Source organism: Colletotrichum navitas (genome assembly GCF_030913465.1).
Source record: "Colletotrichum navitas strain CBS 125086 chromosome Unknown LY79scaffold_50, whole genome shotgun sequence".
In the NCBI taxonomy this organism is placed as follows: domain Eukaryota; kingdom Fungi; phylum Ascomycota; class Sordariomycetes; order Glomerellales; family Glomerellaceae; genus Colletotrichum; species Colletotrichum navitas.
In genome coordinates, this window is record NW_026850596.1 from 115,456 (window position 1) to 248,006 (window position 132,551).

At 47.0% G+C, this 132,551-nt stretch overlaps 38 protein-coding genes across 38 annotated transcripts in view; 24 read left to right on the top strand and 14 right to left on the bottom strand.

Annotated features, from left to right (window-relative positions):
- Positions 1 to 2,967: 2,967 nt before the first annotated feature.
- LY79DRAFT_290839 (SIS domain-containing protein) lies at positions 2,968 to 4,628 on the bottom strand. Its single transcript, XM_060552206.1, has one exon. It carries the CDS (start codon positions 4,522 to 4,524, stop codon positions 3,268 to 3,270), a length of 1,257 nt encoding a protein of 418 aa, XP_060411917.1. The 5' UTR covers positions 4,525 to 4,628; the 3' UTR covers positions 2,968 to 3,267.
- Positions 4,629 to 6,376: 1,748 nt separating this feature from the next.
- Positions 6,377 to 7,005, top strand: LY79DRAFT_671452 (Ribonuclease/ribotoxin; the record flags this gene model as incomplete). Its single annotated transcript, XM_060563914.1, has 2 exons — positions 6,377 to 6,680; positions 6,893 to 7,005. The coding sequence occupies 2 exons, from the start codon at positions 6,377 to 6,379 to the stop codon at positions 7,003 to 7,005; spliced, it is 417 nt and encodes a 138-aa protein (XP_060411918.1).
- An 882-nt stretch (positions 7,006 to 7,887) lies between these two features.
- Positions 7,888 to 9,168, top strand: LY79DRAFT_560242 (uncharacterized protein). Its single transcript, XM_060558314.1, has 3 exons — positions 7,888 to 8,094; positions 8,272 to 8,636; positions 8,702 to 9,168. The coding sequence occupies exons 1-3, from the start codon at positions 8,046 to 8,048 to the stop codon at positions 8,879 to 8,881; spliced, it is 594 nt and encodes a 197-aa protein (XP_060411919.1). The 5' UTR covers positions 7,888 to 8,045; the 3' UTR covers positions 8,882 to 9,168.
- Positions 9,169 to 9,463: 295 nt separating this feature from the next.
- LY79DRAFT_519881 (phytanoyl-CoA dioxygenase) lies at positions 9,464 to 10,414 on the top strand (the record flags this gene model as incomplete). The annotated part of the gene is made up of 1 exon (XM_060555183.1): positions 9,464 to 10,414. The coding sequence occupies one exon, from the start codon at positions 9,464 to 9,466 to the stop codon at positions 10,412 to 10,414; it is 951 nt and encodes a 316-aa protein (XP_060411920.1).
- Positions 10,415 to 10,632: 218 nt separating this feature from the next.
- Positions 10,633 to 11,856, bottom strand: LY79DRAFT_501124 (uncharacterized protein; the record flags this gene model as incomplete). Its single annotated transcript, XM_060553368.1, has 1 exon — positions 10,633 to 11,856. A coding segment is annotated over one exon (1,224 nt), but the record flags the coding sequence as incomplete, so codon positions are not given.
- A 764-nt stretch (positions 11,857 to 12,620) lies between these two features.
- LY79DRAFT_591878 (proteasome A-type and B-type) lies at positions 12,621 to 13,689 on the top strand (the record flags this gene model as incomplete). The annotated part of the gene is made up of 5 exons (XM_060561346.1): positions 12,621 to 12,627; positions 12,702 to 12,764; positions 12,881 to 12,975; positions 13,034 to 13,246; positions 13,303 to 13,689. 5 exons carry the CDS (start codon positions 12,621 to 12,623, stop codon positions 13,687 to 13,689), a joined length of 765 nt encoding a protein of 254 aa, XP_060411922.1.
- A 2,212-nt stretch (positions 13,690 to 15,901) lies between these two features.
- Positions 15,902 to 16,556, top strand: LY79DRAFT_591879 (uncharacterized protein; the record flags this gene model as incomplete). Its single annotated transcript, XM_060561347.1, has 3 exons — positions 15,902 to 16,122; positions 16,187 to 16,352; positions 16,419 to 16,556. The coding sequence occupies 3 exons, from the start codon at positions 15,902 to 15,904 to the stop codon at positions 16,554 to 16,556; spliced, it is 525 nt and encodes a 174-aa protein (XP_060411923.1).
- Positions 16,557 to 16,917: 361 nt separating this feature from the next.
- Positions 16,918 to 17,930, bottom strand: LY79DRAFT_636112 (uncharacterized protein). The gene is made up of 3 exons (XM_060562265.1): positions 17,380 to 17,930; positions 17,217 to 17,309; positions 16,918 to 17,151 (listed from the first exon to the last, which is right to left on the bottom strand). Exons 1-3 carry the CDS (start codon positions 17,678 to 17,680, stop codon positions 17,084 to 17,086), a joined length of 462 nt encoding a protein of 153 aa, XP_060411924.1. The 5' UTR covers positions 17,681 to 17,930; the 3' UTR covers positions 16,918 to 17,083.
- A 2,649-nt stretch (positions 17,931 to 20,579) lies between these two features.
- Positions 20,580 to 21,350, top strand: LY79DRAFT_560263 (conidiation protein 6). Its single transcript, XM_060558315.1, has 2 exons — positions 20,580 to 20,924; positions 20,992 to 21,350. Exons 1-2 carry the CDS (start codon positions 20,743 to 20,745, stop codon positions 21,059 to 21,061), a joined length of 252 nt encoding a protein of 83 aa, XP_060411925.1. The 5' UTR covers positions 20,580 to 20,742; the 3' UTR covers positions 21,062 to 21,350.
- A 469-nt stretch (positions 21,351 to 21,819) lies between these two features.
- LY79DRAFT_671460 (ABC1 family protein) lies at positions 21,820 to 23,769 on the bottom strand (the record flags this gene model as incomplete). Its single annotated transcript, XM_060563915.1, has 3 exons — positions 21,820 to 23,142; positions 23,198 to 23,348; positions 23,408 to 23,769. 3 exons carry the CDS (start codon positions 23,767 to 23,769, stop codon positions 21,820 to 21,822), a joined length of 1,836 nt encoding a protein of 611 aa, XP_060411926.1.
- Positions 23,770 to 24,498: 729 nt separating this feature from the next.
- On the top strand, positions 24,499 to 25,254 carry LY79DRAFT_671461 (uncharacterized protein; the record flags this gene model as incomplete). Its single annotated transcript, XM_060563916.1, has 2 exons — positions 24,499 to 24,819; positions 24,877 to 25,254. 2 exons carry the CDS (start codon positions 24,499 to 24,501, stop codon positions 25,252 to 25,254), a joined length of 699 nt encoding a protein of 232 aa, XP_060411927.1.
- Positions 25,255 to 25,500: 246 nt separating this feature from the next.
- LY79DRAFT_671462 (Pex19 protein family-domain-containing protein) lies at positions 25,501 to 26,679 on the bottom strand (the record flags this gene model as incomplete). The annotated part of the gene is made up of 4 exons (XM_060563917.1): positions 25,501 to 25,596; positions 25,647 to 26,216; positions 26,273 to 26,481; positions 26,538 to 26,679. 4 exons carry the CDS (start codon positions 26,677 to 26,679, stop codon positions 25,501 to 25,503), a joined length of 1,017 nt encoding a protein of 338 aa, XP_060411928.1.
- A 955-nt stretch (positions 26,680 to 27,634) lies between these two features.
- LY79DRAFT_519837 (SUMO-conjugating enzyme ubc9) lies at positions 27,635 to 28,297 on the top strand (the record flags this gene model as incomplete). The annotated part of the gene is made up of 4 exons (XM_060555179.1): positions 27,635 to 27,669; positions 27,724 to 27,887; positions 27,966 to 27,989; positions 28,044 to 28,297. 4 exons carry the CDS (start codon positions 27,635 to 27,637, stop codon positions 28,295 to 28,297), a joined length of 477 nt encoding a protein of 158 aa, XP_060411929.1.
- Positions 28,298 to 29,843: 1,546 nt separating this feature from the next.
- Positions 29,844 to 32,516, top strand: LY79DRAFT_291117 (asparagine synthase). The gene is made up of 10 exons (XM_060552208.1): positions 29,844 to 29,952; positions 30,085 to 30,135; positions 30,190 to 30,215; positions 30,290 to 30,316; positions 30,373 to 30,408; positions 30,461 to 30,609; positions 30,690 to 31,685; positions 31,742 to 32,025; positions 32,086 to 32,190; positions 32,262 to 32,516. Exons 1-10 carry the CDS (start codon positions 29,927 to 29,929, stop codon positions 32,302 to 32,304), a joined length of 1,743 nt encoding a protein of 580 aa, XP_060411930.1. The 5' UTR covers positions 29,844 to 29,926; the 3' UTR covers positions 32,305 to 32,516.
- A 685-nt stretch (positions 32,517 to 33,201) lies between these two features.
- LY79DRAFT_291111 (eukaryotic porin) lies at positions 33,202 to 34,905 on the top strand. Its single transcript, XM_060552207.1, has 5 exons — positions 33,202 to 33,465; positions 33,603 to 33,725; positions 33,825 to 33,855; positions 34,000 to 34,517; positions 34,583 to 34,905. Exons 1-5 carry the CDS (start codon positions 33,421 to 33,423, stop codon positions 34,730 to 34,732), a joined length of 867 nt encoding a protein of 288 aa, XP_060411931.1. The 5' UTR covers positions 33,202 to 33,420; the 3' UTR covers positions 34,733 to 34,905.
- Positions 34,906 to 34,998: 93 nt separating this feature from the next.
- LY79DRAFT_671466 (DnaJ domain-containing protein) lies at positions 34,999 to 36,043 on the bottom strand (the record flags this gene model as incomplete). The annotated part of the gene is made up of 2 exons (XM_060563918.1): positions 34,999 to 35,635; positions 35,829 to 36,043. The coding sequence occupies 2 exons, from the start codon at positions 36,041 to 36,043 to the stop codon at positions 34,999 to 35,001; spliced, it is 852 nt and encodes a 283-aa protein (XP_060411932.1).
- A 2,631-nt stretch (positions 36,044 to 38,674) lies between these two features.
- LY79DRAFT_611184 (recombination protein rad52) lies at positions 38,675 to 40,730 on the bottom strand. The gene is made up of 3 exons (XM_060561945.1): positions 40,524 to 40,730; positions 39,802 to 40,469; positions 38,675 to 39,749 (listed from the first exon to the last, which is right to left on the bottom strand). The coding sequence occupies exons 1-3, from the start codon at positions 40,529 to 40,531 to the stop codon at positions 38,878 to 38,880; spliced, it is 1,548 nt and encodes a 515-aa protein (XP_060411933.1). The 5' UTR covers positions 40,532 to 40,730; the 3' UTR covers positions 38,675 to 38,877.
- A 1,757-nt stretch (positions 40,731 to 42,487) lies between these two features.
- LY79DRAFT_519790 (Cut8 six-helix bundle-domain-containing protein) lies at positions 42,488 to 43,541 on the bottom strand (the record flags this gene model as incomplete). Its single annotated transcript, XM_060555173.1, has 2 exons — positions 42,488 to 43,335; positions 43,463 to 43,541. 2 exons carry the CDS (start codon positions 43,539 to 43,541, stop codon positions 42,488 to 42,490), a joined length of 927 nt encoding a protein of 308 aa, XP_060411934.1.
- A 2,235-nt stretch (positions 43,542 to 45,776) lies between these two features.
- LY79DRAFT_519956 (RNA recognition domain-containing protein) lies at positions 45,777 to 47,027 on the top strand (the record flags this gene model as incomplete). Its single annotated transcript, XM_060555186.1, has 1 exon — positions 45,777 to 47,027. One exon carries the CDS (start codon positions 45,777 to 45,779, stop codon positions 47,025 to 47,027), a length of 1,251 nt encoding a protein of 416 aa, XP_060411935.1.
- Positions 47,028 to 47,729: 702 nt separating this feature from the next.
- Positions 47,730 to 48,218, bottom strand: LY79DRAFT_581485 (uncharacterized protein; the record flags this gene model as incomplete). The annotated part of the gene is made up of 1 exon (XM_060560194.1): positions 47,730 to 48,218. One exon carries the CDS (start codon positions 48,216 to 48,218, stop codon positions 47,730 to 47,732), a length of 489 nt encoding a protein of 162 aa, XP_060411936.1.
- Positions 48,219 to 49,597: 1,379 nt separating this feature from the next.
- Positions 49,598 to 54,322, bottom strand: LY79DRAFT_519781 (ABC-2 type transporter; the record flags this gene model as incomplete). The annotated part of the gene is made up of 6 exons (XM_060555172.1): positions 49,598 to 50,024; positions 50,083 to 50,312; positions 50,373 to 50,606; positions 50,661 to 51,611; positions 51,671 to 53,212; positions 53,285 to 54,322. The coding sequence occupies 6 exons, from the start codon at positions 54,320 to 54,322 to the stop codon at positions 49,598 to 49,600; spliced, it is 4,422 nt and encodes a 1,473-aa protein (XP_060411937.1).
- Positions 54,323 to 56,675: 2,353 nt separating this feature from the next.
- LY79DRAFT_705151 (uncharacterized protein) lies at positions 56,676 to 57,775 on the top strand (the record flags this gene model as incomplete). Its single annotated transcript, XM_060565000.1, has 3 exons — positions 56,676 to 56,681; positions 56,738 to 57,163; positions 57,240 to 57,775. 3 exons carry the CDS (start codon positions 56,676 to 56,678, stop codon positions 57,420 to 57,422), a joined length of 615 nt encoding a protein of 204 aa, XP_060411938.1. The 3' UTR covers positions 57,423 to 57,775.
- Positions 57,776 to 58,089: 314 nt separating this feature from the next.
- Positions 58,090 to 59,798, top strand: LY79DRAFT_519840 (aldehyde dehydrogenase; the record flags this gene model as incomplete). The annotated part of the gene is made up of 4 exons (XM_060555180.1): positions 58,090 to 58,217; positions 58,285 to 58,484; positions 58,568 to 58,760; positions 58,820 to 59,798. 4 exons carry the CDS (start codon positions 58,090 to 58,092, stop codon positions 59,796 to 59,798), a joined length of 1,500 nt encoding a protein of 499 aa, XP_060411939.1.
- A 269-nt stretch (positions 59,799 to 60,067) lies between these two features.
- On the top strand, positions 60,068 to 61,286 carry LY79DRAFT_291306 (DJ-1/PfpI family protein). The gene is made up of 2 exons (XM_060552210.1): positions 60,068 to 60,366; positions 60,446 to 61,286. The coding sequence occupies exons 1-2, from the start codon at positions 60,336 to 60,338 to the stop codon at positions 61,102 to 61,104; spliced, it is 690 nt and encodes a 229-aa protein (XP_060411940.1). The 5' UTR covers positions 60,068 to 60,335; the 3' UTR covers positions 61,105 to 61,286.
- A 1,155-nt stretch (positions 61,287 to 62,441) lies between these two features.
- Positions 62,442 to 65,513, bottom strand: LY79DRAFT_560304 (glutamine synthetase). Its single transcript, XM_060558316.1, has 2 exons — positions 64,101 to 65,513; positions 62,442 to 64,047 (listed from the first exon to the last, which is right to left on the bottom strand). Exons 1-2 carry the CDS (start codon positions 65,226 to 65,228, stop codon positions 62,563 to 62,565), a joined length of 2,613 nt encoding a protein of 870 aa, XP_060411941.1. The 5' UTR covers positions 65,229 to 65,513; the 3' UTR covers positions 62,442 to 62,562.
- Positions 65,514 to 66,371: 858 nt separating this feature from the next.
- LY79DRAFT_560306 (succinate-CoA ligase) lies at positions 66,372 to 67,771 on the top strand. The gene is made up of 5 exons (XM_060558317.1): positions 66,372 to 66,645; positions 66,697 to 66,713; positions 66,774 to 66,890; positions 66,954 to 67,332; positions 67,389 to 67,771. Exons 1-5 carry the CDS (start codon positions 66,489 to 66,491, stop codon positions 67,721 to 67,723), a joined length of 1,005 nt encoding a protein of 334 aa, XP_060411942.1. The 5' UTR covers positions 66,372 to 66,488; the 3' UTR covers positions 67,724 to 67,771.
- A 19,753-nt stretch (positions 67,772 to 87,524) lies between these two features.
- Positions 87,525 to 90,124, top strand: LY79DRAFT_519817 (copper amine oxidase; the record flags this gene model as incomplete). Its single annotated transcript, XM_060555176.1, has 4 exons — positions 87,525 to 87,874; positions 87,931 to 88,790; positions 88,844 to 89,778; positions 89,837 to 90,124. The coding sequence occupies 4 exons, from the start codon at positions 87,525 to 87,527 to the stop codon at positions 90,122 to 90,124; spliced, it is 2,433 nt and encodes an 810-aa protein (XP_060411943.1).
- A 1,327-nt stretch (positions 90,125 to 91,451) lies between these two features.
- LY79DRAFT_560309 (uncharacterized protein) lies at positions 91,452 to 92,594 on the bottom strand. Its single transcript, XM_060558318.1, has 2 exons — positions 92,332 to 92,594; positions 91,452 to 92,207 (listed from the first exon to the last, which is right to left on the bottom strand). Exons 1-2 carry the CDS (start codon positions 92,413 to 92,415, stop codon positions 91,590 to 91,592), a joined length of 702 nt encoding a protein of 233 aa, XP_060411944.1. The 5' UTR covers positions 92,416 to 92,594; the 3' UTR covers positions 91,452 to 91,589.
- Positions 92,595 to 93,232: 638 nt separating this feature from the next.
- On the top strand, positions 93,233 to 94,493 carry LY79DRAFT_691589 (uncharacterized protein; the record flags this gene model as incomplete). The annotated part of the gene is made up of 4 exons (XM_060564750.1): positions 93,233 to 93,255; positions 93,370 to 93,418; positions 93,492 to 93,602; positions 93,818 to 94,493. The coding sequence occupies 4 exons, from the start codon at positions 93,233 to 93,235 to the stop codon at positions 94,220 to 94,222; spliced, it is 588 nt and encodes a 195-aa protein (XP_060411945.1). The 3' UTR covers positions 94,223 to 94,493.
- A 1,129-nt stretch (positions 94,494 to 95,622) lies between these two features.
- Positions 95,623 to 96,585, top strand: LY79DRAFT_591899 (family 61 glycosyl hydrolase; the record flags this gene model as incomplete). Its single annotated transcript, XM_060561348.1, has 2 exons — positions 95,623 to 96,426; positions 96,454 to 96,585. 2 exons carry the CDS (start codon positions 95,623 to 95,625, stop codon positions 96,583 to 96,585), a joined length of 936 nt encoding a protein of 311 aa, XP_060411946.1.
- A 2,633-nt stretch (positions 96,586 to 99,218) lies between these two features.
- Positions 99,219 to 101,558, top strand: LY79DRAFT_651253 (major facilitator superfamily transporter). The gene is made up of 4 exons (XM_060562557.1): positions 99,219 to 99,550; positions 99,615 to 100,454; positions 100,518 to 100,756; positions 100,840 to 101,558. The coding sequence occupies exons 1-4, from the start codon at positions 99,348 to 99,350 to the stop codon at positions 101,157 to 101,159; spliced, it is 1,602 nt and encodes a 533-aa protein (XP_060411947.1). The 5' UTR covers positions 99,219 to 99,347; the 3' UTR covers positions 101,160 to 101,558.
- Positions 101,559 to 102,672: 1,114 nt separating this feature from the next.
- Positions 102,673 to 102,822, bottom strand: LY79DRAFT_490447 (uncharacterized protein; the record flags this gene model as incomplete). Its single annotated transcript, XM_060553315.1, has 1 exon — positions 102,673 to 102,822. A coding segment is annotated over one exon (150 nt), but the record flags the coding sequence as incomplete, so codon positions are not given.
- Positions 102,823 to 107,833: 5,011 nt separating this feature from the next.
- On the top strand, positions 107,834 to 110,444 carry LY79DRAFT_636166 (fungal-specific transcription factor domain-containing protein). The gene is made up of 4 exons (XM_060562266.1): positions 107,834 to 108,189; positions 108,307 to 108,672; positions 108,721 to 108,986; positions 109,036 to 110,444. Exons 1-4 carry the CDS (start codon positions 108,158 to 108,160, stop codon positions 109,971 to 109,973), a joined length of 1,602 nt encoding a protein of 533 aa, XP_060411949.1. The 5' UTR covers positions 107,834 to 108,157; the 3' UTR covers positions 109,974 to 110,444.
- A 2,174-nt stretch (positions 110,445 to 112,618) lies between these two features.
- LY79DRAFT_560320 (pectinesterase) lies at positions 112,619 to 113,937 on the top strand. Its single transcript, XM_060558319.1, has 2 exons — positions 112,619 to 113,375; positions 113,437 to 113,937. Exons 1-2 carry the CDS (start codon positions 112,751 to 112,753, stop codon positions 113,802 to 113,804), a joined length of 993 nt encoding a protein of 330 aa, XP_060411950.1. The 5' UTR covers positions 112,619 to 112,750; the 3' UTR covers positions 113,805 to 113,937.
- Positions 113,938 to 123,927: 9,990 nt separating this feature from the next.
- LY79DRAFT_636173 (uncharacterized protein) lies at positions 123,928 to 125,704 on the top strand. The gene is made up of 6 exons (XM_060562267.1): positions 123,928 to 124,311; positions 124,363 to 124,578; positions 124,635 to 124,840; positions 124,896 to 124,984; positions 125,039 to 125,194; positions 125,252 to 125,704. Exons 1-6 carry the CDS (start codon positions 124,285 to 124,287, stop codon positions 125,440 to 125,442), a joined length of 885 nt encoding a protein of 294 aa, XP_060411951.1. The 5' UTR covers positions 123,928 to 124,284; the 3' UTR covers positions 125,443 to 125,704.
- Positions 125,705 to 127,019: 1,315 nt separating this feature from the next.
- On the top strand, positions 127,020 to 128,024 carry LY79DRAFT_519793 (glycoside hydrolase; the record flags this gene model as incomplete). The annotated part of the gene is made up of 4 exons (XM_060555174.1): positions 127,020 to 127,319; positions 127,380 to 127,614; positions 127,669 to 127,871; positions 127,926 to 128,024. The coding sequence occupies 4 exons, from the start codon at positions 127,020 to 127,022 to the stop codon at positions 128,022 to 128,024; spliced, it is 837 nt and encodes a 278-aa protein (XP_060411952.1).
- A 1,719-nt stretch (positions 128,025 to 129,743) lies between these two features.
- Positions 129,744 to 131,639, top strand: LY79DRAFT_560330 (uncharacterized protein). Its single transcript, XM_060558320.1, has one exon. The coding sequence runs from the start codon at positions 129,983 to 129,985 to the stop codon at positions 131,336 to 131,338; it is 1,356 nt and encodes a 451-aa protein (XP_060411953.1). The 5' UTR covers positions 129,744 to 129,982; the 3' UTR covers positions 131,339 to 131,639.
- Positions 131,640 to 132,002: 363 nt separating this feature from the next.
- The window catches only part of LY79DRAFT_519955 (amidase), a gene marked incomplete at both ends in the record, with an annotated part of 1,524 nt that continues 975 nt past the window's right edge, over positions 132,003 to 132,551 (bottom strand). Inside the window, one exon of the mRNA XM_060555185.1 lies at positions 132,003 to 132,551. This exon is cut by the window's right edge and continues 975 nt beyond it. Coding sequence (XP_060411954.1) covers positions 132,003 to 132,551 — 549 coding nt within the window.

A 132,551-nucleotide genomic window follows, 5' to 3' on the forward strand; every position in this document is an offset into this window, starting at 1 on the left:
CTTTAATCTTTCTCCCCCCCAATTTCTCTCAGGCCCTCATCAGCATTTCCTCTTCCTGCAGACCGAGACGCCATCGGTCCAACATCACCAGGGAACCCTAGGACGTCAAACGCAGACAGGAGGTTGTTTGTCCTCGCCTGTCACTCTATTCTGGCAGGGTTCATGTGCCGTGGGCCTCCCCTCCAACAGGGATTCGCGAGCTGAACCACAGGGATCTTGCGAATCTCCTACTCTGTACGGAGTACTCAACCTTTTTTTTTTTTTTTTTTCTCCTTCCCACACCTCCGACGTATGTGATACATACAAGCACCATCATCTCTGTATGTATGTTCATGTATACAGTAATCACGACTGGGACACTCGCGTAAGGGCATGTCGACATGATGCCGCCGGTAGGGCCTAGGTCGCCTCCCGCTTTTGCTCTTCGACGATTGACGGCCAGGGCCAGGGCCTCTGCCAATGGCATTTCGACCGTCCCACTCGGAACTTTACCTCTCACCTGAGCACCTAAGGTTGGGTGAGTGCCCGCGACTCGTACCGGCGGGCACCTACAGTACGTTCCACTCAGTGAAGACGGACATGGGCCAAGGTCGAACCAGGCACCCGCACATCATTATCCAACGTCTGATGAGTTGGCGGTGGTTGGTCGCCGCATTCGTTCTGTCTCGCCGCTTTTCTCGTGGCAATCTACACACTGAGAAATGACCGTCTCCGGCCACGGCTCAGTCTCGACTCTTTTCATCTATTGAAGCCCAAGGTGGAACTCGAATCTTTGGTCCCAAGCCTTCTCGACTCGAAGCTTGCTGCGGACCAGTGGTCCCCCGGTCCCCCTCACCCCAGCTTGACTAACCCCTTGGCCCATTGTGGCTCGGCAGCCTGCAGGCAGGGGATATGCACATCATCCCGGACTGAGCCTCACTGGGTGACGTGCCCCAGGGGACCCAATTACTCTATGCCCCGTCCCCAATGACGTCCCTCGAATCCGCGAGAGCGATGAGTTCTAGACGTGTCCACTGAGCCAACCAACCCTCGTTGGCAACTCGTTTCTTCAGCATTTCGCCATGTCACTGTTTCGCGAAGCAATAGTGTATTGCGTAGGTAGCTACAGGCCCCTCCAGAACCTTTCACAGTGCCTCGTCCTCCTCTTCCGCGCTCTAACTCTGCGAAGTGTTCTGTCGCCAAGAGCTGGCGGCTGACGTCTCTCCCCCTCCCCCAACACCAAAATAGAAGCAAGAATTCCAGAAGGGAACCACGGCGCCAGACCCGATGGGCCGGTCGCCCCCCCCCCTGCTCTTGCTTTCACCAGGAGAGTTTAAGCTTCGGGTTTTTCGCGATCCTTCTCGAGCTCGCCGCGGCGTGTTTCGGATCTGTGAAGATATCGGGTCTTTCCAGAGACTGCTAGACTGCTAACCCCCCTCTCCCCGTCAATGCTCTAATCAGCGGGCCATGGTGACAACCAAAGCGGCCGACTCCGCACGGGATTGCGTACATGCGTGACGACTTCGAGCTTGCAACGACCGTCCATAACATATACTGAAAGTCTCACCACACAGGGCACACACATACACACACGCTCCGAAAGGCGCACAATACGCAAGCTATGTCTTGGCGGCGCCTCCCCCCCTCGCAGACTCCATCTGATGTTTCCTCGCACTGAAAACGCCAAAAGAAGAAAACGCTCATGTTTCGTCCCGCCCTCAGACAAGATGCGGCCTGATCCGGTCTAGGCTGTTCCGGGCGTCCTCCGGGGCAGCAACGGTCGAGGGGAAACGCTCTAGCGCGCACGGGGGAAAGGAGAAGCAAAAAAGAAGAGTAAAAAGCATCCTGACACCAGCACAGTGTCCGCGCCTTAGCGGGCTCTTTCGGGTCTCGTGCGCTAGGGAAGCCAAACAATGCTCGAAGCAGAAAAAGACGGCGAGGCAGTTCGTCTCGTCTTCCGGCCAACAAGCCTCAGTTGCCGCAGTTGTTGCAACGGGCTCGTCTTTTTTTTCTTCTTTCTTTTGCTTTGCTTTTGACTAGGAACCTACCTATGTAGCTGACTGTGAAGCCCTTGCCAGCACTACTTAGGAACTATGGATACGCCCCGTCTCTTCACAAGACTGGTCGGGTGGGAAAAGAGGTAAAAGGTCTCAGAACACCTTCTGTATTACTTCATCTCATAATCAATCCTAGAACGAGCACTACAAGGCCGCTCACTGGACAACCGCTGACCCGTCTGGTCCAGGCACGGGGCGGATGATGATGACCGCCGTCTACCGCGTGGTGCCGGAAGAGAGAGGAGGGCAGTCCGCGCAAAAGACGCTTCTCGCCGGTCCCCGTCCCGGTCCCGGTACCTCGATCCCTCAACAAGACGCAAAAGACGTCTCCATTCAACTGGCCTTGACAATTCCGTCCAAGCTTCCTCCACCCCTGTAACAAAAAAGACTGAATCGCCAGGCATGCGCTCGTCTCTCCTTCGCAGCCCAAGGTGGGCAGAGAGGAGCGGCCGGGCATCACCGCGCGCGAGGGGCAAGCGAGAAGGTTGGAGAAACCCGGGAAACCGGAACCACCCAGCCCCGCTAGTACCTTTTCGGTGACAGGATCCGGACCGATTTGGCCAACACAACCCGGTTCGGCCTTTGCATTCTTCATGCGCCCCCCACTCTCCCGCCCTCCCGAATTCATCATTCCAGCCTTATCTCGATCCAGCTCGTGAGACGCCCAAGAGCCAGTGCCCAAGTCTCTCTACAGCCTGACGGAATCGAGATGCGGACGATGGAGCCCGGCGGGGATATTGCCTGCATCACCCCCGAGGGGCGCTGGCCAAACGCTGGAAGAGGCGTTTCTCTCATGCAGGGCCAGAAGCCATCGGGCATCAAACACCGCGGCTGGAGCCTGCCGCCTGGAAGTTACCATTGCATTGGGGAAAAAAGGCCACTTTTGGTTATCACAAGTAACTTGCTCCGGGATCCATTCCATCCAAATCGTCATCGTCATCATGTCCAGGGATGACAAGAAAATTGCAATGCAAAAAAGTGGGCGTAGTCGCCATACGATTCATCAAGACTCGATTTCGGTCTTGATCCAGTAACATGCCGACCCCAGACAAACGTCGTCGTCGCCCGAGCTCAAAGGTCAGACGTGGTTTCCCAAGTGATATCAAAAACAAATAAAGCCTCGCCCCCGCGTGATGTCCCAGAAAAAAACGGACACCCATGATTTGGAGATTTTCTTTTGCCACTCCCTGTTGCGCACTTCATTAATCGCCGCCGCCAGCAAGAGACGGTCTCATTCCCGCCACTCCAAGAGCGTTCCCACTTCCAAAACGCCCACGATGTCCCCCTGGTCCAGGACGGCTAGTATGGAATCCGGACTGCAGACGTACTCGCCGTCGTCCGCGGCGCCCTGCATGCTCCTCACAAAGTCCGCGGCGCGCCGTATCGTCGTCCCCGCCGAGATGGAGAGCATCTCGGCCCGTGGCACCATCAGGCGCGGTATGTCGCGCAGCCGCCGCGCGAAGTCCTGCGTCGCGAGCTTCCGGATCCTGCCCGGCGACGCCACGTCGCCGCCGACACGCACCCACCCGGACGCCGCGTCGTACGCGGCCCGGAAGAGGTCCGCGCCCACGCTGCTGTCTGCGCACAGGCCCTCCGAGTCAGGGATGTCGGCCCAGGGGACGGCCAGGTCCAGGATCGTCTGGGGCTTCCGGAAGGCGGCGCCGATGGCGCCGCCCGGGTGGTTCCTGGAGAAGACCTGCGCGACGTTGGGGTGCAGCTCTTGCGCCGCGGCGATGGCGAGCGCGTCGCCCACGGCCAGGGCGACCGTCGTGGAGGTCGTCGGGGCTGAGACGCCGAAAGACGACGTTTCGCTCTCGTGGACCGGCGCCGGGAGGAGGATCGTGTCCGGCCGGAGCTTGACGAGCTCGCAGGTGTCCGGTCTCGTGTGCCCCGTGAGGACCACCAACGACGAAGGCTTGTCGAGGTGTGGTAACAAGCTGAGGAGTTCTGATGTCTTTCCGGAAAACGTAATGAACATGAGAATGTCGTGTTGTTGAATGATGCCTAAGTCGCCATGTAAAGCATCGATGGGGTTTAGAAACACGGATGCGATGGACAGACTGTTGAAAGTCGCGACCAGCTTGTTGGCGATGTGCCCAGACTTGCCCACGCCCGTGACAATGAGCTTGCCCTTTTCGCCCTTGTGCCGCGTAACTGCCGCGACGGTCCGGTTGAAGCCGTCCCTGGCGACAGGGTCCGTCTCGTACAGGTTTGCGACGGCCCGCAACGCTGCGGCCTCTGTCTTCAGGACATGTGTTGCGGCGTGGAGGCGGTCCTGTACCTTGGCGCAACTCTCGTCGTTCTCGGGGAGGTCGTCGGGCGACCCCAAGCTCAATTCCTCCAATTCCTCGAAAAACCCCTCTTCAGGCGGAGACACTGGTGGTGAAGGAGGCGAGGGGGGTGGCATTGAGTCTGCATGGGGTGCGCCGAGGACGTAGACGGCGCTGGTCTGCACCGGCCGGTGCTCCAAGAGACGTTGGTCTCCCATGTTAATGCTGTGTTGCCTAGTGTCTGGGGGGGGAGGGGGGGGACACTGTGCTTTCGAGAGTATATCTCGTTGGTATTGGCGTAGGATGTCGTAGTCAAAAGCAACAAGTCGTAAACTTCGTTATCCGTATCAATTCAATGGAGCAACGTTATCGTTGGTGGTCCCGAATGCGTGATAAGCTTGTTGATTCGTGTTGCCTGTCGAAGAATGGCAACCGTGGGGTTGATGAACAAAAAAAGAAGGGGGCCGACTTCACCTAGGATCAAGTCTCGGGGAGCAGCAGGAGTTGGGCACAGCACAATAATAGTAGCAGGACTCCATGACGTTGAAGAGTCGCGACTCGGGAATTGTAAGATCCTGTCCGAAGCGCGCGGTCGAGTTAAAAGAGGGAGGAAAAAAAGAATGGAATACGTAAGTTATTGTAGAGGGGCCGAGGACCCTGCGCCGGAGCGAAGAGACCTTCCCAAACTCACTTTAATTCGGTCCCATCTACTCGGGGTCACCCTGGGCTTAGCTTCAAGCGTACTATGTAGTGGGTAGCCCGCCCCGATCCCCCTTTGCTGAGTGGCCGATTAGACCCATCTTCCCAGCTCTGCTGCGGCATGTCAGAGGCATTGTTCTATACGCCCTGCCTCTGGCGTGATCGATTGGTGGGTGTGCTATCAATGGCTCCCCGGAGGCGACAGCACGGTTTGTCATCAGATCCGTCACACAGGACGGCTACCTAGGTACGCTTGGGGGCTTGCCAGAAGGGAGGGACAAGGACGCTTACAATACAAAGCCTTTACGTTTTCGTGTACGTCGACGGCGCTGCCCCCCCAATTTCGGACAATTCGGCCAGGGGGAGATTACCTAGCTAGACCGAACAAAGATACGGACGATAAAGAAGCTTTCCTCCATGTGAGATAGGGGAGGGGTCCGGCATCACAAGCAGCCCGGAGCCTGTTTGCTTGGTGGGGCTCCGCGAGTCTATGATCCATCGATGTTTCCTATGCATGGATTTTGGACATCGATGCGGCTTAGTCCCGCGATGATGCGTGCGTTTGCCCTATGCCAGCATCGACCGCCCTTTGGGATCCTGGAGGACCCCAGCTAATGGGGGGTTTTCGGGTTGACCGCTCTCAGCTCCGTTGCGCGTCTGGAGCCATCGCGAAGGATTCTAGAAATTCAGATTCGTTGTTTACTCGTTGTTTATTGGGGACCGCAGATCGAGGTTTGCGGACATTCCGGTCCAGTTTCTCTCTTCGAGGACAGGCAAATCGCCCAGGCCACCCCTGCGACCCTGGTCGCGAGCCTTAACAAGACCGCAAAAGGCCCGACCGCTTCCCAGGACATGTCAGTGGATTGCGACATCTGTTAGCTAATCGGCAGAGCTCCCTAATTTCATATGATCTCCTGAGTCGTGTGGCACTTGCCGCCCCTGCCTGACCGTTGATGTCCGCGGGAGATTATCACGGAGAGGCCCCTCAGCCAATCAAGTTGCCCACGCGCAAAACGGTTCGCCGGCTCCGAGGGGTGACTTTTAATGCATGGCAGTTGAACTACCTACCGGTAGTTCCAGTGAATGAAGATCGCTGCTGCCCTCAAAGTGAGGACCAACCAATTTGCAGCGCCGTGCCTGCGCATCGCGACTCTCTCACTCTTGCGTTGAACAGACCAAGTAACCATGGGCGGCTGAAGCGGTAGACGTCCAAGATGAAATGATTTAAAAGGCAGCTTTCGTCAACCTTCCAGCGATGAGGTACAAAAAGTAAGAGACAAGCCCGGTCGCGTCGTTCGTCCTCTTGTCGCCTTTTTACTTGTTCTTATCGTTTCTTCGTTAGTTTGAAAACCCGCTCCGTTTCTTGGCAACATGCATCTTGTCGTGGCCATCATCGCGGCCCTGGCCCTCACTGTTCAGGCTTTTCCACAGCATGGACGCTTTCGGATGCTGGCCCGGGCCAATGACACGGAAATAGCATGCGGCGCAAACGTGTACAGCCTCACCTCGGTGAGGTCGGCGGCCAACGCGGCCTGCAAGCACGTGGAGGCCGGGACAACGGCGGGCAGCTCGAGCTATCCCCATACGTACCGTAATCAGGAGGGGTTCGACTTCCATGGCGTTGCCGGGCCCTTTATCGAGTTCCCGATGAAGACGAATGGTGTTTACAAAGGCGGTAAGCAATCGATTTGAGTTTTCAAGCGTACACAAGATCGGCGATCCGGCGTGCACTCTGTCCGAGGGTCTGTGCTAGTCGAACACAGGCTGCCAAGGATCGCTAGCGGCAGGGGCTACGCAGTATAGACTCTCGTGGTGTTAGCCGCGCTTGGAGCAGGGCGAGCAGATTCTGCGAGGCTGGGCTGGAGCTGACTGATGAATCGCGAATAGGCAAGCCGGGCGCCGACAGAGTTATCATCAACGAAAAGTGTGACCTGGCGGGCCAGATCACCCATTCGGGGGCCCAGGGCAATGCTTTTGTGGGATGCGAGGGGACGGATTGATGGGATTGGGGACGGGGAGGACGTGTTTTGATCCAGGCGCTGATAACAACGGCATTGGTGTTTATCCCCCTACCACGATTCAGGTGCCTGACAGTGGCGGTTAGCACGGCAGGCGTGGATGGATTAGGCAGTCGAATTAGACGAGCTTATGGTCACCAACATAGGCAGCATTTCAATGTTTGCAACATCTGTCCTGAATGAAATCCCGTCTCATCACTCCCATGCCGTAGCCGGTGACTCACATCTACATGGATTTGGGCGATGTGCCTGATGCCAGCGTGTTCTCTCCGGATTGCCGGTCGTCAGCCAAGGGTCTGCGATGGAATCGGGAAATAGCGAGAGAGCCCTTCCGTAGAGCTGCGATCCGTGGAAGACAAAGCGGTGAAGGCCGAGCGAGGTGCTGCTACTTAGTTGAGGTGAGAGGAGCTAGGAGCAGGACGGGATGAGCGCTCCGGGTCTATCCATTAGGTCGGCTGCTAACTCTCTAACAATATCGGGTCCAGTTCATGCTGCCTACATGTAGGTTCCCGCGAGAGGCGAAGCAATCTTGGTCACGACACCCGGCGGTTGCAGCAGTGGGAATGGGCAGTTGGTGATCTGTGAGATGATCTGTAAGGTGAGAGGTGACGGCAGTGTGCCATGCATGCATCCATGCTGCCGCGCTGTATCAATTAGCTGCCGGCAAATGTTTCCCATGCCCAGCTGAGGGAAAAGGTACCTAGAGCACAAGCGGAATTAATGCTAGAATGCATGTCACTTTCCTCGAAGCCAACCATACGCGCAGGGCTTCGGCTTCCCGATTCAGGGAAGATAGCGTCATAACTGCGACTAGTCTGCCCACTACCACCACCTGCACCACCAATCATTGAAAGAGCATACCCCCCCAACCTAACCTGGAGAAGCCTCCTCCAGTTGTCTCGTTCCAAGGCATTCTGGCCATCTTCAATCCTGCCTCATCCATCTCTATTTTTCCCCTCAGGCAGGAGGAAGAGAAAACAGCGTTTACTTTACTGACTGCTACATCGTCGTAACCCGCGAACATGACACGAGTCTCCGTTTACAGCGCAGCCCTGGTGGCCTTTGTCGCCGGTAAGTGGCCTCTACTTTAACTTGACCAGGAGACGGACGACCCACACGTCAACGTCATCGCCGTTTCTGAAGACAGAACGACAGCAGCATCTCGAGGACGCCCATGGCGACGCTCTGGGTGAAGCGGAAGAAGCGCAAAGCAGAGCCTACGACGCTGACAATCTTGTTCTCCGCTAGCGACGGCAATGATTATCGCATCCATCACGCTGCCGCACTGGGTCACCTACTCCGTCACGGCAACTGACGGCAACGAGTTCTCCAAACACATCGGCCTGCATCGCGCTTGTTCGAACCTGTCCGACCCGCCATGCCAGGAGTTCCCAACAGAAGAGCTGTGCAGTAACGGCGAGCGGTATTTCTGCTCCATGTGGCGCTCCGTTGGCTTCTTGGCCTCCTTCTCAACAATCCTGCATCTTGCATCCATCGTCACCTTCCTCGTCATAATGGGCGGCGGCAAATATAAACGCGAGACCGGCTGGAAGGTCCTCAGTGGACTCCTTATATTCGTCGGTGCAGTTGAGTTTGTCTTGATGGGCATTGTGGTAAGTCGCTGATACTGCGCTCTAAATGCGAAATCAGAAGCTAAATGACTCGCCCGTTGTTGCAGGCATACCTATATGAGAACGATGAGCAGTTCCAGGTTCCGGGTTGGAACTTGGACACCTCCTGGGTTCTTTGCACCATCAGCGCATCCGTCTCCATCATCTGCGCTGTCGGCCTGGGCATCTCCGCCTTTGTGCTCCCGCCGGAGGAGGGATACGAGTTCCTCAACGACCCCTTGCCGTAAGCGACATGTCGGTCAACGGGAAACAAAAACTAGGGGCATGCCTCACCTTCTTTGGCTCTATAACGTACGCGCATAAGGCAAACCGGCGTCTTATATTTTGTTTTATTTCGAGACGATTTGTTTCTTGACATAGGAAGGGAGTTCTTCTACATTCGATTCTTCGGCAGCGGGCTGGTTAAAGTGACGAATTGGTGCATCTGGCAACGCGCGTAAGCATTACTTATGTAGACGCCAAATAAATGCATTTTATTGTTAGAAGCTTTCAAACCGAGAAAACAGACTGGGACCTACCTATTACTTGGCAGGAAACTGACGACAGTCCGTGTGATGGAGATAGGCGCTAGCGGGCTAGTGTGGGGACCGGGATCCCCGCATTCTCATGTCCCGCCAAATATTAAAACGGCGCGCCACTTCAAGACTCATAAAACATGAGGCCATCGACTTACCAGACTTGAAGTTGACACCGTTGCTGGCACGACTTACAGTTCTGAGCAAATAACTGTAACACATGTTCATCAAACCCCCCTTTGCGTCAAGCAATCCGATTTCATCCCACGGCTACCATTTGTTGACCTCATCACCATGACCGTCCCCTCACAGGAGGAGGGTCTGAGTCCGGAGCAGCTCGCCCGCTTCCACCGCGACGGCTACCTCATCATCCCCGGCGCCCTCTCCCCGGAGACCGTGTCGGGCCTGCTCGCCGAGACCCACTCATTGCTGGACAACTTCTCCCTCGCGGACCACCCCATGACTCGCTTCTCCACCGGCGACAAGGCCGATCACGTCGGCGACGACTACTTCCTCTCCTCAGGCGACAAGGTTCGCTTCTTCTTCGAGGAGGACGCCTTCGACGACTCGGGAAACCTTGTAAAGCCCAAGGCCCGCGCTATCAACAAGATCGGCCACTACCTGCACGCCCTCTCGCCGCCCTTCGCCGCCATCTCGGACCCGTGCCCTGCACCCGGGCGCGGTCCCGTCAAGGGCAAGCCGTCGGCCGTGGCCCGCAGCCTGGGCTTCCGCGACCCGCGGTGCCTGCAGAGCATGGTCATCTGCAAGCAGCCCGAGATCGGCGGCGCGGTGCCCCCGCACCAGGACTCGACGTTCCTGTACACGGACCCGCCGTCGGCCGTGGGGTTCTGGTACGCCCTCGAGGACGCGACGCTCGACAACGGCTGCTTGAGCTTCCTGCCGGGCTCGCACCGCTGGGCCCCCGTGACGCACCGGCTGGTGCGCAAGGCGGGTGGCGGGACGGAGATGGTCGACAACGACGGCCCGCGGTTCCCCCCCGGCGGGGAGTACGGCGGCGCCGAGGGCGAGGGCGAGGGAGGAGGGGAGTACGTGCCGGGCGAGGTCAAGGCCGGCGACCTGGTGCTGATCCACGGCAACCTGCTGCACAAGAGCGAGAAGAACCTGAGCCAGAAGGGGCGCATCATTTACACCTTTCACGTCATTGAGGGCGAGGGGACAAAGTACGACCAGAGGAACTGGCTGCAACCGCCCGAGGCCGGGTTCACCCGGTTGTACGCTTCATGATGTGTAGACTTTGTGGGTATCCATTGATAGGTTCAGTCTGCCCGCAGCACACAAAAGAAACATTAACAACGAGTTTCACTCTATATCCTGACATCGTCGCAGCGGACTGAGTGGTGTGGGGTGGTAACAGGTATGATGCATGACTGAATACAGTTCGACCTTTGCCGTGTTCTCTCTACTTCCCCCACCTACTTTTTCGAACCCTTCTGTCTGGTCGTCTCCTCTTCTTCATCGCTGTCATCCTCACTACTGCTGTCCTCCTCTTCCGAAGACGACGACGACTCGCTCGAGGTCTCGGCCTCGCGCTGAGCAGCCTGACGCTGGATTTCGCTCGCATTGTCAGAGTCGTCCGAGTCGCTGTCGCTGTCGCTGTCGCTGTCGTTGTCCGAATCGGATTCCGACTCGGAATCAGAGGACTCGGAGCTCGAGTCGACATTAGTACGTCTCTTACGGCGACGGGCAGTGGGTTGCTTCGTGCCGTCGTTGAGCTTGACCCTCTTGTCGACGGTCTCGTCCTGGGCAGCAGCCGCCTCTTGGGTCGCCGTGGTAGCCTCCTCGGTATCGACAGTCATGGCATCGCTGTCGTCGCTATCGGACAGTTCCTCCAGTATCGTCTCGGCCCGCATACGCTTGATGACCCGCTGCGTGATGGCGACGTCTGTGGACTGCGACACGAAGCCGGGCTCGTCGAAGCGCTTCCTCTTGGAGCCGGAGCCGGAGCCAAGCTGCATCAGGCCGGCGAGCACCTTCTCGTACTCGGACTGCTTCGAGTCCATGTCCGGCGTGCCTTCGGGGAAGGCTGCCTTCCCTTTGTCGGTATCCTCCTTCCTGACCTCCGCCGCCGTCTCCTTCAAGCGAGTCCTCGTGAAGCCCTTAAGGTCTTGGATGTAGTCGTAGAAGGTAGCGATATCGCTCGAGGGGATCGCATCGGCGTGGAAGACACGCTTCATCAGGATGGTCTGATGGTTCTTGTTGAACTTCCAGGTCTCGCGGGACGACTTCCAGTTCCGGAGGTACTCGAGGGAGGGCTTGATGTCTGCGGTGGGCTGCTGCGTCGCTGTCTTGGCCGCCTTCTTCGGGCCCTTGCTCTTCCTTTTCGGTTCGGCGGCGGCAGGGTTCTTGACGTCCTCGGCAAAGGTGACGGACTTTTGCTTCCTCAGGGTCGGGGTTGCATAGCCGGACGAGTCGTCCGTGCGGGTCTTTTTGAAGGGGGAGCTGGACGCAGGGGGAGCTTGTTGATCGAGACGTTTCCTTTTGGCGGCGGCGGCGGCGGCCGGGGAGGCGTTGGCGGCGTTGGCGACGGGGCCGCTGGCGTGCCGGTCGTGGAGTTGTTGCCCGTTGGGCTTCGATCCCTCAGCGGGAGCAGGGCCGCCAATCTCTGCGCCGGATGCGGGCTGCTTGAGCTTGAGGCCCAATCGTTTCCAGGCCGGTACTTTTTGGGCGGAGGACATGACGGGCAGCAGGCACACCCTCTTTGGGCTCCTTTCGGCTTCTCTTGTCGGAATGCTTAGGGGAGGGAGGGAGGGAGACAGGAGGGGCTGCTTGCTTCTCTCGGGCCGCTGCTGTTTCTTTGGCCAGGAATTTTGCTGTCTGCGCGTTTGACCAGTCGAAAAGTGCAGAATTGGGCCGCTTTGAAAGCTTCCACGTGTGATTAGCCTATGGAATTGGAATGGTGCGGCCTCATGGACAGCAGTTCTATTGGGCGCAAAGAGTGGTGCTTGACACCGAAAAGATGATATTGGGAATGGTCCCAATCTACTTTTTTTTTTCCTGGCTTGAGATACCGCCCTGCCAAATTTTGGTAGCAAAGATGCGTTGTCGTTCCCACTGAACAGGGGTGCCCCGCTACTTCCCTGTCACTGAGATACGTAGCGGAAACTGCCACATCCAGACTCTCAATCAGTATGTTTACGTAAGCTATACATACGTACTTGAATTTCTGCCTTAGAATACCAGCGACAAGGGCAAGGCATCTACAGCCTTTCAGCTAGGCCACTGGAGCTGCCCGCTGCGTTGCCTCGCCTGCTCCAGGCAAGCTCCTGCAAACGCGTCGATATCCAAGAGCTCCGTCAGAGCTCAACCCCGACCTCACCACCGACGACCATTTCCATCCTCCAACCATCAACGCCTTCTTTCAGTCCGTAACGACCGTAAACGATTTTCTCCGACCTAATTCGAACAACGCAAACACCACAATACCGCCAAGATGTCGGGTGCGTCCTCCCATTGCTGGCCTCACCCTTGCGAATGCCTATCATAGATGGCTAACATGCATTCGCTTCATCAGGTGGCTCTGCTTATGACCGACACATTACGATCTTCTCCGAGCAGGGAAGATTGTATCAGGTCGGTATGTTGACTCCTTCCCCCGCGATTCGATTGCCCCTCCCTGTGGTGATGCCACCATGCGGGGCCCGCAACTAAATGGCTTGTCACCAACCGAGCTGACGAGATGCCTCCGATCAGAATATGCCTTCAAGGCAATCACAGCCGCCAACATCATGTCGATAGGCGTCAGAGGAAAGGACTGTGCCGTCGTCCTGTCTCAGAAGAAGGTTCCCGTACGTTGAGATTGTCAGCAGACTCACATGTCGGAAGTGGAACTGACCCAATCGCAAGGACAAACTCATCGACCCCGCCTCCGTCTCCCACCTCTTCCAGCTCTCCCCGTCTGTTGGCTGCGTCATCACGGGATCCATAGCCGATGCCCGCGCCTTCGCCCAGCGTGCCCAGGGCGAGGCAGCCGAGTTTCGATACAAGTACGGCTACGAGATGCCTGCCGATGCATTGGCCAAGAGACTGGCCAATATCAGCCAGGTCTACACACAAAGAGTAAGCAGGGCGGAACCTTGGAATGACGTCGTGACAATGACTTACAATACTTCTAGGCCTACATGCGTCCTTACGGAGTGGCCACGACGTTGATCTCATTGGACTCTGAGTTTGGCCCTCAGCTGTTTAAGTGCGATCCTGCAGGATACTACATCGGCTACAAGGGTACTTCGGCAGGACCCAAGCAGCAAGAGGCTCTTAACCACCTCGAGAAGAAGTTGCGCAACAAGGAACATGCCCCTGGCGACTGGACGGATGTTGTCGAGCTTGCCATCACGACCCTCAGCACCGTTCTAAGCATGGATTTCAAGAAGGGCGAGATCGAGATTGGCATTGTTGGAGGTCCCCGAGCGGACGGCAAGGAGGGAACGGACCCTGGCTTCCGGATCCTCACAGAGGACGAGATCGACGAGCGGTTACAGGCGATTGCGGAGAAGGATTGAGGGAGGATCAGACATATTCCGGCTGGTGGAAGCTGGACTTGGTCGGTGCGTCCGATGATGAGTCCAAGGCGACATCGATTCGTTGACAGGCCAAATCACGCATGACCACCGCGGGGCGTTGCAGATGAGAGAGTCAAGCTGGTTGTCTCCCGAAACCAGATCCCCGCACACGACTGTACTACTAGCCAGGCTACCAACCGTTATAGATCAAGACATTCGGAAGACATTGCAACGACCACCCCATGCTACTCGACTTGAGATCAGCCGCGACGCCGTTTGAGGCTCGGCTGAGTGTTAACTGAGCAGGCACAATGAGAATAGCTGGAGTGGCTTGACCAAGACCAGCGGACAAAATCCGAGATGCTCAATTGTCTCGGATGGTAACTCGATGAGACACGTATGACATGGTGAAAACTGAAGGCCAGTCATGGGCTCGAGCAAGATCGAAAAGCGGGCGTCGTTTTGCAGGAGGGAAGGCTACTGGCCTCGTCAAATGGCCTTGCAAGGCGACCAGTTGGATTGAACGAGTCGATCCGTCAAGGAAAAGCGAACAAAGACGGACAGACATCAGGCACAGTAGAAGAGGGCTGAGCCACTGATGACGCTGGATCTCTCAACGGCCCGCAGCCTACCCTCGGATGGGAGCAAGGTTTCCCTTTCTTCCGTTCGGGGGGGCTGCAGAAATCCAAAGGCCAAGAGATGCGGGCGGTGAGATAGCAAGGGAAGATTAGATGATGGCGTGCCGAGTCAGAGCTGGATATGGTCAGCCCATACTAGTAATCCCTCTCCACCAGTCCCCTTCGCGGCAACTGTATGTGCCCAGAAGAATTCCGTCTTAAATCTCGCAGTCTGCCTTCCGCTAAGTCGCAACGGGTAACCGACACGGACCCTAATGCGGGTGACCAGTTTGGCGGTATCGGCTCACCCGGATTAAAACATGCCAAACGGGGGAGACGCCCAAGGAGTCTGGACCGTGATTGGCCCCACCAAGTCACCACTACATCAGCCCACTTCCTTTCCCGGCCGTCAATATTACGGCTGAAGATCCACTAGCCTTACCTTATTGCGCATCCTTGTCGTCGTCCTGATATACGTGGTAAGCAACATGTTTGTGCGTGATGTCAGGGGAGACGACCAACGTTTACCCAGACCCTGGGTCTGGGCCTGAACGATACACATCGTTTCCTTTCCGTAATTCCGTGCTTTCACGTACCCTGCTCCAGATCTTTGGGCCTCGAGACTTACGACTGCCCATGGCACCCACCTACGTAGACAGTGCCTTACACCCCTCGTCCCCGTGACCCCCCTAAACGTCCAGGTCTTACCGTCCGGCGCAGCCTTGTCAGCGGCATGTCGAGTGGCTGTCGCTCAAATCTAGCTCACTCACTGGCCTTTCCTTCCAGTATGTTGTCATTCCCTTGGATGTGTGGTCTAAATCACGACTGTCTAGGCATGCACCATGCGGGTCGACATCATCGCCAGGCCTCCCGGAAGCCAGAGCAATCAATGTCTCCGTTCCTACCGTATCCGAGAGACCAGGGCACCTCTACCAGCTTGGCTAGGGTCTGTCCTAGCTTTGAGCTTGCAAAGCCATCCCAAATGCCATGATCCTGGTCTCTATTTCCCGACTCGTCGGTCGGCCACATGGCCGGACTCGGCTGGCGTGGGGTTCCATCAGATGAACTAATGAACCATTGGACCAACGCTTCCGAGGACCTCCTGCGTCTCCATGGGGCTCCATTCGCCTGTTAGGATCGCGAGTCGGGACACTTACACGATTCCTGATGGGGCTGGCACTTTGGTTTGCTTTTCCGACGATGGTTTGTAATATTTGTGATTGGCATTCCATGTCTTTCGGAGGCCGTCAACGATATACAAAAGAAGCTGACGGCGCCGATGCAATTCTCACGAAATTGGTTCGACCAGGGTGTATCTCTCTAAACAACAGCAGGTCTTCCCTCTCCTCGCACGACTCTGTCATCCGAATAATACTAATTCTTGTACATCATACCTTCTCTTCTTATTCGATCGCTTTACCCCCTACTGAGCCATCTCTAACTACTTCTCACCACTACTCTGGCTCGTTCCTCATTATAACAATGGAAGGATGTATGTTATCAAATGGAATATCCGGGGCACATGAACCTGGCCTTAGGGGTGCCGTGTAACGCAGACGAGCCTAACATGCGCTCCAGTTAATGAATATCGAGTAATGAGAGTTGCCGAGGTTCTCTCCGATTTCCGGACCTTGCAGTTCTACATCGCAGCGGCGCCTTCGGAACCAGCCAACATGGAAGACTACTGGACCGAGGGTTGGGCGGCACTGCGGCAATGCTCTCTCGACGGGCAGCACATCCTCAACTGCGCGGCCGACACGAGTGTTCCGCAGGCAAGCGGCGGGTCGGTCGAACAGGACAAGGCCGAGTTGAAGCAGTCAGTCCTCTATCCTCTCGACGGAACTGCTCATTAGTACTCAACCTTTCTTTCTCTGTTATAGGTGTTTGCTTGATGCCTTTGCCAGAAGGCACGAGTGTCAAAAGATCTACTTACGCCAGGCTGCTGCCCAGCGGTGGATCAGCCACCGGGATAGCATCCTGCAAGGCGAAAGGCCGAACTCAAGGAACGAGTCTCAGCTGAGAGTGTGTGATCAACGGTTGAGAACTGTGAGTCAGCGTCACACAACTCATTGTTGCGGCCACTGAATCCCCACGCTGACATGAGGACCGCAGGAGCTCTCGATGGTCACCGACGATGCGATTTATGCTGAGCTACATGCCTCTGACTACGCAATGGGCCGCTGGACGGCCGAGGACCCCAGCTTGCGAGGCGTACAGCGCTGGCTCCGCGCTCGACGACCTGCAGCATGATGACCCACGACGAGTGAGGTGTGATGAATGATATGTCTTGTCTCAATGTGATACGAAAGCGAAACGATTTCCTGTCCAACAGGCATCCCGAAAGGAGGATTTTGCATACACGGCGTATGGAGGATATTAAACGGTTACAGCAGCGAGCATTCCGGTCATGCCAGCATCATTTTGCTTTTTTCTTTTTTCATTTTAGTCTCATGGAGTTCACTAAATAACCCCTAGGCGGACTGGATGCGCTTGGTTCGGAGCAGTCCTGGCCCAGGTAGGCCGGCGAGTAGTGTAGTCTCCAGGGCGAGGCAGACGGAAAGCTCGGGGGACGGGAGCGTTGAAGGGTTGAACCTGCCCGGCGCAGGGATTTCGTTGGCTTCGATAGTCTATATTAATATCTCGGATATCTTTTAAACGGCCCCCAACGCCACGTTTCTCAACTTATGTGCCCTGCATCAATATATGAGACATGCGGTAGTCCAAGCCTCACGCATCCAAAACGTGCCGCGTTCTCTGACGAAAGAGACTCCAAATGATCACCTAGTCTTGCTATGCACACACAACGCTATCCCGGAAAGAGATAACACCATACCAAGTAGGGTTTCTGCGGCAAGTTAGTCATGTGCGGGCCAATCAGATACGCAAACTCGGAGAGAAATTGCGGCCTACCTCGACTGATCACCTTACTCTCGACCCACCAGTCTCCAATGACGGTGAAGAGAAACGCGAGAGTATTAACGATGGGAACCGTCAAACTCAACTCTACGGCAGTTCGTCAGCATCCTCTCTCGTATTTTCTAAGATTAGAGGGGCGGGGAGGGGGGGGGCGTACCGGCCTGCCCAATGAGCAGGAAAAACCACACGCTCCCGGTCAAGTTGATCAGCAGCGGCACGGCATACCGCGGGTTACGGAGCAGGTCGACGACGCCGAAGAAGGCGCCGTAGACCCGGCTCCGGAACCAGCTCCGCTTGACGGCATCGGTCTCGAGGACCGGGTGCGGGGGTGGGTGGTGATCTTTTGCGGCGCGGCGGATGAAGGGCGTCGTAAAGCCCCACGCGAGCCCAACGAGGAGGAAGCCTGCGACGTAGTTGATGGCCGCGGGTTGGTGTTCAGGGGCATCCGGTGATGTCATTGTGCCGATGATGAGGCTGCGTGCGTGTGTATGTGTGTGTAGGCGAATGTAAAAGCTGGCGTGTTTGGTGTGATCCAGCCTTACCAGAGTGGCGTTGAAGGTATGGTTACATCAGCTGAAACCCTTGTGAATGGCAGACCTCACGATGCTTGCGAGAACTGATGGAAGAGCACGCTCGACGATTACCGGTGGTCCGGAATGACGGAAGTAACACGGAGTGAAGTCGGATGGGTGTGGGTGTGGGTGGGCTGGGCCCCCAGGCGGAGCCCCAGCACAGCCACGCGGCAGGGCGGGTACTGCCCCTGACAGCCGCCATGACAGACCCCATTGGCTGCGTGGGGTCCATCCAACAGGGAGGTTCGCTGCGGTAGCAGCCGAGCGGCTGACTTCACCGACTTCGTCTGGCACTCTTAGCGCGTGCTGCTTTTTCTTTCTTTATTGCACGTTCGTCACTCACCGGAAACGTAACATCATCTGGCGCCAAGGATAGAGAACATCACCAGGGACGCCTATAGGAAAAGAGGCCTCTCGCCATTTTCGCAGAAGTTCATACCTCAATCGATGCCCCTTGAGGCCCGCTCAATGTTACGACTCCCGTATCCGAGTCCGATGGACCACCTGGTTCACGTACCGCTTCAGACCAGCGGTTCTGGGGTTATCAGCTCGTACCCGGACAGAGTGGCTTGCATGAGCTGCCACAGGTTCTTCGGCCAATGGCAGTTACAAAGGCGGCCGCTGAGCGAAAACAAGCGCGATATAACCCCCCGGCCAGTGTAGGGGTTCGCGGGTTGTGGGAACATGTCATCCCAGTATTTTAGCCGCCAAGCCTGACAAAACAGTGAAACTCTTCACTATCAAGTGATGCACAGTAACATCTAGAGTGATTGGTGCTGAATTAATCGGACGATTAGCTCCTTAATCGGACGATCAGCTCCTTGCATTTCGGGCTGGCTAACAACGCTAGTGCATCAGAGCAGGCTACGATATGGGACTAATTGGTCGTGAGTGCTGAATGACCTCAAATTTGCTGGCATAAGCGCATAAGTGGAGGAATTGAGAAAGAGAAAAACGACGTTTGTTTAGATGACCTTCCTATGCTTTCATTATATAAATCCCACGTTCATCTGCATTTCTGTCCCCTGTCGATCATTCCCTAGAGATCATCTTGCAGTTTCCCTCGACTCATCCTGCCGGACGAAAAGCTCCTGTCGTGGGGAGTCTGTGCCCCTAGCCACGCAGGTACTTATCTTAGCCCTCGCCCTTGACATCATCTCTAGTTGCGATGAATCACCACTCACGCCCCTTTAGCCGCCTCAGTGGGGCGGCAGCCCAAATCAGTCGCATGTCCAACGACATGCGGCTGGTCGATGGGATTATGCAAATCGCACACGATCGCACGAGCGAATGTAGGTAGGCAAGACCGGCTCCCCGCACAGGTCTGGAAGGGGCGTTTGCTCAGGACTAAGATCTTAGAGCGGTACCTTACATATCCTCCCAGATTCCCATATCAGATTGCGATCACAGATTGCCGTGTTTGTCCGCGGTGCAAGATTTCGTGTAGTTCACTGGCCAAGTCGGCCGGTGTTGGATGTTGTCGTGTTTGTCAAAGTCGAGATGGAAGGCAGTCAAAAGCCTAGCCATCAATAGCTGAATGTTGCCATTCCCTACAACAATCAGTATCTTGTCAATTGGGCAGATGCTGTTTACCATCGGTAGGGGTGATGCAGGAAAACCCCAAATGTGCTACGTCAGGCCCGGCTGCTTGCTTTCTTTTTCCATCGCGAAAGCGTACCGGTATACCACCCGTCATGACGGCAACGAATCGATTAGGTATCCGAGCATGATGGCCATGCAACACACCAAACGGTCTAGCGGCCCAGCATCACCAAGGCTAAGACCTGATCAATCCTCCTCTTTGTCCGGAAGCAGCTGACTGGCCAGCCTTAAAGCTCCGCACGCCAGCCTCCAGCCCCCGGTACTTGGTTTGACCATCTGTGGTATCACACCTCTACCCCGCCGATACTACTGGGGGATCTGACTCCATCCTGCTTTGCCGATCTGGAAAGGCTGGAGGCGCGTTGGAAGGGACGGACGGGCGTGACCCCGATTCCCCTGGCGCCGTTATCCGTACATCTCCGTTGTTAATCAACAGGCTTAGTATCGTAAGAACTTGTAGCGCTGACATGGATATTCCTTAACTGAGACTACGTTCACCCTAACTCACGTGGGCGGGCTGCCCTAGCCTCTCATATTAGCTTGGTCTGTCATCTCATTCCGCTTTCCTAGATGCCCCCTCCCACATGTTGATTTGCACCCCTCAAAACAAACAACACTACCGATGCTTGTCCTCCCGCAGTAGCCCCCCAAGCACGGGAGGTCCGCTTGAGCTCAAGAAGAATAAGAAACAGCCAAGCAACCGAGAAGCCACAGAACGTACCGAGCTCTTTTGGTCATCATCTCGATCTCCTGCCTGGTCTCCTTGTCCCGGAACGGCTCCTTGCAGGACTTCGAACGTCATGACTTCACACAGCCTATTCATTCTCACGATCGATGATCGAAAGGGGGATAATTCGTGCTTGGAACCACTCGGGCGTTGGCCCAGTAGCGCTGCCATAGCTTCGGTGGTCTCATACAGGAGCTAGGGTTGATGTATCTTTTACCTGTGCTGTTATCATGCTTGTCGATGTGAAATGGGCCACCCGTACCAAAGAAAATGTGAAAATGCCATGTACAGGAGAGGTACTTGTGAGATCAATGATGCCATCCATTACGTCGGAGCTGTAGCTCTCCCACATCATTCTTGTTGTAGTTCTGTTGCAAGACAGGGGATGAAGCGGCAAGCTACTAGCTGGGCTTAGTCTTGTCCTGCCTTTTTGACTTGCATCTCATGCTCCGACATCCTGTCCCGAGAGATCTATAAGAAGAGGCCACCCAACACCTCTGGAACCTGTTCTCTTTTTCTCATCATTACAACATCAGCCTATCAAGCAATTACACCTTCAATCCAATAGCTCCAATAACAAATCTTCCCCCAATCATCCCACACCCCACCAACCTTCAACATGCCTACCGAAGCTCAGATCGCCGGCGGCCACAAGGCCAACATCAACAACCCCAACACCTCTGAGGAGTCCAAGCAGAACTCCAGGAAGATTCTCGAGGAAGAGTTCAACGGCGGCGACGTCCCCAAGGCTGGCGATAACGAGCAGAAGAACCCCGGCAATGTTGCTGGTGGGCTCAAGGCGTGAGTTCCCCATCTCGCAAGTATCCTGGCTGTCCCGCATCATTACTAAATTTTCTCCACTTCGCAGTACCCTGAAGAACCCCAACGTCTCTGATGAGGCCAAGGAGTCTGCTAAGGAGCGTCTTGACAATATGTAAAGCGGCAGTGTTCTAAGAAGCCAATACCCCTTCATCCATTTATTGGGAGCGGAGAATAGGAAATGAGATTTTTTCTTTTAACGGACAAGTCAAGCCTTGTATCTTAGACACTATCGCCCGAGGTATTCGGGCCGTTATGAGGACTTCATTGCCATTACTTGTCACTTTCCAATGTTAATAATACCTGTGATAACCACCGCAGCTCAATCCTTAAATGCTAGTTGTCACAAAATTGAAACCGGTGCCATAGTCAAAAGTTGTTTACGACATTATCTGACAATTATTTGACATTGTAAGACTTACTAATCTCTATCATTCCTTCGTCTGGCATGGGTACAATCAGCGTAACAGGTCAAAGTCATTTATAACCATGGATCCAATGTGAACATCATAGCTAATAAAGGTGTGGATTCAATCACGTAATCACGTCGTGTTACGTTTTCTCAATACCACCACAACCATTCTCCCTATTCTCAAAAGGGGAGTGAGAATCGTGTTATATCCTCACACCTGTCGAACAGTATTGAAGTGACGCCATGTACCTACTAACGTCACGGTAAATGACTCGCACAGATCAAAACGATGTATAACCGCATCGTTGCTCGTCTAAATAAATCGGCCGCAATGAGTCACGCTGACAAGCATGCGTTACTCTCACTCTGAAGGTGCTGACGAGAGGTGTACTACGAACGTGCGCATGTGTACAAACAAAGGTCAAATTACAGTTCTATACGTCTATATGTCATACATCACATGCGTCACATTCCCGGAGCAGCGAATTCGGCGCCCTTCAACCCAAGTATCCTCTTGACGCCCAGAAAGAGCTCAAAGACACCGAGCTTGGCCTCGACCCTCCAGAAGCTGATCCATGCTGACACCAGGCGGACAGTGTTTGGCGGCCACAGCAGCGAGCCGTGGCGTTTCAGGTCCTCGAGCTGCTCCTCGAACACTGTACGCGTGCAGTAACGTGCGAGGATCATGAATGAGCGGATGGGGCCCTGGCGCGTGTGCAGGTTCTCGTCGAGGCTGCGGGTGAGGTCATTGGTCTTGAGGATGAGGAGGATGATGCGCGGGACCTGGCCCAACAACTGGACGAGGTCGACGATAAGCCCTTCCTGCAACGCGTCACCCATCTCCTTCTTCTCATCGGCCGTGCGCGTCTGCAGGACGGAGCCCTCGCTGTTGAGGACGCTCCAGTCGCGGCCCGTAATGGCCGAGGCGAACAGGGGGAACTGCTCGTCGTTGATGTTGGCGACCTCCTTGGCGTACTTGCGCATGCGCTTCATGTCACCGTCGATGACGGCAAGCCACATCTTGGCGTAGGAACGCTGCAGGTCGCGCGGGATATCCCGGTAGAGGCCGTGGTCGTAGAGGATGATGTCGAAGTTGTGGCCGCCGCGGAGGCCGCGCCGGGACTCGTTCTTGCGGATCGCCAGGTTTCCACCGTGGGGATCGCAGTGCAGAGGGGCGTTATGGCCAAATATCATTTCGTTGAAGATGCGCGCGAGACAAGCAGAGACCTCGTCGCGGTCGATGCCGTTGGCGTCGAGATACTCGAGGTCGTCCAGCCGGTGACCCGATACCCGCTGCATGACCAAGATTCGCTCCTTCGCCCAGAGGACCTCCGGGACGACGAGGGGGTGCTCCGGCAGCCTGGCGAAGTGCTCCCTTGTGCGGTTGGCGTTGCGGGCCTCCTCCCTGAAGTCCAGTTCCTTCGGCAACGAAATGTCCATTTCCGAGGACAGCCATTCGAGGTCATACTCGGGGAAGAAGCGCTTCAGAGTCGAAAAGGTGAACCGGGTCAGAGCCAGGTCCAGTTGGGACCACTCGCCGAGACCAGGGTGTTGCACTTTGACAGCCACCGGCATGCCCGTTTCCTTCAAGGTGGCAGTGTGTACCTGCGCCAGAGACGCGGCACCGATCGGTTCGGGCGAGAACTCGGAGAAGCAGTCCCACAGCTCTTGGCCAATATCCTTCCGGAACATCTCCTCAATCGATTCGAAAGACGACACGGGGCACTTGTCTTGTAGGGGAATGAACGTGTTGGTCCATTCTTGCGGGAGGAGGTAGTTCATCGCACTCTGTGCTCCAGTCAGTCTTTGGGTTTTAAGACGATCCACAAATATGGGCTCTTACAAGATGTTGGCCCAGCTTGATAAATATGCCGCCGTTCTTCTCCAAGACCTTCAATGTTCGGTCGGCGCATCGCTGGTGACAGTCTTTCAGGATCTTAGATTGTAGGTCGGGGTCCTCGATGCTCTCTTTCTGGTTGAGAGTCGTTCGGTAACTAAGATGGCGTTAGCAAGGACTGGCCCGTACCAGCATTTGTCCGGAAGGAAGTCGTACTCATTGATGCATACCGCAAGCGCGGCGGCGACTCGACCTGCGCGTTCCGCCGCCTCGTAGCCGTGCCTGATGTCGTCAGTGAAGGCGAGCGCGCCGGCGGCCGCAGCGCCGCCACCCGAAGCAAGAAGCCACACGCGGCCACCTTTCCGACCACCGCCATTTTTCGGTGCTGCCCTTGCGACCGAGGCCTTTGCACTCGTCGATGAGAATCCGCGAGCGGCCTTATTGCCAAGCCGTTGCTGCTGTGCCGATATCCGGCTGGACTGCTGCGCAACCGGACCGGCACGACATTCGGAGCAGGTCCATGGTCGGCGGGTGGTGGCCCGACGCAGCGGGCGCGAGAAAACGGAAAAGGCTTTCATGTGGACGCTGGCCAGCTGCTGCCAATGTATAGACAAACGCAAGGGAAGCCTGTGCCGATGCTCATTCTACGGGGTTGTGTTGAGCTTCGGGAATTAGGATCGATTCCAGAGGCGGGTCGGTCTTCGATATGGAGGTTTCCCAACAGTCGACTACCGATAGTGGAGTCTTTCCGAGGGATTGAGTTGGCTGTGGGGGCGATCTAGAGCTAATTAGTTAGTCGGATGTCATGTCGTCAGTTTGTTTTTTTCTCCCCAGAGGCAACTTCTTTTTGTCTCTTTTTATTTTATTTTATTCTCTTTGGCCAGCGCGTATCGGTGAAGAAAAAACCGTGGCACCGCCATTTCCATTCGCCGAATTTGCCTCGGGGCTCCGCTCGGGAACCGCCGGGATAAATGGTCCAGCCCAGGCGCAACGCAAATCAATCTGCGCCGCATGAACACACTCTTGCTGATTGGAAGAACCCATCCGTAGTGGAGCTCACGTGTCAACCGCCACCACACGCCACACTTGTGGCGCTCAACGCCCTCCATCGCGTCTCGGTCGCGTCCCATCACGCGCACCGCGGTTTCTACAATTAAGCTGGGAGGCAACAGCTCCGTCTTACACCACTATCGACATTGTGTCCAAAGTTCGCACAACTAAATCATCACCACAACCCAGTTTGTCTTGCTATCACCACCAGCTTAATGCAAGAAGACAAAGTATCTGAAGCCAAAAGAACTGCAAACATGTTCTCCGTCGCCGGGCCTGTACCCATCTTCAGCGAGCGGAACTCGTGGGATTTCAGGCCTGCGGTCCCGTCGCCTCTCTCATCGTCGCCCGCCCGCGCGCCATCGCCCCTGTCACCCATCGACGACAACACCGTCCGGCTCACGCAATCTTCACCTATTCCTCAACCCAAGTTCAAGTATGCGTTACGGCCTGCGAGGCCAAACCCAGTTGTCCGCAAGCGCGAAGAGGTGCAGGAGAGCAGGCGGAAGCTATTTCTCCAGAACGTGCGGCAGCGTGCGAATGACCGGTCCTACGAACGGCGAGATGTGGAGGGAGCTGTACGTGACAAACGTATTGCGTCATCTGAGATGCATTGTGCTGATGTCTTCCTGCAGATTCTCAAGTCCGACTGGGACCGTGACATGCGACAACGGTACTACGCCAAGCAAAAGGAAGGAGACGCCTTGTTCTCCGAAGCCGACATCGAGGACGCGGCGGCCATTGCACAAGCACGCCCACAGCAGATACCCCGTGATGCCGACGATACCATGCTCGACGCCATGGCGCAGGAAGAACAGGAAGAGCTTGACGCGTTGTTATTGGCCTATGATCAATCTTCTGAACCGCGATATTCAGCACACTCGTCGCAATCCACGCATACCGACGCCTCCAGTCTCTCGGACGACGAGGATTATGATGCGTTGTTCATGAATCTGCTATCACGGGAAGGCAGTGACGTGGATGCCTCTTCACAACAGATGGACATGTCTTGACAAGAAAATAACGTGGGAAATTTAAGGGAAAATAGCTGGGCTAAACTGGAGTGACAAAGTACGGTTGTTCCATTTGCATTGCGGCGTTGAGTCAGGTATGGCTTTGGGAATTCGATCTGATTATGGCGTTGGGCCTCGAATGGCCGACGGGATACGGTGTGGACAGCAGCTCTGCATGTGCACAACCATGGGAAGGCATGGTCTTTATGGGAATATATGTAACAGACACCCTCTGGGGATGTCCAACTATTGCGGATTACAGCCCTCGTCTGGATTGAACGCTTCCTGCGCTGATGGCATGTCGCCAACCAGGTCTGACGGAGGTGATCCGGCGGCTTGCATCTACCGCGAGTCAATTTCGCAAATAATAACGAGAGAGCTCTCCTGCTTACCTTTTGCATCCTCTCGACAATGTATTCTCGGTCCGCTGCGTTCGCGTCTGCATACGTCTTCTCCTCAAACTTGGCCACGATCTCCTTAACGTAACCCTGTTGCTCCTCGTACCGCTTGAGGTCTTCCGCGGGTGTCTTGTCGCGGTTCTTTTCGAACCACTCGGGGAATTTGTCGTTGAGTTCCTTCATAGGCTCGTAAAGGATCTCCTTGTTAGTAAGTTGCTCCATCATTCCCATGAGCATCTTCGAGAATTCCTCCTCGCTGCTGCCGCCGCCTTCCATGCCGCCCTCTCCAAGCTGCCTCATCATCTCAGCAAGGAAGTCCTCGGTCGAAGATTCTGCCGCAGCCGCGGTCGCCTGCTGTCCCGACGCTTGCATGCGCTCCATCGTCTTCTTGATGGTCTCCTGGAAAGAACCGTCGGCGATGGGGTCTGAAGCCGGGGCTTTGCTGGAGGAGGAAGTGGGCCGTGGGGCTGCTGGTGTTGCGGCCGGCGCCTGGGAAGACCCAGCTTCTCCCGCAGCGGCGCTCATCTGCTTGAAGACACTGTCAAACTGCGCTTGCATTTCCGGCTGTGATGTCGGGTTAGTCGATGGAGGCGAGTGACAACGGTGTGGGGGTTATCTACGTTTTTCTCGAGCTCGCCAATCAAATCGGCCATGCCAGCCTGAAGCTGTTTTGCAAAATCGTCAGAAGACAACATGTCTTCCAACGTCTTGTCATCGGCCTCCTCTTCGGTAACTGTCGCGGGCTTTTCAGAGCCTGTCGCAAACGGCGCAGTTGGTGGTTCGGGCTTCTTGGTATCTACATTCACTGCGGCAAATTCGTCGAGCATATCTGGAAGAGTCAGCGTATCCTACCCCTGTTGGCTATGACACCGGTCAACAACGCACCATCCAAATCATCCAAATCATCCTCATCTGGATCAGGCACATCATCAACCACATCCGCCGGCCTCTTCTCCTCAACTGCTGGTGTTACGGGCGTCGCCTCGCTCGCCTTATCGGCGCCAGCTGCGCTACTGTCCTTCTCCATTGTCGCGAACGGCCTTTGAATCGGACACCAGAGACTTGCGCGTTATGTGTTCTCAACGCTCGCAGGCGGGCGGCGTCTGAGTATTGTAGATTAAGCGACCGAAGCAAGGCACGCTAGATGCAGTCGTGACAAAGGAGACAGTCGTGCAGTACGTAGTAGTCGCGATGCGGCGACGATGACAACCAGAGTCTCGGGGAGCTGCAGGTGGTAGACGATCGCTTGCGCAAGGGTTGGGGGTAGGCTTTCCAGTCGTACGGGGCTGGGATTAGGTATGGCCTTTGTACGTGCCGAAAGATGGCCTGTCAGGTGAAAGCCGAGGAATCGGGCCTGAAGCTCCTTGTCTTGCATCTGAACAGGATCTAGCCCCACGTCAGATTTCCCAGCACCCCGCGCCCAACGCACCGACACCGAACGTCCCTAGCCTAGGGCGGGGTCCTATTCCAATTCGTCCATTGGACAAGCGTCGTTCCGTTTCGCGCCCCTGCCGCCCCTCCTACCGCGGGATCTTACCTTTACCACCGCCGCCTAGAGAGACACGCGCTTCCAATTAAAGACGACTACTCTACCCAGAAGGTACGTACCCTTACCCCAAAAATCTTCCACCACCTTCCAACTCAGCTGGCGCATACAGCGAGGCAAGTGCAAGGCGACCAACATCGCTATCCGTGGGCGACTTCTCTAGCCGCGGACTTAACCCAAAGTTCGCCGAACAACTCTCGTCACTTCCACAGCCTCGTCTCACAGTCAGTTGCTCATCGACAAGTCCGACTGGCTCAAAAGCTACCGCAGTCTGAATCTCCAAGCTGCCGCACTTGAAAGCTCGCGTGAACAGTCATCTCGATTTTGCACATCAGCCGTCGTCCCGCCCGTCGACACGCGAGCGAGTCTCCCAAATACAATTTCCGACGCCGACAGACCATCGTACCTTGCTACAGTCATCACAACTATCGCCACAATGTCGTTGTGCCAGAACAGACTCCAGGAGGAGCGGTATGTTGTTTATGTACATGTCGGCTCACGGTGGATGTGTCTAACTGGATCTAGGAAGCAATGGCGCAAAGATCACCCCTTTGGCTTCTTCGCCAAGCCCCAGCGTAATGCTGCGACGGGAACGCTCGATCTGAAGGTCTGGGAGTGTGGAATTCCGGGCAAGGAGAAGACTATTTGGGAGGGCGGCTTGTTCAAGCTGACAATCACATTTCCCGAGGGTGGGTGGCCTTGCTTATTTGGACCGCGGGTTCTCACGGAACAAAAATGTTTGCTGACCTCTTCCCCTGGACCAACAGAATACCCGACGAAGCCACCCAAGTGTGAGTTATCATTACCTTGGGGATCAAATCCTCTGGCTGACAAGCGTTGTATAGGCAAATTCGTTCCTCCCCTGTTCCACCCCAACGTCTACCCCTCCGGCACCGTTTGCCTGTCGATCTTGAACGAGGAAGAGGCGTGGAAGCCCGCGATCACGGTGAAGCAGATTCTGCTGGGTATTCAGAACCTGCTGGACGACCCCAACCCGGAGTCGCCGGCACAGGCGGAGGCATACAGTCTGTTCAAGAAGGACAAGGCAGAATATGAGAAGCGCATCAAGCGTGTGGTGAGGGAGAACCCAGCACCCTAGATGGCGTAGCAGCCTCGGGGTGAATGGATTTATGAGATGAAAATGTCGTGTCAGCAGGCATGGCTTCGGAGTTACAGGAATACCATACGGTCTGCTTCTCTACTTTTGGACTGGTCGATGATGCTGCGGCTGCTGCCATGAGGGGTTCGGGGCAGACGAGGCCAAACTGCCAGATATGGATACAAGATTAGACGCTAAAATGCTGCGAATGAGATGTTTGCGCAAAATGTTTGCCTCCATTTAATGACAGAATGGATGTGAACCTGCGTCGACCATTAGGCGATGACTCTTATGAGGGTGGATCACGCTCGGCGAAACCGTGGCCTGCCGCGGAGGGTGGATATCTCGTCGGAGCAGGTACTGTGCCTCCACTATAGCTTAGGTACTTGGCATGGGACCTGGAACCCTGACACCAGTGACGAGTAAGTTTGTCAGGTGTCAGGATTCAGCACTCTCTATTAGAGCGGGCGCATTACCAAACGGCCAAGACACAGTCTCCTATCACCTGTCCGGCCGCCCCTAGTGCTGTCATCAGTATGATGTCCCGGAGTGGGGGAGATTTCGCCGCCGTCGCTTTATGGTCGAATTCACAAAAGTGGCTATTTCCGTGGCACCATTCATTCGATGGGCTGTCGAGGAAATAGCATCACCACACCGACTCGACGCTCTCGTTGGTGGCTGGGCTTGTACATGTTTCTTATCAGTCGGGAAGGTTAGGTAATTGGCAATCTTGTCGACTCTGATTGGCCACGTCATCCAATGGGTGAAGGAGCCGAGATCGAGTCTACAGACAAGCTGATAGTGTACCCCCCTGTCAACCCGAGAGTACTGTGCACAATAACAGCGATAAACCTCATATCCTAAAGGCTGCAGGTTCAAATCCAGTTTTCTTAGATTTTTTTATTCTAAAACGGCTCCGCCAGGGAGGGTTGGAATGGTATTAACCTACCCTGCTTCCTACGCTGCGCTCTAGGTTAGGATAGGCCAAGACTATCCCTTTTTAAGTTGTGTTATCACTAAATCCACTGTCTACTGAGGTTTATTACAGTGATTGTGCACGGTACTCTCGGGTGGACCGGGGGGAGACACTATCAGCTTGTCTGATCACTCGCCGAGATCGGCCCAAGGAGACAAGCTGTCACACTAGCGCAGCAACAGTAGATTAGGTAGCATATCGTGCTGCTTTCTGTGGTTCCGCCGTGGCGGCGGCGGCGGACTTGCAATTTTGGCAACTCTCTCGCAATCCTTCAACATGATTCGTACCGAGTACTTCGCACACAATATGCAGTACCCGGCTGTCCTGACCTTATCGACGCACCGGCCACGGCCTTCGGCATCCTGGGCTAGCAAACAACCGAGTGTCAGGGTTGTCGGAATGCTGGGTGGTAGGGGCCAAGTCAATGTATCAGGTCGATTTCGGGGCCGTTGCAAGATAGAAAATAACGATAAAAAAACTGGGTGAAGCGCAAGAAGAGTCATAACCTCTTTCGCTCCCACCCTTTGATTGCGGCTCCCGCCTCCTGCTCCGTATTTATTCCTTCGAGGCACTTCTTTCGCCTTGCTACCTTTGAAGCTGCACATCATCTCATACACATCCTATATACACAATCGCAGCTCGAGACCGCAATCATGTGTGGCATCTTCGCCTGTCATCGGTAAGCCCAATTCCGCGAGACAGTCCCTTTTTTGGCTGCGGGATGGAGGGGCACTCGAGCTCCCCCTCCAACAAAAAGTTGACCCCGCCATGTGTTTCCATGGACGACGCGACTGACTTTTTGTGCGCCTAGTCACCCTGACGTCCAGAAATTCAAGCCCACGGCTTTGAAGCTTGCAAAGGCGTAAGTCGTACCATTCCTAGCTTTCGTGAGTATTAATTGACTCGGAGTTTCCAGTATCCGTCACCGTGGCCCCGATTGGAGTGAGTTCTGAGTCACCGCGACGCATACGCGACCTCAACAACGCCGAGCAGCCAACTGACCAACCCTTGCACAGGCGGCAGCTTCATCTGCAACAGGACGAGTAAGTCGATCTGAATTGTAGTTGCGTGGTGTCCGTCAATTGACCGTCAATCGCAGTTCTGTGCCACGAACGTCTCAGCATCGTCGGCGTTGGTAAGTCGGCCTCTTCCTAACCCGCGATACAAACGGCTAACCTTTGCCATAGAGTCCGGCGCCCAGCCCCTTACCAATGAGGATGAGAGCATCATCCTTGCCGTCAACGGCGAAATCTACAACCACCGCCTGATCCGCAAGGCTCTGAAGCATACCTACCACTTCAAGACCGGCTCCGACTGCGAGGTCGTCATCCCCTTGGTGAGTCAGCAACGCGCGCATGATTTTCGTTCTCACATTGGTGGGACCCACGGAGTTCTAACGGTGCTTGTTCACTGTAGTATATGGAATATGGCCTCGATGCCCCGAAGCATCTCGATGGCATGTTCTCATTTGTTTTGTACGACAAGAAGAATGACCGCACCATTGCCGCCCGCGATCCCATCGGTATCACGACTCTCTACTATGGCTGGTCGTCAAAAGAACCCGAGGCGGTTTACTTTGCTTCTGAGCTGAAGTGCCTGCACAGTGTCTGTGATAAGGTTGAGGCCTTCCCCCCCGGCCACGTTTACGACTCTCCCACCGGCAAGACCACAAGATACTTCGAGCCCTCTTGGTGGGATCCGGCCAGAGTCCCCGAGACACCTCTCGACCTGAAGTTGATCCGCGAAAAGCTAGAGAAGTCTGTGAGAAAGAGACTCATGGCTGAGGTGCCGTACGGTGTCCTCCTCTCCGGCGGCCTGGACTCCAGTTTGGTTGCCGCCATTGCCCAAAGAGAGACTTTGCGTCTGAAGAAAGCCGCCCTCGAGGCCAACGGCGGCGCGCTCCCCATGACGGAGAACCCTGACACTGGTGAGGGCATGGTCGGTATCGATGACGACAACACGCTGTCGACAGTCACATATCTGCCTCAACTCAACTCCTTCTCCATTGGGCTCCCTGGATCACCCGACAACAAGGCAGCCCTCGAGGTCGCCAAGTTCCTCGGCACCAAGCACCACGTAATGACCTTCACGATTGAGGACGGCCTCAACGCTTTGTCCGATGTCATCTACCATCTCGAGACGTACGATGTCACGACCATCCGCGCCTCGACACCGATGTACCTCCTTTCCCGTAAGATCAAGGCTATGGGCATCAAGATGGTGCTCAGTGGCGAGGGAAGTGATGAGATCTTTGGTGGTTACCTCTACTTCCACGCCGCTCCTGACAAGAAGGCCTTCCACGAGGAGACGGTCCGCCGTGTCAAGAACCTCCACTTTGCTGACTGCCTGCGCGCCAACAAGTCAACATCTGCCTGGGGTCTTGAGGCTCGTGTGCCGTTTTTGGACAAGGAGGTGAGTATTTTGCAGCCCGGACGAAAGGGTGACCTCGCTGACCATTGCTCCCACAGTTCCTCGAGGCGACCATGAACATCGACCCCCAGGAGAAGATGATCACCAAGGAGAAGATGGAAAAGTATATCCTCCGAAAGGCCTTTGATACCTCGGACGAGCCCGGCGCGGAGCCGTACCTCCCGGACAACATTCTGTGGAGACAGAAGGAGCAGTTCTCGGACGGTGTCGGATACGGATGGATCGACGCACTCAAGGACAACGCTGAGATTCAGGTGACGGACGAGATGATGAAGAACCCCAAGCCGGAGTGGGGCAGTGACATCCCGGACACCAAGGAGGGGTATGCATCATCTAACCTCACCCGTTTGAAGTGAGTGAGTACGCTGACAGAATTTGACAGGTACTGGTACCGTCTTATGTTCGATGAGCACTTCCCGCCGCATTGCGCCTCGACCGTCATGCGCTGGACCCCCACATGGTCCAAGCAAACGGACCCCAGTGGCAGGTGAGTCACAAGACGTCCCGTCTCCATTGAAAACAGAGAGCCAAATCAGTTACTGACCCGTTGCATGACAGAGCCATTGCCATCCACGAGAAAAAGTACGACGATGCTGCATAAAGTGGTAATTTGGGGGAGGATACCCGTATCCTACCTAGCATTTTACGTCAATGCAGGAGGGTAAAGGGCGGAGAGGCGTCCGGGGTCGTTGGCTTAAGTAGACCTCAACAAGTTTAGAGTCTTGAAAAAGGGGAGGGATATGGATGGATGGATGGATAGAGGCTGCAATTGATATACCGTTGCTGCCTTACCGATTACATTGTCGGTGTTATTGCAATTGAAAGTACTCCGTAATGGAATTGCGCAAGTGTTCCTAGTGACGCCTTTGCCATTGGCCCCTCCTGTTTTGCCATGTTCAGGGGTTGCTCTCCAGGAACAGGCAAGAAAGCCAGTATCCTGGCCTAGAGTCTTCCCCAACTTCACCTCCCCATCCTAGAGCCCGCTTTGTATGCAACGATGATTGAGTGCGATTGTCCAGAAGTGTCAGGGTAGAGTCAATGATTGGCTGCAGGCACATCCACAGTGACTCAAGTTATTCCACATTGTATGAGAGAAGTGAAACCGTTGAAGGAAAGGCCACGAAAGGAATGAGAATGGGGGAAAGAGATGGTGCCGAGAGCCACTCTGATAGATATCTTCATGAATTGACATGTTGTCGCTCTTGTTACCAAAGGAAGGTAGTGAAGGAAAGGTAGTAGGTATAAGTATGGCCTTACCATCTCCTATACTAGTACCACCTACGACCATCCGTCTACCTTTCACACAAAGCCAAGCAAACAAATACTAGAACTAAACGCATCGAATAACCGGTCAGCAGCACTCAGTATCCACTTCTTCAGTGCATCACCTTATTATGGAATCCTTGTCCAAGCTTCACCCACAGCCTGCCATAATCCCAACAAACCAATAACAGATCCCCCACGTGCATCCAAAAGCGTCCTAGTGCAGCCCCGTCACCACACATTCACCACAGCTCCTCCGGACCGACTTGAGCCGGGAATCCCCGTCATCCAATTGATGCAACCAAAACATTTTCTCGAACAGCTCGCGCCCCAGCAGACCATCTCCTGAAAGGACACTTGCAACCCGCCTTTTCACTTGTCGCATCTCGTTGACCGCTTCCTATTCTCACCTCAATTCTCTTCCCCAAAACGTCCTTTGTCAAAATCAGCAAACATGTCTGTTCCTAACTTCGGAGACATCGCCAAGTCGGCCAACGACGTATGCGCCTTCTCTCCCTCTTTGTTTTGTTGTTCGGGTATTCGCGGACCAGGGAGAAATAGAGAGCTCTTGGCTCTTTCCCTGACCGAGGTCATCCGCGACGAGAAACCACTCAGCTGACCATTGACTCTCGATAGCTTCTCAACAAGGACTTCTACCACCTCTCTGCCACCACCTTCGAGCTCAAGAGCAACACCCCCAACAACGTTGCCTTCAAGGTCACCGGCAAGAGCTCCCACGAGAAGAGCACTGCTGGAGCTGTAAGTCGCACCATTTCCACACACCAAAGGCGCATCGAGTGCTGTCGATATTGTGTAAACAACCATGAGCCCGAGCTGACCTATTCTTTTCCCATCCAGATCGAGGGCAAATACTCCGACAAGTCTACCGGTACAGCAACCACCGTCCATCGTTTAGAGCGTTTACATTTCAGCCTCGGCCAAATAAACGGATTGTTCTACGGCATTCCGGTCCATTTTGCCGCAGGCTGGACGCCCGGTCGTGCATATTTGCTAACATTCTACCGTCGCGCAGGCCTGACCCTTACCCAGACATGGAACACCGCTGCTGCCCTTGACACCAAGGTCGAGCTCGCCGACAGCCTCGCCAAGGGCCTGAAGGCTGAGGGTGTCTTCTCCTTCCTGCCCTCCGCCGGCGAGAAGGCCGTCTCCAAGAAGGGTGCCAAGTTCAACCTTACCTTCAAGCAGAGCAACTTTCACAGCCGCGCTTTCTTCGACCTTCTGAAGGGCCCCACCGCCAACATCGACGCTGTTGTTGGCCACGAGGGCTTCCTCGCCGGTGCCTCTGCTGGCTACGATGTCCAGAAGGCCTCCATCACCGGCTACGCCGCCGCCGTCGGCTACCAGGCCCCCACCTACAGCGCTGCCATCACCGCCAGCGACAACCTCAGCCTCTTCGCTGCTTCTTACTACCACAAGGTTAACAGCCAGGTTGAGGCTGGTGCCAAGGCCACCTGGAACTCCAAGGCCGGCAACAACGTCGGCCTCGAGGTTGCCAGCAAGTACCGCATCGACCCCGTCTCCTTCGCCAAGGTGCGTCACTTTCCCTTTCTGAACTGGTTTGACGAACGTGTACTGACCAACATGCGCGTGTATAGTTCAAGGTCAACAACAACGGTGTTGCCGCCCTTGGCTACAACGTCCTCCTCCGTGAGGGTGTTACCCTGGGTCTTGGTGCCTCCTTTGATACACAGAAGCTCGACCAGGCTACTCACAAGCTTGGCGCCAGCTTCACCTTCGAGGGCTGAGCGTTTTTCACCACTTGTATACATGACGAGGACAATTTATTCAGCTTTCTCCGGCCGGGTAGAGGACCCAATGCTCTTCACATTTCATTTGGAGGCTCCTGTCTAGTGTATATTAGTTCGGGGAGTAATTGAGTTTGATCGGCCGGCACTTGGGATGCTCTTGTTCGATGTGCTGTTCAGCGGGATGTTGAGTTCCATCGTGAGGTTTCTATCTATCCTGATAGACGTCTATCGCTCAATATTTTCGTTTCTATGCCCTTCTATTTTTAATATTTCCCATCTTTCTTCTTGCGACGCAACCCGACGAAGGCAACGTATGGTATGAAGAAGGAAAAGAACAGAATGCCGCTGACGACCATGAAAGCGCCCACTGACGTCTCCTGTGCTCCGATGGGCACCTCAGTGCCGGCGATCCTATGCGCCCGTCGCGAGTCCTGTCTCGACTGCGACTTGGTGTGCGTCTGCGAATCGAAATGTGACACTTTGCCGGACCTCGTGTGCCTGTACGGGTCCTGCCCGGGTCCCATGCCGGGTTGCGCGCTCGCCCCTGCCGTCCCTGTCCCGTCACCAGCGCTGCCCTCGTGCGCCTCCTTGCGCTTTGCCGACTGCTGGCCCCACCCGCCGGACCTGTAGAAGCTCGGCGGGGGGCCGCGGAAGGTCGTCCTGCGCCGCGAGAGGCCCGAGGCCGGGCGGCCGCCGGCGGGGCCGGTGCTGTGGTAGGAGCCGCGGCGATCGTGCGAAGATGAGGAGGAGGAGGACGGTAGGGAGCGGTCGTAGGCGGCGCGTTTTGCGGGAGTGCCGAGGACGGAGTAGGCCTCGGCTATGGCGTGGAACTTTCGTGAGGCATCGGGGTCGTTGCGATTGTGGTCTGGGTGGTGGGTTTTTGAGAGGGCGTAGAAGGATCTTTAGGAACAGGAGGCGTCAGCTTTTTCTCGAAGGAGTCGCAGTACAAGGGAGGGATGGCTTCAGGTGGGAGGAGGTTGGGGGAAGTTCTAGGTGAGATTGCATCGGTGGCGGTGGGTTATTTGCATCGCCAGCAATAGCTAAGCAATCGGGAGGAAGAGGGAGAAAGAGAAAGGGGGACACAAGAACGCACTTCTTTATGTCGGAGGGCGATGCATCGTGAGCGACCTTCAGGGTCTCGTAGTGGTTCGCGGAAGCGACGTCATCACGCAGCGCACGCGAGGTGGTGAACGGCGCCGCTGCGAGGTTGCGAGCTCGGGAGAGCTGCGCTGGGGACAGGACCGGGATCGGGAATGCGCCGGAGCGGAGGGGGCGGGCCGCTGCGGGTTGGAACCGGCGGAGGAGCATGCCTCATGCTTTTTTGGTTACTAGGAAATTCAATCGAAGGGAAGCGGGAACATTGGAGGGAAGTGGGCGGACGGCAGGTTTGGTTAAGGAGGGAAGGAGTTCAGGTTTGGAGAGCGACAAGTGTGTTGCTCGTGTGCGTGCGCCTCCCAGACGGAGTAGTGACGAAATCAATGGCTCGGTCGGTGGATCGGAGCTTGTTGGACCCCCTGGTTATGCCAGAGGCGGGTTATGTAATGAAGGGGGGTTCCGTTTATGAAGCGGGAAGTGAGTGGTATGCCGTGGCGGGCAATTGACATACGACCATTACAAACGAGGAATTTTTCTTACGGCTCGTGAAGACGACTTTGTACCATAGTTTGATTTTTTTTTCTGTCCAATAGAAGACCTGAGTGATTACCGCACACCGATACTTGTTGGTTGTTCTTCCAGCATATGTCTTACCCCAAGAATCTCCCCTATGCTAGCGACACACTTCCTGCGATGATCCTCAAAGTCTCCCATGATCCACCCGTAGCAGCTCTTATTTAACGATACGTATCAGTTATCCTTTGGAAATGTACTTATGACACTTTACTTGAAAGGCCATTCCATTGTGCCAATCGTTTATCGTCTCTGTGGAGCAATCGCCAACCAATAGCTCACTGGAGGTAACCACCGTGCCTTCAAGTTATTTTTCCGGAAAGTTGTTGGCTGACCTCGTCCGTGATTTCGCAACTTACATCAAGAGATCAATAGTGATAGACACAGGACAGTTTGCGGGAACGATGTAAGGAATATCGGACAATCCCCAAACTGCACACGACATGACGTTGAGGCAATGTCGAGAACCTAAAGAAGGTAAAGAAAAGAAAAAAGAAGAAAAAAAGTATATATGAGATACGGCACAATCCAAAGTATTAGATATACTACTTAGAAGCTACCCCGGAAATATAATTCGCGGTGCCATAATACTTTGACTTGGTATTCGTATGTAGGCTGTGACGCTGGCCAAGACACCGAGCCAGAGGCTACATACAACGAATGTCTTGTTACAGGGAGATGATTGTCGTGGGCCAGACCTAGAAACTTTCAACAGGCAAAGGTGCGTATTTCCACATCAGCAACCGGAATTCCTTACAGCCCCTATCACCGCAAGGTAGTCTTCAGTGTTCCATTGTGTTGCGGGTGCTCTCGATAAGCCAGCGCGAACACAAGGTCGAGGCAACATGCTGATTCCGATGGCATCGAATTCAATGCCGACTTTTAGACATCCCTGAGAGCCGGAGCAGAGGCCCGCAGGCAAGATCTCGAATCAGCTTTCCTTCATAGGAGAAGGCGCTGTTTTCGAGCACTCAACCGCCTGGGTACAGCCCAGCTTGGTCATGTCTTGTATGCCTCGCGTAGTTGAGGGCGGCGAGAACAATAACCCGCCGCGCCTCGAAGACTTGCCCCAAAATCAAAGGAGAATACCAAGACCGGGGGCCATTGTAATCTCTGATTCGAAAGTATCCTCATAACCTGCTAGACCCCCGGAGTTTGAAGTTGAGTGTCGAGGTCCAAAGGCGCAATCTTCGAGGCCGACATAATGCCACCCTTGGTATCACCCACGATCCCCCTCCTAAAACACGTTGAGCGGTTGTCTGTTCGCAGACACGAACGTGGAAGCCCGTTCAGTACCATAAGTCCGCCCACCCACAACTGCGGAATACCCCGTCTAGCTCTCGATCAGATTCAATGCCTTGGAAGCTCCACGGCTGGCGTTATGTAGATGAGTTGCACGGATTTTACAAATGCATTGCCGCAGCGTATATGGTTTGTCAGACCGTCATGCAGAGGACCTGTTTTAAGGATACTACTTTTGTAATAACAGCGTGAGCCAGTCACGATTGGAAGCCCTTCTTCTACAAGCTTGCAAAGGGACGGACAGAGTCTGTGTTGCATACATAATGCTTAGTATTATCACGCCGCTAAGCAACTGGTTGACAAAGACTCAGTGATACGAAGAGTTGGTTGCGAACTGGCCTCACCGTTTGACATGAGAGGGGAAACAACTGCTGGCTTACATCGTTATAAGGGATGACACTACCTGGTCAAGTTGATTTCTAACCGCCAATGCCCTCATTACAAAGATCGGCCTGCCAAAGACGCCTAGACGCCAATAACTCAGGCCAAAAACACGGGCGTCCTGAGCTTCCCGGAGCAACACACGTCCAACAAAGCCGTATCCTTATGAATAACCGCATCTTTAGTGCTGATCAACGGTGTCAAGCAATGCACACCAAAAAGTACCACGCGGCGTGTGTGATCCATGCCTCAAGCCAAGCTAACCAACGGGCTCAGCCGGATTGTCTTGCTTTAAAGATGTCATAGGAGAAGGCCTGTCAGCCCCAAACACATGCATGACTCTGGGGACCAAGCGAGAAGCTGAACCATTGCCACCCCCCCCCCCCCCCCCTTCGCCTTCTCCGATATGTCCACGACCCAGTGATACCAGTTGCTGTGCTCTGACACAAGGGTTTGAGTAGAAATAATCTCACGTTGAGGCTTTTCAGTTCAAAGCCATGGAAGCTACGCAAGAGGGCCCAGAAATGGCACCTGGTAGTCGCGGCAGAAACCACAAAGACTTCAGGGTGCAACGAGGCAGGACGTTTACAGCGCCGCGGTCTCTTCCAACGAAGAGAAGGAAAATTTATTCGTCACACTCCATAATCTGTCTCAGACACCATAGGCTAGACGTGCCTATATCGACCCTGCCAAAACTCCGACTCCTTTACCCATACCCGATCGAACCAGACTCCAAAGCTCATGGCCAAAGCACAGTCTCCCAGCTACACTCGTCATGCCAGAGATGCAAATCATGCCATCTTTTGCCTTTTGGGATCAAATCCTTGTACACCAGGAGCATTGCCCGTCGCTCCATTGGTTGACACGTCAGCCAATGCTGGCCTTCCGGCACTGTCTTGTTGCAGCGGGCGCTTCATGGTCGGTGGTCGGTAGGAGCCCCGGTTGGCCAAGGGACTACCTGCGCCCCCTGGAGCTCCAATCCGTCGACTCTGGCTAAGCTGCAGGTGCTGTGCAACGGTAGCCCCCCCGGGGCCGGGCCCTGCGTTGCTCATTTTGACTGGTGTGAAGCCCGATGTCGAAGTCTGCTGTGATGAAGTGGGCGGGACGTGCTGACCAGACCTGGAGAGGGGCTTTGAAACGGAGTGGTCTATGCCGGGGGTCTTTCGTATGGATGGGCTCTCTGCCTTTGGATTGAAGGCTTGTTGCCCGGCTGGCAGCAGAAGAGGCGTGTCAGTGTTGTTCGCCTGCAAAGCAGATTCCGGGATTTGCTGTACGGCACGTGCGGAGAAAAAGCCAATGGGCTCGGCGGCGTTGCCGGCCTGCCCTGGCGTGGTCATGTTTCCGTTGGCTGGAGGGGCCGACGGAGCGGACGGAGCGGACGGGTTCGTTGGTGCGCGGGGTTGGTTTGGTGCTTGGGGCCGGTTGCCGTAGCCTATTGGAGGGACCTGGCGCGATTGTGCCTGATTTGGTGTCTGAGGTGCTCGTAGGTTCCCTGTCGATGTGCTCCTGCCCATCTGTCGGGACGGGGCTTGCATACGCTGGGGGACGGGGGCTGGCGTAACGCCCGCGGGGCTATCGTTCGAAGCGCCATTTGCTACGGTGGGAAGCACCACTTCATCCGGGTGATCGCTTTCGACAACGGCAAAGTCGGCCTCGTCAAAATCTAGGCATGTCAGTAACGGGATTCGTTCATTACACCAACCAAAACAGCCCACCTTCAAGCAGGTCCTCGATCGATTCCGCCGTCTCTAACTTGACCGGTGGTGGTGGCGGCGGCGGCGCCGCCGCCGCCTTTTCCTCCTCCTTCTTGATGGTAAAATCGGAGTGCCTATGCAGCTCGGTCTCGTTGAACTTAGTCGGAGCGACCTTCATCTTGGTCACCTTGGAGAGGTAGTCTTTGTCGTAGATGCAGTTACCGAGCACGTTGCCAAAGTTCCTGAGCGCCCTCTTCAGCGCGTCCGTGGTACCCTCCTTCTTAGCCTTCTCAAAAGCGGCCGCCTTGCCCTTGCAGTTCTCAATGTGGCCGTACCCAATGTCCTCGTGAAACGTGCCATCGCGGAGCGTCACGCGGACGATGACGGACAGGCCCAGGCTGATCTTCATGGTCTGCGGGTGTTCGTCGACGAAGTCGACCTGAATGTTCTGAATGGACGAGGACCATCCATTGAAGCCAAAAACCTCGTTCGCGAGGGCGATGCACTTCTCGGCGGCGATGTAGTGGACCTTCTGACCTGAAGGGCCGGCGCGTGCGGATATGTACTCGGGGCCGAGCTGCTTCTCTAGACGACTTTGCAGGGTAGCAATTTCTTGGGCCGTGTATTCGCTCATTCGCCTCTGGGGCTCTTCGAAAGGGTTCGCCACGGTGCCGTGTTGATCGCCCGGGCTAGAAACAACATTGTTAGTGGACAAGACGCGCGTATGGACGACAGCAACCTACGCGGGCATCTTGCTAAATTCGACGTCCGTTGTTTTTGTTACGTCGGAATCTTCAATGCTTGGAAGAAGCTTGACAGACAGAGGAAAACCCTCAAAGGTGGAGGTATTGCTGTCGAGAGTCGACTTGGTGCGCGCCGTCTGCCTAGATGAGGAGCAAGCTCGAGTGGCGCGTTCACGCAAGCATTCGCCTCTCACGCGTCGAGGCGAGAGGCAACAATGACGGGTGGTCATGTGACCCAGCCAGAGAGGATGATGTAAGAACCCCCCTAAACCTTAGTTGAGCCGCCTACCGCCTGAACCGTACCTGGAGTTTTGGGGTTTCAGCAGGTACCATGGTACTCCTCAGCACACAATGTACCCGAGGAGGGCTAGAATCGAACATCAGAGTTCACTGCGGCTGTCGTCCGAACGGGGAACGGTTGGAGTACCTCCACAAACCTACCCCGCCAAATGAAGCTTTTGCTGGAGGCGCCTTACCCTCCGCGTGGAGAGAGTGCGCATCTCTCGTGATCGGTAGGATCCAATCTCAGCACCGCAAGCGGGAGAGGTGCACTTCCTCGAGTTCGTCTCATTCCTCTATCATCATTAATATATATCAAATTTTCATCCAGCAAAAAACACAACCGAGCAACCCAGACCGTAGCGAATGCACCAACACAGAACTGAGCAGGGATATGGTCACGAACCACATGGTTGTGAGAGAGTGTACTGGCGTGCCACGACCCGAGCGCACGAACTGGGAAAGCGGATTGCCCAGCTGCTTGCTGGCTTAGGCTCATATTCGGCCGAGTAACAGATACAAGGGACGATGATCATGAGGTGCCGTGTCTGACCCGGCTTCGGTTACGGGTTGGTGATCAATCAGGCACACACGGAGGGAGGGGTGCATCAGGTCACTAATGCAAACTCATCTGATTGCACTCTCTTTGGACAATAAAGTGTTGCAACAGTCAAACGAACTGACGCAAACACGCATGCTGTGTAGGATTAGTTACTAGTAATTGCCTGCAGGCGCTTTACCAAGAAACCCACCACCCCCATCAACGGCCTGCATGCGTGGCACCGACTAAGTGGGCAGTTGAAACAGATCTGCCGTCTTGGACACACAAATGGGCGGCTCACGACGATGGGCAGGGAGGTACACGTAAGCATTCTTCCTGTATGAATTTAACGTGCCAAATGCCTTTGAAGCCCATGCTACCTAATCCTAACATGAGGGAACCAGCCAGCGGGCTGCTGTGAAACCATTCTCTGCCATGCTACAACCCTCACACTTCTTACACTTCTCACACCATGCTACGATTCCATTACTCGATGCGATGTCCAAATGCACTCTCATTCCGTCGCAGCCGGGCCCCGGACCACTGCTACTACTAGTACTACCTACTATTGCTACCAAGGGCCCGTAATTATGTGCGTATTGCTTAGACGTAAACTCTCCCAAGTGGGCGGGACCATGGATTGCTTGCTGTTCCCTAGATGCTTTCCTTGAATCCTACAAAAAAAGCAGACTACCTAACATGCGAAAGTGTGCATGACTCGATTTCCTCGTCAACCATGGTGGTGATGAAGAGAGGCAGTGATGAAAGCCGTTCCTCTTCACCCCGGGAATGACTCGCAGCAAGCGACAGGAAAGGGATATCATCGATCAGAAGATTGACAGGGGAAAAAAAAAAACGCCGTCCAGCCCGAACCGGTCCTGACATAAATCTGTCCGCAGGACTCAGAAGTCTATGCCCTTTGCCGCCCCATGCTGAATGAAGTAATGGAGGAAATTAGATGAAAAGGAAGCCGTCGTTATAGTCGTCGTGATATGTCCAGGTGGGTGATGCTATCGACCGTGACCGATATCTCATGATGGGTGCCAGTTTCTTTCGTAGTAGTCTTTTTCTTTGTCTTGTTCTTTTTTTTCCCTTGGCCTCATGGTTATGGACATGCGGATTGGTTTCTCACTTTTCCTGCTTTCTACCAAGGCCCGACACGCACGGGCGCACCGTAGGTGCCAGACATGAGCTGGTTGAGAATTGAGTTCTGATCCGAGGATGGGTTTCCGGGCTGCTGTCCGTTTGAGGAGCCGCCGTGTGCCATCCAACTGACGCTCGTGGCCATCGCGTTCATCGCCGTGCCCATGCGTCCGCCCGAGATCTCGTGGTGTTTCGCCAGGGTCTGGTCCCACCCTCCCGTGTGGAGGCTCAGGCCGCCCCCGCGCTTGGCTGCCTCGTTGATGACCAGGGCCCAGGCCTTAGAGATCTCATCGTATGCATTCTCCTTGTGGTGCCGGTACTGCTGGGGCTCCCAGTCGGGGAGAGCGTGGATGATCTTGGTGGCGCCATCCAGATATTGCAGCGAGACGGTTGTCTGGGTCTCGTTTGGCGGCAGGTACTGAGGGGTGAAATCGAGGAGAGCGTCAATGAGGGCGGTCATGGGCGCCTTAACGCGGTAGTAGGTGTAGTCGGGGCTGGTCTCGCCGTAAGGGATGGCGGCCTTCATCTTGTCTTGATACTCCTGCAAAACGCCGTGTGCAGCGGCGACGGTCGGGCGAGGGGCACTGCTGACCACTTCCTGGCCGATGTCCGGATGTCGCTCACAGATTCGCTCGAGGACGGTTCGCAGGGCGGTCGGGTCCAGAGTTTCCAGCAGTCGGGGGAGGGTGAGTGGCCGGCCAACTAGCTCGTTGGAGCGGACCTTTTTCGAGGGTCGCTGGAGTTGTCTTGATGAGGCGGCTGGGGAACTTCGGGGAGACATAGACATTTCGTCGCCATCCTCGTCGGCCTTGCGCTTGCGGCTGGTGGACATGTTGTGAAATGGGCTCACTGTTTGAGAGTTAGCGTCGGGTTGTTGGGTTTTCGGGCATGCAGGAAATTAATTTGCCTGCGCAGGGAGAGGGGCAAAAAAACCCCTCCCCCCCATGTGCAAACGAGAGCGGCAGAAATTACTCACAAGAACGAGAGGGCGAGATACGGTTGGCTTCGTGAGGGTGCTGGAAGAGAGGTGGTTGTGGCGATAGCAGCACATTCATATTTGGTTGGGCTGATTCCGAAGAGAGATCGGGGATCGGAGCCGAGGGGGAGGTTTCCAGCGTTTTGACTCTGGATGACGACGACGCTTGCGACCAACGACGACGACGACGACGACTACGACGACAACAATCCAGATGCGACCAGAAGACGGGATCCTTTGAATGATTTGAGGTTTCGGATGGGGGTTTCTAGAAGGAGCAGGAGTTCGGGCGGCGTTGTTTTTTTTGATTGATATGTAGGTGAGAGTGTGGATGTGAGGGGAAAAGAAGTAGGATTTGGGCAAAAGGGAAGAAGGGACGATGAAGGCGACTGACTGCTGGGGAGGGAGCGGGAATGTGAAGGGGGAAAGGAGGGAAAAGAGGAGCTTTTCCCCCTTTGGCGCCTCTCTTCAGGCCTTGGACCTGCTGGACCTTGCACCCTTTCTCACCTCGCTCTGGGGTCTGAGGCACCGGGTCTGGTGCTGCAACTGGATCACTGGACCACTGTGACCCAGCTAAGCAACGTGCGTTGGCTGGATTTCTAGTTAACATAGGATCGACCTATCCACTCTCCGTGTACACAGAGCAGCCTGCCCCCCTTGTAAGTACTGTAAGTAGTTTTTGGATGGCGTATACGGATCACTACCAAGATATCTCCTAGTGTGTAGCATACGTATACATACAAGGCCACAGAGGAAGAGAGGAACGGGAGAAGTGGATTGAGGCGGCTTGGGAGGTGTTCGGGGGAGCCACAAGACTCCTCAGCGGCCGCTGTCATTGGGCCGAGCTAGACGGGGAAGAACTCAGAGAGGGTGCAGTGCCGCTCGGTCGGGCTGCTGCAAGCCGCTTGCGATATTAAACACAAGCGGTCAAGGGCCCGATGGATGCCCTATGCCGAAACAGCAGCCTTGGGGAGGATGCGGTACCTAGCAGGTGCGTACTATAGAGGTAGGTACCTTGTCAGGATCTTTGCGAAAAGTTGTTGTGACCAGGGGTGGAGAGTCTGGATGGCGGCCATTGGCGGTTTCGCCTAGGCGACTGGTGGGTCCCTCATTCGTCAGAAATCATCCGCACGTGAGTGGATGACAGGGGAGTCTCTCCCCTATGGCTGTTGTGGCTTGTTATGGTGGCGGAGAGGGGCTTGTCTCCGTCTCTGCTTCCGCTTCTGCTTCTGCTTTTGCTTTTGCTTCTGCGTCTACGAGCTGGGCTAGTGTGTGCCTGAGTCGCTTTTTCCTACCTAGGTAGTCAGCTACACGCACGACTCAAAGCTGGCTGAGCGGCTGCACTTTTCTTCTTCTCCTTTTTTTTTTTTCCCCTCTCGGGACGTGGCTGAACATGGCTTGGCAGAACCCACAAGCGTTGGCGGGTCGCTTAATCTTCAACTCAAAGCGGGTCGCGGGTCGACCCCCTTCGCATCATCATCCATGGAAGGTTATCAACCCCTCTAACTCGTTAAAGTGCTAAGCAATATTCCCTGAGAAGCGAAGGCTGGCGCGCCTCGGCTACGGGTGGATGTCCCTCATTGTCCTTGACGACAAGTGCTTGATTGGCACTCGTATGCGATACCAGGTATGGTAGCATCTCATCATTTGCGTTACATTGGCCTATCCATGCTGCGTTATGCTTGTCTTTCCTAGAATCAAAACAAGATACGGAGTAACTTGATGTTAATACGCCAAGTCAAAGGGAGAGGCACTCAGACAAATCCTTGCGAACTATCTCAGTCACCGCATTTTCTCCTTCATCCTGGCAACCAGGTTATTGTCCGCATCTCGCACCTTAGTCGTGTACCAACCAACAGAAACGTGGCGAACAAATGCAGGGCGCAACTTTGGTTCAAATCCCAACCACCTTCCAGACACTCAGCGTTTACTGCCGACTTACCTAGGTATCTTACCACCTAGGTAAGTAAGTACCTACCTATGTAGCTCTGTGCAGCCCAAAAATACTGCCAGGTACTGATTCACCAAAAGGTACTTTCTCTGTGGCCCGAGCTTAGCAGCCTTGACCTCGATGAGCACAAGCCCCATAATAGATAGAGTGGGGTTATTCCATCCACCAGCACTCTTATCGCCTTATCGATTGTCGATTCCAATCCAAGACCAGAAGGGAAAAAGATGAAAAAAATTCGAGGCCAAGGGTGCAAGCGGCAGAGGCCCCGATGCGAGTTTCTCACCGTCGCTTCCACCAAGCCTTCCGGATTCTGGAGTGACCGATTCTGGAACATCCCGGAGAACCACCAATCAGGTTCTCACAATGGCCACCACAGGAGCGGAGAAACCGTCCAAGACGCCGAAGACCGAAGATGCGACATCACAGTCTCCCGAGTCCAAGAAGCGCAAGTCGGTTGTCGTCGACGAGATCGAGGTTGACCTCGAGGCTCCCGAGCCCCCCTCGAAGCGCGCCAAACGTCTTCTGAAGAAGGGCAAGAAGCTGCCCCCCAAAGTCGACAGCGATGATGAGAAGAAGGCTAAAAAGAAGGAGAAGGAGGAGAAGGACCAGGCCGCCAAGGCCCGCTCCGAGCACGGCGTGTGGATCGGCAACCTGCCCTTCTTCGTCACCGCTGACGACCTGCGCAAGTGGCTTATCGCCAATTCGGGCGAGATGATTACCGAAGAGTCCATCACGAGACTGCACTTGCCGTCAACCAAGCAGGCCGGCCGCGACAAGCCCTCGAACAAAGGCTTTGCCTATGTCGACTTCAACGATGTCGCGCCCAAAGTCGCCGCCATCGCCCTGACCGAGGCCGAGCTGGGCCACCGCAAGCTCCTGATCAAGGACTCCAAATCGTTCGAGGGCCGGCCGAAGAAGGAGGAGGAGACCGCCGCCGTCGCTGCCAAGGAAGAGGTCCCCAAGAGCAGCAAGATCTTCATCGGCAACCTGAGCTTCAAAACGACCGATGACGACGTGTGGCAGCATTTCGAAAAGTGCGGGCAGATCGACTGGGTCAAGGTCGCGACCTTTGAGGACACAGGCAAGTGCAAGGGCTACGGCTGGGTCAAGTTCCGCGAACCCGAGTCTGCCGGCTGGGCTGTCAAGGGCTTTGTTAAGATCAAGGAGGAGATTGAGACAGAGGACGACTTTGTCGAATCCTCCAAGGACAAGGACGGCGACGACGAGATGAAGGAGGAGGAGGAAGAGGCAGGGGACGAGGCGAAGGACAAGAAGACGGCCGAGGAGCCGCGTTTCAAAATGAGGAAGTGGTGGGTCAACAAGCTCCTCGGCCGCATGCTCAAGATCGAGCTCGCCGAGGACGACCAGACACGGTACAAAAAGCGGTTCGGCAAGGATGCGCCCAAGAGGCAACAGCAGCAGAACGGCGAAGACACCGAGGGGGGTGCGGACGGTGCGCCGACACAGGAGAGGAAGCCGAGAGCCCCGCGGCCCCCGAGGACGGAGAAGCCGAAGCCAGCGGCGGGCGAGCTCAAGGCGCAGGACGACATCATGGTCGCGAGGTTGACGGGTGCGGCGGCGAAGCATACCGGTACCAAGATTACATTTGACTAGCGAACAACACGCATGTGTCGATTTCGAGCAAGGAGACTGGAACACAATGTGAGAAGCACGATGTATACCGCTAATGAGAGTGAACTATACCGAAGGGCCGTCTTTACAGGTTACAAGGCCTTCTCCCGAGCAGCGCATGGCTTGCTTCTGACAGCGGGCGCTTTCCCTTGTCCCAAGTGCCTGTGACTGGGTTCGAGCGCAGCACTAAGCTTTTTGACTTCAACTAGAGAGACCTTTAATCAGCGCTCGGATTGATACGGTTCCATCGCGTCGTCATCTCTGCTTGTCAAGAGATACTAACTATCCGTACCTGTGCCCTGCCTGAATTGGTGTGTTTCCCATGACGGATGCGACTTTACTCGACTCTACTTGGCGTGGGCAGCCAAGCTAGCCGGCTTTAGGGGGGGGCGGGTGTAAGCGGAACAAAACCAGCGGCAACACAGAGACCGCCAGAGCTATAGAACCAGAGTTGACGGGACAGGCTCAGGCAGCCTTCCAAGAGGCCCCTTTTATTTCATATTGTGATGAGTGATTTGGCCAATGACATGTATCCACGATTCAGAGAAACAGTCTATTTCCCATCGCTGAGAAGGATAGATATATACAACTGCCGACGGTGGTAGTGTTGAACCGGTCAATGCGCCGAGCTGCAAAGCCTCATTCGCCCCTTGCAACTACGATTGGAAGTACGCCATCATGCCCCTAAATGCTTGTGCAGGCGTAATCGTAGTAGAGCGCCGAGGAGAAGCCGCCTCCGCAATTCGTGAACAAACCACGGCCGTCCGACTGCAACGAAACGCAGGTCTGGACCGCCTTGTTTGTAGCCCTGTCGACCACGGCAGTAACCTGTGGCGACAAGTTATAGTCAATGTCGTCGTCGACGCACGCCAGCTCGAGGTCGTTGTAGGTGGTGTTGGTGTCAGTGTCGGTGATGCTGAAGGGGTTCCGGCAGATGGGCTCGTAGGCGAAGGTGCTGGCCGCCCGGATGACGGTCCACGTCGGCGTGCCGAATGCCGGGCCCTGCTCGTTGCAGACGTCGAGGAGCTCTTGGGTCGTGGTCGGGGTGAAGGGCGACCAGGCGACGATCTGGTTGACGCGCTGCGGGAGGGCGTAGTACCCCAAGTTGATGGGGGGAAGTGAGGCCGTGGCAACGGTCACGAAGGAAGCGCCGAGGAGAACGGAGAGCTGCATTGCGTTTGGTATCTCTGGGCCTAGTATTGTTGATAACGAGGATTGGAAGATGGTGATAAGACAAGAGCAAGCTAGACAGCACTCCTTGGTCGGCTTTCCTCGACTCTTATATAGCTCGTGGGAGCTTGGCCTAATCCTTCTCTCTAGAGAAGCCCATCCCTGCATTGTCAATATCTGGCACTCGTATCCCGGGCGTATCTCAAGATGTGCTCTACCACTGCATCCGTATCTCTGCGAAAGAACGCCAAAGCCGCCAAGAGCGGTATAATAGCCAATCAGAGCCGATTTCCCTAGAGTCAGATTTTAGGAACGCATGGCACATTCAAAGCCCCAACATGAAGCCGCTTGAGAAGTGACAGTTTCTGCATGATCCGATTGCCTTATCCCGCCCCTCAAGCAAGGATATCTTGCCCCTGGCTTGAGGGAGAGGACTTCCTGTCGCATTCAACATCTGAATCGACAAAATTTGTAGTAAACACTTGCGTACTCAACTCAGCTATCTTTCGGCATTGTGGAATAATCACACATACTGCCTTGATTATTGGCGCTGCTAACTGGTGGCCCAGACTGCCCCGGATGGTTCCCATGGCCAGCAGGGCGTCGCGACAGCGTTGTAGTGAAGCCAACAGATTGATCGTATTCACCATGAGATGCAGCGTATGCATGACGGGGGAATGGGACTTTGGTAACCGACTTACGCACCTTTACGCCCTGAACACATTATATATTATACCAGGAAGCGGGAAGGGTTGCATTGTAGTGCAGATTATTTGGCTTGGCATAATCCTTCTCAGCCCGACTTGCCTTTCGTACCATGGCTGCTGAACAATCAGCTTACGTCAAACCCTAGTCTGGAACAGATTATGTATGTGTTTACTATAGGCGACCGATGATCCTATGATTCTCAAAGTCCTTCGGTCAAATGCTAAAGCAGGGATGAAGTTGCTCGATAAAGAGCCCTTCATCGCCGATCGATCCAACATAGCAAGTAAGCAATGCTTGTATCAGCCCGGACCTATGAGACATAAGCTCTAGACCTCAGCCTAGAATCTGTATTGAGGAATCTTTACGGACATTCCGAGAAAACAGAAAGCGTAAATTTTTGTTATAGATGATTTCACTGCTTCTCCTCAGTTCACACAAAGGGGCTACCAAGATGCCACGAGATGTATAAGCGTAAGTTACTGCTCCGTAACTAACGGCGTTGTTTTTGGTTATGTGACACAATACAAGTAGAGTAACTATCCCGGGTCTCCAAGCCCGCGATCCAAGTTACCCAAAGAATCTAATTATGACATCTAATAACCATTCCTCCTAACATAGGCTTAACTTAACGATCTCGTAGATTAATTCGACCAATGCATTGTGCTCTATGCGAATCAAGCATTCAACGGTGAACGTTTCTTGAAATCATTCTTGGGTACCCGCGCAACCCAGTACAAAGCCGCCGCCGCAACGATGTTGAACACGCAAAAAGCCCAAATTAACCAAAAGTCGCGCCATCGGTTATCAAAGCTCATATTCATGTCCGACAAGAACGTGTTTGTATCTGCCATGCCACAGAATTGACACTCACTGGCGTTGTTATTGACCAGGTATCCACCATTGTTCTTGATGTACTCGGCCATATACTCGCCGCAAGTACGGCCACTCGGAGCATCGAATGTGAGAAGCTCGGTCGAACTGCACATAACGGGCGCATTGGCCAGGCCAGTGCTGAGGAATGCTTCCATGAGGTATGTAAAAGGGTTGACACGATACATGAAGATCCAGAAGCCAGGAAGCTCGTGGGGGCCCGCCAACACACTGTTACAACATCAGTTGAGCTCTCCATAGTGTCAAAGAGTGAGAAGGAGTAACATACCCGCAGAGAGCAAACATCAAAATGAAGGCCAAGTTCATGATGCCACCCGCGACCTCGGCACTGCCCAGTCCGGCAATCATGAGGTGCGCAAACGTGCTGGAGAACAAAAAGAAAACCCAACAGATGAGAAAAAAAGTGACGGCGCGAGGGTGAACAGCGTCAGTCCATTCCGCGTTTCGATCAAGTCGCATTGGATAGAACCACAAAAGGAAGGAGAAGACAGCCATGATCTAGTTATCATACGTTTAAAATCTTACTGGTATCAGCCAAAAAATGTGAAGCAGACTTACAGAGTTCCAAAAAATTTCAACTATGATGTTGGCGGCTATGAAAGCTTTCCAAGAATACGACTTGGCCGGACGCTCGCGGGCTTCGTACATTGTGCGTTGGGACACAAAAACTGGCATGATTTGTTGGACAATCTGACTGAAGATGAAGAGAAAGGTATAAACCCCGAACATTTGGTTCTTGAGGCTACCCTTCGTGTTGTCGCCCCCCAGGAGCGTCAATCCAATGAAAAGCGCCTATTATTTCATCTGGTCAGTGCCTGCAGGCCGCAGAAAATGGGATGCACTCACTGAACCACAAGTGACAATGGATTTCGAGAAGATGTACGACGGACTACGCCAGTACTGCTGGAATACTCGCTTCGTCACTTCGTGGATCTGGGCACGAAGATCCGCGGCAAACTCCTCGTGTGCCGAGGTATCACGAGTTTCCGTCGTCTGCCTGGTATCTCTATGACTCTTGTGCTCCGATAGTCTTCCTAGTTCGCTTTGGACACTCTGGTACTCTTCACTCTTCCGCCAAACATTTGGCCAGTCTATATCAGTGTGGGCCTTAGGGGCTGCTCCAATGACTTCGAGCATGTACTCGGCGGGATTCGATCCGGGTTGGTAGCCCGGGGCACCGTGCCGACCGAAGTAGTCGAGAAGAACATGCGAGTTCTTCCCGATGTCACCAAAGTAGACCGTCTGCCCACCTTCAGCAAGCAGCAACAATCGATCAAATCTCTGGAAAAGCGATGCCGATGGCTGGTGAATGGTGCAAAGAATCGCTTGGCCGCTTTTTGTTAGCTTTTCCATCAGATCGCAAATGGACCACGAAGTTTGACTGTCGAGCCCCGATGTTGGTTCGTCCAGAAAGAGAAGCAACTGTGGTCTAGCCACCAGCTCAACGCCAATCGTTAGAAGTTTGCGCTGTTCGACGTTGAGGCCCTCGCCCAACTCTCCAATCACAGCGTCGGCATACTCTTGCATGCCGAGAAGGTCGATAACAGTATCAACATACGCCAGCTTTTCCTCCCGGCTGTACTGCCGAGGCTGGCGTAAGAATGCGCTGAAGTTTAGGGCCTCTCTGACGGTCGCCGTGTGGAGGTGGAGATCCTGTTGTGTCACGTATCCAGTTTTGCGCTGGAACGAGGAATCCCGAAGATGACCATCAACAAGCATCTCGCCACTGACAACACCCATCGTTACGCGACTTGCCAAAACATCAAGCAGACTCGTCTTGCCGGCTCCCGAAACGCCCTGGTAAGGTTCTTGTCAGGAAATGGCCAACATAGATCGACGATGAGTTGTAGACTCACCATGAGCGCAGTCAAGGTCCCGGGCTTCACCCATCCATCAACCTGATCGAGAATCCGGCGAGTCTCTCCTTTGACTTGCACATCGTAGCAAACATTCTTCCAATGGAACACAGAAGTCTGTTTCGCAAGGCCAGAGCTGTCGCTGTCTTCAGATTTCTCAACAACCGGATATGGGTGGTTCCCCCCAAGGTTTTCGTCGTCGTTTGGACCCCTCTTCACGTTTCTTAACGCTCGACGGTTGAATAGAAGAACCTCGCCCTGAGACCTTTCGGATGACACCAGCTCAACGGCAACAAGATACATAGTCATGAAAATGATAGTGATAGCAACTACTATGCCAAAGTTGCGCCAACGATGCCCATCGACAAAGCCGTAAACTACACGAAGGTGGTCGTCTCCGTTGATGGAGTTGGAACCAGGAACAGCTCCACCAATATCACAAACCCGCTCATTAGATCTAGCAGACGAGGTGTCGTAGCTGAGGCCACTAGGGACGAAATTTGAGCAACTGAAGTTGCGACCGACAAATTCATTTAGGGCAAGACTCTCCTGGACGTAGAATACGGGGTTGACCCAGCGAATCCAGCCCATCCAGTCACTCAAGTAAGCTTGAGGAATGGAAAATCCGCTAAACAGTATCAAACCTAAAAGGATGATAGCAGAAGGAGCCAGCGCTTGCGCCATTGTCTTGGTGATAGAACCGAGGAATCGAAATATCATTGACATGGAGATGGTCGTGCTCAAGGAAAGTAGGAGGAAGAAGAAGAACGGTCCGGCAGAGTCGCGGCGTAAGTTCGTCATAAAATAAATCGGGACATTGATGAAGAGAGAGTTGACGAGTTTGTATGGAAGGTCGACAACCATGGCAGCAACCGCCTCGGCACTTGGGTGGTAGAGAGCATATCGGGCATGTTTTTCAATGATTTTTCGCTTGCCGTAGAGAGTGAGAACTTCCAAGATACTACCCATGGCATTTATCAGTATGGCGTAAAAGATGAGAAGGAGCCGCTTGTATAGACTAGAGGAGTTAGGAGGCAGATTGTAGAAAATACTCGAGATGATGAGGGACTCGAAGCAGTTTGTTGTCAACATGGTGATAGTCATCCAAGGTTCGCTGATTAAGAGCCTGGAACTCCGCCATAGGTTTAGACCAATTTGCTGCAAAAAGGACAAGGTGTAAGGCGAAGAAGGTCTTTGTCGTTTCGATTGATGTACTCTCCGAGTGGCGGAGAATTGCTTGGAGGTGTTGCCACCGAAGGGAAACTCGTACTCGAATTCATCTATCTCGACCAGAAGGCGTCTTCGATGCTCGCTGGCTTGCCAAGCCCGGGCAAACTCGTCAGGGCTCCTCGGCGGCGTTTGTCCTTTCCAATCGGGGTGCACAACCCTTTCGGAAGAGCTCGTCATGGAAGTCAGAAAGTCAGCGGTGGTCTTCTGTTCGGGACACCGGAAGCCAAGGCTTTCGAAATACAGTTTGGCGTCGGTAGTCTTTCCAAAGAATATTTGACGCCCCTCGTAAAGGACAATGACTTTGTCAAAGAGCTATAAAATGTTTCAGCGTTGACGACTCGCAATGGGGCAAAGAGATAAAGTCCAGGGATGTTGTAAACTCACATTGTATGCTTCCTGTGGCGCCTGGTAAATGGACACAGCGGAGCTGAATCCAAAGACGTCTGCTTGCATGCGAAGAGTGCGGCAGAATTCGATGGCGTTGGCCGAATCAAGCCCTCTAGTACTGTTGTCCCAGCACTGGAGAGGAGCGTAGCTCAGCACTGCCTCGGCAATACTGACCCGTTTTCTCTCTCCACCACTCACGCCGCGCACAAAGTCATCTCCAACTCTAGTGTCATTTGTGTGGGAGATGCCAAGGAGTGCCATGACGACGTCACGAAGATGCTCGGCGTACTTGTGCTTCGAGATGCCGTCTGGAAGAGCCATGTTTTGGGGATAGCGTGCCCGGGCAGCAAAGTAGAGCGTTTCACCGACGGTCAGGGACGGGAAATGATGGTCAAACTCTGCCGTGTAAATGGCCTCTCCCTTGAAAGTCGTCTTCATCTCCTCTGGCGAGATGCCTTGGTAGTTGAGCGTTGCACCATCGGCCACGTAGAAACCGTGGGTTTCACCAGCGATCGTCTTGAGCAGAGTCGTACAGCCAGATCCTGGAGGTCCCAGTACAGCAAGCATTTCTCCGCTCTGGATGACGCCCTCCAAGTTGTGCAAGATGTCATTTCGCTGTTTCTTCCTTGACTGCATAAGTCGCGCTGCAGCCTCCAGGAAGAAGTTGCCAACGGTCTTTTGGTAGTCGCTTGTTGTGCCCAGTCCGTAGACGTGCAAGTTTTTAAAAGCCAGGCCAACCGTGTTTGGAGCATTTCCGTGAAGTGCTTCAGTCTGGAGCCTGTAGAATGCCGCAGCCCACTTTCTGGCGTCGAATTTCGGATCCTTGGGATCGATTGTGGCATCGGAGGGCCCAGGAAACAACGAGTGGACACCTCCATGAGATGCGGAGGTTAGGCGCTTGGCCAAGTCATGTATCTCTCCTTCGGCGACCTCGTTGGCATCTGAAGAGATAACGAGAGTCGTGTCGGAATCGAATCGAGTGATATGAGGTTCGGCAGCTGTCCCATCCGGACCCGGAAAACCGGGAGCAAGCATGTTGATCGAGGGCAGCAACATTCAAACCGATCTCGGTTCTAGGCCTTTTCTAACAACAAAGATGCCACAAATCAACTGGACAAGTGATAGAAATCAGAATTCGAGTTTTCCTTCGAGGTGAAGACCCCATCAGGTGGGAATGGCACAGAATGAATTGTAGGATGTGTTGGTGGCTCGACGCACGGAGTTCTTTGCAGCGTTGCTGGATTAATCCGATCCGTACGGAGGTCGTCGTGATGGTCGACATACTTTCAACGGTCGGGCATGCTGACATCCACTCTGACGAAGGGGGTTTGAACGTCAAAGTTTCCATGGGTAGGTAGCTACTAAAGTGAGGTATGTTGGGTCGTTGTGGTGCAGCAAAGCGTTTCGATGTCGTCGTCTCGGAAAGTGCAAACTGCCCTTCTTTCCATCGCAGTTACCGGCGGGGCACGTCATTGGTAGAACAAAAGAGCAGGGCAAGTGCGAAGATCCGGAGGACCGGAAACCGTTATTGCCGTTCAGGTGGAGCTCACAAAGTGTGTCACACCATGGGTGTCGTAGTGGACGTTACTTCTGGTCCTGGTTGAGGAAGCTATCGATGAGTTAAGCATATTGTGTGAGATTTGCGTGTTAATTAATTGACTTGTTTCCAAAAACCAAACTCTCGCCCGATCTTCAGGGATGTACAGGCAAGAACTTCGTCTGACGTTAATGATCTCAACCCTAGTCCCGTCATACATCCACTCCCCAGACACTTTCATTAGGTTTGTGTCTCTTCCCCTGTCTGTCACATTTATTTTCGTCTTGTACCTATTTGCACCAATATTGGCCATCCTGTACATTGGCACTCCGGATTTTGCGTTCAGATGGATCGGCAAGGGGTTGTGGAAGCGGTCTCTCAGTAAGCCCGCACTCCCCACGAGCCTCGTCCCAAGGTCTACTACGGTCTTGAAACCAGTGGCACCTGTCCCGCTTCTAACAGCAGCATTACATCTTTGCAGAAACCTTCCTTTCTGACGTTTCATCTGCTTCCAGTGTACAAGTTGTCGTGCCAAGAAGGTATGTCTTCAACTGGGCACCCTCAGCCCATCTTTTCCTACCTAGCTCAGATGCAGCAGCGCCACGTGGGTGTAATCATCATGAAAGCTCCTCTCGTCAATATCGAAAACAATTTCACCTGCAGACCGACCTCCCATGCTTTCTGCAGCATAAAAAATCATCGACTTTCTCTCGTCCTCGTTAAAGATGGGGTATCGGTACGATGTACTGCGATGACTATCCTTATGCTCGGCCAAGCATAGGGGGTGTGAAACCCATAGAAGCTGGCCACAGTAGCCTTTGCAGAAAAGGTCGAGGCTTCTGCGAAGAAGTTTAGATGGCGGTTTCCGCAGATGCGACAGCTTGTGAAAGTTCTAGAGTGTAGGACTTTCTTTGCGCTGACGCTGGCTATGGCTGTTGGCTTTTCTCTTGAGACCGGGCCATGCCCGGGTTTGGATGACCTGGTCAGTGATCTGATGGGCATTGTAAAAGGGAAGCAGAAAAGGGGTGACGATAAGGACAATATCTAACTTAGCAACTTGGCGAGGAAAGTAGAGGGGCGAGAAACAAATCAGGCTTGTTTTCCTATAGCCTGGTTTCGGCTGCTCTACTGACACTTCATACATGCTGATCGGGGAACAAGCAAAATCATCCAGAGTTTAACAGGCGCAAGTTGATGTTGGAGGAGAGCGTTTGCAATTGGGAAGAGGAGATGCAAGTTACAGAACGGCAGCTTGATAATGGCACACAGCACTTGGCCAATATTTGTTGGCCCCTGTTTTTGCTGTTTGGGAAGGTTTCCGCGAGCTAAGGGCGTACGCTTCGACGCTACCGCAGTGGGTGGCAACGAACGTCGATTAGATCTGGTTGAGATTGACAAGGATGATGCCGGGCAGGACTGACTGACTAGTAATAAGCTTGTAACTGACACGAAATACTTAAATGCGACGAGAATAACGAACCTAAAGCATCGTTGGGCATTGAAGACCCTTTGGAATCACTTGACTTCCTTTACGACTCAATGGATTCGGTGCAAAACCTTTGGATCATGTATGTAAGTGAACATGTGGTGCTCCCCTGACATTAATGTAGAGTGCTGGATAGTTGTTATTCGATACCTGGAGAATAGATGGACCCAGCCACCCAGTCTTCGTTGCTTTGAGCTATTAATACCACGAAGGACTGGCAAATTCGTTCTGTTTCCATTGCTCTGCGATGTTAAAAATCCTCAACTGGATGTTGACGTAACAACTCTTGCCGACCGTAGCTACTTGGCTCAAGATAGCTAACTGACATTTTTTTGAGGTTTTACTACTGCTGTATCCTCATCAAAATGCTTGTTAAATAGTGCATTGGATCCAAATATCCGGCGCCAGTGTCCTCACCGCTGCGGAGCTCGCCGACAAAACCCGCTGCCTGGGCGAAGCAAGCGACCTTGTCTTCAAGGACGACCTTGCCGGGATCGAAGAGCCGCGCTTCTTCATCCAGAAACACCCAAGCCGGGTCGTAGACAACTACGTCATCAAAGATGGCGAGAGTGAGCCGCGAATTAACACGGCACTGGTGTTCCCTCCTATCATCCACGGCCGAGGACTCGGCCCTGTCAACCAGCGCAGCGTTCAGATCCCTTCTCTAGCCAAGGCGACGCTGGACCGCAAACGAGGCGTGCAAGTTGGCAAAGGCCTCAACCGATGGGGTAATGTGCACATTGAGGACGTCAGCCGGTTAATCTTACGCCTGGTTGAGAAGGCGGTTGAAGTCAGGAGCGAGGAGCAAGTCTGGAATTCGAACGGATTGTACCTGGCTGGCGTCCGGGAAACCGTGAGTGAACAACCGGCCTCGATCCCAAAGCAACCGCTAACACGACGCGTTTTTAGTCTTTGTGATTAATCCCGAGGAGACAGACAGTCTGCTACTGTATGGAACGGCGATTTACAGAATAAATGCTCGCAGCGAAGCACTCAGGGGCAAAGAGGTGCTGGGCTGGGTGCCCGCGGGAGAGAGCTTGGAGGACGAGATCCCCAAAGCTGTAGCACGGGAGGCGTCTTTAATCAGTGAAGCAGTCTATGAGCAGCAATAGATAAGGTGAGAAGTCAACGATGGAAAATAGGAAACCTCTTCGAGCCATTTGGTAATTCAAACAACCTAGACACAATCTAATCCGAATCTTTGCGCCTTTCCAGCATTGCGAACCGTGACCCTCCCCCCTGAAACTACCATGAAGAGGGTTATACTGTTACAGCACTTCTACCCCTCAATACCTCCATATTTCTTGGTCCATGCCCCGCAGGTCACCCCCACAGCGTCAGGGGCTTCACGAGAGGGAAGTCTCCGTGATAATTCCGATTAAAACCATCACTCTTCCCCAATCCAAGTAACTGAAGATCGAAAGTCTGCATTGGGAGACTGAAAGAGGTAAGATTTCCATGCCGTCTTCTGGACTTGAAAAAGAAGAAGGCCAACCTCTAAGGAAAGACTCCCGGTAGGTCAGCCAATGGCCTTATGACGGAGATATTGTCCGATATCAGCTTTCGGCCAACTGCGGCCAACTGCGGGGGAGGTGGCGCAAGCAAAGCTTTATCTGACGCGGATGCTGTGCGATAAGGCCCTACCCGGAAGTTTGCCTCTGTTCAAACCCACATCTCCTCGCCGTCCGTATCATTCATCCTAACGTCCCTTAACCTGCAAAAGCCACAAAACACTCTTGCGTTGCTACTTCCTCGAGTTCTATACGGTTTGCAAATAGAATGGAAGATCTCACTGTTGAGCTCACTGCGCCTAACGGGCAGAAGTGGACTCAGCCAACCGGCCTTTTCATTAACAATGAATTCGTGCCCTCATCCACCGGGCAAACTATTCCTGCTATTGACCCGGCGTAAGTCCAGTCGTCTCGCGAACCTAGCCTCTATTGCATGTATCATACTTATAAGTATCATTCATAGTACAGAAGCAGAGATTGCATCAGTCCACGCAGCCAGCGCAGATGATGTCGATAAGGCAGTGAAAGCTGCTGCTGCGGCGCTGAAGAACCCCGCCTGGAAAGGCCTATCGGCATCGGACAGGGGCGTCCTCATGGCCCGCCTCGCCGACCTAATGGAATCGAACAAGGAGCTGCTAGCGACCATCGATGCTTGGGACAATGGTAGGAGACAAATGATGCTAAAAAGCCCCTGTTTCGAGCCTCACGCGATCGTCTCAGTCAATATGCTGATTGCTTCTACTTAGGCAAGACTTACACCGAGGCATTGACGAACGATCTCGTTGAGGCTGTAGGTGTTATCCGCTACTACAGTGGCTGGTGCGACAAGATTTTTGGCCAGACCATCGCTCTGCCAAACAAGTTTGCCTACACTATCCGGCAACCTATTGGTGTCGTGGGTCAGATCATCCCATGGAACTACCCTCTTTCCATGGCGACGTAAGTCTAAACCAAGCTTAACAATAGGCGTCATTCGAGTAACGTGTGTGCCACCGTAGATGGAAGCTCGGCCCCGCTCTAGCCTGCGGGAACACAGTAGTTCTCAAGGCCGCCGAACAAACCCCGTTGAGCATTCTCGTTCTCGGCCGTCTCGTTAAGGAAGCCGGCTTCCCCCCCGGCGTTGTGAACTTCATCAACGGCCTGGGTAAGGATGCCGGTGCCGCCCTCGTGCAGCACCCGCTAGTGGATAAGGTTGCTTTCACGGGATCGACGGGGACCGCAACGAACATCATGAAGATGGCCTCGGCGACGTTGAAGAATGTTACCCTCGAGACCGGCGGAAAATCGCCGCTTCTAGTTTTCAACGACGCAGACCTCGAGCAAGCCGTCAAGTGGTCGCACCTAGGCATCATGTCCAACCAGGGCCAAATCTGTACAGCCACATCGCGGATCCTTGTCCAACAAGATATCTACGAGGCCTTTGTTGCTCAGTTCATCGAAGAGATCCACAAGACGAGCAAGGTGGGCAATCAATGGGACTCGGAGACCTACCAGGGCCCGCAGGTCTCGAAGCAGCAATACGACCGAGTCTTGGCCTATATCCAAGCCGGCCGCGACGAGGGCGCGACGGTCAAGACCGGAGGTGAGAGGCCGGCGCACCTCGGCAAGGGGTACTACGTCTCCCCGACAGTATTCACGGACGTAAAGAGCGACATGAGGATCTGGCGCGAAGAGATCTTTGGACCCGTTGTCGTGATCCAACAATTTAGCGAAGAGGCCGAGGCGATCGAGATCGCCAACGACAGTGTCTATGGTCTAGGTGCCGCCGTCTTCACAACGAACCTGGAGAGGGCACACCGCGTGGCCTCCGAGATCGAGTCAGGCATGGTGTGGATAAATAGTAGCCAAGACTGCGATCCTAGGGTTCCCTTTGGTGGTGTGAAGCAGAGCGGTATTGGAAGGGAGCTTGGTGAGGCGGGTCTCGAGGCGTATAGCCAGATCAAGGCGGTCCATGTAAACATGGGCAATAAGCTGTGATGGACCAGTCGAGGTTTAGGATTCAGCGACTGTGGGACTGTGATCAGTCTGTTTAGTAGCCTATTCTCCTCTCGTAGAAAGTTGCGCTGGAAAACCTGCAATCGCAAAACGCAGGCGTTCTGCTAAACCGCCACTGGGATAGCTATATATGCTGACACGTGTTCATAAACCAATTCTCGAGAGACGATGACACGATCTCAAGCGCTCGGCGTCCGAGTCCAAAGATCTTTCCGTCCTTTTGCTCTGCGATTACTAAAACCCCGCAAACCCACTCATTGCTGACCTTACGTAACTCTCATCGTTTTCCGAGTGTGCCGATCGACCTGCCGTGTGCACTTCTCCGGAGTCTTAAATCTAGCTGTAACCAAATCGCGGGGTCTGGGCACTGCACATCAGTGCTTAAACATCGTGCCAAGCATTCCAAGAATTCTCAGCAGAAGAAGTTGCACCATCATCTTATCAGTGCTCGTCAAGAAACCCGCGGCGGCCGTCTCAATCCCATTTCCCCGCGTCAGGACATTCAGTCATAGGCCACCAATGGCTCAGGAGTGTGATGGCGTTGCCGGCGGTGAGTCGAACGAAGATGGTTAAAATGGCTTATACTGCAATCGTTCGCAGTCTCGGGCATGATTCTAACCATCTCCCAGAGAAGCCTCTCAACTTCGGCGTGGTGCTCTTCCCGGCATTCCAGGCGCTCGATGTCTTCGGGCCTCTGGATGCTCTCAACTTGCTGTCCCGGTCTTACCACATGAACCTCTACACCATCGCAGATACTCTAGACCCCGTGTCAACCAAGCAGGACACCCCGCACCAGCCCTCCACCACTGACTCCGACTTCGGCCAGCGGATCGTGCCGACTCATACCTTCAAGACGGCCCCGCCCCTCGACGTCCTCATCGTTCCAGGCGGACAGGGCACGCGATACCCGGGCATCAGCACAGCCATCGACTTCGTCAGGGAAAGGTTCGATTCCCTGCAGTACCTTCTCACCGTCTGCACCGGGTCAGGCGTGGCGGCGCGGGCTGGGGTCCTGGACGGGAGGCGAGCGACCACGAATAAGCTGTCGTGGAAGGAAACGATCGCGCTGCGGCCTGAGGTGGACTGGGTACACAAGGCGCGGTGGGTTCAGGATGGGCATGTTTGGACATCCTCGGGCATCAGTGCCGGCATTGACCTGACGTTCGCCTGGATCGGAGCCGTGTACGGGAAAGGTGTCGCCAAGAACATTGCCGACAGGATGGAGTACACCCCAGTCGAAGATCCGAGCTGTGACCCCTTTGCCGGCCTTTGGGGTTCGAAGGAGTAGTTTTGCGGGTCGAAGTGAGGGCATAGCTTAATTACTAAAAACCTCCACGTGATCAACATTATAAGGCCATAAGTCAAAGCACCCGCTTTCCGATCACCCCCACTTTGCAATCACCTATTTACACCAAAACTGCTCTTTTTCACTATAGCTTTAACTATATAACCCTAGTCTTAATAATTCTAAGAAAATTATCATATATAAATAATTATATAAAAAGTTTATATACTAGTTATATAATTTTTTTACTAAGTATAGGTAAAGTATTAGCTACTTAAAGCTAAAGTAGTAAAAGTGTTAAGGTTTTAGTATATTTTACTAGTATTTCTTAATAGTATTAAAATCTATATAACTTTAGAACTATAAAGTAAAAAAACCTATAATACTTTATATAGTTACTTTATAATATAAAGTATATATTTACTAGCTTATACTATAGACTATACTAGCTATACTATAGTATATACTTAAATATAAAATTTACTAAGAAAATTTTATTAGAGAAATTTTAATTTACTTATATAAGCTTATATAAGACTATATATATTATATAGAAAATATAACTACTTAATATTATAAATAATATAGCTATTTATAAAGTTTTAAGCTTATACTACTAGTAAATACTAAGTTATAGCTAATAATAATTTACTAGTATTTTAGTATATCTTTATATAAAGCCTTATATCTTAAGTTATACTAATAGGAATATAGTAAAAAACCTAGTATAGTAAAAGTAAGTATATAACTAACTATAGAAATTTTTATAGAATTAAAGAAGCTAGGGTTATACTATTATAGCTATAGTAAAAAGGAGTAGTTTTGGTGTATTTTAGTGTATTCTGGTGGGGAATAGGTGATCGCCAAGCGGGGGTGATCGGAAAGCGGGTGCTTTGACTTATAAGCTATTGACTCTAAGTCAAGCAAACCTACCTCCGCTACTGATACGACTAGGACTTGAAACAACTTTCTTAGCAACGGCCATATCCTCACGGGTCGAAGGCAGCCCAGGGATGTTGATATCCGCCCTTTTCATTCTGGAGTTGAGACTGAATCGCGAGGGCGGGTGCGAAGGGTAGACGGAAACAGAATAGCCATATATGCCCTCGCTAACCTGCCGCTCACAGTAATCTTGTTGAGTTGGGCTGCTTGGCTGTTGGTACCTGGGCTTATCAAGCGCGGTTTCACCTAACTTAGCAATCAAATACATGTTGCAATCTTACCAAACTTATTAGTAGCATCACTACTGCGGATAAGTAGCATGTTGATCCATCATGTGATAACAGATTTGACACTTCACCCTCTGCATGACTACAAAACGTTCAGAGGCCCCGAGGCTTGGTCAGTAAAGAAATTTCGCTGTGCAATAGATGATACATTTATTCCGCCTGGAGCTTGACGAACATAAGGTCAACGGGAACAGCACCCTCGAACACACTAAGTATTTGCAACCCCTACATTTTAGTATCGTTCCATTATCCACTGTCTTCTATCGTCGCTGCTCATGGCTTCCAAATTCTTCATTTCCTCTTCCTTGACTGTGACATACCTTTCAATTAAATCTTCGCCTAGCACCTCGTTCATCACTTCGTCCGCCCGTAGGGCTTTGAGAGCCTCGCGTAGTCCTGACGGGAGCATTTGCTCCACCCCTAACTCCTTCCGGTCGTTGGGAGTCAGGGATGCAGGGTCAACTTCACAGTCGCCCCAGGTGAGCTTCTCTCCCTGTCCAAATCCATGAGTCCCCGCGCCAAGAAGGGCAGCAATCGCCAGGTAAGGATTAGCAATTCCATCCATGCACTTGATCTCCCAATGGCTGTCCTCGATCTTTCGTAGAGGTGTTTCCCTGTTCTGAGTGCCCCAAGTGACCCACCGACCGCCGGCCCATGCCCCATCTTGAACTCTCTCATAACTGACAGGATTACTGTAGGTGAAGGCGGCGATGGATCGAAGGTGTTTCAAGATGCCAGCATAGAAGGGATTGTACGTCTCTGGCTTAGAACCGCCGGCCGAGGTGATTGACATGTGTATATGAGCTGCCGTACCACAGGACTTCGGGAACGGCTTCGGGTGGAGTGTCATTCTGTAGCCTTCGGCAGTAGCAATACTGGATATGACCTCGCGGACGTACAGAAGCGTATCTACCGCTTCCAACGGTGGGGCGTGTGGAAGAATGACCTCAAACTGACCAGCTGCGCTTTCGGGGTGTATCTGCTCGATGTAGATGCCTCTCGCATCCAACTCGGCGACGGCTCTCTCAATAACCTTGACGAAGACCGGATTGTCCATCATGCGGGGAGTGGACCAAGCATGCCCGTCATTGGTAAGAGTTCTGTACTTTTCAAAGGCGTTACCAGTGCGCTCGAGAAGAACAAGCTCGATTTCGAATCCGAGGTGGAATGTCAACCCGTGTCGAGCAGCAATTTCGACCACTCGCTGAAGCAGAGATCGCGGACAAAGAGGAACCGATGATCCGTCTTGCTCTCTAAAGTCGCCAAAGACGCTAATATGACCATCTCTCGGCCCTTCTTGCAGAGAGGTGAAGTCAGGATGAAGTCTGTACTCTCCTGTGCCGGATGCCCCTGAAACGACTTGGTCGTTTTGCAGGAGACCAAGACTTGCCTTGGTGATGCTGAGCGAAAAGTCTCCATCTTCATTGAAGACAGAAAGAACTTTCCGCATCGGCACAGCACGGACTCGCAACGTGGCGGTCATGTCGTTCCAGTAAATGCGAAGATACTGTGGCGGCTTCTTTCCATCCAAGAAAGCTTCGAGGATGTCGAGGTCACTTCTCCCAGACAGTCTTCTCGGGTTGATGTTTGACTCGTTAAAATTAAATTCGAGCCCTAAGTGGTAAACATGATTCGAGTTGTTGAAAAGAATGTCTTTCACAAGTTGAGTGCCCTCTCGCCAAGTCATGTGTCCTTTGCGAGCATATTCGCATAGGACCTGGAATAATCAACGGCGTGTAGTGAAGGAGTCATGGGGGAATTGGTACATACCTTCTCCAAGACTTCTCTTACTTGCAGCACGGCGAGCAGATAAGTTTCTGGGAACCAATGCCCATCTGTGCTCCAAAGGATCTTGGACCAAGGACACAGTTCAAGAATTTGCCTCAGAGCAGTTTCCTGGCCGTCTCGACTCAGGAAAGGAAATATCTCTCCAATATCGGTGTACACATTAGAGTAGACGCAAGCCAGGTACCCAGCTTCCCTCATAAAGGGGTAGCTGGCATGGAGCAGGACAATAGGCACAGTGGGATATTGCCGGATGAACTCCTGGAGATGAGATGGAGATGCAGAAGTGAGGGTGATATCATTATCACCCAGGCCAGTGTGGAATTGAATTGGTTTCTTGCCGGCGCTGGTGGTGTTCCTGATAAGGCATGCGAGCCTGTGAACCAAATACTCGTTCAATCCTTGGTGATTGACGCGCGTGAACGCCTTGTCGGTTCCTTGTGTATAGTTCCCGTAGATAGTCTCGAAAGCCTTTCTAGCTGCAGCGGCATCCGGTCGTCTAGGGATCGCGAGGCCAGTTCTATAACAGATGATGGACTTGAAGCCAACAACTTCCGGGTCAGCGATAGCTTCCGCAATACTCTGGTCAAACGCCTTAAGTGCCTGTTCAAACACGACACCTGCATTTTTGGCATTACTTGCGGCTGTTCCCTCCTTAGGTAAGTGGTTGTTTATGATTTCAGCAGCGATCTTCTCGATGCGGACAATTCTCTTTGCCGGGCTTGGTGTAACGTCACCGAAGTAAGTGTAGGGGTATACCGCATCCTCGCCGTCTAGACCATCATCTACAAGGACAGACTGAATGCCATTCAGGCACTCAGCGACCCAGGAGTCGTAGTCTTCAATGCGCTTTGCCTCGATGGCATTAACGACGGCCTCCCAACTGGGCTCGCATCTCAATACTTTAGAAAGCTGCTTCACAGCACGCAAGTGGGCCAGACTGGTCAACGAGGCGTGGATCGCATCTCCATGAGCTTCAGTAGTGATGGAAAGAAGTGGATAACGCCCGATGGCGTCGAGGTCCAGCAGTGGATGAGCATGGTTGTCGATAATGGGTGTCGTCTGGATAGTGTGGCTGAGGAGAGCCTGGCCAGTGAGCTTCGCGGGATCCATCTTCGCGCAGAAAGAACACCGGGAAGGTCAGATGCCAAAAATGTTGAGAGATTTTTGATAAGCTTTCAACCGCAAGTAGATGCCAGTTCTCAGTCTGGAGATTTGGTTGCGTAGGTGTGAAGATGCCGCTGGTCGGAAGGGAGGGAGGGGTAGGTGGTTTACGACCGAAATGACGTGAGACATTCTTACTAAGGTATGTCTATAAGGCGGTTCCTCTCAAGGTCGCACAGCTGAGACGTTCTTACCGCTGACCTGCCGTCCCCCTATGTCCCGTGTCGAAGCGCGACTACGAAGAGACAATGTCTCACGTCCATTGGGGTTACGTCTCTCCATGCACAATTCAGGTGGGGAGGCTGACACCAAATGCATCATTGCAGAACCAGCGGAGAGGGACCCTAGAGCCAAGTAGGTAGCTTACGAGTCGAATAAAGTTCGTACCCCGCAATGGAAAAGTGCAAATGTGCCTCATCAAGGAGTGAATTGGAAGAGCTCAGATTGAAGCCTTGCACGCACATACACATCACTGCCGACTTTCTTCTAGGTCTTGGCTATGCAAAGCTGCCAAGGCAGACAGTATGGACAGGGTACTCCGTAGACGAGGAGAAAAATAAAAGGGTGCTAGGCTGATTATACGAGAATGGCGGTGGCAGTGGTCACCTAATAACCCCGTGCACCACTAGGTTTACCCACTGACACCTGCCGGAACAGAAGTGGTGGAACTGGCACCGGACCGACTCTGGATGTATCGTGTCGTATTATACGCCAGCAGAGGCTCCCGTGCCTCTATGAATTACAAGCACACTGGTCGATGTATCTGTATTCCAGTTGATGGCACCTTCGCCGAATGCAGAACATTTCTCGATTTGCGTGAACGAGAACTGATTTACTTCTCCAGTAAATCAATGTCATGAGCACTTTCGAGGTTTCAATGCCTGCGTTTCGGTAACTCAGGTCTGATACCTTTTGGATGGGCATGTTATGCAGGATCTGGCTTGCTGACTCAGAGAAGCTTGTACCGGTAGCGGTTTTGATCGGTAAGACCTCGCGGAAGTGGGTGATGTTTGGGGTTCTCAATGTATTGCTGATGCGGGGACAGCCTAACTACGCCAGTGACATCACCTCTGGGCTAAACCCATGTTATATAACCGAAACCTACCAGCGAATGTCAAACAGAGCTAAAAGAAACCTCCCAGACCTCCTCAAACTCTTTCGGCTGTCGACGCGCATCCTTTGCCAAGTAATCTTCAAGTACTACTCATTATGGCCAGTTACGTTTTACCCAGGTTCATCTGTTTACAATCCAGCACAACTTGTCTTGTTAAGAGACTGTTTTCATCCACACCTAGGAAATTCTCACCATATGATTGCACAATTCCAAACTTGAAGATAGACAAAAATACAAGGGTGATATATCAGGGTACTTGACCTGAATACTCTGTGCACTCAGGTTGGTACTGACGCTGCTTAGGATTTACTGGTAAAGCGGTATGTTGAATGACTATTATGTGGTGAATGCTGTGTTATTCTGTGGCTTACTGGGAAAAGGCCACCAAAAATGCAAAAGACACGATTGAGTACGGAACCAATATTGTAGGCGGGGTGTCACCTGGGAAAGGAGGGCAGACTCACCTCGGTCTTCCAATATTCAACACAGCAGAAGAGGTACGATACATTCAATTTCCAATTTAAAAGTATCTGACTGAAAACACTAATTCCTGCTCCAAGGCCATGAAGAACGTGAAGCCGCATGCAAGTGCTGTATTTGTACCTGCGCAATTTGCAGCCAGTGCTATCATCGAGGCTATTGAGGCCGAGGTCCCACTCGTTGTCTCGGTTGCTGAACATGTTCCAGTTCACGACATGGCGAGGGTTCACGAAGTGTTGAAAGCCCAAAATAAAACCCGACTTGTGGGGCCCAACTGCCCCGGTATTATCGCACCTGATCAATGCCGTATTGGAATCATGCCATACAAGCAATACACCAAGGGCGTAGTAGGTATTGTCTCAAAGAGTGGTACTCTGAGTTACGAAGCTGTTGGTGCGACTACCAAAGCGGGACTTGGGCAGAGTGTCGTGGTGGGGATGGGAGGTGATATGATGCCTGGTAATTGTTGGCAACCCAAGTTTATGTGTTGAGATGTCTGACCAAGTCGAAAACAGGAACCACCTTGCTTGATGGCCTCAAGTTGTTCTTCGATGATGATGAGACAAAGGGCATAATTGTAATTGGTGAGATCGGTGGGGAGGCTGAGCTCAGAGCTGCTGAGGCCATAAAAGCTTACAGAGAGTCGACTTCGAGCCCAAAGCCAATTATTGCTATGGTTGCTGGAAGAATAGCGCCGCCCGGGAAGACGATGGGCCATGCCGGTGCTATTCTTTCACCAAGAGATGTGTCTGCCGATGTAAAGGCCAAGGCGCTTCGGGACGCGGGTGCAATTGTTGTGCCCCATCCAGGAATGATGGGCACGGAGATGAAGAGACTACTGAGTCTATAACATAAGGATGGAGATGTTCCCACCAAGTACGGTTGATCGTTTGCTTTCTCTTTTTTTTTTTTTTTTTTTTTTTTTTTGCCGAAATATCAGTCTGTTTCTAGAACTCGATTACTTGGGGCTGTGGCCGGTTCCTATATGTCCATCAGTGATCGAAACTAGACAACCATTGTTTCTGATTGTCTTTTCGCAAAGCGGGGAACCATATTTATATCAACTAATCAACTTGTTGCATATGGGACACTACGGCTCAGTTTAGGTATCAAGACTTACTTTCCAGTTCCTTGCGAATTACTTCCCTGGCAGATATCCGACAACGTCCACTTCAAAGATGTGAATACAATTTAACAATTTACAGGGCAACCAGCGAATGCAAATAAGCAGTTTAGGTAGGTGCATCAGGTCATTATTTGACCTATATCATCCTAAACAATGAACATTTCCTTCAACCCGAGTCTCAGGACGTTGACAAGAGGCAGTGTGTCAGGTGCCAGAGGTGGGGGGCACCAGGGGACCACCAGCTGTAGGGCCACAACCAGGAAAACTATTATCTAAAGGTTACACAAAAGCAGAGTTTACAGAAACAAGAGAATTAAGAGAAGGTAGATTAAAAAATAGTTATAATTAACCCCTAACTATACTATTTATAGACTCCTTTACTTAGTACTATAATACCTTTAATATATTTTAATCTTTATTTATTCTTAGGTATACTAACTATTAAAGCTATAATATTACTTTTTAATACCTAAGCTACTGCTTAGTAAGGTATAAGTGTTACCTCTAGGTAATTAACCCTAGACAGTAGTAACACCTAGGCATAGGTAAAGAACAGGGGCCTACTAGTATAATAATAGCTCTAAAGTAACCTTAAAGAGATAATAAAAGAAAAGCTTAAGTACTTTTTAAAAAAGTAAATAAAAAAAGCTAAAAAAAAAAAAAATAGTTAACTAGATTTTAGCTTTAATAAATAAGACTTTTATTAAAGAAGTATATAATATACTAGGCCTAGCTACTACTTTTTAGCTAAAGTATAAGTACTACTATATTAATATACTATTAAAGTAGTTACTTTTAATCTAATATAAGGGAGGTATATAAAATAACCTCTAAGACTTTTTATTTAAGCTAAAAAAATAGTTTAAAGTTATAAAAAAAAATTTTAAAAATAACTAAAGTAAAGTATAGTATACTAGTTTTATACTAGAAGGTAACTTAGTATATAAGTAGTAAAAGTATATTAAAGCCTACTATAATAGCTAAATAAAGAAGGTAACCTAAGAGGTAATAAAGACCTAGTTAAAGAATAATATTACTAACACTAATATATAGGCCTTTAGTATAATAGTAAAGCTTAATAATATAAAGTAAAAGGTTAACTAGTTATACTAGTAATTTATTAATAAGTATAAGACTATTAAAGTAAAGTACTTTAACTTATAAGCTAAAAAGTAATAGGTAGTTTATATACTTAACTAGTTACTACTTAATCTAAAGAGCTATATATTAGCCTAAAGAATACTAGAGATATAATAAGCCTTTAATAATACTATATAATAAGCTAAAACACTAGCTAAAGCCTACGCTAAAGATAAACTAGTAGACTAGTAGAAGTAGAATTAGAAGTAAAAGGACTAGTAGGCCTTAGCTATACTACTAAGTCTTAATATAAGGGTCCTTATAATAAAGCCTTAGTCTATATACTTTATATTTACACTTATAATAACCTAAGGTATATTAACACTAACGCTAAAGGCCCTAAGGGTAAAAAAAAAAAAAAGTAACTACTTATCTTTAACTAGGCTATAGTACTTTTTAACTTACTTTAACTATAGTAAGCTAAGGTATTTATTAGCTAGCTATACTAAAGAAAAGTACTATAAGTATAGCTAGCCTAGACACTTAGGTAAATAGTATATAATAAAGGTAATAAAGGTTAATACTATCTAATTACTCTAGGAGAAAAGGCTATACTACTAATTTAAGGTAGACTTTTACACTAAGATAAGTAGTATATAAAGAAAAAAGAGGGCATTAATTAACCTAGAGGTAAATATATTATAGAATAATAGGTAATTACCCTAAAGTCCTAGGTAGACCTAGTAAGTTAAAGGAATATTATTCTTAATATAGTTTAGTAAGCGTTTTACTTAGTAAGGCTAAATAAACATAAGATTAAAAAGGTATTAACCCTTTAGTAAAAGGCTAGTAATAGCTAGGTTAAGAATTAGCTTCTATATAATATAGGACCTATATTTTAATTATTACTTCTCTTTACTAGTGCTATTATAATTCTAATTCTCTTTATTTATCTTTTATCTTATATAATAAAAGCTATTAAGTTAACACTATATACGCCTAGAAATAGTAGCAAAAGCTAGGCATAAAGTAGCCTAAGCGCTATATTAGGCTTAATCTCTTAAGCTATCCTTAAGTATATTTAAGTGCTTAAGAGGTAGGTTAAAGTAGTAACTATAAAAAATTTAGAAGTTTTATAACTAGAAAAATTAATTACTTAAGTAATAAAAGACTAGTAATACTTTAATACTTTAGGGTTAGGTAGTAAGAAAGAATATACCCTTAAAAAATAAGTAAATTAAAGTTAAGGTCTAGTCTATAATAGTAAGAGGCATAGATTAATAATTTATATATATCTATTACTAGTGTACCTTAAAAGTTTAAAAAACTAGAAAAAAGAATTATTTTAGTAAAAGATAATATAAATAATAAATACTAGGTAAAATAAGACTAATATATTAACTTTCTAAAGGGGGAAAAAAAGAAAAAAGCTAAGGACTTTAATTATTTTTTAGAATAGACTAAAACCTTTCTTAAGGATGCTGTCTATTAAAAGCTAAACGTTATATACTCTATAGTTATAGTAAAGTAAAAGAGAGGCTAAGATCCTAAGTAATTTTATATATATTTTAACTCCCTTAAAAAAGAATTTAATAAAAGACTAGAAAAAGAATAAGCCTTAGAGTTTTATTATTAATTAACTAATAAACTCTAAGATAAAGTATAAAAATTAGTAGTAAAGCTACTAAAAATATATATAGAAATAGTAAAGCTAGCTTAGAGAGTATAAGGGTTAATATAATAGGTTAAAAGACTATTAAAGTATATCTAAAAAGGTAATAAAAATAAAGAGAAGAAACGCCTTATTAAATTTAAAGTATTAATAATAACTACTAACTAAAGTTATAAATAATAAAAACCTACTAAGGTATACTATAATTATAATAAGCTAAGGCACTTTTTATAAGACTACACTTAACCTAGACAGAAGTAAGATAGGCCTACTACTATATCTTAAACTATTTCTAATCTATAAGAAAACAGGGTAAAAATAAAGTAGACCTAACTACTTTATCCTGTTTAATATTCCTAATAGTATAGTGTTTTTATATTATAATATAGGTTAAAACCTATTAAGGACCCTTAGATTTATTCCTAGATTTAGATTTAAGGGTAAAATATAATATTATCTTATATAAATTTATAAAGAAAATAAGATTAAAATAAAGTAAATAAAGTGTTCTAGTCTTAAAGGCACTAGGGGGTATAATAGTGCCTACCTATAGCGCCTATAAAGTCTCTTTAATAATAACTAATTCCTAAGGGATAACTAAGTAATTTACTTAAGACTATATTACTATTAATTAAGACCTAAGGCTAAAAGGTAGCCCTATATTATTATTAATAGCTATAATTAAAGATATAAATATTTATTTAAGAGGTTATAATAAAATATAGTAGTTTAAAGTTATATCTTAGAAAGATTAAATAGTACTAAAGGTATATAAGTTTACTAAGTAATTATAATTAAAAAGCTATATTTTTACTATAGTAACTTTGCCTAAGTTATTACTACTGCTAGACAAGGATTTTAATAATATAATAATAAAAATTCTAATAATTCCTTAAGAGTTAGAGAAGGTAAAGGATATCTTTAGTATAAATAGTATATTAGCTATTTTACTAAAGAGACCTATAGATTATAAGATTAATATTATAAAAAGAAAAAAAGTACTATTTAGGCTAATTTACTCCCTTTTACTAAAGGAATTAAAGACTTTTTATAAGTATATTAAAGAAAACCTATAATTAGGTTATATTTAGAGGTCTTAAAGTTTAGTAAGGGCACTAGTAATCTTTATCCTAAAAAAGAATAATACTCTTTACTTATATATAGACTACTAGGGACTAAACAAGGTTTTAGTAAAGAATTATTATTCTTTACCCTTAATCTTAGAGATTCTTAATAGGATTATAAGTGTAAAGTACTTTTCTAAGATTAACTTAAAGGATACTTACTATAGAGTCTAGATTACTAAGAGAGATAAATAAAAGACTATATTTAGGACCTATTATAGGTTATATAAGTATATAGTAATACTATTTAGCTTAACTAATACTCTAGTGACTTTTTAGAACCTTATTAATATTATTTTAGAAAAGTTAATAGACATATTCTATATTATATACCTAGATAATATTCTAATCTTTTTAAAAGACAAAGAATCCTATATAGAACACTTACTAAAAATCTTATAGCACTTAAAGGATAATATATTATATACTAACCTAAAGAAGTATAAGTTTTATAAATAGTAAGTAAAGTTCTTAGGGTTTATTCTATCTATTAATAGGGTTTTAATAGACCTAAAGAGGGTAAAAGTAGTATATTTTTAGCTAGAACCTACTATATATTAAGAAGTCTAAGTTTTTCTTAGGTTTTATAATTTCTACTGTAGGTTTATATAGGATTTTATAAGAATAATAAGCCTATTATTAGACCTATTAAAGGGAATAAAGGGTAGTAAAAAGCTAAGAGAAGTATAGTTTAATCTTAGAGAACAAGTAGTATTTAGACACCTCCTATTAGCCTTTAAAATAGTACTACTTCTCTATTATTTTAACCCTAAGTTACTAACTAGAATTAAGATAAATATATTATATTATATAGTAGTAGGAATACTATTATAGCTATATAAAGATAGACTATAGCACCTAGTTATATTCTAGTTAAAGAAGTTTAAGAGGGCTAAATTAAATTATAGTACCCTAGATTAAGAGATACTTATAATTATAGAGTTATTTAAAATATAGTAACACTATATTAAAGGGGTAGTAAAACCCTTAGAAGTCTTAATAGATTATAATAATCTATAGTACTTTATAAGCAAGTAGTAACTAAATAGTAAGTAAGTAAAATAGTGTATAATACTAGCTTTATATAACTTTACTATTTATTATTAGGAGAAGAAGTATAACCCTATAAATAGACTATTAAGAAGGCTAAATTATTATACTAAAAAGGCAGTAAACATTAACCTATTAAATAATCTTTACTCTAAAGCACTAATATAGAAGGATATAGTAAATTAGACTAAGGTTTAAGGGGTTTATAAAGTCTAAGTCTTAACTTAAAGTAAAGTAAAAAAAGTATTAGTAAAAGAAAATACCTATTAAAAAGATATATTAAAGCTATTAGTTAAAACTATTAGCTGTCTATAATAAGATAATAAGGAGATATAACAGTAGTAAAAAGTAACTAAAGCTAAAAAAGAAGACTAGACTATTAAGAATAGTCTACTTCTCTATAAGGATTAGTTAGTAGTCCTATAGGAGGCTAGTTTAAGAGAGGAAATAATCTCTCTTTATTATAATAATTTATTAGTAGAATACTTTAGTAAAGATAAGACTATAAAGCTAATCTAGTAAAAGTTCTAGTAAAAAAGGCTAAATTAAGATATAAGGGAGTATATTAACGCTTATAGGATATACCTAGGTATAAAGGCTAAGACTTATAAGCTATATAGCACTCTATAGTTATTACTATTACCTTAGAGGCCTTTTAAAGAGATCTTAATAGACCTTATTATAAGTTTACCTCTAGTATAGACTAGGAGGCAAAAGGTAGACATAATCCTAGTAATTATTAACTATTTTACTAAGTACTATATATATATAGTAGTAAGTACATTAATTACCTTAGAAAAGCTTACTAAAATACTATATAAGAAAGTAAAGCTTAGGTTTAGTATACTATAAGGGGTTATATTAGACAGAGGATTAGTATTTATAAGTAAATACTAGTTAAGCTTATACTACTAGTCTAAGATTAAGAGAAAGCTTTTAATAGCTTTTTACTTATAAATAGATAAGTAAATAAAGGCTATAAACAAGGTTATAGAATATTACTTATTATTAGAATATTAATACTAATAATTATATAACACCTAGTTAGTTAACTATAAATAGTTTATAATTTAAGGTTAAAGGGCATAGACTAGTTATTTAGCCCTTAGTTATATTAAGAGGGAATTATACTTTTTATTAGCTAGAATAACTTAAGTTATACTTAAGCAGTATATAACTGCTTTATACAATAATAGTAAAGTAGACCTATTTAGTTACCTAATAAGAAGTTAATTTACTTTTACGTTTTACTAAGTATATATATATATAAAGCCTATTTAACACTAATTAGTAGTTATATAGTAATTATAGATTAGCAAGAGTAAAGAGTTAAGCTATATTATATAAAGAGTTAGTTTATATAGTGTCTAACTATAGAAAGGCTAAAGAACTACTCTTTATTATAACTACTTATACTAAGATAAGTTATAATTTATATAAAGACCTAGTTTATATAGTGCCTAACTATAGGAGGGCTAAAGAACTACTCTTTAGGATAACTACTTATACTATTTTCCCTTATATATAATAGAATAGGGAAGACTATAACCTTCTTGTATATATATAAGAAGTAAGTAGTATACTACTATAAGTATATTACCTTTATTAACTAGACGTTATATAATTTAAAATAACTACTAATATATTAATATAGAACACCTAGAGCTAGGAGGAAGAACCTACCTAAGAAGAATATATCTTTATATATAAAGATATATTAAAAGGCAGTAGTATTATAATTATAATATAGAGATCTTAAATACTACCTTAATACTAGACTAAATATTAAGACTTTACTAATAACTTGTCTTAGAAAAAGATTATAATATATCTAGTGTATAAAATATACTAGATTATTTATATAAATCTAGACTAACACTAACTTAAGAGAATAATTATAATTAACTTTAAGGACTAGACAGCTAACTACTAGAAGTATATATATTATATATACTTTAGGGAGTTTATTAGGTAAATTATAAAAAAGGCATCTTTATTAACACTAAGATAAAGCCTAAAAATAAGTAAGTAGTTAACCTTATATAATAACTCTAAGAGTAATATTAGAAGAAGTCTAGTAGTTATATAATAAATATACTAATAACTACTGTTAAAGATCCTTAAGCTACTATATAATAGGACCTAGCTAAGACACTAATAAAGTTAATTAAACTCTAGGATACACTAGTAGCTTAAAGGACTAGAAAGCTTATTATATAAACAACCTTATATAGAGTATAACTTACCTAGGAGGTAGAAAGTTTCCTAAGATCTTAAAGCTAAACTATACTTATACCTTAGAAGGATATCTATAACCTTTTACTAAAGTAAATAATTAATAATAGACTATATAAACCTTATATAATCTCTGTCTTCTAAAAAGGCTAAAGAAAAAAGAGAAACTATATAGAAAAGCTATATAATATACTCTATAATAAGGCTAAGGTGTTTATTAGTTTCTACTACTGTCTCTAGATTATAGAAGACTAATACTATACTATTTTTCTAGATATCTTGTCTAATTATATAGAGGAGTTTTACCTTTATTATATTAGACCTATATAAAGGTAGAATAAGATATATACTATACTAGATATATATTTTAATACTAGTGTTAACTATAGTCTTTATTAGACTAATTAGACTACTATATCCTTTATATAAGTTAAATAAAAGAATCTAGACAAGACACTAATAGAAGTACTAGAAGTATTACTAGACAAGTTACCTCTTATATAATAAGCACTTAGTTTAGGTTTCTAAGGAGAAATTATACTTTATATATAAGTTACCTAGGCTTACTAAGGTATTCTAGAGCTAGAGACTACTCTTAGTAATCTTAAAGTATATTATTTATATAAAGAGTTCTTCTTTAATCTTAAGGCTTTTTTATAAGTTGCCTTAGACAGAAGGACTATATTATATAATATTAACTTTATAGACTAAAGGTATACTTTAAACTACAAGGATAAACTATAATAGAGACCTTTATATAATTAACTACCTTACTAATTCTTTAATAAAGAGAGAAAAGATAGACTATTTTAACTAAGACCTTTTTATATAAATATACCTAAGAAGTGTTTTATATATAAGAAGAAAAAATACTAGTTAACTAACTATATAGAAGAAGAATATAATTATATAAAGACTTAATACCTTTAGGTATATAATATACTTGCCTAGGACCTATATAAAGACTTTATAGCCTATCTCCTTAAAGTAGAGAGAAAAAGCCCTATAAAGAAGAAAGAGAAGAATAATAACTTATATAATAAAGAATAATTCTTAGATAACTAAAAGTCTCTTAGTATTTACTAACTTTAGCTTTCTTTTATTATATAACTAGTAAAGATATATTCTTAGCTTTAAAGACTATTAAAGTAAGTTAATTTTTACTTAAGGACCCTTATTATATAATATACTAGGGAGAACTATAGGATACTAAAGTAGCTAAGTTTTTAACTATAGGAAAGCCTTAGGTACTAGTGTACTTAAGAGAGAACCTATATATAAAGATCTTTTAGAACCTAGGTTCTGCCTATATATAATTTAGAGTAAATAACTTTATAATATTAATAAGAACTATAAAGATAAAGAACTAGCTAGGAATAGTTAAGTATTATATCTTTAACGCCTTAACCTTATTCTTATTTTTATTATATAATATAAATTAACTAGGTGTATACTTTAATAATATTACTAACACTATTATATAAAAAGATAGTATATATATACTTATTGTATAAAAATAAGGACACCTTTTCTTTAACCTTAGTTATACAGAGGCTTTAACCTTTTTTACTAAAGAGTAGCTATAAAGACTTTATAGATAATTTAGACACCTTTGTATAGATTAACTTTACTAGCTTCTAAAGAACACTAAATATAATAATATTAATACGTTAATATTAAAAAAGATCTAGAAGTTTTATTATTATTACTAATTATATAACCTAGCACTATAACGTTTTAAGTTCTCTATTAAAGATAAAAGCTACTTTAACTATAAGATAGTTATAGATATTATATAACTTAGAGACAAGAATATACTATACGTTATTAATATAAAGATAAGTTTTTAAGGTATAACTTTTCTTAAATTATTATTTATATAAGACACCTAGAATACTCTCTTAAAGTGCTAGATAGCTATATATATAGGTCTACTAGACTATATTATATATAACCTAGGTATAAATTTTATATTAGAAAAGTTTAAGAATAATACTAAGATTATAGGTATCTTATATAAAGAAGTACTAGTAGAAGCCTACTAGGTAGTTAGTAAAGTAAAAAAGGTATATATACCTTTATAATATATATATAATATACTTTATAAGGAACTTAGCTATAATATAGATAAAGAGGTTATTCTCTAGATAGCTATAAAGGCCTTAAATAATACTACTAGCCTATAAAGGATTATACTAACCTTTTTTATCTTTAGGATATATCTAAGGATTAATAAAGATTTACCTCTATTATATAATATTACCTAAAGAGCTAAAGTAATTTAGAAAGCTATAAAAATACTATAAGGTATTTATATAGAGGTAAAGATTAACTATATAATTAACACTAGGAATAGCCTAAACCTCTAGGCTATACTATTACTTTTTATCTAGAGTAAAGTCCTAGTGTAAAGAAAAAATAAAGAATAAATAGGCCTATATAAAATCTAAGTATTAAAGGATATATAATTACTATTAATATAGTAAATAGTCTTACTTAGTTTTATATAATATATATTAAGCTTATTATAGGAAACTAACCTTTAATAACCCTTTAGATAATAATATTACTTAACTAACTTTATAGAAGTAACCTAGACAAAGGAGAAGACTAAAGAAAGGTTAACTAAGGCCTATATAAAGATTCTAAAGGATATTCTTAACCTAAAAGGAAAAAGATTACTATAACCTTATAGTTAAGCTTTATCTTAATAATATTATTATAACCCTAGGAGCTCTATATAAAGAGTTAGACAAGGTTAAGATTAATTCCTTAATAAGACAAGGTGTTTTAAAGGTTATATAATATAACCTAAGGGACTACTAAGGTGTCTATATCTATAGGATATATATAGTGTAAAAAGTAAAAACCTTAATAATAAGCTATATAAGAAATCTAGGCTTATTATATAAAGGTTTAGTAATAAGGAGAAGAAATTACTTTTTACTTAAGTACTAACTATCTAAAGGATAAGCTAGTGCCTTATACTAGCTTTAGGCTTAACCTTTATATAAGACTATAAGTACTAAGGGAAGTTAAGAGATATTACCTAAGTATACACTTAATCTAAGGACCTCCTTAGTAGAATAATCTTTATATAACTACTAAAAGAGTTAGAAAGATAATATCTAAAAGATATACTCCTTTAGGTAGTTTTACTATTATATAGCCTTATAAAGTTAGGCCTATACTAGTATAAGACCTATATTAAACACTATAAGGAGGAGTTAAAGATAACCTAGTCTATATATAATCTATACCTTTTGTACACTATAGACAAAGATAACTTTAGAATTATAGTTATATAAACTAATAATATTCTTTTGTTTATAACTATATAATTCTTAACTAAAGAAGAAGAGAAGTTATTAGAGAAAAGATTTATATAAAGCTAAAGACTATTTTATCTCTAGGAACTTAGGCTAACTTTAATAGTAGATATATCTATATATATAATAATAGAAATATTACCTTTACTTAGAAAAGTTAAGTAAATTAACTATAGTTAGTTAATAAGACTTTAGATAATTCTCCTTAGTAATATATCTCTTAGAGGGCAAAAGGAGTATATATTACCTTAATCTATTAACTAAAGGCATTATATAATCTAGTAATTACTACTTAGACTAAGGGAGATACCCCTTAGGTAATTAAGGACCTAAATATATAAATTAAATAGTAAATAGATAACCTAGAGAAAGGACTTACCTATATACCCTTTTTCTTATTTATATAAAGATATATATCTTTACTAATAGATTATTTACTAATAACGTAGACTTAATATTATAACTTAGTTTTATTATTATACTAGTAGAAGAAGTCTTTTATATAAAGACTAACTTTAAAATCTAAGGTAACATTATTTATTAGAGCTTTACTAAGTATAAAAGAGTTATATAAAGTATACTTATAAGTAAGCTTTATAGTATAATAATAGGTTTTAATAGTAGGATTACTTTAAGTATAACACTTAATAGGATCTTTATATCTTAATATTCTAAGATTTTAGTTATTATATATTTAGACTTTTATTTACTGTATAAATACCTTGTATAATTAGGAATAATAGATAAAAAGTAACTTATAATTAATATTATAAGCCTATATAAATTATATAAGAAGAAAGAAATCTTAGAGGTTAGATAGATTAATAGAAGAGATAACCTAGTAAATATACTTACTAAAAATTACTAAACTTAGCCTTAAAAAGCTAGTTAGTATAAATACACTAAAGATCTAAATTAAAGCGTATATTAAATAAATTAAGAAGACTAATTAATAATTAATTTATATAAGGTATTTACCTTTATACTATAAAAAAGGTATTATTTAACTCTAAAACCCTAAATATATATTCTAAACCTAACTAGACTAAAGACCTTAACTATAACTAGAGTATATAAATCTACTATATAAGAAAATATATTTCTACTAGGTTATAGAGAGTATATAAACCTTTTACGTTACCTATTACTTAGCTTATATAAAGGAAAATACACCTTAGATCTAATCCTAATTAAGATTAAGGGCTTAGCACTAGAGCTAAAGAAGAAGCCCTTTTCTTTAACACTTTTTCTTAAACGCTTCCCTAGTGTACAAGGGTTTTAGCCCTTAGAGACTAATAGTTTCTTATAGTTACCTTAGCTATTATACTATTACTAGAATTACTACTATTATTACCTAAAGAAACCTCTCTTTAGCTATAATAGCTATATTAAGCTTTATAGCTTATCTAGATATACTTATATATACTTTTCCTAATAGTTATTTAGGTAATAGTAGTTAGTAAAGTAGTAAAGTATATTATTTATATACTTTTAAGGTAGGCCTATATAAGTTAGCTATAGGACTAAATAAGTATTATATAAAAGTAGCCTTTATATTAAATTACTTTAGTAATAAACTCTTAGACAGAAGTATTAGTGTTAAAATAAATAGTAATATTATATAAAGGTATATTAATAACCTTTATTCTTTATCCTAAAGGTTTAATAAAAGTTAGTATATATAAACTATAATAGGGAAAAAGGAACCTTGTATATTAATAGCAAAAGCTAAGAGAAAAGCGTAGTTTTAGGTGTTACCTATTAGATATAAAGCTAGGTTATACTATTCTAGTCCTATTAAACCCTAAGGGAACTAATAACTAAAGGCTAAGGTCTAAGCTAAGCTATTATAATATATAAAAAGGATCTATTATAAATTAGCAAAGTTAATAATAATAAGAAGAAGAAGATATATATAAAGTAATAGATAATTAATAAGTTAAGAAGAGAAGAGAGTTATTAATTAATTAATATACAAGAGAGATAAAGAAGAGGAAGTAGTAAGGTTACTATACTAGTAAAGTTTTATATATTATTTATTATTATTAAAAAGTATAAAGAAGAAAAGAGAAAAAGAGAAAAAGAAGGTAAAAGGTAAAAGGTATTTATATAAGAGGAGTTAAGGCTACTAATTATATAAAAGAAGAAGGTATAAACATAAGGTAAAGAAAGAAGTAAAGTAAAGTAAAAACTTATTATATAAGTAAGTAACTGTTTAAAAATAACTAAACAGTAAGGTATATATAAAAGAACAGATTTAATTAGCTTAGTAAGTATTACCTTATATTTACTCTTAGAAAAGGTATATTTAGAGTTTATTTTTATTTAGATAACTTTATATATAAAGTAGGCTACTAAAAGTAAAGTTATTATAGGAACTAATTAAGACTATCTAATTAGTTAACGTAAGGGTATATATAATTATAAAAGAAGAAAGGTAAGTGTTAGAATATTAATACTAATAATTATATAACACCTAGTTAGTTAACTATAAATAGTTTATAATTTAAGGTTAAAGGGTATAGACTAGTTATTTAGCCCTTAGTTATATTAAGAGGAGATTATACTTTTTATTAGCTAGAATAACTTAAGTTATACTTAAGCAGTATATAACTACTTTATATAATAATAGTAGAGTAGACCTGTTTAGTTACCTAATAAGAAGTTAATTTACCTCTACGTTTTACTAAGTATATATATATATAAAGCCTATTTAACACTTATACTATTTTATTATAAGTAATAAGTCTTATTAGCCTAATCTATTACTATTAGTAGAATTTATAGTAAATAATACTAAAAATATAATAATAAAATATAGCCTTTTCTAGGCCTTATTAGGGTACTTACTAGAGTTCTACCTAAATCTTAAGGATAAGATTTAAAGGGAAGAGGTATAAGGTGTCTAAGATTACCTAGAGAAGTTATATAAGTTATAGCTAGATTTAGTATAAGTATAGTAATAAGCTATTAAAAGGTAAGTAAAAAGCTATAATAAATATTATAAACCTATAGTGTTTAAATAAGGAGATTTAGTCTTATTATTTATAAAGAACTTATAGTTTAAAGCTATATAGTGTAAATTAGTACCTAAGTTTATTAGACTATTTTAGGTAATATAGGCTATAAGTAAACAAGCTTATTACCTAGTGTTACCTAAGAAGTACTTATAGATATATAATGTTTTCTATATTAGCTTATTAGAGCCTTAGAGGGGAAGACTATAAAGTAACTAAAGCCTACTATTCTTTAACCTAAAGGAAGATAATCTAGAGTAAAAACTAGACTATATTATTAACTACTATATTATAAAGAAAAAAATATTCTACCTAGTTAAGTAAATAGGCTAGCTATCTAAGTATAACTTATAAGTTAGTAGTAATAATATAAAATTAGTATAAGAAGTAATAAAAGAATATAAAGAAAGCTAAGTAAAAAGAGCTAAAAGTATAAAGATTAATTACTACTAGGTAATAATAAAGCTAAATCTTAAGTAAATCTAGAAGAACTAATAGGCCTAATAAGATAGTACCTAAGGGGTATACTTAAATAAAAATAACTAAACCTAAACTAGCCTAGAAACTTAACTTAAAAAATAAAATAAAAAACCTAAGGAGTAGTATACTTAAGTTATATCTAGTGCTACTATAAACTATAATTAAAATCCTTAATTTAGGAGTAAATTATAGCTAAGGTCCTAGTAAAAAGACAGTAAGTAATAAGTTTTTTAGCCTTATTATAGATAATATAAACTATATTATTATATACCTTACGCTTATATATTTACTATATAATATAGCCTTAATTACCTAGAAGAAGACAAAGGTTATTTTAGTAGTCTTTATTAATAATTAGTAAATATTTATAAGGTTTTATAAGTAAAAAAGTAACACTTACTATATAAAGTAAAAGTAAATTAAAGCGCTTATAGTAGATCTAATTATAGTATTTAGACACTAGTTTATAGTAAGTAATAAAAATATTCTTAACCTTAAAAAAGTTATCCTATAGTAATAAGTTAGTAAAAGCCTAGTAAAATATAAAAGGAAATAAATATAAGAAAGATTCTTTAATACTAGCTAGTACTAAGCCTTTTAGTACTAAATATCTAGAGTACCTAAGTTATCTAGGAAAGTTACTAAAATAGTAAAGATAGGCTTATAAATAGCTATAAACTTATTAGCCTAAATTAAAGTACTTAGCACTATAAAAATATTTATAGTGTCCTAGTAATTACCTAGGATTATAGTAGTATACTAGATAGATAAATATTAGTAAGAGCCTACTAAATAAAAAGAAAAACCTAGGTACTAGTATATAGTTATTAGTATAAGTAGTATATTATATATATCTAGTACTACTATTAAGAGTAAATTAATAGTCTAGAATTAGGGGAGTATTAGTAAAAGTATACTTAGCTTTCTACTCTTTAATAGTAGTATAAATATAATATATATAAGGCTAATATAATAAAACTAGTCCTTTTAGAAGAGGATTAGGAATTTAGATCTTATTTAGTAGGTTATTACTAAAAGGATTAGGGAGTTAGGTAACCTTATTATTAGGATTATTTATACTAATTTTATCCTTAGTGTTATAAAACTTATTATTAAAGCCCTAGGAAACTAGTAAGGCAAGGTTATAGTCCTAGGGTATAATAGATAGCATAGGGCTAGAAGAACGCTAGTTAGGACTAAGAGGAAAAGTATAATAAAAGTTACTTTTACTTTAGTTATTATTTATATTATTATTATGTTTTAATAAGTAATAAATTAATCTAAAACTATTAGAAAATAGAGAGTTATATTTATTAGTAGTATCTTTATATTTATTATTTTTAATAAGAGGGCTTACCTTATAAGTAGTTTAGTAGGCCTATTAGAATATAAATAGGTTAAAATAGCTACTTAATTACTAATAAAAAGGAGTAAGTTATAGTAATATTAGCTTAAGTGTAGTAAAGTCTAGCTAATTACTTCTAATATATAGCCTAATTATAAATAGCTTAATTAAGATAATTTATTAAAGGATTAGTGCTAGCATACTATAAATTCTTCTCTTATAATCTAAGGAATTAGCTAAGTCTTATTATTATATTAGTTATTATTTATTAAGAATTAGTTATTAAAAATCTAAGAAAAAAAAGAAAAAGAAATTAATAATCTAATAAAACGCTAGTAAAAGAAAGGAGAAAAAGTAGTAATAATAGTATAAGAACTTAATAAAAGGCTATAATAAAAAAAAGAAGATAAAGTTTATAAAAGTAAATAAATAATAAAAAAGTAAAGCTTAAAGGGGTAGCTCTAAGAAAGAGTATAAAAGGCCTTATAAATAGCTAATAGGCTAACTAAACCTTTTTAAGAATATACTAGATTAAGGCTAGTGTAGTATAACTAGGATAGTTATATAAGAGAGAGGTATAATTATTATAGGATAATAAGTAATTACCCTAAAGTCCTAGGTAGACCTAGTAGGTTAAAGGAACATTATTCCTAATATAGTTTAGTAAGCGTTTTACTTAGTAAGGCTAGATAAACGTAAGATTAAAAAGGTGCTAACCCTTTAGTAAAAGGCTAGTAATAGCTAGGTTAAGAATTAGCTTTTGTATAATATAGGACCTATGTTTTAATTATTACTTCTCTTTACTAGTGCTATTATAATATACTAAGATATAAGGCTTACTATATATAGTAGTATAATAAGTATACTTATTACTAGTAGCTAAGATATATTAGCTAAAGCACTAAGAAGAGAATACTAGAGAGGTACTAGGTATAAAAGAAGATATATAAGTAGTCTTTATATAGTAAAAAAAAGTAGTAGTATAAGTGCCTAATATACTAAAATACTAGTTAGTTATTTAGTAAATATAGTAGTTATAAAGTATATTATAAATAAGCTTATTTTCTTTAATATAAGTATAAAGGTAGTAAAAGGTAAATAAAGTAAAAAAAAGTACTAAAAGGCTAATAAAACTACTTTAGTTAGTAAAACTAGTAGTAGTAAGGCTAGTAGTAGTAGTAGTAGTATTATTAGTAAGAGTATTAGTAAAAGTAAAAAAAGATATAGTAGTAGTAAAAAAGCTAGTACTAATACTAGTACTATTATTATTACTATTACTACTAGGTAGTAGTAGTAATAATAGTAGTAGTAGTAAAATAAAAAAAATAAAAAATAATAATAAAATAAAGCTATTAAAAAAAAAAAAAAGAAATTAAAAGTAAAAAAATTAAAAAAAAAATAAGGCTAAAAAAGTTACTTAATTAGGCTAAGTAAAAATAATAAAGTAAGTTATAATAGTATTTTAAGCTTATAAAGTAAAAAAAAAATAGTAAAAAAAAAAAAAAGATAAGACCTAAGAGGTTACTAGTATAACTTACTAAAAAGTAAAATAAAAGCTCTTTTTTATTATAAAAGTAATATAACTTAAGGCTTAGGCTATAAAAAAATAAAAGTAATAAAAAAAGTAACTATATAATAAAGGCCTACTAAAGGTATATAGTACCTAAAGAAGTATAATAGTTAAAAAAATAAAAAGGTAATAAAAGTATTATAAGTAAATAAAGTATCTTTATTATAAAGTAAGTAACCTTTAGTAAAGCTAGTTAAGTAATAAAGGCTTATAACCTAGCTAAAAATAACTATAACCTTAGGAAAGTAATAGTCTTAGCCTAGTTAGACTATAATAGCTATAAAAGTAAAGTTAAAAGTAATTAGCTAGCTAAAGAAATAGCTATTTACCTAGTAACTTACTAAGCCTAGAGGTATTCCTAGACGCCTCTAAGATACTAGCTAGTAGTAAAGCCCTAGGGGCCTACTAGAGTACTACTTAAGGTCCTAAGGATAAAACCTTAAGGGGGAGGAATTATATTAAATACTAAAGGTAAAGGGCACTAAGGGACTACTAGCTATAGGGCTATAACTAGGAAAACTATTATCTAAGGGTTATATAAAAGCAGAGTTTATAGGAACAAGAGAATTAGGAGAAGGTAGATTAAAAAATAGTTATAATTAACCCCTAACTATGCTATTTATGGACTCCTCTACTTGGTACTGTAATACCTCTGACACAGTGGCCGGGAGATCAAATAATTGACGCCGGTCTTGAAGTAAGCGGGGTTGACTGACAAGACTGATACTGGACCCAACTTCGAGTAGATGTTAAGGGAACAATGAGTCATTATATCAGAAGACTGACTGGGAAAATTTTATAAAGCAACTTGGGATCAATTACCAATTCATTTATCTGGTTCTTGTACGTTCAACGAATCCTAGGGGAGGGAACTTTTCTGCTCCATGCCTGGTAATCATGATGGTAGGTTGTTGCCGACATCGGAATCTACAAGACTTTGGATATCGGATAAAATCCTCACAAATAGTCAATCTCATCTCCAGCTAGTGCTGCTGCAGGAAGTCACGTCACTTGGTGAAATCTCTCAGGCATCGGCCTTTGGAACCCCCCGCGCATCGATGTTAGACCGCCGGGCCAGACGTGGGGGGGAACGCCGCAGCAACCACTAAACCTCAATCAAAAATAAGATAGCGATGGTTCTATCCAACCTTGTCAAAAGTCTGGCAAACCTTGCATATCAGGTAGACTGGGCGGTTGTCTGTCTGGACGTTTTACCTATCAGTTGAGGGGAAGCTTATCAGTGCCCTAGTACGGAAAGTGGGTATTGTTTTCTGATGCCTAGGGTGCCAGTCACCACGCAGTTGTTGCTCATCGCGAAGAATCTTCAAAATGAGTTACTCGGGCTCTCATTGTTCTGTCGTACCTTAAATGAAGTCAATCTAATCTTATCGATAGATGAACCGAGTAGTTGTTCTGCTAGCGACTTCCCAGGCTCATAGTTGTGAGCACTGAACATCACACCTTGCTTGCTAGGTTGGTGCGGCGATCAAGATAAGACCAAAAGATGATCCACAGTGTTAAATCCAACTCTATGTCTAGTCAAAGGCTGCATGGGTCTCTACTATGTAGGATCGGACTCTACCTACCACGTGTGGAGCAGGGGCAAAGATTGCACCTCGAAGCCATGATCCACCGATATAACCTTCAACGGAATGGTTCATGTTTGGATCTCCACACGGAACTCACGGACATGCGCCATGCCCTACACTTCCACCCAGCCCTCCACATTGTTCTTAACGCTCACCGAGCCGTCCGTGGATCTGTGAAGGCAAGATTTACGTGGCTGGTGACTCCGCATAACTGCACTTCAAGATAAGCCTTCTTAGTCAACAAGTAGCACGGAAGCACCAATCGGCGTTGACCTGTCAGCCTATCAGTATTATGGAGAACATTGCCAGCCGGTTCAACGTTGCACCCTATCACGAACGCGGGACCATCGGTGACCAAGCCGAGCATACCAATATATCGATAACCCACCCTTCTACCAAAGTAACAACGCAGAGACCAACCAAAGGGTCGCTGTAGCTTTTCCACATCGCATTCTCCATGATGGGACCCGCCAGCCGCGACCCGCGATACCAATCATACCCGGCTTCGGTTCAATCCCTGGGGTGTACGTCATATATATTCCACGCTGCAGCTGAAGGCAAAAGCAATTCAACTCCACGAGTCTGTGATATGTGAGAGACTACTGGTTGGAAGCAAGGTAACACCACTATCTCGACCAGGGGTTCCCGAAATCGAGTTACCCCTCAGCTCGCTTCTCAAAACCCTGGCATGCAGATGAGACTCCCGCTCATGATATCCTGTCTCGTTCCTAGCGGCGCGTCATTTCACTAATATAGGTTAGCTTTCATCCGAGGAAGAAATCAATACTTTTGTCAGTTGGTAATGTCAAAACGACGCTCAAGGGTTTTCACCCCGATGCAACCATATCACCGGTGTCGGGATGATCAGCGTGAAGGTATCCTAGCCAGTGCCCGTAGTTCTGTTTGGGTGAATAATATTTAAGTTCAACGGCACACATCGAGTTTCCTCCTGACCGGGCGAGATATTAAGAGCTATCCCGACAATTTGAGTCCTCGTAAAGTAGGCAGGAAGTTTAGTTCTGCCTTTAGAAACAATGGGCTTTTCTTCAATATCCCGGGCCTTTGGCTTGGGAGCTCTGCTACTCCTGAGCTCTGACCTCATACCACAAGTCAATGGATTGCCAAAAACTCCATGGGCTCAACAGCGGGCCAAGGGGCATGGCAGGAAAGCCCTCAGTCAAGCCATCAACAAGCGCCAGTTCGCCAACAGCTCTGAGCCCGCTGACTGCATCCCTCACAATCCTCTCGACATTGAGGCACCCAAAGAGAACATTTGGAGTGGCCTGACGGGCCCAGAAGCCGCAGGCGTCACCCAATGGCTTTTTGCTCAGAAGGAGCTAAACCTGACTGTCAGCGACAACGCTACAGCGTGGGACAACACAATGTAAGCAATCTCAATGGTATCACACACTTTTTAATCATTTTTAACCGGTTTAATAGTGTCTTGGTAGAGCTTATGCAGCCTAACAAGTCTGATGCGCTGGCCTATATTGACGGAAGCGGTCCCGCGCCAGCCCGCTACGCTCATGTGGTACTTGACTTCCGTGCTTCTGAAGATCCGGAATACCAAGACATTCTCGTTGGCCCTTTACCAGTCATCAATGGCATCACAAAGTGGGAACGTCTTGAGTACCCGTACACCCGCAAGACAAGCGGAAGAGTCCGCAACCTGGACGCCGATGACGATGCCATGCAGGAATGGCTCTACAAAGCTGGCAAGAGCGTCGCTGACATCACCAAGGACCTCTGGAATGCCACGGCCCAGGGACTCGATAACGACACACTGTCGATCTGGGGTATCGACCCATACTACCAGGATGACGGCCGCGTTCAGCGTTGGGACACATTCTGGAGCATCCCCGGCTCCATCTTTGATGTACAGTCCATGTTGCCCATGGGACTATTCTTCATGTCAGATGTCACGGGACGTGACCCTTCCAAATGGTTCATTGAGGGATGGTATTACAACGGTATCTTTTATGAGACTACGGAGGAGTTCCGCAACGCATACTGGAGCGGCAATGTCGAGAAGCTTGGTGGCAACTTCGCCGGTGACTGGTCAGCTACCGATCAGCAGGGCGAGGTCCTCCCCAGAGACACCATGGCTCCTCCGACATCAATTGCTCCCCAGGGCGCTAGGTACTCTGTCGACTCCGCCAGGAAATATGTCGAGTGGATGGGCTGGAGCTTCTACGTCGGCTTCACTCGCGACACGGGAATGGCTCTCTACGACATCAGCTACAAGGGCCAGAGGATCATTTACGAGCTTGGTCTTCAAGAGGCTATGGCTCATTATGCTGGTAAGTTTTCTATCACGAATCACGGAAATTACGAATATCTGACCAGTCCGCAGGAAGCGACCCCACACAGTCTCACGTGGCATACCTCGACAGTTACTACGGCTTCGGTCCTTTTGCATTTGAACTCCTGAAGGGTTACGACTGCCCGTCATATGCGACATACCTAAACACCTCTTTCTACGTGGATGAGACCACGCATACGCATCTGAATAGCATCTGCATGTTCGAGTTCGGAGCCGACTACCCGATAGCTCGACATAGTTCAGCAGAGTATGTAGCAGCCACAAAGAACGTGTACTTCACCATTCGCTCTGTTTCGACCGTCGGCAACTACGATTACATGTTCAGCTACAGCTTCTTCCGTGACGGCAGCGTTGCCGTCGAGGTCCGCGCCTCCGGCTATATCCAGGCCGCGTTCTACGCCAAGAACGACGAATACGGCTTTAAGATTCACGACCAGCTGTCCGGGAGCATGCACGACCACGTGATCAACTTCAAGGCCGACTTTGACATCTTTGGCACCGAAAACACCGTTCAGCGCATGCACCAGGTGCCCACGACCCAGGTATACCCTTGGTCCAAGGGCAAGGCGTTCAACACGATGAAGTTGGAGCGGGAATTTATCGAGAACGAGGACCAGGGCCGTTTCGACTGGAGCTACAACAACCAGGACCAGCTCTTCGTCCTGAACCAGGACGTGAAGAACAGACACGGCGAGCACCGCGCCTACCGTGTGCTCCCCTACACTGGCTCCGCACATTTGACGGTCAAGGATTCGAATATTCTGAAAAACTCGGGCAAGTGGGCCGAGTACGACATGATGGTTTCCAAGCGCAAAGACACGGAACCTCGCAGCAGTCACCCGTACAACAACCAGGATACCGAGAACCCCCCTGTCAATTTCGATGCATTCTTCGACGGAGAGAGTTTGAACCAAACGGACCTTGTCCTTTGGTTCAACCTTGGCATGCACCACGTTCCTCACACTGTAAGTTCGAACAGCAATGCTTCATGGGTCGAACGGATGATACTGACTCGGTCAACAGGGCGACTTGCCTACCACGGTCTTCACCACCGCACACTCTGGGATCCAATTCATGCCTGCCAACTATTTTGATATTGGCCAGAACGTTGAGACGGTCAACATGGTCCGCATCAACTACGCCAACGGCACCACCACCGATGTCATCACTTTTGGAGCCGAGACGGACGCCTGCGCGCTGGACTACGAGCCTACTCAGGTTGATCTGTGGGACTACAAGGGAGATGTCGTTGTTCGAAAGTTCCCTTACTCGCCGGATGACCCATACTACGAGACAGACAGCATCGTCTAAGGGATCTATTTCTCGATTTGACTGAATGATGTCGCTTTTTTGGATATTTTATGAGAAATACGAGGCTATGATGAATCTAATTACAGTATTATTTGATACATATGATAATAACGGACTTGACTCATGCATAATTATGCTGATGTCTAATTAGTATAACGTCCATGATCTCTGTTGCCGCCGACGTTCCGGCGCCAAAAGGTCGTTCGCGTATGCATCCAGGCCATGGTTGAAGTGAAGTCAGATTCGGCAGTTGCTCTGCATTATCAGGTATTCTATACTGCATTAAGATATTGAGATCTGGCATAGGTCAGAGGTGCCCCGTATCGGGTTCTACGTATCTTGATATTACATACATATGTATCGGGTGAACTGCACTAGACTGCTGATGGGGGTTTAGAGCGACTATATCCATCAATAGAGTCATATTGATTCTAGGCTCTATGGCCAATTACCTGATGGGTACAGCTTACAGCCACACTCGTGAAATGGGCCACGGAGCTCTGTCGTCCTAGAGTTGGCAAGACTAAGGCATGGCCGGACTATACAGACGAATTACAACCGCAATGACCCAATCACATTTTATGTTGCCCTGTTTCTCTGATGACCAGCTGTGGATTCTTTAGGCTATAGCCAACTGATCACGGAACTGAAATTGCTGTACAAATCGGCAATACTAGCTGTACATGGTCCTGGTCCAATTGCCATGGCGAGCAGTACTTGTAGATTCTACCGGGTCAATCTGCTACCAGACTCTGTTGTTATGCGTTCAGGAAGGTCTCTTGGCATTGGATGACCCGGACAAAGCAGATGTCACGAGTTTGAGCACACAGCAGGTTATAGGAGAAGTGGGGTTGGAGATGTCCAAGTTCAGTAAATACTGTCGGGCAGTATAGCTGCTATACCTTGACTAAAGGTGAAACACCTGCTGAGTGGCACATGACAGAGCTGCTCTTATGAGCCTCTAGTCATGAAGTTCTCGTGCTACTAGACACATGGGCGAGAGGCTTCAACATCTGACGCCCCTTTCACAGCGGCCGCCCCTGCTGCTCACGCTTTAATGGTTCCCGTGAAGCGCAGCGGCCCTCCTCCACCGGGCGACCTGGAGTCGCCAATCCTAATGTCAATAGATGACGTCCACAGCTCCCCAATGCCGTGCTTGCCGTGATCGGTGGAAGTGGACCCGGCCCACTGGCTGTTTCCCGTTTCGCTTAGATAGCAAAACTTGATGAGTTGCGCACTAGAGTGTTTCTGCGTGCCCCAAGAACAAAATGAACAAACAAATAAGAAATACACACATAGATAGATAGTCATTGAAGTGTTTAAATGAAACCTGGGACTATGCCTACATGTTGATTATTCAATTTAAGCTAGACTAGCTACAAGCTACAAGTGAAAAAACGGAAAACTGAAACCCCGTTAATTGGCGACAATTCAAACCAAAGCAGGCGGCGGAAACATCCAAATGTCAAAAGAAGCCACCGCCTCGCGGGCGGAAGCTAACAGCCCTGCCGAACCTGTTTAACGCTACCTCCGAGCCGGCGCCCACGATGTATGAGCAGCGGTCCAGCTGCTCGCGGGTCTCGAAGCCGACTGGCCACTGGATTTCCATATCCTCCCTCTTCTGGGTCTTGGGCCTCCCGTCCCTGATGCGCAGCTTTTCGAAGAAGACATAAGCGGCGTAGAAGACGCTGCTCGTGTTGCCGGCGACCGGGCCCTCCCTTCTCAGGAAGTTGTCGAGCAGGTTCGGCGCGATCTTGTGCGTCGAGCCGGGGGGGTAAGCGGCCTTGACGAGAGCGCGCAAGAAGGCGGCCTTGGTGACGCCGTCCCGGCGGAGCTGGCGGCGGATCTTGGTGCGCACGTCGTCGCAGGTGTCAAAGATGGGGACGCTCATGTCCTCGTCGCCGTTGAGGTGGATGCCAGAGAGGTCCGGGAGTGGGCCCAGGTCGTCGACCTTCTTGGTCGCCTTATTTTTTTTGGGAGCCGGTTCCGCGGTGGCGGTGGCGGTGGCAGCGGCGCCGGCGTCACCATTGGCGGCGTCTGACTTGCGCTTGCGGGACCTGGAGGCTGGCGGCTTCCCAGCGGGCTGGATGAGTGTCGCGGTGTTAGTGTTGATGTCACACACTGGTGCAAGAACACAGTCTCAGGCACAACGCAGATGGATGCACGATGTGCCCAATCGAGGACCACTTTGAAGCGTTCCGACTTACCTTGGCGCTGCTGGGAGCCCCGACGCGGTTCGAGTCGGTCTCGCTAAGCGGCGTGGGGGCAGCGGCGACAGCTTCAGCAGGCATTTCTTCTTTTTCCTTTTTTTTTTTTTTGGGATGTGATTTATTCTGACACGGATGCAATTGGGGACGGAAGCGGGTCCAGTGCAGTGGGCTGAAGTTGGTCTTTCCTTTCGGATGTTGTCCGTGGAACAAACAGGTCACGAAGAAGCGATTCTATTACAAGAAGCTCCGCTGCACTGCGGAATAGGGTAACTAGAGTCTGAGGTGCGAGCGGGGTTATTAATGGGCTGAGATGAGGGATACCCGTGCGTTAGAGTGGGGCCACACAACACACTTCTCGAGGTAACGACGAGTCTGGTGTGTGGGCCCGTGCCACTCTAGCGGACGAGTAAGAGACGAGACGAGATATGTCGTCATTGGTCGTCATTACAGTGACAGGCACGGACCAGGGATTGTATAGACGGACGACATTGGAGAGAGACATGGAGGCACCTTTTGTTTTTTTCTTTCTTTTTTTCTTCTCTTGCTCCTTGCAACGCCATTGAGGAAAATCACTACTTTGGTTGTGCAGGTACGGAAGGTTCGATCAACATGGCTACGCGGGGCAGAAGATGCTAGAAACATGGCGAGTTGGCCTGATAAGGTAGCTTGGCTAGGCAAGGGAGTTGGGAAGAAAGAATGGAAAGAATAATGGGAAAAGGGGCATAGGATAGCACGGCATGGTGGTCATGTAGCGTTGGGAGGCTTCATCTAAATTAATTAGACTGGATGGGGTACTTTCTGACAGCTATTGCCAAGAGTTGATGAGTTGTGATTTCCCTCGATGAGAATGTGCCAACCACACAAGTCGGCAGGAGGCATCAGCGGCAGGAGTACTACTATGTACATAAGGAAGGCAAGCAGGTACGTATTACTCCGCACCTCGACGACCTCGACGGCGTTTCAGGCTGTACAAGTTTGGGCCAAGGGGCTGTTGACCTGCACCTGGCGATTGCATTGCATTGCATTGCATTGCAGGCAGGCGCCGGCTAATTCTCCCATCCTTCTCAGAGATCGGGCGGGTGAGGTAAGCAGCGCCGGTTGGAACTTCCGAACCGCGCAGCACAAACACCTGTAGACGGTACCAACATTAATTACAGGCAGTAGGTACTTACCTACTCGGAGTAACTTTACTCGGTAAAACGTACTGCTTTCCTAACCGCCAGCGGCCATACGTGTCTCCCCCTGGCGAACCCATGACGACGCCTAAGGTAGGTAGCTACAGGTACGAGCATCTAGCCTAAAAGGTGCCATTTATGTGCATGTTTGTTGACCGGCAAATGCCGTCGGGCCCTTGGGAAGCAGCTTTTCCCTATACCGACACCTAAGCCATACTTCACACCAAGCCCCTGGGACAAGGAGGCGATCCACTCCTCCTTCGTCAAGATGTTCGTAGCGCGCCTGCTTACGTGTGTACATTACCTAGACTTATGAGCTCCTCGCCCTTGGCCACCACACCACCCACATGCCACTCAACACGGGCCGAGGGCACACATTTTTACACGCCCCGGACCCGGTCTGGCTTTGCAGAGTCCCGGATAGATTGCATATGCCTACGTCTGACGATGCGTTGGCGGACGTCCGCCCACCGTCGACCGACATGGTCGTGACCAATGTCAAGACCGTACCTGCATTGGCGACAGCTGATCCATCTTCCGTACACAGACGAACCCACACGAGCCCGTATCGAGACGTCGTCAAGCCTCAAGTCGGGTCGGGTCTTTGCCCAAATTGCGTAATCCAACAACCGGGACCCGCTCCTTTACAACTGCGTACGAAGGAACGTCTAGACACTGTCACCGCTGCGGGCCACGCACCCTTGAGGACTTAATTTTTGGTTGCTACAATTGCGAAATGGCTTCTACTGCGTGAGGCTCCTCATTGGTCTTGGACCCCAATCTGTAGGTCTCCAATCAATCCGGTGTGCATTGCCGCCGTTCGAGCCTGTCTAGATCTTGACACTGCGGCCAACCGGGCATACCAGGCATCCGTCATCTGCACTTGAACAGAAGGAAATGTGAGCGTACAAGCGCACAAGGCCTGCACCCCTACAACGTGGGCTGCCTTTCCGTCGTTTCTTCCGCTGCTATCTTTCGAACTCGCAGCCACCTATGTTTGAATTAATTCTTGTTGCCATGGCCGTCGCTCCTGTACTCCGAGTTGCTCGGTTGCCTTAAACTGGTCCGTCTATTTACTATTATCAAGTCCGATAAATCACCAAGGCCAATCTTGAGCTGATCTGCACCGGATCTTCCTGAGAAATGCTACAATGATCGCCCAACTCGCACCGCACAAGCGGGCTGCTACCGCTTTTGCGCCTCTGACGGCGCTACCAGGCTCGGCGGCTTAGCCCCCACCCAACACTGCATGCACTGCGCGGGATGCAACCTCCACCACCTTCATTTATGCTGAAACCACTTATTCTCGTCTTGAGTGCTCGGCACAGCCATGATTCCCACCTTTCCTTCTTTCTTCCCACCTATGGGCACCGTTCCAGTCCCGATAGGTTCTCTTCGCTCTCTGATTTTTTTGTTCTTTCTCTTTTCTCGGTTCGGGATCCCGAATCAACAGGCGGGGCACATGGCGGCTCCACGCCCCCTCCCCCCCGTTTCTTGATGCAAGGAGAGGCGCCTCCTGCTTCGACGTCGAGTCTCGCCGGAAACCTCTTAACCACAACTCCAACCATGAACTCGTCGAATCTGGTGCCCATCCCTGCGCCTGTCGGCGGCCCGGTCAATCTGGCAAGCTTGGATTCCGTCTGGCCAATGATTGACACGTGGGCATAGTGGATATGGCCGCCCCTTGCTTTCCTCCGTGATGGACGAGGATGGAGCCGCAGCAGTCCTAGCATCAATATGGGATGGGCGGCCGTTGGCGCCATGTCTAATGTGTCGTCGAAATTGCTCTGCATCCACGTACGTTAGGCTAACGCCGGTACACAACGGCCGGACCCCTCGCTCAATCCGTAGTCCATCTCGAGATATAAGACTCCCTCCTCCTCATCGTTGCTTGCCGTTCCGTCCTCTCCATCCCACAGGCTTTTCCGCAGCTTTCCATTCCCACATTCTTTTCCGCTTTTCGGCACCTTCCTTTCATTTGATACAATTCACTCTCTTCTTCATTGATTGAAGTTCAACTATACGGCTTGACGTCATATCCTTATCTCGCGACCAGAACCCAATCCCAATCACTCAAACCAACCACCAACTTTTGGAAAGTTTATCTGCAAACATGTCTTCCTTCAAGAGCTCCGTTGTCCTTTCCGCCCTCGCTGGGGCTGTCTCCGTCATGGCTCACGGCCACGTCGTCTCCTTCACCGACGGCTCACAGCAGTTCTCCGGCTACGACGTCACCAAGATGGCCTACATGAATCCTGCCCCCGACGTCTACGGTTGGTCCGAAACCGCCACCGACAACGGTTTCGTCGCTCCCTCCGCCTACACCAACCCCGACATCATCTGCCACCGCGGCTCCAAGAACGCTGCCTTGACCGCCAAGGTTGCCGCTGGTGACAAGCTCACCGTCTTCTGGGACACCTGGCCCCAATCCCACGTCGGCCCCATCATCGACTACCTCGCCCCCTGCGGCGATAACTGCGCCACTGTTGACAAGAGCTCCCTCGAGTTCTTCAAGATCCAGGAGGCCGGCCTCAGCAGTGGCAAGTGGCCTACTGACGAGCTCATTGCCAACAACAACTCGTGGACTGTCACCGTTCCCACCTCCCTGAAGCCCGGCAAGTACGTCTGGCGTCACGAGATCATCGCCCTCCACTCCGCTAGACAGGAGGACGGTGCCCAGAACTACCCCCAGTGCCTCAACATCGAGGTCACTGGCTCCGGCTCTGAGCAACCCGCCGGTGTCAAGGGCACCGCCCTCTACACCCCCAAGGATGCCGGTATTCTCGTCTCTGTCTACAACAACCTGTCCAAGTACCAGATTCCCGGCCCCGCGCTGCCCGCTGCCTTCGGTGGCTCCGGTTCCGGTTCCGGCTCTGGTTCTGGCTCATCTCCCGCTCCTACCACCACTGCTGCTCCTGTTGCCAGTGCTCCTGCTGCCACCAAGCCTGCTGCCACCAGTGCCGCTGCCCAGCAGCCTGCTCCAACTGGTGGCGTCACCAAGCCCAGCTGCGAGGAGAAGCGCCGCCGCCGTCTGGCCCGTCGCCAGCACGCCCGTGACATTGTCCACCGCGCTTAAGCCACTCACGTCAAACTGGGGGGGCGAAAGTTTGAGTGAACCCCAGCGTCCCCATTAGCAATGGGGAAGCTCGAAGTGAAAACGCAAGGCACATGAAGACATGGTTGCTTTGGACTCTTCTCAACTGTATATATTTCATGGTGGTTTGTTTTTGTACATTACAAATGCGGGTTTGGCGGATAAAGATTTCACTATCCACCCAGCTGCTCACGGCTGAGCCGTCAGTATACTAGACCAATGGAAAGGGCGGTCCTAAAAATGGTCCCGCTGATTACGCCGACTCTCTTCTGCTCAATCGATTTCCATGAATCTGACTCGTGTCTTTCCCTCGCAAGTTTGTAAACAATGTTTTGTTGATCAGTTGAGTGAACCCAAACACCGGAGGTTTACCAACAGCTGGTCGCCGGATCAGCAGTTGACTCCACTTCCCGAAACAGCGGCCGGTCCCTGTCCCTGTGCTCCCCCCGTGCTCCCCCCCTCCTATATCCAAATTGCTAGGTAGCGTGTGCTATAACAGGGATTCATGAGAAAAAGGGGCAAGTCCAGTCGGCTGATCATGCTTTCTGTACGTACACTGTGGTAAGCGGGCACGGCACCCGATCGTGTCCGTGCGTGTAGCGGCCGTTGCCGAGGGGCATTCTTTCCTTCTTCGTCTGATGCATAAATGCATGCATGCATGACCTTCTCGATGATGGTCATCTACGAGGCAAATTGCGTCTTAGTGACGACACAGGTTGAAACCAGCTTGCTTGCTACAAGGCTGCGCGGGAAGCCGTCTGACGCCGCTCTCCTGCCTGACATATCTTCTACCGTCGCTAGGTTCAGGCTTAGCCTGTAAAGAAGAGAGACTCAAAATGCTAGCGGAAACGTATGCATCTGACATTGCGGCTCTTCAGGTTCAGAGTAAGCTCGTCCGGTGAATTGAACTCTGCTGTTTTTCTGTGGGCAAAGTGAATATTCTGTGTTTGCGGACAAGCAGTCAGGACGGTGAAGCCTTGCTCGATTATTTCTTAGGAGTAAACGAGCTAAAGATCCGCTGCAAAGCGAGCGCATGGTGAACTGGTTGAACCTGGCTACCCAGGTCTTTTTTCCCTTCCGGTAGATGGACTTGTCAAGATCACTTAGGCAGGCGCACCTGGAGTCTAGTGCATCTGCACTGCACGTGAACAATGATCGTTTGCGCCACAAGCATGCAGTGCATCAGCCACAGGAACCTCGGGCTGAGCCACGGCAACCACTTTCCCGGCTCCCACGGCGCCACGGCGCCACGCCCACCCCACCGTCCATTGATGTCGGCCGACGGTCCCGCAGCGGCAATTGGCTCGCTCGCAAAACGATGTCGCTTATCGCCCGGCACAAGACTTGGAGGGAAAGGTTGCATGCTTCTCTTTTAATCATCGGTACTGGCCAATCTTACAGCACAGCCCACCAATTGTGGAGGGGGCGGTTTGATCGATTCTGAGAAGCGGCAGGTGGAAATGCAAGATTTCTCTTCTACGTAACTTTGCCGATACTTCTTTTGGGCTGGTTGGTGTAAGTCCGGGGAGGGACGGGGGGATGTGGTTGCATTCGCGTACTCCCATGCTAGAAGAGACTCCTTTCCCATCCAACTGCCATTCGACCATTTTCTGGAGGTCCTAGTCGCATGGACCGGATAAGCTCAACGGCCGGCTTGCGTTTTCCAAGCACGCGTAAATGGCACTGCAGCCGGGCGCGCACTCTCGAGCGAGGAGGAGGACGAGGATCTGCCGGGTCCGAAACCCCCCACCCCGCGCCAAGATAAGCCCTAAGGCACCTTGAAATGAGATGTCTAACTTTTTCGAGTCATTGTGCGAGGCGTCACGTCTAATACTTCGTTGCGCGAGGTCGAGTTATCAGGCAGAGGGGGGAAGGCGGCAGCATTGAAGCCAGGTAAGTACAAGGTAAGTGCCAATAGAGGGAGGATGGGGGAGGTGGGCTGCGTCAATCAGATGAGAGTCGGAGTTTTTGAAGCTTCCCCGCAAAACTAAGCTGCACGATGTGCGACGGCATTTCTGCATCGAGTCAGAAAAAGACAATTCCAGCATCCCGGAACCGTTGTCTTATCAGAGGGCTACGCAGACTGAGAATCGGCGTCCTCTCCAACAGTAATGTCGGGTTGTGGCGAGGCCTCTGAGCGAAGGTAGTAGGGACGAGATAAGAGTTTGATGGGCTGCCGTTACATCTTTCTTATCTCTTGGCGGGTCCCCGGCACACTCCCGTCCTGCTACTCCTTATCATTGATGGTCTGGGACCACTTACCACGCGTGCCAGATCCAAAGACAGCCAGTGAGGTGAGGGAACGAGATTATTCAATGGCATTGCCTAACAGCACTTGGGGGGTTACAGGGGTTTCTTTGATCGATGCCGCTGCTGCATGTCTCTGAATACCACCATAAAGCTTGTCCTGTATATTCATGGTGTCCATCTGCCCAGATATCGGCGACTATGCCTCATGGTTGGGTGTGCAGGACAGGCGCGATGTATGGTGCTACAAGTGGCGTATGGTAGCCCCTGCATTGCAGATGGTTATCGACGATAGCAAAAGAAGAAACAATGTTGTGTAGTTATTATATGGTGGCCCTTCCCCATCCCCTCGGTGTCCGTCGAGCGCACATTTTTCCTGCTGTAGTGGATTTGCTGGTTTTTGTGATACCCCTTTTTTCTTGTCCCATGTTTCTTTTGCTTCTGACTTCACTCACCTAGCCATCGACAAACATAGCAGAGGGGAGCCCTCGACTACGATGGCCGACTCGATTAAGGAAAAGGAGACAACGGTCTCCCCGCCGACGCCCCATGAGAACGGCATTGGGAAAACGACACAGGAGGTCACCCTTACGAAGGATGGCTTTAGCGTTCACCCCCAGCCCGTCTCCGGGGACGCCATGGACCCTCTCAATTGGTCGTCCTTCCAGAAGCACACGATTCTGGCCATCGTCATGGCGTTGTACGTTGTCTTGGACGCAACGTGACTGGCCAAGAACCGATACTGACTACTATAAACGACGCAGATATTTCATGTTCACTTACATCACGACGACAACGGTGCCCTCCTTTCCCGAGCTCCAGGAGCAATACTCCCTCACCCTCGAGATGGTGAACTGGACCGTCGCCATCCCGGCTCTCGGACTCGCCGTCGGGCCTCTGCTCTGGTCCTCCCCGGCCGACATTATCGGCCGCCGCCCCATCTTTATCGCCGGCACAGTCGTCGCCTTCGCCGCCACGATCGGCGCCGCCAAGGCCCCCTCGTACGGCGGGTACATGGCCGCCCGCCTCTTCCAGGGCCTGGGCGTGAGCCCCGCCGCCACCGTTGGGCTGGCCATCATCAACGACATGTTCTTCGAGCACGAGCGCGGGCAAAAGATAGGGCTGTGGGTCCTGGCCATTGACCTGGGCCTGCTCGCGGGGCCCCTGATCGGCGGGTTCGTGGACCTGGTCGACCACTACTGGATCCAGTGGCTGACAGCCATCCTGTTCGCCGTCATCCTGGCGGCCGAGCTGGCTTTCCTGCCCGAGACGCTGTACCCGCGAGACTACATGCTTTCTAGGACGAGCGGCGTCGTCCTCACCACGGGGGCTGTGGACGAGAAGGCCGTCGCGGCGGACACGGCGACGCCAGAGGCCGTGGAGGTTTCAAGGACAAAGAGCCTGCCGTTTCTGAACGTGAAGCCGCTGCCGGCGATGAAGCACCCCAAGGCGTGGGACTCGATTGTCCGGTTTGGGAAGCTGTTCAAGTACCCGGTGGTACCCATCGCGACGGGCGTCTACTGCTTCGGATGGTACTGGTGGGTTCTGTCGGTCATCACGATGATTCCGGTGGCGTACATCGACTACTCTCCGCAGACTCAGGGGTAAGTCGGTTCTGGCCGCGCTTAGGCACTGTAACGACACGGGGATACTGACGGTTCCGGTAGCCTCTTCTTCATCGGTCTGATTGTGGGAACGCTCGTGTCCGAAATCTTCTTCTCCGGGAAGCTGAGCGACTGGCTTGTCGTCAAGCTCGCGACGGGCAACGGCGGTGTCAAGACTGCCGAGATGCGTCTGTGGCTGGCGTACCCGGCGGCTCTGCTGACGGCCATCGGCCTCATTATCTGGGGTGTCAGCATCGACAAGGCCTACCACTGGATAGTCGGACAAGTAGCTTTTGCGCTCTGTAAGTTCTCTCTCTCTCTCTCTCTCTCTCTCGCCCGCTTCAACCAGAGATATCTAGAGCTGCTCTAATCCCGGATTTGACAGTCGGTGCCGGTATCCAGATGGGCAACACGGCGATTTGCTCGTACATCGTCGACGCCTATCCCCTTCAGAGCATGGCCGTCATCACCTTCTACGCCGTGCTGCTCAACTTCGGCGCCTTTATCGACCCCTTCTTCATCGCGCCCTGGGTCACAAACGTGGGCTACACTTGGACGTTCGCGGGGCATGGCATCATCACAGTCATCTTCTGCATCCCTGCGCTGGGGCTGCTGCATCGCTTTGGTGGCGCAATGAGGCAAAGGGCCGGGGAGCCCGACTGGGTAAACCCGGAGTACGATCACGACATCGTCAGGGAGTCATGAAGTTGGGGTTTCAAGGTGCTTTACTGGCCGGCGTTACCGTAGCAAAACATGGAAATTGGAGTTTGGTGGCGTAGGATGTTGCGTGAGGCTAGGCGGGCGGACCGAAAGAAAATTCCCCTAGCCTATATGACAGAAAAATTTGAGATGATATGCCATGTTGATCTCGGCTACATATCACATCCGACGGGGTGACACTGAAAGATGGGCCTATCTGGTGCGTAAAGATCTGGTATTGTCTTCTTGGTCTGAGCTGTTTCTCTCCACTTGAAATTACTCCATCAACTGCCATATCCTTCATTCGAGTACTTGGTCGGAAGCGCTGGAGAGGGACTAGGTGACGAGGAATGCAAGCGTGAATAGACTCGTTTAGTTCAAATTCAATAATACAATAACAGTCGGGAAAACACAAGTGTAACACCCAATGCTCAACACGTTAATTTATGTTCATTGGCATCTGACAGACATCAATATATCCACAACTCTAATAGCTCAATGACGTGTCAAATGTTGCCTATCGTTTCCTATGACATGCAGCCCGGTCCCACATATGTATGTCCCTTGCCCGGTTCCTCATCCGCCACGCCGCCCATGTCCTCAATGGTCCGCATAACCCACAAGCGTCAGCTTTCAAGCAGTTTATACACATACAGAGTCGACAAATTATCCACCATAACATAAATGCCTATCTCCAACGTGCGCTCGAGGTGTTCGCGCGAGTGGGATGACCCACTGAGGAATATGCTGTTAGATAACGCTTTCTCGAAACAGTCAATCATTCAATTGACTGTTGCGCACAACACCATGGAATAATCTAAATATGAACAATAATTTTGATATATTTTAACAGTTTCTTGGGTCTCGCTGAGTGTTTCTTCGAGCAGTAAAGCAGTGTGAAGGGAACTAGTGACAGTTGACCCTGTGGCTGGTTGCGTTGTTGCATTGACTCTTGTAGGTAGAAACTGAAAGAAAAACATCGGCTGTGGCCAGGTTCCGATATGAAGGAGGGCCATTACTGCGCATCTCCGCATCTGTTTGTGGGTACGAGAGTGCCGACTTATGAAGTTCTTTCCGCCGTAGGCATATTGATATGTTGAGCAGGTATGAGCCCTAGCTGACCTGGGGTTTCTTGGTTCATCATGGCGTATTGTAGATCAAGGTCGGAAACAGGTCCTGGGTGTGGCTTTTCGACGTCGGAAAGAATCTCGATGCCAGAATCTGCGGCATTCGTCTCGTATAAGAACAGCCAGCTACTATTCTGATCTGTCGGGAAATTCCAGAACGAGTTCCAATTCCAGGCCCAATAATCGCAGCATCCCATAATCCCTTCTTCCATTGCATCGCTAGTCGAAGGTGAGGATGTTCGGCTTTCGGGGGATGCATATACCATCATGTTCATCGGGGGGGAGGTGCTGCCAAATGCTGGCTCGTGTGGACTGAGTGCTCCAATCGAGCCGTCCCTTCTCCGTTGGTGTGGCAGGATGTCCATGTTTGAACGGCGGTGCTTCTTTTGTACTTTGGGAGGCCTCCCCGCCTTTCGAACCTGACTGTATACACATTCTCGTCTGCGTTGTATACAGCGGTTGCATGAAGGCTTCTGTTGATCGCATTTCAACTTCAGCTGGGTGCAGCAATCACAGGAGTTTCTCAATCTCCTGTTGCTCACCCCCATCTGAGAGGAAGAGGCCGATTCCGAATCCATGGCTCTGTATATATCGCTGAGATGTTGCCATATCAACATGGGACCATGGCCCCTTGAATACAGAATTCTTCTTGAGCAGAATGAGGGTGTGGAGCGTTATCAATAGCTGGTTAAGTATGCTGATTCAAGCAACTTCTTTTATTCACTCATCTGGAACGGTAACTCAGAGGCATCCCAGACAAACTCAGAGTTAGTAGAGGCGACTGGAACTTTAAGCCATGCCGGCAACTGGCAAAGTGTTCCGGCTGCCCGGTAACGAGGCAACCTGGCCTATCCTGAGTCAACAAGCAAAATTTTCGGAAAAGAAAATCCGTGCCGAACATAAAGGCTGGATTTTCCAATGACAAATTCACCCATGGTATTCCATGTGCGAGCACAAATCGTGTGTAGGTCTTCTGATTCAGACCAGCTCCGAGACAGAGATTGATTATACATCTAAATACCTCCGTCAACTTTGGCTATGTTCTCCATCAAACAGAAGAATTGCCATCAATCACCGGACTCGAAATATGTAGACGGTAATGACTGACAGAGGCACTCGGCCGACGAGCGTTTGTTTCGGCTCTGCGGTACATTCTACCTTTCCTACCGTCCCAACGCATTTACTCTGGCCCAAAGCGCGAGCCGTTGAGACGATGTTTTAGGGTTGATGCATGATTATCGGCAAATGTCTTCGAGAATCTACGATCTCCGGCAGGACGGTAAGAAAGAAACATCGGCTCACTGGAGTTGGTGCCAACGGACGGTGCAAGGTTTCTGCTCATGGTTCCGATAAATTCACATGTAACTTTGTCCTCTTGGGGGGCGGGGGAATCGGCGGTTGCTCCCTGACGGAAACACAGACTTACTCGCTGCAAAGTTTCTGCCCACTGCTTCTCTCGACCATTTCAGATCATAGGGCTGGGAGTGATCTGATCGAAGATACCTCCTCGTAGCGAGATGGACAGTGCAGCAAGGCCCAGTGTCTAGTAGGGTATCTATCTCAGTGTCGTTTGACTTGGAGCTTGGACTCGAAAACATCCTAGTGCCAAGCCATTGGGTCGCAAATACTATTCCAAAGCAAATCGCATTGGACCTCATGCCACTCAGACTCTTCCGGGCAGTGGGTTCAATGGCGGAGTCCAATCTTCAATGGCGTGACTGATTACTTCGAATTGGTACGTACAGTCTAGACTTTTTGTAGGGTAACATAAAATTCAAGGCTTACTCTTTTCGGCCCCGCTTGGGTTTACTTTTATAACCTTGTTTCCCAAAACTTATAACTATCAACTACCATGATCGAAACACGAAAGCCTCGTTCCCCTCTCGAGCTCATTCCGATCTGGACATGGCCGACGCTACCTATATGTACCGAATGTCTTGCGGTAAAGCAAAGATACCCAGTTCTCTTCGACTATGCCAACGGCCCATCCCACATCAATTCCTTGCTTACTATGTTAGCCAATCACTTCACCTATAAATATCAGTCAGTACTATACATCCATCGAGGTGAAGAGGATTTGCTCCCTGAAATTATATATATCTCGTTGAGAGTCGTCATGATCACCGATTGATGACCAGAAAGACAATAAACATTGAATCACCTTGTATAGCATACAAATCTCTCAATAATGGCTGTCCGAGCAAATGAATAATCAGTAAGGAATTGAGTATAAGATGTGACGCCTAGAGCCTGGCTAGGGGAAATAACCCCTGAAAGTATAAACCTTATCTCTTGTTCAGATTATGATTCCATGCCGATGAGTACGCGCGTGCATGTGGAACCTGGGAAATAACCAGAGGTTAGAAATTGCCCATCCGAGCAGGGTATGGACCACTTTTGTAGGAATGGATACGTAGGGCCAGTAGAGGAAGGGCCTCCTGGGCAAGAATCTAGGACATGAATTCACACCACCTTCGGGGAAATACTCGTGCATCCTTGAAGTTTATTTAATTTGTGGGGGTACGTGTTGGTCATCTTGGTGTCGAGATGCTTCCTGCGAGTAGGTACCTGTACCTCGGACTTCGGAGGAGAGTCCGTAGTGGCAGCAGGCAAAACCCAACTTCAGTTGCTTGTAACAACCGTTGGTGGCACGTTATAGGGCAAGGCTATGTTGCTGACTGGAGTAATCATCGCATGATGTGTATATCACTCCTGTCTACTCTAGATCAAGCTATGCCTATTGGTCCAGTTGTGAAGACTGTGTCGGCTCAATTTGACTTTCTTTTGCCAAGACGTATCAACGCTTCCTAATCGATCGCATGAGATCTCAGTTGCGTACCGTAGCTGTATGTAGCCTATTGCTTATTAGAAAATAGCGATCTAAACATTCCTACTCTTCCTCTCTAGTTAAAAAGTGAATACCTCTGCCAATTATCCTCCAGATATCGCAAGATGGTTATCAGGAGCAGGGTTAGTTATGGCTTACCAAACATAAAATGGGGGCGGGGGCAGAAGCATCATTAGTAGTTGCGGGCACTTCGGGATGACTCGACATCAACTACATCACTCATATCAACCACTGTAGGAGGTCAAAGACGGGCTACGCTTGATTTGTATAATTTCTCGCTATGGTATGCATCGATCATCTAGGGATTTGATCTGGCCCGAAGGGCAAGAGTGGTCTATAGAGGATCCATAGACTCTGCCCATCCCCTGCGCTAGCAGTATCTGTTTGCCATGTCATCGACCAGTTGTGACACTAAAGCGAAAAGAGCGACATGTCTGAGACCCATTAACGCCGGCGAGTAGAAAATGAATCCAAGGTGCATTTTCACCACGGCGTATATGTGTAGTCAGGTGTGAATTGATGATACTTGAGATCATTCCCGCAACCTCCCCCTCATTCTCCACGCCGGTTCGTGGAGTGGTATCCCGCCACTAGCGGGTTTACCTGGACGAGACTGGCGGACGTTGTCCGCTTGCCAGCGGAACAATGGCGGAATTCGGGATTGCGCAGCTTCGCATAACACAGCTTCGTGGGTCTTTTTTTCCTCCTTCGAATAAAGCAAAGCAAGTTTCTTCTTCCTTCATTCTTTTTTTTCAACACCTTGATCCTGAAGAGCGGCGTCAGATGGCGTCTTCGGAACATTCTGATCTTTGTTCCGCCATCCATTCCGAGTTTTTCGCTGCTTCAACTCAGCCTCATCGTGTCGCGCAGCCATATTCAACAGGCGACTTCGTCATGTTTTTGGACGGACCGAGAAGTCAATCCTGTTGCGAATATGTCCTGGTTGCTTGGACACCATGAACTCTCTCGGAGATTGACGAAACAACTCTCTTCCAGCCATAACCGTTGAAGCAGCCTGACAAGGCATCGCCCTGGAGGTTGCTTTGGCAGCTTTCTACACAAGTACGAAGCCAACCTCAACGACCACACCATAGCCATGAAGTGGCCTATGTGGTTTTAGGGGTATCCAGATCTTTGAAGAAGACCAAATTGGTGAAGTGCGAGGGATGGAAGAGGCAACCGCCATTACGTGGGCAAACGATTGTTTTCCGATATTTTACTGGCCTAGATACGAATTGGCTTATTGGACCCTTCGATCGTCTTAGATGAAGGTTTTGTCTGCGGATATAAACGAAGCAAGAGGCTTCAGCGGTTAACCCTTAAAACGAACACAGACCCGGGTTCGGTTTTCCAGCCTACGTTGCGACGTCATACTGTTGATCCTTGTTGCAATGGAGAGCATGCACCGCACTACTGGTGCGTCAACAACTGTTCAGAGAAAGCGTTGGAGGTGAGTCTGTTTGTCCTACACTCGAAGCTGCCTTTGGGAAGTAGGTGATCGACATGGCCAACTTGTTTTTAAAGGTCCAGAATACATTTCAGTTTCTCCATCGAAAACTGACGAGGAAAGAAAAGCTGGACTAATATTAGAGAAGAGGGGCGTGGTCAATTGCTCACTCCAGAAACCACCCAGATGAATTTGTCAAATTCAACGAAGGAACAGATGCCGAGGAGAGGGCACGAGGAAGCTGCAAATTAACAGGCAGGAGAAGTCCAGCAAGCCAGGAGATGGGCAGCGCACGAAAGTTATGTGGGGGGGGGGGGGGGAGGCTGGTTATGCAGCACTGAGAAAACAGGTGAGGACCATTACTTCGGCTGAGCTGTGTTGCACCATGAATATTAACACGAACCAAAGGTTGCATTAGCGAGCTCCACATAGCGGCCGCTTCTGGATGTCTCCGGGTGGCGAACTAGGATCTCTGGACTTGAAGATTGCGGGAGCTCCCGTCTGGGGTTAAGGAACTCGGCCCTTCGGAGACGACGGAGGCAAAACGTCCACTGTTTCGTTACAAAAAGCCGCAACTATCCAAGCAGCTCACCGGATTTGGATGACCTGTTCAGTCGCAGTCTGGCGCCCCGCCCCCCGAACGATATACTATGTATGCAGCGGGCCTGCGACAGACTACTGGAAGACAGGAATGACCAGCGAACGTTGCAGGCAGACAAGGGGTTCTCAGTTGCGCGGCGCAACCCCCCAAGTCCCGGATGAGATCAAGATGGCGAAACCCCTCATTTTCGACCATCGTCTGAGTGAGCTGAGGTTACAGCGGGCTTGATTGGACAGGAATGACATCCGTATGCTGGTGGCGGCACACTCCCCAATACGGGTTCCATTAAACATGAACCAGCAGCGCAGGTCACGGGCACTCGATCCGAAGAAGCATGCGAGTGCGTACTGGGAGGCATGAAGGGCGTTGCACTAAGCTAGGAATCCCATCTCTGCTGGATCTCAGAGAGGACGATGAGGAAGATGATAGACAAAGCTTGGGAAGGTGGACAAAACGGGCCAAGAAACCAACGGGCCAAGAAACCCACCGGCTCGTCGCCCCGCAAACCCGCTAAGAGGGGCTATCCGCGTAATGGCCCGGGCATGCGGAGAAGGCCCATACCGGTATATGCGGTACACCCAATCTAACCGAGCCACTAAGGGTCCTGGAAGTCGTTGTGGGAAAGGGCGGGGGAGGGAGCGTCGGCCCCGACCAGTCGCTGCAGGCAGGCAGCTGTCTGTCTCTGGCGTCCCGGGCAAGTGCAGGCGAAGGCGTAGGCGTGGAAGGGAGAAGGGACGGACGGAGGCACCTGGGACAGGGAAGGAAGCAGGTGACAGGTAGCTTCCCCGTTTTTGATTTGGTCAATCGCCTCAGCCCAAAACATTGACGGGCACCTCTTCACTCGCGCACGGCATTGCGTCCTCGTCCTTGTCAGACGAGACAAGCCCAGGCTCGGAGCGACAGAGGTCATATACCGACCATGGTCCGGCAACTCTATGTTACTGCTCTCCAGTCTCGTACAGCAAACAGCAGCACTCAACGATGAGATACTCAACAGCCTGCTCGGCGTGTCGGTAAGTCGGTCCACCGATACGTTCGTTCCCTTTGAACCCCCAGTGCCCCCCCTGGCCTCGGCCAACTTGGGAGTCTTTGGGCTATGAAGCCATCGCTCACTGGCGACAACATCACAGAGCGCGACGGCGAAAGTGCGAGGTCCCTGTCAGCGGCGGCCAGTGCACGTACTGCGCGGCCCAAAACATTGCCTGCTCGCGGGCAGGCTCCATCATCCAGCCCAAGGCTGCGCCCATCAGCCCAATCTCTATGACGACCCCCGAGACCCCGACCGTCACCGAAATTATGCTCGCCAGCCCGCCCGGAATTACGCCCTCGGCAGCCGTCGCCGACAAGGCGCTCTGCACCGAGCTTGTGGAGCTGTACTTCAGCTATATCCACGACCAGCTCCACTCTCTCTTCCACAAGCCCAGCTTCATGCTCGATCTCCACGAAGGGACCGCCCCGCTGGTGCTGGTGTACGGCATGATGGCGTTATCAGCGAGGTCAGTGATTGCACTTGAATGCCCCTGATCTAGACTAAAACACTCAAGATTCTCCTCCAATCCCATATTCAATGGTATCTCCCCCATCTCCAGAGGAGAGCTCTTCGCCAACGAGGGGAACCTGTTGCTCAACTTGCGCAATGTGTCTCTCACCAGTGTTCAAGCATGCGTCCTCCTCGGCGCATACTCCATCGTAGAAGGCGAGGCAGGCGCCGAGACCGTCTTCTACTCAGCGGCCTGCAGGATAGCCAACTATCTTGACCTGCCCAACCTGCCCACTCCTGACCCGCTTCAACGGGAGATTCACATTAGAGGTAAACTAATCCCATGTAACTGCCCATAGACCGCGGCTGACGAGTATAGTATATTGGTCGCTCTGCATGATCGACGTTTGGTCATCCACCGGTGTCAACCTTCCACTTTTAATGGACCGTCGGATGGATGTCCCATTACCTATGAACGAATCAACGTTCCTCAACATGACCCGCGCAAACAACAATCACTTTGATTTCATACTCTCCCCCAACCGGGAAGATTCGCTCATTGCTCAAATGATTAAGCTGAACAGCATTTTGATGAGAGTCAATGACGCCATCAAGAGCCTCACCTCCGATGTTGACGTGACCAACATTGACGAGACTGTATCTCAGCTGTCCCAGGAGCTAGAGGCCTGGGAAGTTGAGCTACCCCCGAGCCTCCGCGACACCCCAGACAACCTCCACTCTTTCGCCGCTCAAGGGCTGGGCCGTATCTTCATTGCTGTGCACACTGGTCACTACCACTATAGCCAGCTGCTCTACTACCAATATCTCGATGAAGTCCAACGTTTTCCTACATCACCTACCGCCCAAATGTTCGCCCGAAAGTGCAAAGAAAACGCCATCTCCATGTCACGCATCATCGACCTTGCCAACACCACGCCCGGCTGTGACGCCAAGTTCAATATGCTTGGACACATCATCGTCATTACTTCTTCCATATTTATTCATACCCTACTCTTCGAAACAGATGAGGCCGAGATTGCTAACGCCCGCGCAAGCCTCGAGCGCCATTTCAATGCGCTTGTTGCCTTGCGCGTATACTGGCCCGCGCTCGAAGTCTGTTTCGCCCGCTTAAAGACTTTTCATGAATTGTGCCGCAAAAGCATGAGTACCAGCTACCGTATGGACCGTTGGATGCTCAGGTTTCTGACCGAATTTGCGAGGCCGATTGACGAGAAGGAGCGGGACGAAGATGGCCATATGGACCTCGACAGGTGGAGCGTGGGCAACATCGGCATCAGTCCGGAAAATTGGGCGTGACGATGCGAGCGACTTTGACTAGGACTAGCGACCCAGTGAACCCACTGAACACCGTGACTGCCGTTCCAAGAATCACCCACCGCAACCATCAAATTCCGGAAGCAGAGCAACGCGCAGCTACGTGGGTTTTGCGCCTGGAACGGTGTTTTAAGAAATCTTCGCGTGCTGCGCACTTCCGAGGTGTCTATGAATGTCACCCTTCCTACCCGAGCTGACATCACTTTGAAAAGACCAGCAGAATAGCGCCACACTTGGGGTTTTAATCCGCAATCCAAGTCTAGCTGTAAAATATTGTAAATATCGATCTTGAATCGGGGTTTGTATTTAACGTTTTGGTTTGTGTTTCCTTTGGAGGTTGGTGCATGGCGGGATGTGGAATTGTGAAGGCAAGGATGTCACATCTACTAGGAGTAGATTTGGGGCGACGAAAAATATAAGGAAAACAAACCTCCCATTTCATAACTAAAGGACTACTTCTTTCATTTCCTGATTCTCTCGTGAGCTGTCTCACCACAGATGCTTCATATATGAGCGAGCCGACATTCTCATTCCGCTCCCCGTAAATAGGCCCGGAGCCCTGGTATCGGTGTCGATATCCCCGGCAGATCAGGGGCCCGGCCCACTGTTCCTACAGCAAGAGGAGCCACTATTCGTATATGAACCGAGAGGCACAGCACACCTCATGCACGAAGGATGCACATCGTTTACTAAAATTACCTATCCTCGGCTTATTGCCGTTCGACTTCACCCCCGGCGGGTGTGCCAGGAGGAACGAACATGGCTCCCGCGTCGACTCAGATTCAACCCAAGAGCGAGGATGGACTAGACGAGGTATCGCCTCACCCTATCATGCCTCTTTTAACTTATTGTTGACTGAAGAAGGCCAAGCAAGTGTCCAAAGCACGCTTCATCTTGTTCCTTGGAAATTAGGGCTGCTGGGGCCGCATGCCCTCTACGATGGGGAGAGGCCGTACAGAGGCGGACTCGAAAGACGAATGGCGATAATTGGGAGATGCGGGAACTCGGGACCGAAATGAATATCCTGATACCGACTTGGCTTTTGGGTTCAGTATCAAAGTATGGCTTTTCGTAATTATATCAGAAGGCTTAAAAAAACATTCAGTCCATCTGCGAAACCCTGTTCTGTGGATGTCAGCATCATCCACGCTGTTGGTGGTCTGGAAGCATGGATCTGACGATCGGAATACCCGCAACCCCTGGCCCGCATCGACCTATTGACAAACCAAACCCTACATGGTATAGCCTTCCAAGGAGGAGATACAGCCAGATCGCAATTTTCTTTTCTTGTTCTTTACTCCCTTTTGAAATTCCATAAGAAGGTGCTCAAAAAATCTATAAAAGCAGGTTTAATCATGTTTACCGTTTTGGTATGACGATCAACGGCTTTTTCATACAGAAGTGTGTGGATAGTGCACCCTATATATATACATATATATATATAGATGTATGCATGTATTACGATACGAAATCACGACTTATGCTACATGTGCCATGCTAGGTTCAATGCCCGGCGTTTTTCAATCACTAAATAAATAATTAGACCAAAAGCCTGTGACCCAAAAACAGTGCCGTTAATTGCGGGCAGCAATAACGCCTTATATCACCTCGTGACAAAAACATTAAGAAATTACTAAAGAAGATAGACCAAATCCATACATCACACTTATTCCTAGGCTGTTCAGTCGGAAGTTTGATATGGTTGCGCTCCCGCTCTCGCAACTGGCGGAAGAAGCGGCAACCTAGGGTCGCAAGCGAGTTGACCACACAACAAGGCGGATGCGACGTGCTGTATAAATCTGCTGTGGAGTGGATGGGTAGCTAACACCCGCCTATCCGTATAGCCATCAGGTCCGTCTTGTGGCAATGGAGCGACAAATTTGCTGGTATAAAGACTGTGACTTGTCATGTTGGCCGGAAGCTAGTGAGATAGAAGTTTATGAGATACGGACACTCCGGAGCCGCCTGTGATATGGAACAATAGAGCAATTCTCATGAAATCTGCAGAACTGGTACTGGGGTGGCAGGTTTTCTTGGCCCAAAGTTCATTGATTGCCCCAGTAGACTAGATATTTCGGCAACCTCTCCGTCCATTTTACCCTGTGATCCACACACCCACAAGTCTCTGAAATGAGAGGGGTGTTTTTGGGTCGCTTCTTCTGTCTGACTGACTCGCCGATTCCCTTGCTATATTACCCAATATGATGGTGGGGATGCGATGTACAGGAAATAACACCAAGAATCACTGCTATGTGATTAATTAACTCACTACATGACACACATAGCCTCCGCAGTTAGCGTTCGTAAAGCGCGCAGTGGCATTTGATCCGCCAACAGGAAGTGCCTGATCGGGAAAGTTCGGTCCCAGCATTGTAAACCTCTGACGCACTTGAATTGCCATGTTGACCAGGATCCCAGCTGATGCTCCTCGCAAGTTCAAGTTTGCGAGCTCAGGATTGGTTCTTCAATCGGGGTTCATCTACCTAACGGTACAATGTGCCTTCTCTCTGCCGGCACCCATCTCCCACCAATCATGACTGGCCCGCATCGGGAGTCCGGGGTAAAACGACCGCATGGGAAAAAGCTCATACGAGACTCAAACTCTCGACGCCTAATCCATGTGATGTGGGCTTCTTATGTGGAGTACATAAAAGGAGACCCAAGTCACCGCCTGATCACCGCCTGATATTAGATCAGGCGGTCTCCCAACCTTAGGATGGGACAGCAGCACATTCTTTTAACCTAGGAGTGCCGCCAAGATGAAGTCTTTCCTCGCTCCTCTGGTCTATGCCACAGTAGCGCTGGCGGCAAGCCGCACATCCGCGCCCAATGGATGCTTGACTGTCACGAAGTCGCCTGGCAGCGGCCAGTACGGCACGGTCCAGCAGGCCGTCGACGCCCTTTCTACCTCGGCCTCTGGCACGCAATGCATTTTCATCGACCAAGGGACCTATGACGAACAAGTCCTGGTCCCTGAGCGGACCGCCCAGCTGACCATTTACGGTTATACGGCGGACACAAGCAGCTACGCCGGCAACAAGGTGACCATCACCGCCAGCAAGAGCCAGGCCAACGGCCTCAACAACGATGAAACCGCGACTCTCCGCATCAAGGCCAAGAACTTCAAGCTCTACAACGTGAATGTCGCCAACGCTTACGGCAAGGGCAGCCAAGCCGTGGCCCTAAGCGCGTACGCCGACAGCGGATACTATGGCTCTCAGTTCACTGGGTTCCAGGACACCGTCCTCAGCCAGTCGGGCAACCAGCTATACTCGAAATGCCTAATCCAAGGCGCTACCGACTTCGTTTTCGGCCAGAGGGCTATGAGCTGGTTCGAGCAGTGCGACCTCCGCCTCGTTTCCGCCTCCGTTGGCTACATCACTGGTAAGACCATTTCCACGATCCCAGTCACCGATCGCTTGACCGAAACTGACACTGGCAATAGCCAACGGCCGCCAGAGTGCATCCGACAGCTCCTACTACGTTTTCAACAGCTGCAACATCGCCGCCGCCGCCGGAAACAACGTTTCCGCCGGAGCCTACTTCCTCGGGCGCCCTTGGAGGCAGTTTGCTCAAGTCGTGTTCCAGAAGACAACCATGTCGAACGCCATCAACTCCGCAGGCTGGGCGACGTGGAACGCCGGCGACAACCGCACCAGCAACGTTCTCTTTGGCGAGTACCAGAACACCGGTATCGGGTCGCAGGGCACTCGCGCCAGCTTCTCCAAGAAGCTCGGCTCGGCTGTATCTATTTCAAGCATCCTGGGGGACACCTACACCAGCGCGGGATACTATGATGCTGCCTACATGTAGGAAGTGCACCAAAGCGGGTTCTCCCCCCCCTGCGCTATACGCGGGCGTGGTGGTCAGATTTCTTCGTACATATACTTTTTCTGCCCAATCGTAGTATATATTAATCACAACGCCATCCCAGACGGAAGTCAATCGAAACTGCCACGAATCCCTCGCGTGATCTTTACTTTTTTCCTATGCAGCTTAGGCTCGGTTTTGTTGCTACGCATTACGCGTCTCGACCCTTGCTAGGCGATTCAGCGATACTTATTACGATGCCTGGCCGAGAAAATCTGCGAAACTCTAAAAGAAAGTTGTGCATCTCGTCCCAAACGAGCCGCGTCAGGTTTCTTCGTTTTTCGTTCTGGGCTACCCCTGGTTGGCATTGGCCTAAGAAACAGTGGATACAGTGGCTTTGAGTTCAGGTAATCACAGCATAGAGCGACATACCACAAGTTGATGAGCTTGAATGCCACCCAGCCTAGGTAGATATCCGACGAAAGCCAGACTGTACGTAATACGGGGGCGCGCGACCAAGCTTACGGACCTCAGTCGTGGTTGGCGTCGCATTAGATAAGAAATTCAAGATCGATTCCGGAGTTTGTCGGTAAAATCTTTTTGGGGGGGCGAGGGAGAGGAGGGCGAAGACATCGCGAGATTGTTGACCAAATGGAGCAACTAAAGCGGTTGTTATTTTCGGCGAAAGGATACAAGACTATGGTGCCACGGCATGATACCATGGTCATGCATACCGAGAGCTGGTTGTTGGACCAAGTCCAACACAAGACTTTTACACTGCGAGAAGCAGGAAGCGTACTGGCTTCGTCGCCAATCAATATAATTCGATCGATGGAAGATCCGGTTGTTCTGGCATATCTTACCATCCACTGCATGCGCCTTGACTTTTTGGTCAATAAACCTGTCTGTAGATATGTTCAACCGTGCACTAACTGAAGACAGCATGCTACCTGTGATATTGCTATTATCAGACTCGATCGCAGGTGCTTCGAGCGATAGTGTTTAGTCTTGGCCAGTTATTGCTGTGGAATACGGAATTGTTTGCAGGAGTGACGCGTGCTGCCCCCGAGGAATGAAATGTGAACTCAATGGCGAGAAGAGACCAACGGGGCAACAGAGGTATTTCAACGATAGAGTAAATGCTTTCGTAAAGGGTAGTTAGGATAAAAGTGTTCGTGCCTGAGGAATATGACAATCGATTTAATGCATTATGCTTGTTGTCAATCGCAAAGAAACGATTCAACGGAAGTAGCTGACCGCACTAATAGCGTTTGAAGTAACCAATAAGTCAAAGCACCCACTTTCCGATCACCCCCACTTGGCGATCACCTATTTCCCACCAAAATACACTAAAATACACCAAAACTACTCCTTTTTACTATAGCTATAACAGTATAACCCTAGCTTCTATAATTCTATAAAAATTCCTATAGTTAGTTAAATACTTACTTTTACTAGACTAGGTTTTTTATATTATTCTTATTAGTATAACTTAAGATATAAGGCTTTATATAAAAATATACTAAAATACTAGTAAATTATTATTAGCTATAACTTAGTATTTACTAGTAGTATAAGCTTAAAACTTTATAAATAGCTATTTTATTTACTATATTAAGTAGTTATATTTTCTATATAATATATATAGTCTTATATAAGCTTATATAAGTAAGTTAAAATTTCTCTAAGAAAGTTTTTTTAGTAAAACTTATATTTAAGTATATACTATAGTATAGCTAGTATAGTCTATAGTATAAGCTAGTAAATATATACTTTATACTATAAAGTAACTATATAAAGTATTATAGGTTCTTTTATTTTATAGTTCTAAAGTTATATAGATTCTTATATTATTAAGAAGTACTAGTATATAATAGCACTAGTGAAGAGAAGTAATAATTAAAACATAGGTCCTATATTATATAGAAGCTAATTCTTAACCTAGCTATTACTAGCCTTTTGCTAGGGGGTTAGTACCTTTTTAATCTTGCGTTTATTTAGCCTTGCTAAGTAAAACACTTACTAAACTATATTAAGAATAATGTTTCTTTAACCTACTAGGTCTACCTAGGACTTTAAGGTAATTACCTATTGTCTTATAATAATTATACTCCCCTTTTATATAATTATCCTAGTTATACTACACTAGCCCTAATCTAGTATATTCTTAAAAAGGTTTAGTTAGCCTATTAGCTATCTATAAGGCCTTTTATACTCCTTCTTAAAGCTACCTTTCTAAGCTTTACCTTTTTATTATTTATTTACTTTTATAAACTTTATCTTTTTTTTATTATAGCCTTTTATTAAGTTCTTATACTATTATTACTACTTTTTTTTTCTTTTACTAGTGTTTTATTAGATTATTAATTTTTTTTTTTTTTTTTAGATTTTAATAACTAATTTTAATAAATAATAACTAATATAATAGTAAGACTTAGCTAATTCCTTAGATTATAAGAGAAGAATTTATAGTATACTAGTGCTAATTCTTTAATAAATTATCTTAATTAAGCTATTTATAATTAGGCTATATATTAGGAGTAATTAGCTAGACTTTACTACACTTAAGCTAATATTACTATAACTTACTTTTTTTATTAGTAATTAAGTAGCTATTTTAACCTATTTATATTCTAATAGGCCTACTAAACTACTTATAAGGTAAGCCCTCTTGTTAAAAATAGTAAATATAAAAATACTACTAATAAATATAACTCTTTATTTTTTAATAGTTTTAGATTAATTTATTACTTATTAAAATATAATAATAATATAAATAGTAACTAAAGTAAAAGTAACTCCTATTATACTTCTCTCCTTAGTCCTAACTAGTGTTCTCTTAGCCCTTTATTATTTATTATACCCTAAGACTATAACCTTGTCTTACTAGTTTCCTAAGGCTTTAATAATAAGTTTTATAACACTAAGGATAAAATTAGTATAAATAATCCTAATAATAAGGTTACTTAACTCTCTAATCCTTTTAGTAATAACCTACTAAATAAGATCTAAATCCTTAATCCTCTTCTAAAAGACTAGTTTTATTATATTAGCCTTATATATATTATATTTATACTATTATTAAGAAGTAAAAGGCTAAGTATACTTTTATTAATACTTCTTTAATTCTAGACTATTAATTTACTTTTAATAGTAGTACTAGATATATATAATATACTACTTATACTAATAGCTATATACTAGTACCTAGGTTTTTTTTTTATTTAGTAGGCTTTTACTAATATTTATTTATCTAGTGTACTACTATAATCCTAGGTAATTACTAGGACACTATAAATATTTTTATAGCACTAGGCACTTTAATTTAGGCTAATAAGTTTATAGCTATTTATAAGCTATTTTTACTATTTTAGTAACTTTCTTAGATAACTTAGCTACTTTAGATATTTAGTACTAAAAGGCTTAGTACTAGCTAGCGTTAAAGAATTTTTCTTATATTTATTTTTTTTATATTTTACTAGGCTTTTATTAACTTATTACTATAGAATAACTTTTTTAAGGTTAAAAATACCTTTATTACTTACTATAAACTAGTGTCTAAATACTATAATTAGATCTACTATAGGCGCTTTAATTTACCTTTACTTTATATAGTAAGTGTTACTTTTTACTTATAAAACCTTATAAATATTTACTAATTATTAATAAGGACTACTAAAATAACCTTTACTTTCTTTTAGGTAATTAAGGCTATATTATATAGTAAATATATAAGTATAAATATATAATAATATAGTTTATACTATCTATAATAAGGCTAAAGAACTTATTACTTACTATCCTTTTACTAAGACCTTAGCTATAATTTACTCCTAAATTAAGGATTTTAATTATAGTTTATAATAGCACTAGATATACCTTAAGTATACTACTTCTTAGATTTCTTATTTTATTTTTTAAGTTAGGTTTTTAGGCTAAGTTAAGTTTAGTTATTTTTATTTAAGTATACCCCTTAGGTACTATATTATTAGGCTTATTAGTTCTTCTAGATTTACTTAAGATTTAGCTTTATTATTACCTAGTAGTAATTAATCTTTATACTTTTAGTTCTTTTTTACTTAGCTTTCCTTATATTCTTTTATTACTTCTTATACTAATTCTATATTATTACTACTAACCTATAAGTTATACTTAGACAGCTAGCCTATCTACTTAACTAGGTAAAATATTTCTTTTTTTATAATATAGTAGTTAACTATATAGTCTAGTTCTTACTCTAGATTATTTTCCTCTAGGTTAAAGAATAGTAGGCTTTAGTTACTTTATAGCCTTCTCCTCTAAGGCTTTAATAAGCTAATATAAAAAACGTTATATATCTATAAGTACTTCTTAGGTAACACTAGGTAATAAGCTTACTTATTTATAGCCTATATTACCTAAAATAGTCTAATAAACTTAAGTACTAATTTACACTAAGTAGCTTTAAACTATAAGTTTTTTATAAATAATAAGACTAAATCTCCTTATTTAAACACTATAGGTTTATAACGTTTATTATAGCTCTTTATTTACCTTTTAATAGCTTATTACTATACTTACACTAAATCTAGCTATAACTTATATAACTTCTCTAAGTAATCTTAGACACTTTATACTTTTCTCCCTTAAATTATGTCCTTAAGATTTAAGTAAAACTCTAGTAAGTACCTTAATAAGGCCTAGAAAAGGCTATATTTTATTATTATATTTTTAGTATTATTTACTATAAATTCTACTAATAGTAATAAATTAGGCTAATAAGACTTATTACCTATAATAAAATAGTATAAGTAATACTCTATAACCTTATTTATAGCCTTTATTTACTTATTTATTTATAAGTAAAAAACTATTAAAAGCCTCTTTTTAATCTTAGACTAGTAGTATAAGTTTAACTAGTATTTACTTATAAATACTAATCCTTTGTCTAATATAACCCCTTATAGTATACTAAACCTAAGCTTTACCTTCTTATATAGTATTTTAATAAGCTCTTCTATAGTAATTAATATACTTACTACTATATATATATAGTACTTAGTAAAATAGTTAATAATTACTAGGATTATATTTATTTTTTACCTCTTAGTTTATACTAGAGGTAAACCTATAATAAAGTCTATTAAGATCTTCTTAAAAGGCCTCTAAAGTAATAGTAATAACTATAAAGTACTATATAGCTTATAAGTCTTAGCCTTTATACCTAGGTATATCCTATAAGTGTTAATATACTCCCTTATATTTTACTTTAGCCTTTTTTACTAGAACTTTTACTAAATTAGCTCTATAGTCCTATCTTTACTAAAGTGCCCTACTAGTAAATTATTATAATAAAAAAAGATTATTTTTTCTCTTAAACTAGCCTCCTATAGGACTACTAACTAATCTTTATAGAGAAGTAGACTACTCTTAAAGTCTAGTCTTCCTTTTTAGCTTTAGCTACTTTTTACTACTATTATATCTCCTTATTATTCTACTATAGATAGCTAATAGTTTTAACTAATAGCTTTAATATATTCTCTTAATAGGTATTTTCTTTTACTAATACTTTTCTTACTTTACTCTAAGTTAAGACTTAGACTTTATAAACCCCTTAAACTTTAGTCTAATTTACTATATCCTTCTATATTAGTACTTTAAAGTAAAGATTATCTAATAAGTTAGTGTTTACTACCCTTTTAGTATAATAATTTAGCCTTTTTAATAGTCTATCTATAAGGTTATATTTTCCTTTTTAATAATAAATAGTAAAGTTATATAAAGCTAGTATTATATACTATCTTACTTGCCTACTATTTAGTTACTACTTACTTATAAAGTACTATAGATTATTATAATCTATTAGGACTTCTAGGGGTTTTACTACCCCTTTAATATAGTATTACTATATTTTAAATAACTTTATAATTATAAGTATCTCTTAATCTAGAGTACTATAATTTAATTTAGCCCCCTTAAACTTCCTTAACTAGAATATAACTAAGTACTATAGTCTATCTTTATATAGCTATAATAGTATTTCTACTACTATATAATATAATATATTTATCTTAATTCTAGTTAGTAACTTAAGGTTAAAATAATAGAGAAGTAGTACTATTTTAAAGGCTAATAAGAGGCGTCTAAATACTACCTGTTCTCTAAGATTAAACTATACTTCTTTAGCTTTTTACTACCTTTTATTCCCTTTAATAAGTCTAATAATAGGCTTATTATTCTTATAAAATCCTATATAAACCTACAGTAGAAATTATAAAACCTAAGAAAAACTTAGACTTCTTAATATATAGTAGGTTCTAGCTAAGAATACACTACTTCTACCCTCTTTAGGTTTATTAAAACCTTATTAATAAATAGAATAAACCTTAAGAACTTTACTTACTGTTTATAAAATTTATACTTCTTTAGGTTAGTATATAATATATTATCCCCTAAGCGCTATAAGATTTTTAGTAAGTATTCTATATAGGATTCTTTATCTTTTAAAAAGATTAAAATATTATCTAGGTATATAATATAGAATACATTTATTAACCTTTCTAAAATAATATTAATAAGGTTCTAAAAGGTTACTAAAGTATTAGTTAAGCTAAATAGTATTACTATATACTTATATAACCTATAATAGGTCCTAAATATAGTCTTCTATTTATCTTCCTTAGTAATCTAGACTCTATAGTAAGTATCTTTAAGTTAATCTTAGAGAATACTTTATACTTATAATCCTATTAAAGATTTCTAAAATTAAAGGTAAAAGATAGTAATTCTTTACTAAAACCTTGTTTAGTCTTTAGTAGTCTATATATAAGTAAAAAGTACTATTTTTTTTAGAATAAAGATTACTAGTGCCCTTACTAAACTTTAAGACCTCTAAATATAACCTAATTATAGGTTTTCTTTAATATACTTATAAAGAGTTTTAATTCTTTTAGTAAAAGGAGTAGATTAGCCTAAATAGTACTTTCTTCTCTTTTATAATATTAATCTTATAATCTATAGGTCTCTTTAGTAAAATAGCTAATATATATCTATACTAAAGATGTCTTTACCTCCTCTAACTCTTAAGGAATTATTAAAATTTTTATTATTATATTATTAAAATCTTTATCTAGTAGTAGTAATAACTTAGGTAAAGTTACTATAGTAAAAATATAGCTTTCTAATTATAATTACTTAGTAAACTTATATACCTTTAGTATATTTAATCTTTCTAAGATATAACTTTAAACTACTATATCTATTATAACCTCTTAAATAAATATTTATATCTTTAATTATAGCTATTAATAATAATATAAGGCTACCTTTTAGCCTTAGGTCTTAATTAATAGTAATATAGTCTTAAGTAAATTACTTAGTTATCCCTAAGAATTAGTTACTATTAAAAGGACTTTATAGGCACTATAGGTAAGCACTATTATACCCCTAGCGCCTTTAAGACTAAATACTCTATTTACTTTATTCTAATCCTATTTTCTTTATAAATTTATATAAGATAATATTATATTTTACCTCTAAATCTAAATTAAGGAATAAATCTAGGGGTCTTTAATAGGTTTTAATCTATATTATAATATAAAAACACTATATTATTAGGAATATTAAATAAGATAAAGTAGTTAGGTCTACTTTATCTTTACTTTATTTCCTTATAGATTAGAAATAGTTTAAGATATAGTAGTAGGCCTATTTTACTTCTGTCTAGGTTAAGTATAGTCTTATAAAAAGTGCCTAGCTTATTATAATTATAGTAACCTTAGTAGGTTTTTATTATTTATAACTTTAGTTAGTAGTTATTATTAATACCTTAGATTTAATAAGGCGTTTTCTCCCCTGTTTTTACTACTTTTTTAGATATACTTTAATAGTCTTTTAACCTATTATATTAACCCTTATACTCTCTAAGCTAGCTTTACTATTTCTATATATATTTTTAGTAGCTCTACTACTAATTTTATACTTTATCTTAGAGTTTATTAGTTAATTAATAGTAAAACTCTAGGCTTATTCTTTTTCTAGTCTTTTATTAAATTCTTTTTTAAGAGAGTTAAGATATATATAAAATTACTTAGATCTTAGCCTTCTTTTTACTTTACTATAACTATAGAGTATATAACGTTTAGTTTTAATAGACAGTATCCTTAAGAAAGATTTTAGTTATTCTAAGAAATAATTAAAGTCTTTAGCTTTTTTTTATTTTCCCCTTTAGAAAGTTAATATATTAGTCTTATTTTACCTAGTATTTATTATTTATATTATCTTTTACTAAAATAATTCTTTTTTCTAGTTTTCTAAACTTTTAAGTATACTAGTAATAATATATATAAATTATTAATCTACACCTCTTACTATTATAGGCTAAACCTTAACTTTAATTTACTTATTTCCTTAAGGGTGTATTCTTTTTTACTACTTAACCCTAAAGTGTTAAAGTGTTATTAGCCTTTTATTACTTAGGTAATTAATTTTTCTAGTTATATAACTTCTAAATTTTTTATAGTTACTGCTTTAACTTACCTCTTAAGTACTTAAATATACTTAAGAATAGCTTAAAAGATTAAGCCTAATATAGCGCTTAGGCTACTCTACGCCTAGCTTTTACTACTATTTCTAGGTATATATAGTATTAACTTAATAGCTTTTATTATATAGAATAAAAATAAATAAGGAAAATTAGAATTATAATAGCACTAGTAAAAAGAAGTAATAATTAAAATATAGGTCCTATATTATATAAAAGCTAATTCTTAACCTAGCTATTACTAGCCTTTTACTAGAGGGTTAGCACCTTTTTAATCTTGCGTTTATTTAGCCCTGCTAAGTAAAACGCTTACTAAACTATATTAGGAATAATATTCCTTTAACCTGCTAGGTCTACCTAGGACTTTAGGGCAATTGCCTATTGTCCTATAATATAGTAAAATATACTAAAACCTTAACACTTTTACTACTTTAGCTTTAAGTAGCTAATACTTTACTTATACTTAGTAGAAAAATTATATAACTAGTATATAGACTTTTTATTTAATTCTCTATGTATAATAATCTTCTTAGAATTATTAAGACTAGGGTTATATAGTTAAAGCTATAGTGAAAAAGAGCAGTTTTAGTGTAAATAGGTGATCGCAAAGTGGGGGTGATCGGAAAGCGGGTGCTTTGACTTATTCCTTTAGATAGCTCGGCATCAGGAGACAGACGATAGCAGCATGGTTTTGATAAGTATCAAATTAGAAAGAAGAAAGAAATTGGACGCGTGACGATTTTTGTTTACCTCGCTTAGGCCCTGATCTTCTCGTTGCTAGTCGCCTATTGCCAATCGCCAGGATCTGATGCCAGAAAAAAACCCATGGATCGACGGGTGGTTGCTGCAGCTGCCACTACCCTTAGTAGGTGGGCGGTCAGAGGTACGCTACGGCCTATTGCGGCAGTACATCCACCACTGGGTTGGTCGGAGAGTCAGTGGCGAAGTCCCTCTGGCGATTGGCATTAGGCGACTGGCAACGAGAAGATCAGGGCCTTAGCGTCACAAACGGAACTTCAGCAACAAGCGTTATACGGCAACAAATTTGCGAAGCGGAAGCATTCTTGCGGCTCCTGCTAGGTTCTCAACATCCCAATGTTCTAGACCTGAGGCGCATCCCCCAGTCTGGGCTTCCAGACCCCCAGCTGGGCCTCGCCTAGACCCTCCCCCCGCGAAAACTCCTTTCCCCGGCCCAGGATCTAGTTAAAAGTGTCCTTGTACCCATTGCGTTCCAGTCCGGAAATCGGGGCACATGTAAGCCCCACAAGTACTAGCTAGTATTACGTGGCGGCAACGACTAACAAAGAGCAATGGCAACTGTCCGGAGGTGTCATAGCTCACAGAATATACAATGCGGCGCCCCAATGTGGTGCTCTGAAATCCAGATCACTTGTGAGCGGTGGCTTGGACTGCGGCTGAAGCCAGAGCGACTAGGCCGCATAAATCGCATGCTTGACCTGTATGCCCGCAACCAGCGATTTCCGTGCCCATGGTAGCATACTCTTGAGAACGGCAAGGCGCCTGTGATTTGTTGGCGATCTAAGCCTAACCGTCTTATCTTTACAAACGCGTACATGTCTTGGCCGTTCACCGTAACCTTCAACAAAGAACCTAAGATGACGGTTTTATGAACATTGTATCTTGAGATGCCACTAGTCATCAAGGAGGAATTCATCCTTAACCTAGTAGCAAGACTCTGTGTCCCACTTGAAACTTATTTGTTATCTTACCACCTTCCATCAGGCCCACCATCCAGTTTTTCTCAGTTTCACTTTTTGGTGTCAATTTCATTTGATTTGGGAATCGGTCCTCGAGCCTTTGGTTTTCAATGAGCTTGAACCGGGTCCCTGTCGTACACGAGTATTATTCCATTTAGTCATTGAATGATCAACGACCCCAAAGTTGTGGCAGCTAGTGTTGAAGGATATTGACGAGAGCTGGCACACTTAGCCATTAGCTAGTATGGGCCTCGAAAAAAAGGAATTCCTGGTGTGTTTATCTACACTTATGCGTAATAACGGTTACTAATACTGCATATAGATTGGCGAGTGGGTTTTTGTCGCTCTTTGCTTCGCCATCACCGTCGCCCGGCTTGCAGTACGCACATGGCACCGAGTATGGTCCTTTTGGCTGTCCGAAATCTTTCTCGTGCTTTCTCTCTTATTCTTCCTCACACTGGTCGTAGGAGATACCTATACAATATCTATAGGTAAAGACGCCTTTGTCGAGGAGTATTTTGATGAAGGCTTTGCAATTGTATACATGCCCCTGCTGTATCCACCACTTGGAGCGTACGCTGATACATTACACAGTGGAAATTCTCCAGTTCAATCATCTTCGATCTGGGATTTTATCTTCCGAGATTTAGTCTGCTTGCTTTCTACTACGAGCTCTTCCCAACAGCCGAGAAAAAGTTACGGCTGCGCCTCCACATGGTTACAGCGTATACCGTTTGTGCATTTCTTACAACCGGATTCGTGGATCTATTCTGGTGTGGCGCTGACCTATCGGTAAATTGGTGGGTCGCTTTGTATGGAATCAACATGTCTGGACTTTTTCTGATTCTTCTCTAGGGCGAACAGCGACACTAAATGCACATTGGCCAATTGTATGGAGCCCATGTATATCAACTGGTCAATTGGTATTATCTCAGAATTACTTGGTAAGTTTTCGGAACTATCAAACATGGGCATTACTAACAAGAAAATAATATCAGTCTTTGCACTACCGTTCGGAATACTCAAGTTAAGAGCTTTGCAGACGAAGGATAGGAGAGCATTGTTCTGCATATTCCTCCTAGGCATATTCACAGTTATAATCAGCGCCGTACGGTTTTACTTGACCGTGAGATCTATTTGGAGCTTAGAGACCTGTAAGACCTTCCCCTGGGCACAGCTTTCATTCATCGACACGAATTAACAAGGTGTAGATCTTGTTGGTTCGGGAGAAATTGCCACACAGATCATCGTCATTGCAATACCGGCTCTCCGCCCTTTGCTAGGTGCTATTACACGTAGTTGGAGTAGATACTCCGATTCAAGGATACAGTCACGCAGCAAGCAACCGGTCAACGACATGAAACAAACCCAGCAAGTGTCTGTCACAAATATCAGCGTTTAAGGCAGCGAACGAGTTACGAGATATTTTATCACCTCCGGCATTATCAAAGACGCCAGGTTACCTGAGCTAGGACAGGTTCTTGTCATGGAGATCTAGAGATGGGAGACGAGTTATGAATACGTTCCAAATATAAGCGACTTATAGTTGAGGAATTTCAGGCAAGCACGCCAACGACAAATATTGTTGACAACACTCGAAGCATAGAAATATCTATAAAAGTACATAAAATAAATACATACGTACCCCTGATGAGTCATATGGGTAATACGAACAGTTCATTCATTATTCATGCCAGGGCTTGTGCTGAGAGGTATGCTGAACTGCGAGGACTCTCGGGAGATCTACATTGGTAAAGTGCTGAGTAAGGTACAGATACAAGGCAGTCCTTCTTAGGGCCTCAGAGGTAATACAAAACGATACTAGCACGGTCGGAAAAGCAAAGCATGAGTGTTATGCGCGAAAATCAACACCACAAAGGGAAGGTTCTAAATAGAAACACAGCACCATTCTTGTGGACCACGAATAAGTTGATCTTGAAGACCGCGGCCATGCGCCAGCATACGGGGGCGAGATAGGTTGCTAAACGGCGTGGTTGTCCAGGGATTACTAGTTGATATCTTGTGGCGGTTACCTAACCTGGTATTGACCCTTCTGTTTGTTCACTACATTTGCATACTGATAATTATGACATACGGGATAAACTTGACTATTGGATACCAAGCGTTTGTCATTTTCCCCTTATCTTTTTGTATAATCTTCTAGACCTAGGTTGGCTGGGTGGTTATTTCGATGTCGTGAAGGGCAAGGTCGATAATCACTTCCCAAAACAAACAGGTAGTTTAGGATATGCCAGTGGGCCACAAGAGCCAGTTTGCGACAGCGTACCCCGCCGGTGCCACCAGACTGCTGCTTTTGACAACCCTTGCTATTGATTGTGAAGTTGCCATGGCTGAGACCATGTGAACAATGGTCGCTGCAGGGGATAAATCAGTCTAGCAGTAAAACTTCGGTCTTATCCATCATCAACTGGACAACAATTTTACAGAAGCTGGAAGTATGCGGATAGCTGATGCATCACAGTGACAGCTGGTGACGCCTTAAGAACTCAATGTGGAACAAGCGCCATCAGTTAAATTGAGTTTTCACTTAGTCTTGGCGGTAATTAAATGCAATATATCCGAGTTGCACCATTCTTTTTTTGCAACTTTGTACCCAGGACAGGGGTTCGGTATGTAGTACACCGGTATTAACCTCCTTATTCACAGCTCAATAAATACTCGGTAATTAGCGCTAGAAGAAGTGCCCAATCCTCCGAAGACAAACACTGACTTGGCATTCGGGTCGTTCTTTCATTGATTCCATTGTGTCTACATTTTCTAGTCACCGTCATGAAAGCTACTCTGGCTGTTCTTTTAGTGCTGCGGGTCGCTCTTGCCACGTCAACCGTCATCACGCCCGCAAGTTCACGATTATCACGCTCAAATGGCCTGGTAGAACGCCTGCCGCCTGCCAGCATCGACGAACTCATCAAGAAGAGAGGAAAACTCTACTTCGGTGTTTCAGGCGACAATGGGATCATGCAACAGGGAAAAACCGAAGCCATCATCAAGGCAGACTTTGGACAGGTGACGCCAGAGTATTCAATGAAATGGGATGCTATTGAGCCCACCCGAGGCAATTTCAGTTGGGACAACTCCGATTACATTGTTAACTGGACGCAATCGAATAACAAGACTTTGCACGGACACGCCTTAATCTGGCACACGGCGTTACCTACATGGGTATCAGATATCAAGGACAAAAGTGTACTTACCAGTGTTATTGAAAAACATGTTTCAACAGTGGTTGGGAGGTACAGAGGCAAAATCAGGGCTTGGGTAAGGTTTCCTGTGAAGATAGCCATACAGCAAGGGCGCTAACCAAACATGATGTGGTAGGACGTTGTTAATGAGATCTTCAGTGATAACGGCACTCTCCGGAACAACACGTTCTTTAATGTCATGGGCGAATCATATGTCGGTGTTGCTTTTCGCGCGGCTCGGGCTGCGGACCCAACCGCTAAGCTCTACATCAATGACTACAACTTGGACAACAAAGAATGGGGGAAAGTTTCTGCGTTAGTCAAAAAAGTCGATCAATGGATTGGGCAGGGAATTCCCATTGACGGTATCGGTATGCCTACGTGGAATGCAGAGGGGTTGAACTGCGTACTGACGTCTGAAACAGGCTCTCAGTCTCACCTGGCTCCAAACATGTCGAGCAACGTCGAAGGAGCGCTGCGATTACTCGCTACCGCCTGTGTCTCCGAGATTGCCATTACTGAGCTGGATATTGATGGTGCTCCACCGGCCGACTATGCGGCTGTTGTAGGCGCATGCCTCAATGTGTCAAAATGTGTTGGTGTCACCACATGGGGATTGAGCGATAAGGTATGGTGAAAACCAAGCCCTCCATACGGTCTAGTTTTTACTGACATTGGGTAGCAATCTTGGAAGAATTCCTCGAAACCGCTTCTCTTCGACGAAAATTACAACCCAAAGCCGGCATACAATGCCATAGTCAACAGGCTTATGCGAAAGTGATAGGTTCTGGGGGAATATTTCTGTCGGTAAACTGTATAATAAGAAGATTCATATCATAGATGGGCCATCCGTAATGTTACAATAATATGTACAAAGACCGCCTGAAGACAACAATCAGTTATTAATCGTTTACCTGTTCCTGGATTTGTGTCATAGTGAATGTTCATTTGGCCTTGGCGAGAGAGTGGGTTTATGTTATTTGTACCCCTTTAATTGCCAACTGACCCCACTAACCCCTGGTGCGGAGTAGAGCCAATGCATTTACAGCATTAAGTCCGACAAGCCAATAGTTTTTAGCGTTTTACCTATGCCATAGGTACTAGCAATCTCCGCCTTTACAAAGGGGTACATTACAGTCTAAGCAGCTCTACCGGAGGCTTGTTAGGCCAGACTGTTGCGTTATTACACTGCTCTAGGCAGCAGTTATCTAGGCAAGCAACAGCAAAGTCCTCCAGCAAGACCTCCACGTAAATAGTAGTATACATAGAGGTATCTGAATCAGAAGACATCGTGATTTTAATAATGATGTTCGTAATAATGTTGAAATTGGTGGTAGTTGCTAACAAAATAACATTCTAAAATAATGTATTATCATGTATGTCCGAAAGTGAGGGGTAAAAGTGGGGGTGGTGTAAAATCAGGGAGACTCGTATGCTTCAGTGGTACTCTATCGAAGAAAACCTTTTACCGGTTTGCTTAGGCAATTCAAGTGCTTTGTTCCCGTTATCTCGAGCTCCGTGCGTTTCAAAGTGGCAGCTGCCCGTGTACTAGCTGGTCAACTTTGAGTAATTGGTTCAGACGGAAACTGATGTGGCTAGAGTTGGGATGGAACCTCTAGCCTCTTTAGGGCGCATGCAATTGCGCCAAAAGCAGTGACAGCAAGGACAGGTTACCTGGGGGTCCTAGGTCTGATGAACTAAAGACCCCCTCCTCACAGAGGGGGCAAAAAAAACAGGGGTTACAGTAAGAAAAGGGGGGTTACAAATAGTGCATAGTATAGCAGCTCACTAAGCTTTCTAATAAAAATATATACTTAGAGATTTAGTTTTCAAAATGTTTTTTAATGTTAGTTTTTACTTAGGAAAGTACGTATTTCTGTTAGCTTGCTCTATAAGCTGCTACACTACGGATATGCACTATCTATTACCCCCTTTTTCTTACTGTAACCCCTGTTTTTTGCCCCCTCCGTGAGGAGGGGGTCTTTAGTTCATCAGACCTAGGACCCCTGGGTAAATGGGCAGGAAGATTTTGTGGTCAGTACTCCGTATTTTGCCAGAAAAGGGCGGAAGATAGGACAAATGCGGACACCCATGCCGGGGTACATGCATCAACGGCGAGTGCTGATGGGAAATGTCCGCTAGGTCGGCAAACATAAGCACCGATGCACCGTGTGGTGCCAGGAGAGTATTAGAGAACTTGGACTAGGGGATACCCACTCGATGCAGCAGATCTGTTTTCTGCCACCCCAAACCCAGCCAAACCATTGGCTTTGCTGTTTCTTTCATGTGAAGTGGCTGCAACGAAGGTGTCTTTGTGCCTCGCAGCTCGGCCTTAGCACTGAGCCGGGTTCTAGAATATGACAACAATATCGGAGGTAACCGTGCCGTGATGGGTCAAACTGACGGACGGATGACATTTCCTGCGCCCGGCTGAAGGGTGACGCCTTGTGACCGTCCCCCCAGCCCTGTTTTCACGGGCTCGAATCTCCAATCTCAGGATATTTTCTGTCATGCTAGAAACAATGCCGTTAGTCGCAGAGCAGCAACTAACGCCTTATATAGGACCTATAGGTCACAACATTTTCTTTAAACAGTTCAAGCCACCCCATCGACCATCGCAGCCCTCATACCTAGATCACCATCATATTTTCTCTTTCAGCTCCATCTTCGAAAGCGGATTAATCCTCCATCAGGCTACCGCAGCTTATTTTGAAGGCTTATCTTCCTTCGGACGTAGCTATGTCGAATTCGGGCTTCCTGCCAAGGGCGCCCCTATCACGATGGGGCGCCGGACAGCGCAAATCATTTCTCGTACCCATCATCGCGGCATCGATAACGATCCTTCTTCTTGTTCTGGCCAACATGTCGTTTCTCTTCGGAGCAACCTTCGAGCAAGCAGAACGCATTCACGCCCTCAAGATTCTGACTGTCGACCTCGATGGAGGTGCCATCGGTTCGGCTATAGCAGCTGCGTCGAAGAGTCTTCAGGCCACAAACTTCCCTACAATCGAGTTCGGTTCGGCTTCAGAATACTCAACACCAGCGGCGGTCAAGAATGCTGTTTGCAAGGGAGATTATTGGGGTGCAATCTACATCAACAAAGGCGCATCGGAGAAGCTCGCCAGCGCCCTTAGCGGAACTTCAAACACCGCCTACAACGCCGCCGACTCCGTTACCTACACCTACAATCAAGCTCGGTATCCAGCGATAGGCGACTCCGTGCTCGCAAGCAACATGCAAAAGGTCGTGGCCGCATCCAGAGGTTTCTACTACAAATCACCCAACGGCACGGCCGCCCTCCGGTCTTTGGATACTGCCAACCCGGCCGCTGTCACCGCATACCTGAACCCGATCTCGTCCACGCCTGATATTATCGGCGCCCAGACGCAAGCCAGCCGCGTCTATTTCAACACTGTCAATATCATTGTGCCGACCTTAGCCCAACTCTTCTTCATTCTGGCGCTGAACGGTATCTTCATGAGCTCCGGTCTTCATGCCATGGCGAGGATCCGTGACGTCTGGCTGCTTCGTTTCGTCGCCGGCAAGATCTACTGCCTCCTTACTGCTCTCACGGTCACGGGTTACCTGTGGGCTTTCAGGGAAAATTGGGCCGTCAGTGGCCCAGAGTTTGGCAAGACGTTGCTTGTATTTTGGCTCTACATGGACGTACAGTGGCAGGTGTTGGAATCCATTTTGGGATCCTACCTACCCATGCAACTCATGCCTTTCTTCTTCTTGACATGGATGCTTACCAACGTGGCAAGCTGCGTCTCCCCATTCGAGCTCATGGCCGGCTTCTACAGGATTGGCTATGCTTTTCCGGCGCATGAGGTCTATTCCCTCTTGGTGCAGGTCTGGAGTGGCTGTGCTGACCAGACGCGCATCGCGTTGCCTGTTCTCTTTTCCTGGTGGGTTGTGGGTCATGTCGTGTCAGTCTTTTCTATCCGCAAACGGTGTGTCGATGCCAGAAAGATGGCTGCCGCTGCCGCCGAGGATCCGTTGAGAGACAACACAGCCTCCACTACCCCCCGCTCGAATAGTACGGAAATGACTTTACATTCCAATGAGGAGGCCGGTTCCGAGAAACAGATATAAGCGTGTATGATACCCTGGAGGATATGGCGTTGGAGGAAAAGGTTGAGAACACGAACGTCTGATGCAGCAAGTTATTACATAGCATAATACAGCTTTCTTTTCGATTCAGTTTGGGACTTCTAGATATGGGTATGAATACCTGATATTACGGCCTTTCAAGGTCGCTTTTCTAGACTATGTTGCTACTCCTCATGTGCTTTAGGATAGGTTCAACTCACATAGCCACGATGTGTTCCCAAATCATATCTGGCCTTCGGAGACATCGATACAATACCTCTTAATATTATCAACAGTACGTCCGGTGTTACCAATACCTTGCACAATATTGAAAGATCCTGTGATGTTTAGGCATTTGCCAACTAAGCAAGTTCAGAGGAAGACCAATGATAGGCGGCGACGTGGAACACTCTTTGCGTAATCGATTCATGGAAAGGTACAATCCGCAACTTTCAATTTCTAGCTCCCAACCCCCCGACTAGCTTACTGACGATAACCTATTCTGTGTATAACATTTTTGGAGAACTTTTCGTTTCATCCAAACTAGCGAAAACACCACACATTTTTCTGCTTCGACAGCTCGATATTGACGCTGCTTTCATGAGGACGAGTTCCATATTTCCATAGCATTATTTAGCTAACTTTTCTGCGAATACATAGCTACGCTTTAACTAAGCCCTAGATGAGACTCCATCGATCTCAAAGCCTCGAAAAGATCGTTGTCATGGTACTTTCGTGCTACGATCTGAATACCGACTGGAGCACCCTCGAAATCGCCTTCGGTCCACAGTTTCCTGACCAGCTCGTCTTGCCCACTCAGTGGTACCTCATCAGTAGTGGCATAGTTCTCTAAGCCTTTACCCAGTGCCTTGATCGGCGTGGGGACAACGACGCCTGGGTAATCGACATAGTTCCAGAAGGCAGTATAATTCCAGAACAAGCAGGTCTCGTGCACGCTTGCAGGGCCAACGTAAGCAGGACAGATGACAACATCAACGTCCAACTGGTTCCAGTGAGACGCAAAGTCGCATCTGAAGTTGTCCCGGGTAACTCGTTGCTGGAGAACGCCTGCTGCGTCCAAATCTTGCCCAGTTGTTTCGGCGTCCGCGATCATGGCTTCTGTGAGTGGCAGCATGGGCTCTCCAGTTGCTGCTAGAGCTTGTTTGACTTGCCTCCCTCTATCGGGGAAGAAGGCCAACTGGATGTTACGAAGGGC

Coding starts and splice junctions, on each gene's coding strand:
- LY79DRAFT_290839 (XM_060552206.1), bottom strand. CDS start 4,524: ATGGGAGACCAACGTCTCTTGGAGCACCGGCCGGTGCAGACCAGCGCC.
- LY79DRAFT_560242 (XM_060558314.1), top strand. CDS start 8,046: ATGACACGAGTCTCCGTTTACAGCGCAGCCCTGGTGGCCTTTGTCGCC. Junction 8,095..8,271: donor CCTGGTGGCCTTTGTCGCCG/GTAAGTGGCCTC, acceptor GTTCTCCGCTAG/CGACGGCAATGATTATCGCA. Junction 8,637..8,701: donor TTGTCTTGATGGGCATTGTG/GTAAGTCGCTGA, acceptor CCGTTGTTGCAG/GCATACCTATATGAGAACGA.
- LY79DRAFT_636112 (XM_060562265.1), bottom strand. CDS start 17,680: ATGACATCACCGGATGCCCCTGAACACCAACCCGCGGCCATCAACTAC. Junction 17,310..17,379: donor CCTGCTCATTGGGCAGGCCG/GTACGCCCCCCC, acceptor GAACTGCCGTAG/AGTTGAGTTTGACGGTTCCC. Junction 17,152..17,216: donor GAGTAAGGTGATCAGTCGAG/GTAGGCCGCAAT, acceptor AACTTGCCGCAG/AAACCCTACTTGGTATGGTG.
- LY79DRAFT_560263 (XM_060558315.1), top strand. CDS start 20,743: ATGCCTACCGAAGCTCAGATCGCCGGCGGCCACAAGGCCAACATCAAC. Junction 20,925..20,991: donor GTTGCTGGTGGGCTCAAGGC/GTGAGTTCCCCA, acceptor TCCACTTCGCAG/TACCCTGAAGAACCCCAACG.
- LY79DRAFT_291117 (XM_060552208.1), top strand. CDS start 29,927: ATGTGTGGCATCTTCGCCTGTCATCG. Junction 30,409..30,460: donor TCTCAGCATCGTCGGCGTTG/GTAAGTCGGCCT, acceptor CCTTTGCCATAG/AGTCCGGCGCCCAGCCCCTT. Junction 32,191..32,261: donor CAAACGGACCCCAGTGGCAG/GTGAGTCACAAG, acceptor GTTGCATGACAG/AGCCATTGCCATCCACGAGA.
- LY79DRAFT_291111 (XM_060552207.1), top strand. CDS start 33,421: ATGTCTGTTCCTAACTTCGGAGACATCGCCAAGTCGGCCAACGAC. Junction 33,466..33,602: donor TCGCCAAGTCGGCCAACGAC/GTATGCGCCTTC, acceptor GACTCTCGATAG/CTTCTCAACAAGGACTTCTA. Junction 34,518..34,582: donor ACCCCGTCTCCTTCGCCAAG/GTGCGTCACTTT, acceptor GCGCGTGTATAG/TTCAAGGTCAACAACAACGG.
- LY79DRAFT_611184 (XM_060561945.1), bottom strand. Junction 39,750..39,801: donor GATCGAGGACCTGCTTGAAG/GTGGGCTGTTTT, acceptor TGACATGCCTAG/ATTTTGACGAGGCCGACTTT.
- LY79DRAFT_291306 (XM_060552210.1), top strand. CDS start 60,336: ATGGCTCAGGAGTGTGATGGCGTTGCCGGCG. Junction 60,367..60,445: donor GTGTGATGGCGTTGCCGGCG/GTGAGTCGAACG, acceptor ACCATCTCCCAG/AGAAGCCTCTCAACTTCGGC.
- LY79DRAFT_560304 (XM_060558316.1), bottom strand. CDS start 65,228: ATGGATCCCGCGAAGCTCACTGGCCAGGCTCTCCTCAGCCACACTATC. Junction 64,048..64,100: donor TAAGAGAAGTCTTGGAGAAG/GTATGTACCAAT, acceptor TGATTATTCCAG/GTCCTATGCGAATATGCTCG.
- LY79DRAFT_560306 (XM_060558317.1), top strand. CDS start 66,489: ATGGCCAGTTACGTTTTACCCAGGTTCATCTGTTTACAATCCAGCACA. Junction 66,891..66,953: donor TATTCAACACAGCAGAAGAG/GTACGATACATT, acceptor TCCTGCTCCAAG/GCCATGAAGAACGTGAAGCC. Junction 67,333..67,388: donor GGGAGGTGATATGATGCCTG/GTAATTGTTGGC, acceptor AGTCGAAAACAG/GAACCACCTTGCTTGATGGC.
- LY79DRAFT_560309 (XM_060558318.1), bottom strand. CDS start 92,415: ATGCCTGCTGAAGCTGTCGCCGCTGCCCCCACGCCGCTTAGCGAGACC. Junction 92,208..92,331: donor GGGCTCCCAGCAGCGCCAAG/GTAAGTCGGAAC, acceptor ACACTCATCCAG/CCCGCTGGGAAGCCGCCAGC.
- LY79DRAFT_651253 (XM_060562557.1), top strand. CDS start 99,348: ATGGCCGACTCGATTAAGGAAAAGGAGACAACGGTCTCCCCGCCGACG. Junction 99,551..99,614: donor CTGGCCATCGTCATGGCGTT/GTACGTTGTCTT, acceptor TAAACGACGCAG/ATATTTCATGTTCACTTACA. Junction 100,455..100,517: donor TACTCTCCGCAGACTCAGGG/GTAAGTCGGTTC, acceptor CGGTTCCGGTAG/CCTCTTCTTCATCGGTCTGA.
- LY79DRAFT_636166 (XM_060562266.1), top strand. CDS start 108,158: ATGAGATACTCAACAGCCTGCTCGGCGTGTCG. Junction 108,190..108,306: donor ACAGCCTGCTCGGCGTGTCG/GTAAGTCGGTCC, acceptor ACAACATCACAG/AGCGCGACGGCGAAAGTGCG. Junction 108,673..108,720: donor ATGATGGCGTTATCAGCGAG/GTCAGTGATTGC, acceptor AAAACACTCAAG/ATTCTCCTCCAATCCCATAT.
- LY79DRAFT_560320 (XM_060558319.1), top strand. CDS start 112,751: ATGAAGTCTTTCCTCGCTCCTCTGGTCTATGCCACAGTAGCGCTGGCG. Junction 113,376..113,436: donor CTCCGTTGGCTACATCACTG/GTAAGACCATTT, acceptor CACTGGCAATAG/CCAACGGCCGCCAGAGTGCA.
- LY79DRAFT_636173 (XM_060562267.1), top strand. CDS start 124,285: ATGGGCCTCGAAAAAAAGGAATTCCTG. Junction 124,312..124,362: donor TCGAAAAAAAGGAATTCCTG/GTGTGTTTATCT, acceptor TACTGCATATAG/ATTGGCGAGTGGGTTTTTGT. Junction 124,841..124,895: donor GCTGACCTATCGGTAAATTG/GTGGGTCGCTTT, acceptor ATTCTTCTCTAG/GGCGAACAGCGACACTAAAT.
- LY79DRAFT_560330 (XM_060558320.1), top strand. CDS start 129,983: ATGTCGAATTCGGGCTTCCTGCCAAGGGCGCCCCTATCACGATGGGGC.